The following is a 144,179-nucleotide window of genomic DNA, read 5'->3' on the forward strand; positions in this document are numbered from 1 at the left end:
AAAATGAAACACGGCGGCCCGAGGATAGTTTTGATCTTGTGGCGACCTCGTTAAAAAACGAAACAAGGTGGTTGGAGCATAGTTCCTTGTCTTGTGTCAAGCTCGCTAAAAAATGAAACACGGCGGCCCGAGGATAGTTTTGATCTTGTGGCGACCTCGTTAAAAAACGAAACAAGGTGGTCGGAGCATAGTTCACTTTCCTATGTCAAGCTCCCTAAAAAATGAAACTGGGTCTGGTTGGAGCATAGTTCACTTTCCTATGTCAAGCTCCTTAAAAAATGCAACTAGGTGTTGGAGCACAGTTCTTTTCCAGTGTCAAGCTCCTTAAAAAATGAAACTAGGCTTGGCTGGAGCATAGTTCCCTTTCCTATGTCAAGCTCCCTAAAAAATGAAATTAGGTCTAGATCGAGCATAGTTCCTGATCTTGTGTCAAGCTCGTTAAAACATGAAACAAGGGTTATGAGGATAGTTCTTTTACTGTGTCAACCTCATTAAAAAAATGAAACAACTCCCTTTTCAGATCGAGTCTTTGATTAAGATCTCGTAAAATCCCAGTCGAGTCTTTCCTAGATCTCGAGAGTGAACCTTCATTCCATCCACTTTGTTGAATGCAATGAAGCTTGGGGGGCATGTACCTCGTTTTGCATCATTATGCTGGGGGCATGCGAACTCATAACAAGCATAGTTTTTCGTTTCAAGCTTGTGTAAACATGAAACCGAATCCAAGCAAAGTTCTCCACGGTTCAAGCTTGTGTAAAAATGAACCCATACCTGATTTACATCTCGTGATTGCCTTTTATCTGCTAATTTCTGCTAGATGAGCCTTGGTTGTTTTCATTCCATCGCCGCCATCTCTTTGGCCGATCATATGCTTTCACTTGGTTGTTTTTCCTTTCCTGAGGAACCGCAGTGATGAGTGGTTTTATTAGCCAGCCTCTTAACCATTACATGTTTTGAGCAGTTCCACCATTACCGGAACCAGTTGCTATCCTTTATACCACTCGTTCCTCTAGGACGAGTCACCTTTAAGCTCTTTTCTGACTCGTAAAATGTGAAAAGATTGCCGAGTATTTTTCCCTTTTGACTCGTTAAAGAGAATAAAAATGGAGGTCTGCTTTCAGCTCTTTTCTGACCGTTTAAAGATGAAAAGATTGCCGAGTCCCCCTCTCGACTCGTTAATGGAACGAGAGGCGGTCACCTTTAAAGCTCTTTTTTCGACCGTTTAAACTCAAAAAGATTGCCGGGTTTTTGTCGTTTCGAACTCGTTATTGGCTCCAAAACGACGTACTTCCGACCGCTTTTTTACTTTTTCGGGTCGAAGGCACTACTTACGAAAAGTACTCCTCGATCGTAATGGTCGGGCGGTTCTTTCGAGCATTGTTTTATACTTTTTCGGGCTCGAGAGACACAACTGTACGAAAAAGGACCCCCCTGGAGTCTCCTTTTCCGCTGTCTTTTCAGACTCTCTAAACAAGAAAAGACGCCGAGTTTTTCCTTTGTCAGGCTCGTTAAACACTTGATGACATCGGACATTGTCAAAATGACACTCTTCAAGCATATGCTATCCCCGTCAAGCTTGTCATCCAAAAATAACCGGGGTACCTGCCAGAAATGGTGGGGAAAATGGAACTGTAATAATTGTCGTGTCGGCAGTATGTCGCTCTTGAACATGGCACTAGCCTGCATTCGTGTCTGGGTGGGGATATCTCATCTCATTTCACATTAGCCTCCGTGGATTTGGGTTACCCTGTTTTGACCTCTCATCTGCTCATTGCCCTGTCACCATGACCTCTGCTCATTTGATGTCAAATACTGCCAAATCCGTTATAGTGCCGCCGATATGTTCAAGAGAAGTTGACCTCTGCAATAATACAACCTCATCTGCTATCTCATACAAATCATTTTTCCTCTGTCTCGTGTCGATGATGTGGGAATCATCATGGCCCACCTTCGATCAAGGCCACTTCTCGTCGACTTCAACTCATTATCCGAGAAAGTGACTTAGAGACTCCTTCCAGGTGCCTTGGAGCCTGCATGCCTCAATGGCAGGTTCCTCGTGTTCGACGCAAGGTTTACATCATTTGACCTACGATCGAATGATTCCGTGGGTGTTTGACACCAGCTCATTGATTCACACGCTACGGATTGTACCTATAGTACCTTGAGGGCCATTGTCATTATTGGTGGTACCTCTCGCGTCTGTTAACGGTTCTCATCATTGGCCGGTAATCAGGCGATGTTCATACATGTTCGACTCCAACCCCTGTATTCACATGTGTGGACTTGTACTCTGTTCGGGTCGAGATGGAGCGCAAGACCCTGGATCCTTGCTCACTGTGGTCCAGGTTGCGATTTTGTGGATAATCATTACATGACTCATTGATGGATGGCTGCGCCCATACCTGAGTCTTCATGGATGGCTGCGACCATACCTTATCATTATTATGGTCTCTTTAGCTGGGTGGCTGCGTCCATACCATAGACCAGTCTTGCATGTCTTTTGGATGGCTGCGCCCATGCCTAGACTGCGTGTACATGATTGTCAGAGATTTTTCGGTACTTCCTGGTGGTGTTCCAGTTCGGCGTGTGTTGTAAAGCATTTCACCCCTCCCACTCTCTCGGTCTTCATGCTTTAGGGGGCATCTGTTACACAGTAATTTATCACTGCCTTCCTGTCAGTCACCCTGCTGTGTCCAAGAAGTCACAATCACTAAGTGTTTGCTCCCTGAACTGGCTAAAAACCCATTTTTCCAAAGTTTTGTGCATCAGCGCGTCTGTTCCTAAAATAACCGCGATGACCAGCGCCCCACAGTCTATTTCGTGCGCTGCCATCGCGGAAGAACATCACTTTTCCGCGATGACGCACAGCGCGGCTTTCACGTGTCCTTCCGCGCTGACATGGCTTGTTCAGTTGTTGTCATGTGCTGACAGCGCGGCAGTCTCCATATAATCCGCGCTGATCCAGTTTGGGCGAATTTGTTCAAACAACCAGCCTTCCAGATCTCTCCAGGCTTGGTTGTTAGCTTTGTGAATATCGACTCCCTTCTATGGCATGTCTGTTCGACCCTTTGCAACTACTCCCCTTGAAGATAAGCTCATCCTTCCACCTTTTTAGGAGACTCCTTCTCCTATATAAACCTCCACCATTACCATGAGCAGCTAGTTTTTGGTGGTTAGAAACTAGTGGGAACTAGCTAGACTTAGCTTGGATTGCACAGAGCTTGTAGTGCTCAGATTGCTGCTATAGGTTTGGTGTGTTAGGAGTGGAAGTGATTGATTGCTTTGGGAAGTTTGTTTGTGACATTTGTGTGAGAGAGAGAGAGTTGTTTGTCTTGGGAGAACCATCCTCAAAGGTGAATGCTTGAGATACATGCTGACTGATCCCTCCTGAGAAGTTTATCGACGTCAGAACATTTGGTTGTACTCTTCTCTATTCTGATTAATAATAGATGACTGCTATTATTGTTCCATTCCCGTTTGTTTATGCAATGGATAAATGTGAATTATGTCTTTTCTGACTGGCATATAGTTACTTTTACTAGATTTCACGCTTGCGTTTGCCTTCTCTTCGTGTGTGCAGGTGTCCGTTCGCGAGGATCGCGGAGGACTGTGACCAGCTGAAGCGAAGGAGCGAAGGAAACGTCTCTTCGTCACACGACAGCGCAGGAATCCAAGTAGGTGCTCTTTACTTCTTGTTTAATTGTAACTAGGAACATGCGTGGCAGCATTGTGTGATTGTTGCTAGACCCCTATTGGGCTAGTAGGGATCGCCTCTATCCGTAGAGGGGATTTACCTTCTCAACAATCGGGATTAACCACACAAGAGCAAGATTAGGATAAAAGGGAGACAAAAGCAAAGGTCATATTGAAGATGTCCATCAAGGACAATGTTATCCCACATATTAGAGACTGTAAATCAGCCGCTAAGATTTGGACGACCATTAAAAACCTATACCAGACGCAGAAATCAAATCATGTCTTGTCACTCAAAGGCAAGCTGTTTGCATTGAAGATGGAGGAGAATGAATCCACTGCTAGATTCATTGCGAGAGTCAAAGACCTGAAGGACAGATTGGGAGATATCAGAGAGAAAGTTTCCGATTTAGATATAGTCACGATCACGTTGAATGGAATGATTGATGATTACCAGACATTTATCACATGGCTGTTAGCAAGGGAGAAAGCCCCTTCATTTGAAGAGCTGACAGGGATTCTGATACAAGAAGAAGAGCGACAAAAAAATTTGAAATCTTAGAGCAATGACCTTGCTCTGATGGCAAAAAGGAGACAGTTTAAAGGGAAGCAGCATCAGCAACCGCAGCAGCAGCAGCAGAGAGGAGCCAACACATTTCAGAAGAGACCGTTTAAAGGTATGTCTGCTAATAATTTTCCCATCAAGAAATGTTTTTACTGTGGGAAACCTGGACATGAGATTAGAGATTGTTATAAGAGGTAGGCAGACGAAGGAAGAAACAAACAGAGAAAACATAAGGGTTACTTCGTTAAGGAAGAGGAGGATCATAGCCACGAACTTCGACTATTTATAGTCGATTGTGCTCTTTCAGCTTCAAAGGAAGATGAGGACGACATATGGTATGTCGACTCTGGCACATCCTCACATATGACTGGTAAGAAGGATTGGTTTGAATTTCTTGAAGAAACTTCATGTGGGTCGAAAATCTATTTAGGAGATGATAGTGGACATGAGATCAAAGGACATGGTGACATTCCTGTAAAATTACCTAGCGGTGACATTAGACATCTTAAAAATGTATAGTATGTTCCAGGAACTAAGAAAAATTTGGTCTCTGTCTCAATGATTACTGATCAAGACATGCAAGTTCAATTCTTTAAGACTAACTGTGTCATTAAGGATAGCCAGATGGAAACAGTTGCAACAGGAGTGCGCTTGGTGAACCTGTACATACTAGATGTGAAGAGTATGCCACAACAAGCAATGGCTGCAGCTGGATCGATAACTGAAAATCTCTGGCATCAGAGATTCGGCCATCTTAATCTGCAATACCTCATCCTACTTTAGAGAAAAGGTATGGTTGATGGACTCCCTGTTTTCCATAATGTTAAGATGGATTGTAATGGATGTGAATTAGGGAAAATGCATATAGAAGAGTTCCCTTTGCATGTTAATAGAAAGGAAAGAGATATTTTAGAACTGGTGCATACAGACATCTGTGGACCCATGCAAACCAGGTCATTAGGAGGAGCATATTACTTTCTCTTATTTACAGATGATTGCACTAGATTTTCATGGGTATACTTTCTGAGTAAAAAGAGTCAAGCTTTTCAGTATTTTAAAGAGTTTAAATCCATGGTAGAAAATCAGACAGGAAAAAGGATAAAAATTCTCCGCTCAGATCAAGGGGGAGAATACAGGTTGGGAGAGTTCATGGATTTCTGCAAGCATCATGGGATTGTGCAACAGTTTACAGTGCCTCACACTCCACAGCAGAATGGAGTGGCAGAACGAAAGAACAGAACTCTTGTGGAGTGCACAAGGAGCATGCTTCAAAGTAAGGGTCTATCAAATGGTCTTTAGGCAGAAGCTATTAAAACTGCTGTATATTTAAAGAATAGGAGTCCTACTAGATGTCTAGGCTTCAAAACCCCTTTTGGAGCATTGTTTGGATTCAAACCAGTAGTGAGTCATTTAAGAATATTTGGGTCAAAAGATTATGCTCATATACCTAAGGCAGATAGGAAGAAGTTAGATCCTAAAGCCCTGAAATGTATATTGGTTGGATATGGCACTGAGTTCAAGGCATAAAAGTTATTTAATCCTGTGACTCACAAGGTTTTTGCAAGCAGAGATGTCATATTTCATGAACAGGTTGAAGAAGGAAAGAATGACTCTAACAGTGAATGGCACATTCCATTGCTATTGGAAGAAAACAATGAGGAAGATGAAGAGCAGGAGGAGAAACAAGAAGAAGAAGTAACAGATGATATAATCAATGAAGATGCAAGCTCAGAAAAGGTTGAAATTGAGGTAAGTCCCCTACCAAGGAGATCAGATAGGAAGACTTGATTATCTTCTAAATTGAAAGGCTATGCATTAATGTCAAATATTTTAAACATTGTAGAACCTGCAAATTATGAGGAAGCTAGTAAATCTGATGCATGGAGGGCTGCAATGTATGAGGAAATAGAGTCAATAAACAAAAACCATACTTGGGATTTGGTTGAATTGCCTAAAGGTAAAACCCCCATGGGATGTAAATGGCTGTATAAACCAAAATTAAATGCAGATGGGAGTATAGATAAACTTAAAGCTAGGCTGGTAGCAAAGGGTTACTCACAGCAAGAGGGAATAGATTTCGATGACACCTTTGCTCCTGTAGCCAAATTAAACACCATTAGAATGCTAATTTCCTTAGCAACAAAACACAAATGGCAGCTACACCAACTAGATGTTAAGTCTGCATTTATGAATGGTGACTTGAAAGAAGAAATTTATTTAGTACAGCCTGAAGGTTTTGTGAAAAAGGGACAGGAACATCTTGTGTGTAAATTGAAAAAGGCACTTTATGGTTTAAAACAGGCACCCAGGTCGTGGTATGAGAAAATTGACTCATTTTTTGTTCAGCATGGCTTTCATAGGAGCTTGAATGATCCAAATCTGTATACCAAGTTTAATAAACAGAGGCAAATTATTTTGATTTCTTTGTATGTAGATGATATGATCATAACAGGGAATGCTAAAAATCTGATCAAAGAAATCAAACAGCAGATGTCACAAGTGTTTGAGATGAAAGATATCGGAAACCTTCATTATTGTTTGGGATTGGAGGTATGGAGAGACTTTGGACAAACTTTTCTCACTCAAGGAAAGTATGCCAGAAGCTTGTTGGAAAGGTTCAAAATGGAGCAATGCCGATTAGCAGCAACACCATTACAACAGAATTTAGAGTTGAGCAATGGCGATGGCACTAAAGAGGTGGATGCCACTATGTACAGACAGCTAGTTGGCAGTTTGATATATCTGACTACAACTAGACTAGATTTGGCATATTCTGTTAGTGTATTGAGCCAGTTCATGTCAAAACCACTCGAAAGTCACTGGGTCGCAGCAAAAAGTGTGTTGAGGTATCTTAATGGTACTAGTAATTATGGAATTTTGTACACTAACACTTCTGATGTTATTCTAGCAGGTTTTCAGATTCCGATTGGGCAGGTAACTTGGATGATCGAATATTTATCACAGGTTACGCATTCAGCATTGGATCTAGGGTCATAGCATGGAGCAGCAAAAAGCAGCACACTGTAGCTCTATCTTCATGTGAAGCTGAGTACCAAGCATTGTGTGCAGCCACATGTGAAGCTATCTGGTTGAGAAGACTTCTGAACGATGCAGGAGAAGAACAGAAAGAATCAACGAGTATCAAAACTGACAACGAGAGTACCATCAAGCTTGCATACAATCCAGTCTTTCATAAAAATACCAAACATATCGACACTCAGTTTCATTTTGTTCGAGAGAAAATATAGTCAAAAGAAATATGTGTGGAATATTGTAAAACTTGTGATAACATGGCTCATATTTTTACTAAGCCTCTTGGGCGTGTAAAGTTTGAATTGTTTAGAGGGATGCTAGGAGTTCAGGATAATCCTATCTCCATTAAGCGGGGGAGTTGAAAATAATTAATATTATTTTGTATTAATGGAGAAATGGTTACATAAGTTGTAACGTATCTCCTTAGTTTAGGATTTGTTCCTAGACTTTAGTAGTTTGTTTGCAACTACTTGATTTCTAGTGATGTACTTAATGATGTAATATTTCATTCATGAATAGTAGAGTGTACGGATAGAGTTCTCTTTGTATGAGAGTAGTCTCCAGGTGCAGTACTCACCTATGAGCTGTATCTCCTTCTTTTTAATTCAAATCTGATTTTTATCTCATTTGTCAATGTTCTCAATTTAGCATAAAGACAGGCTTTCTTCATTCATTACCAAGTCCGAACATGAATCTTAAGTGCATCCAAATAGGAAGTGATATAGTTCATGGCCACTTGTCCAGGAAAACGTGGAACAAAATTCCACACCTCTTTAACCAATATGTTGAACTCCTTGTCCTCAAGCTAGGTATGATTAAACTTGAAAGGAATTCCCTTATGAACCTGTTCCATCCTCCACTAAAGCAGAATGGGAGAGTGATAAAAAATGAACAATTTCACCACCATTGATTGCATATTAACTAGGATTTCCAGAAGGCTTTGGTGTACTAGGAAACGATCCAATATCTTGCTGATATAGTCCTCCTCACTTCTACCATTGTTCCAAGTGGGATGGAGAGGCGAGGGTCATACGTCAACCAAATGGTTTCCCTAAAAAATTCCAGCCAACTGTTCCAAAAAGGGGTCCCTTGGTCTCATGGACCCCCAACATTCATCTCTAGACAATGTCAAGTTGAAATCCCCTGCAATGATTAGCAAAGGGATGTTAAGAATGTTTGTGTTCCTGACACGATCCCAAAAAGAGTATTCGTTGGAAAAAGGAGCATAAATGTTCCAAATGTGAATCTTCTCGGGTGATCCCCTGAGACATCTAGAGAGCAAAATTTCGGCAAAGAATTTGTAGGCCTTGAAATGTCCTAAGGAAGGATCCCATAAAGAACCTAGACCACCAGATAAACCACAGGAGTCGATGGCCACCATATACTAGTGTGGAAAAATCAGATGGAAGTACACCAAAGATCTGGCCGAATCGACCATGGTTTCTTGGATGAGAACAACAAAAGATCAGAAGGAAAAGAGGAGGTGGTGTAACAACAACCTTTTAGCGGCATTCCCCAAGCCACACAAATTGAGGGAGAAGATGGTCATGATGGGCCAGTAATAGGGGGCATACAATCTCTAAGGGCTCCAGAACAAGATGAATCAAGAATCAGAATATCATGCAGATCCCCAAAATCGAAATTTATGTTCAAACCTCGGCATTGGCCACGAAAATGTCAGCCACCCTTGCCAACCTTATGTTAGGTGGTGATATTCTTAATAGAGGAAGGAATAATGATAGGGAAGAGGCCCCACCAATTCATTTGTGGACAGTAAGAGCGGAAATATCCATGGCTAGGTTAAGAAGGAAAAATTCTAGATCACTGTCCACAAAATTGCAGGGAGAGGGGGGAGAAATCCGGACACGAGGGGATGAAGAACCATCATGCACGAGGGAACAAGTCTAAGGCCCTGACTCAGAGTGACAGGACAAAGGTCCAATAAGAGTGGAATGAGGCGAAGTAGGCATATCCATGTTATCACCCGAAGGAGGATGCAAAGGCAGGTCATGGGGCAGGTGAGTTGTGTTGATGGAGAGATCCAGGAGAGTTGTAATATGAAGGCAAGGATGGGGTTGAAGATCGATATCAACATCACGAGAGGAGCGAGGAGATTGAGAGGGAATAGATAAATAATTATGTACAAAATGATATATGCCATCTAAAATAGTAAAAGTACTAGGATTCGAACCTCGACATAGAAGCACCACAATCCTATCCATATTTATGCTAGTCCTACTGAGAAGAACCAATAGTAAGTTGGCGTCGCGGGCATCGGTCAAAGAGGTGACCAGTATGGTGGCATAACAAACATCTAAATGGGACACCTCAATAGTCAATACGATGAACAATGTGCAAGGGACCCCATTCTTGAATGATGTGTTCCAGCAAGCCACCTGTAAAATCCACCTCGACGAGGATTCAATCCATCCTCTTATCGCGAGCCCCTAGCACCTTAGGATCCATATAAACAAACTTACCTAGTTAATTGTTGATCTCCTCCAATGCCTTCTTGATCTAAAATTCCAGTGGCATGTTAGGAATTTTAACCCAGGTGTATCTGTTAAGACAAGTGTTGGTGAGCGAGTTGAAGCCCACATACTATTTTCATAGTTGCACAAAACTCTAGTCGTGCACCAATGGAGTCTTTAAAATTTTCTGGACATCCGCTTGATGCAGGGAATGTAAGTTATACCACTGGTTCATTAAATGACTGACTTTCACGGTATAATCTAATAATGGTTTCTACTGAGCCAAAACCCAATCCTCCAACTAATGCCTTGTTTTGGAGGCTCTAAACTTGCTCCGAAAGGACATCATGTATGAAACTGAGCATTTTGGGTTTAACGACACTGCGAACATTTGTGTGCCTCCTCCTTCGACACGTCAGTCTATTACCGAAGCCCCCATCTTGTGACAACACATCATTTGCATGCACATGCAAAGATCGCGGGGGTGCATGCATAGGCTCGACATCAACCACACGCGCACCGTCCAACTTAGATCTTGGATGGCCAATATTGCGAGCCTAGGACTGCTCCATCTCCAACGTGGCTCGTAGAAAGGTCTCTTGAGAAGAAATGTATACATCCAGTGATGCCAAGTAATCTTCCATCCACCCCTGAGTGTGTCAAACAAGAACGCGTTGCCATGAAAAAACCAACCCCACCTACCACAATCTGGGGAAGAGCAAAAGATCGCCCCAGACGATGTGTACCAAAAAGGCCCAGAATAGAAAAAGTCTAAAACTGCAGATGCTGAGGAAAGAATATTACCATCCCCGTGTGAGGGAAGAAACACCCGAGGATGTCAGAGGGAGTGCATACACGTAACAGGGAAACATGAGAATAAAAAACCCACTACGAGTGGATGCCAGGTCACAATGCGTAGACAGAGAGGAAGCGATAAAATATAGGGAGGCAGAAAAGGAAAGATACACCACCAGAACAGGTAATGGGAGCCCACACAAAGTCCAAGACCATCAATATTCCCTATACGCAGATCACAGAGAATGTTAACCACCCCTCACAAAGGTAAATGTCACATGAAAAAAACCGAAAAAAGGAGAACGAGAAAAAAACTATCAGAAGTGGTAACGCCAATGCCACCTAGTAAGGACACAACACCACCAGAGAAGAGGATAAGCGGTCCCAAAAATTGATTTATTCATAACAACAACATCAATAACCTGTAATCCTCCACCATAAGTTGTAGAATCTGAAACTAATATCCTTGAACGGATGTGATATGCTAAAAGAGTCCTTCCATTTATGCCAGAGGTATGGAAGTCGAAATTTTCCTTCTTGTTCTATATCAGCAGAGGAGTCCCCACCGAATAACCTCCCGAGAGCGTCACTCCAGTCTTTCATCTGTATACAGAAGCAGGGAGTGCAAGGAAAATAATACCAAAAGGGAGTCCCTATGGGCGACGAGCCAGACTCGATTTAGTACGTAGATGCGAGGAGTTGAAGTGTTCAAACTAGATGTGCGTCAGGATGCAAATGACACATATGAATAGTATAAATATGTGCAACACCTCTAGGAATTGAGAAGTAAACATTCTAGTAGGTGGAGGTCAAGATATGTCAGCCCTAGGGTGATCACTGAACATGTAAAATACCAGAAACAAACAGTACCACTTGGGTCTCAATCCTACCCAAACAGTAGGGAACACCACCCAAAGTATGAAAATATCTTCCAAGTTAACATGAAAAGCCTTTGAAAACCTAGTTATGTAGACTAGACAAAGACATCCAACAATAATGACAAATGAAGAAACCCCTCGGGAACCATCAAATGAAGACCCACCACAGCGAAACGGTTAGAGAAAAGTTACCAGTAGACCCTAGAGAAACAGGTATATAAGGATAGTAGAGGAAAATAAATGGAATAAAGAGCTACCCTCTAGATATTAAGTGCACTTATGCAGTTCCTTGGCATAAGACGACAGGAATGTCCAAACACCCGGGGTATTTGAGACCAAGAAATAGGAAATGTGTAACAGTAGCCACAAACAAAAATAAAGCAAGCATAAGAGAAAAAAAGCACCAATATTAATGCCAGGCCGTATGGGGAGTGCACCAGATGTTTGAAACATGTCCACCGTAGAGGTTACATATAGAGATGTTGATGAGCCACCATATCTTCCCCTCCACCACTCCCAAACCCTACCACATTTGATTTTGATTGTTGTTAGAGAGAGTTATGATAGATTTTCCCATTTTCTAAGTTATTATTTAAAAAACAATTTTAAAAAGTTAGGTAGAGAAACTAATGGATTAACCACCAATTCACATTCATAATCCGACTAGATATCTAGTCACAATTTGTTAATTGAACATAAAGTAAATGTGTAAGGTTCAACATTCCAACAATATTGATAATAAACAAGACTATTTGGAAAATAATTGATCGACCATCTGGCATTTTTTCTTTAAGCTAGATTATAGTTGTGCCAACATGAGAACGACTACAATTTTTTTCACCACAATTAAAGTCACTCCATTATGATATGGCTATTTTGGCCTATCACACACCCTATCATCATAAGTGTTTACAATAGAAATTTGTTTTAAAAAGTTACCATGATATTTTTATTTATTTTAATTAATTCTATAGGACTAAGTGCAAATTTTGATGGAATTGTGTAAATTTAAAATGCTCTCATATTCTAGTGGTCCATTACATCAATATATGGAATTCACACCATTAACTTTTTGGCATATATAAATTATATGATTAAAGCATATTTAAATTAAACATTTGCAAAAAATAATTATTAATTTACTATGTCATTTGTTAGTTGCCACGTATCATGATAAACTAGAAGTGGAAGGCTTAAATTTTTTTGGATGTTCTTCTCCAGTATTACACATGGATCAAATTGAATAAATGATAGTTGTGCATGCATTATTATAGTCTACTGCTAGGGTTTCTAAATGGTGGCATTTGAATATTAAGAGTTAGAAACTAGTTCACGATGCTCACCTTGTGAATCAACGTCATCCTCTCTAATCTTGGCCTTTTGATTGTTCCCATGAATATCCCCTAGGGGAGGGGTGAGTGAAACCCCCTCCTATCAGAATGTTGTCATTAGCATAGTTAGGAAGATAGATGGTGTTGCGAGCTCTTTTGGCAGGCTTGGAGGAAATGCGGAAAATCCAGTATTGTGGACATGGTGGCAATTCCACATGAGAGGAAAATGTCTCCCAAAAGACACATGAAATACCAAATTTGTTATTCTAAATAACAAGTTGGAACAATATAGGCAATTTATTTGCAAAGAAAGATCATGCATTGATCATGGAAAGTTGATGGGCATTTGGCATAAAGAACAAGATATTGTGAAATGGATTCAGCTTAAGTGGAAGCCAAAGGGCTCACTTGAATTAAGGTTGAGGGCTAAATATTTCTTCACTATTATTTTTACGGATTTGGAAGATAGAAACAACATCTTTCAGAATGGTCCATATTTCATGAATAACATAGGTTTATTTACGATATTTTGAGAGGAATGTTATAACCCACATAAAGAACAGTTTCTCACAGCTCCAAGAGGGGTCCGACTTTTTTCCCTACTATATGATTTCTAGGAACGAGACACCCTAGAAGGTAATGGTAATGCCATAGGGGCTTTTGTAAAAAAAAAATGGATATTACAAAGAGGATAATGCATCCATCCTATGGTATAATATGTGTGTAGATGAAGATCTCAAAGCCACTTTTGGAATCAATTCATCTAGAGTATCATGGTGATATATGGACTTAGCCCTTAGATTATGAGCATGTCCCTTTCAAGTTCTATCCTTTCCACGATTACATGTAGTTGATAAGGGATTGACTGCTAACAATGGTTGAGCTACAAGAGAATAATGCTTAAGAGAACTCAGTTGGCTTCCAGGACGTCTCCTATGAAAATGGAAATGCAAGTTCTCAACAACAAGGAAAACCCCGCAGGATAAGGGAGAAGTGATGCTTGAGGTGGTTACAGATGTGAATTCGTTAATAATTTTCAAACGTTGCATTGTGACAAAGGTTGTCTCAATATGGAAATCAATCATGGTCAACCATAGTCCATCATCGCATTGTGACAAGGATTGTCTCAATATGAAAATCAACAATGGTCAACCATGGTCTAACGTTGCATTGTGACAAAGATTGTGTCATGGTCCAACGCCACATTATGATAACCATGGTCATCCATGGTAAACCATGGTCCAACGTCACATTGTGACAAAGATTGTCTCAATATGAAAATCAACCATGGTCAAGCATGGTCAACCATAGTCAACTATGGTACAAAGTCATATTGTGACAAAGATTCTCTCAATGTGAAAATAAATCATGGTCAACCATGGTCCAATGTTGCATTGTGATAAATATTGTTTTAATATGGAAATCAACCATCATCAACCATGTTTGTTTTAGGGTTTATAATATTTTCTTAGCATTTATATACCTTCAGTTTACAATATTAATCCCTTAGGTTTAATATTATTCCCTTAGGTTTTAAGTATTGATCTCTTGGATTTATAATATAAATCCCTTTGGTTTGTTAATCTAAGAGTTCATATTCCTAGGGTATAATATTATTGATAAGCTTTATAATATTAATCCTAGGGTTTAACATAAATCCCTTGGGTTTATAATATAAATTCCTTGTGTTTATGAATCCCTTGGATTTATCAATCACATTGTGACAAAGATTGCCTTGGTATGAAAATCAATCATGGTCAACCATGCTCAATCATGGTCAACCATGATCCAACGTCACATTATGACAAGGATTGTCTCAAGGATAATGGTATAAGGTAATAGAATAATTTTTCCTAATTTCTTACTCTAAATTTTATCAACTCTAAAATGTTTTGTAACTTAAATTTTTACTTCAAAATCAAATAACCAAGTATTGAATCATGTAGCCTCCTACGGAGGAGGTGGGGAGAGTAGTATAAGTACAAGAGTATGTTGAGTTTTTGTTTTAATATGCCTAAAGTTATGTACACCATTCAAAATTATCTCACACTTTTCATCTAGAGGTGCAACCCTACATTTTAAAATAGAAATCTTAGATTCATTTGATGTGTAGTTCAAAATTATCTAACACTTTTCATCTACCAATTAAATATTATTTATAATCCCTAAGGTTTATAATATTTTTAATGTGATTTTTAGGGTTTATAAAAGTTTATCTTAGGGTTTATATAGCTTGGGTTTAGGATTGTCTCAATATGAAAATCAACCATGGTCAACCATGTTCTAATGTCGCATTGTGATAAACATTATCTCTTGGCCCAATGTCGCATTATGAAAACCATGGTCATCTGTGGTCTAATGTCGCATTGTGACAAATATTGTCTCAATATGAAAATCAATCATGCTCAACTATTGTCCAACATCACATTGTGACAAAGGTTGTCTCAATATGAAAATCAGTCATGGTCAACCATAGTCCAGTGTTGCACTGTGACAAAGATCGTGTCTATATGAAAATCAACCATGGTCGACCATGGTCAACCATGTTTATTTTAGGGTTTATAATATCTATCTTAGGGTGTATATAGCTTGCCTTTATTATTAGTAGTAATATTAATTAATAATAATAATCATAATAGTCACAATAATCACAATTATACACCTTTGGCGTATATCAACCACATTTACTAATATAGTTGTGCTAGTAGTAAGTATAGTTGATCTGACATCATTTTCCACATTCTATAAACCATAATTGCTAATATAATTTATATAAATAAATAAGCATCATTTTCTAATTTTTATATATTACATTTATTAATATGATTATACTAGTATTATTACTATAAAATTTAAAACTACATTTTAAAAAATTTGTGAAAATCGTATTATAAGGGTTACTATAAAATCTAAAACTACATTTAATTTTTTTTTTTGAAAATCATATTATAAGGGCTGCAGCAAGACTATGCAATAAAGGTAGAAATAATGCGGTTGAATAAAAAAAACCATGGAAAACACACGGGACGCCAACAAATACAATGTTGAAAGCACATACATGATGAATGCAATGATAATGTAATGCCATATCAAATGAATGCACACAAACCATATCAAAATGTCTACATACAAAAACGCCGCAGACACTTATTATTATAAAATCTAAAACAACCACATAAAACTTAATATTATATTATCTTAAAATAAGAAAACCTAACCTAAAGAAACCTAAACCTAAATAATAAGATCTGAAACTTAATTATTAAAAATAATAATTCTAAAACTATAAACAAACAAAACCTAAAACAAAACCTAATATAATCAACGAGTAACACTTGAATAAAACATAAGTAAACTAAGAAAATAAAAACCTCATGGAATAGACCCCAAAAAAAACCTAACTAGTCCCTGCCTAGGGGTAGGGTCATATGGAGCAACCAGATCGACTCTGACCCCTACTCGAAGGCGTGGTCGCATAATAAAGCGCAGCTGTAGAAGGCAGAAAAATCAGAATTGGTCATCAAAGTTACGAAAATTTATAGCTACAAGCAAATGACCCCGGAAAGATAAAGTAAATTTCACTCTCCATTAACAAATTCAGATCTGCCTTTTTATCGGATTACTTGATAAGAATACAAGCGTCCCATTTCCAAGTTTCAACTTTGATCCCAATATCAGAGACTGATGCATAACTCCTACAACATGAAAAGGGTTTCAAATTTGGAATAATGCTTCGCACAACAGGAAAAGAATGGTTTCAAATTTGGAATAAAGTTTACATTAGATAGGTTGTTTAGTATTTATTAGTTTTATGAGTACTATTTATATGGTTTATATTTTAATTTTATGTAAAAAAATATATTAATTGTGTTTTTAGTAAATCTGTCCACAATGTTTTCTCCTTCCATTTCTTTGTTTCAACACACATCTCAAACTCTTGTATTTTTTGAAAAATAGAAACTAATGTAACCGTGCAATAGACATACCTGCAGTGATGCAGACATAGAGCATAACATCATGAATCTTTAGCTAGACTGTCTCGGTGTGAAATCAATGTAAGAAGTATTGAAGCGATTTCATATATATTAAAATTGTTTTACAATGTAAGCCCAACATCTTCGTGGTCGAGATAAACAGGTTTATTAATCTGCGTGCGTGCTTTCAAAGCGAAAATGCACGTGAAGAGAATTTGCAAGGATGCCTAGAGCTATCATCCATTTTCGACTCAAATGAGAGGGTGGTTTATTATTGAGTGGCACATGTCCCATCACCATCAATCCAAGAGTTGGAGCTTCCCGAAAGAATGCAGATGGAGATCGTCGGTTCACAACGGCACCGCGAGCCAATCCAACGGGGCAGAATAGCAGTCGCTCCAACACACATATTGCCTTTTGCATGGATTTCACGTGTCAGCAGCAGTGCATGCATTTCCCACTGGGCCAGAGTAACCGTAATTAAGTGTTATTGCGTTGGAATAGCTCAGTTCAGAGGGAATCGCTCAGGAATTACAGTGACCGCCATTACTGGTACGCTGCCCTGATAATATTTGCAAGACTCACTGTAAACATTTTTTACCCTGAGAGGCTGATTTGCCCATGGATTTCTTAGTTTTTACACGATTTCATACAACAAGTCCTTATTTCTTGAAGAAAACCTTGTTTTCCGTGGTGACTACTGTAGATACTCTGTAAAGTTCTCATTTTAGTATTTCGCTATTTTTTGGCAGTCTGCTGTTCCTGTGAATGACAAAAGGTTCTTGATGTCAAGAAGTTAAGAAGTCGTCTATGGCACCCTCACGAGCAAGCAAGCATCTCCTCCGCCCCAACCGGGTAACAATAATGGATTCAGCACCGACATTCATTGCTTGCGAGATGGTAGACTTATATACTTCAAGGAGAGGTTGTGTAATGGCCATTAAGGCTGGCTTTTAGGCTGGCTTTCCTGTACAGTCATTCTCATCAATACGCTCGTCAAAAGGGTGGAGCTCGTCAATGTGCGGAAAGGGCGGAAAAGAGAAGAAAAGAAATTCCGGTTATTGATTTGGTTTGAGGGGAATTTTGTCAGGGCCTGAAATACATCACAGGGCGTTAACGCTGTTTACAAGGACATATACTTACAGATTCTCTTTAATGTAATGCCAGTGCCGATGGCATGCATGCTTTTTGGAGCCGGTGGAAAGTGCCCGTTGTGTGAAGGTGGATTGGAATATTCTGGTGGTCAGTACAAATGTCTAGGCTAGCAAAAGCACCAGCAATGGCAAAGCAAGCGTCCCAGCTGAGAACACCAGCAACAGTATTTCAATGGCCTTTCCTCTGCGAAGTAAAGGCAAGTTCCCCAAAATTTCTTGAGATGAAGAATAGGAAAATGTCTGGAAAAAACCTTCGTCTTCAAGATTAGATTTTTCTTCGAACAGTTTGTTCGGCTCCCGAGTTCTTTGCTCTGTGTTTTAGTGACATTCTTCCTACCCAACCCAAACAAATATGCCGGGGCACTGTAGCTTGGTGGAATACTACTACTCAAGTCCATCCTCTTCCTGGATTGAAGAAACCCACAAACGCATATTTGAAAAATCGATGGTTGCAGACCTAGACCTAGAGTGGAATCCTTTTCCATTGGAGGATGATTTCTTTACCATCAGAAAGAAATGGCTCTGCGATTTCAATTCGAATTTGAAGAAGGCCATAGAGAAGGAGCCCTTCACCTTTGCCTGCACAGATCGTATAGCAATGGAGATGGAGACAACTCCTTCTCACAAAACCATTCGCAGGTTTCGACAGACCACAGGAGGACGTGGGGATTCATTCACTGTTCAAAGAATAGTAGAGAAAGCTCAGTTCCGCAGGGATGAATTCGTGAAGGACCTGGCTGATCGAATGACAGCGATGGAGATGAGTGTGGAAAAGCTCAAGGATTTGAAGGCCAAGAAGGAAACTAAACCTGAAAAAGCAAAGCCACTGCCATGTGCATGTACTGTGAAGAAGTCCTTAAAGCAAGAATGGAAGGGGGATAATGGTGTGAAGGGAAAGATTTCATACAAATGGGAAGAATCTAAGAATAAAGTCACCGATCCCATCACAATAACAATTCCTGGAGCGCGGCAGGGGGAGTTCAAAACCATTCGAGTTGAAAAATATACTGTTATCAATGATAACAAGTCTTCAGATGCTAAGATCCGAGTCATTCCACTTGAAGAAGGCGGTGGGAGCAGCAGTAGCAGCAACAGCCACTCAGATGATGATGAGGCGTGTAAGAAAATCCAGGCAAGACAAAGATGAAACTTATGTTGAAAATGTTGTCAAACACATTACTTGTTCTTGGTCTTCTTTTGCTGACAACTATTTGTGTGTAACATGACAGGGTGTGTTGGCCAAAAGGAGAGTTGCAGCAACTGGTCAACTCAGTTGTAAGGGGAAGCAGAAGGAGTTGTCTCCCCAGGATGCTGCTGTGATCATTCAGACCTGCTTTCGGGAATATCTGGTTCGTCGTTCCCAAAACCTTTGCAGCCTACGAGACCTTGCTATAGCAAAGGCCAAGCTGAAGGAGCTCAGATCTCTATTCACAAACTATGCCTATCGTCGGCATCTGTGCAGGGATGCAGAGGAGAAACAGAGATTTTGCGAGAAAACTATTGTCCTCTTACTTACAGTCGATTCCATTGAGGTATGTACACAATTACCCACCTTTATAAAAACTCCTTGCTTTCATTTTTGGGCTATTTTTAGTGTGTCACTGTGTTTTGATATCATGCATTGCTAGCTTTTTTGGTTGATAATCCTTTTTCTTTTATATTCCTGTAGCTTGTTATAATCACAACAACTAATTGGTATGTATGATGGGTTTTAATCCAGTCATAACCAACTTGTTCTGGATTTTGGACTTCAGGGCTGATTATTCAGTGGTGCCTGAGTGGAGATTGGACTTGTTACCAATCCTGAACGTATTAAAGGGAAATGGAAAATTCCGAAGGAAACAGATAATGCCTATAACATACTTATCATGATATACGCGTACAGGCAAATCTCCATAAAAGCTGCGACCAAGACCTGCAAGGAGGTAACTGTGAATGAAATTTTTTGAACTTTAAATAATTTCAGTAGTTTTGTAGAAATTTCTATGGAAATGAAATTATTCGAAATTCGTTCAGAAGTAAATATGTAGAAGAAGCATTGAATGCTCTGTAAATCTATGTAAAAGAAGTATTCATAGCTTATTGTCTTCAAACGCTCGATAAAGCTTATCATACGATCCGTTTCATTTGAATTTTGCATAAATATTTTCCAGAAATATATGTAAGTAGCATCGAATGCTCTGTACAGTGTAGATGCATGTAAATTAAGTATTCATAGACATGCAGGATTTAAATTGATTTACCTGAATGATCTGCGCCCTCTGCACAGAAATCTCGCCACAGTCTCAGCATTTGAGAGTTGTTCTGCGCCCTCTGCACAGAAATCCCGCCACAGTCTCAGCATTTGAGAGTTGTTCAGGCGTTCCTCCAGCTATTAGTCTTTCTCCGCTCCTATCCTCCCACGGTCCAGCTTCCAGCTCCAGCTATTAGTCTTTCTCCGCTCCTATCCTCCCACAGGGAAGCAGCTCGAGGAATTCATGCAGCAAGGGAAAGTGGGCGGGGAATGTATCACAGCAAAGAGGCAAGAAAGACAGCATCTGTTCTGCATGCAGAGTGACACATTGCAACAACGATATCAACCGGTTCAGCCTCCTCAGATAGCTCAAATGCAATAAGAACATAAAATGCCTCAGATTTAATGCTGGCATTAGTCCAGCATTAGTTCAAACCCGTTAACGGTTAGCCAGAATGCAGCAGGCTTAAAACCAATTTAAGCTATGGTCGGGCCTCTTCCGCCTCGGGAAGAGGCCAAATAAGATGGCAAAAGTTAAGTTCGAAATAAAAGTTTGGTAAAGTTTGGTTATCCGGCACAGCGCGTTTGAGAGCGTTTGAGAAAACTTTGTAATAAGCACAGTATAGCACAGTAATAGAACTTGAAACTAATGCTAAGTCCCTGCCGATCGATTACAATAGTCCCTGCCGAATGCCAAATGGCAGGGACTAATGTTTTGTAACTTAAATTTTTACTTCAAAATCAAATAAGCAAGGATTGAATCATGTACCCTTCTACGGAGGAGGTGGGGAGAGTAGTATAAGTATAAGAGTATGTTGAGTTTTTGTTTTAATATGCCTCAAGTCAAGTACACCATTCAAAATTATCTAAAACTTTTCATCTAGGGGTGCATGCGTACATTTTAAAATAGAAATCTTAGATTCATTTGATGTGTAGTTCAAAATTATCTAACACTTTTCATCTACTAATTAAATATTGTTTATAATCCCTAAGGTTTATAATATTTGTAATGTGATTTTTAGGGTTTATAAAAGTTTATCTTAGTGTTTATATATCTTGGGTTTAGGATTGTCTCAATATGAAAATCAACCATGGTCAACCATGTTCTAATGTCGCATTGTGATAAACATTATCTCTTGGCCCAATGTCGCATTATGAAAACCATGGTCATCTGTGGTCTAATGTCGCATTGTGACAAATATTGTCTCAATATGAAAATCAATCATGCTCAACTATTGTCCAACATCACATTGTGACAAAGGTTGTCTCAATATGAAAATCAGTCATGGTCAACCATAGTCCAGTGTTGCACTATGACAAAGATCGTGTCTATATGAAAATCAACCATGGTCGACCATGGTCAACCATGTTTATTTTAGGGTTTATAATATCTATCTTAGGGTGTATATAGCTTGTCTTTATTATTAGTAGTAATATTAATTAATAATAATAGTCACAATAGTCACAATAATCACAATTATACACCTTTGGCGTATATCAACCACATTACTAATGTAATTGTGCTAGTAGTAAATATAGTTGATTTGACATCATTTTCCACATTCTATAAACCATAATTGCTAATATAATTTATATAAACAAATAAGCATCATTTTCCAATTTTTATATATTACATTTATTAATATGATTATACTAGTATTATTACTATAAAATTTAAAACTACATTTTAAAAAATTTGTGAAAATCGTATTATAAGGGTTACTATAAAATCTAAAACTACATTTAATTTTTTTTTGAAAATCATATTATAAGGGCTGCAGCAAGACTATGCAATAAAGGTAGAAATAATGCGGTTGAATAAAAAAAACCATGGAAAACACACGGGGACGCCAACGAATACAATGTTGAAAGCACATACATGATGAATGCAATGATAATGTAATGCCATATCAAATGAATGCACACAAACCATATCAAAATGTCTACATACAAAAACGCCGCAGACACTTATTATTATAAAATCTAAAACAACCACATAAAACTTAATATTATATTATCTTAAAATAAGAAAACCTAACCTAAACCTAAATAATAAGATCTGAAACTTAATTATTAAAAATAATAATTCTAAAACTATAAACAAACAAAACCTAAAACAAAACCTAATATAATCAACGAGTAACACTTGAATAAAACATAAGTAAACTAAGAAAATAAAAACCTCATGGAATAGACCCCAAAAAAAACCTAACTAGTCCCTGCCTAGGGGTAGGGTCATATGGAGCAACCAGATTGACTCTGACCCCTACTCGAAGGCGTGGTCGCATAATAAAGCGCAGCTGTAGAAGGCAGAAAAATCAGAATTGGTCATCAAAGTTACGAAAATTTATAGCTACAAGCAAATGACCCCGGAAAGATAAAGTAAATTTCACTCTCCATTAACAAATTCAGATCTGCCTTTTTATCGGATTACTTGATAAGAATACAAGCGTCCCATTTCCAAGTTTCAACTTTGATCCCAATATCAGAGACTGATGCATAACTCCTACAACATGAAAAGGGTTTCAAATTTGGAATAATGCTTCGCACAACAGGAAAAGAATGGTTTCAAATTTGGAATAAAGTTTACATTAGATAGGTTGTTTAGTATTTATTAGTTTTATGAGTACTATTTATATGGTTTATATTTTAATTTTATGTAAAAAAATATATTAATTGTGTTTTTAGTAAATCTGTCCACAATGTTTTCTCCTTCCATTCCTTTGTTTCAACACACATCTCAAACTCTTTTATTTTTTGAAAAATAAAAACTAATGTAACCGTGCAATAGACATACCTGCAGTGATGCAGGCATAGAGCATAACATCATGAATCTTTAGCTAGACTGTCTCGGTGTGAAATCAATGTAAGAAGTATTGAAGCGATTTCATATATATTAAAATTGTTTTACAATGTAAGCCCAACATCTTCGTGGTCGAGATAAACAGGTTTATTAATCTGCGTGCGTGCTTTCAAAGCGAAAATGCACGTGAAGAGAATTTGCAAGGATTCCTAGAGCTATCATCCATTTTCGACTCAAATGAGAGGGTGGTTTATTATTGAGTGGCACATGTCCCATCACCATCAATCCAAGAGTTGGAGCTTCCCGAAAGAATGCAGATGGAGATCGTCGGTTCACAACGGCACCGCGGGCCAATCCAACGGGGCAGAATAGCAGTCGCTCCAACACACATATTGCCTTTTGCATGGATTTCACGTGTCAGCAGCAGTGCATGCATTTCCCACTGGGCCAGAGTAACCGTAATTAAGTGTTATTGCGTTGGAATAGCTCAGTTCAGAGGGAATCGCTCAGGAATTACAGTGACCGCCATTACTGGTACGCTGCCCTGATAATATTTGCAAGACTCACTGTAAACAGTTTTTACCCTGAGAGGCTGATTTGCCCATGGATTTCTTAGTTTTTACACGATTTCATACATCAAGTCCTTATTTCTTGAAGAAAACCTTGTTTTCCGTGGTGACTACTGTAGATACTCTGTAAAGTTCTCATTTTAGTATTTCGCTATTTTTTGGCAGTCTGTTGTTCCTGTGAATGACAAAAGGTTCTTGATGTCAAGAAGTTAAGAAGTCGTCTATGGCACCCTCACGAGCAAGCAAGCATCTCCTCCGCCCCAACCGGGTAACAATAATGGATTCAACACCGACATTCATTGCTTGCGAGATGGTAGACTTATATACTTCAAGGAGAGGTTGTGTAATGGCCATTAAGGCTGGCTTTTAGGCTGGCTTTCCTGTACAGTCATTCTCGTCAATACGCTCGTCAAAAGGGTGGAGCTCGTCAATGTGCGGAAAGGGCGGAAAAGAGAAGAAAAGAAATTCCGGTTATTGATTTGGTTTGAGGGGAATTTTGTCAGGGCCTGAAATACATCACAGGGCGTTAACGCTGTTTACAAGGACATATACTTACAGATTCTCTTTAATGTAATGCCAGTGCCGATGGCATGCATGCTTTTTGGAGCCGTTGGAAAGTGCCCGTTGTGTGAAGGTGGATTGGAATATTCTGGTGGTCAGTACAAATGTCTAGGCTAGCAAAGGCACCAGCAATGGCAAAGCAAGCGTCCCAGCTGAGAACACCAGCAACAGTATTTCAATGGCCTTTCCTCTGCGAAGTAAAGGCAAGTTCCCCAAAATTTCTTGAGATGAAGAATAGGAAAATGTCCGGAAAAAACCTTCGTCTTCAAGATTAGATTTTTCTTCGAACAGTTTGTTCGGCTCCCGAGTTCTTTGCTCTGTGTTTTAGTGACATTCTTCCTACCCAACCCAAACAAATATGCCGGGGCACTGTAGCTGGGTGGAATACTACTACTCAAGTCCATCCTCTTCCTGGATTGAAGAAACCCACAAACGCATATTTGAAAAATCGATGGTTGCAGACCTAGACCTAGAGTGGAATCCTTTTCCATTGGAGGATGATTTCTTTGCCATCAGAAAGAAATGGCTCTGCGATTTCAATTCGAATGTGAAGAAGGCCATAGAGAAGGAGCCCTTCACCTTTGCCTGCACAGATCGTATAGCAATGGAGATGGAGACAACTCCTTCTCACAAAACCATTCGCAGGTTTCGACAGACCACAGGAGGACGTGGGGATTCATTCGTTGTTCAAAGAATAGTAGAGAAAGCTCAGTTCCGCAGGGATGAATTCGTGAAGGACCTGGCTGATCGAATGACAACGATGGAGATGAGTGTGGAAAAGCTCAAGGATTTGAAGGCCAAGAAGGAAACTAAACTTGAAAAAGCAAAGCCACTGCCATGTGCATGTACTGTGAAGAAGTCCTTAAAGCAAGAATGGAAGGGGGATAATGGTGTGAAGGGAAAGATTTCATACAAATGGGAAGAATCTAAGAATAAAGTCACCGATCCCATCACAATAACAATTCCTGGAGCGCGGCAGTGGCAGTTCAAAACCATTCGAGTTGAAAAATATACTGTTATCAATGATAACAAGTCTTCAGATGCTAAGATCCGAGTCATTCCACTTGAAGAAGGCGGTGGGAGCAGCAGTAGCAGCAGCAGCCACTCAGATGATGATGAGGCGTGTAAGAAAATCCAGGCAAGACAAAGATGAAACTTATGTTGAAAATGTTGTCAAACACATTACTTGTTCTTGGTCTTCTTTTGCTGACAACTATTTGTGTGTAACATGGCAGGGTGTGTTGGCCAAAAGGAGAGCTGCAGCAACTGGTCAACTCAGTTGTAAGGGGAAGCAGAAGGAGTTGTCTCCCCAGGATGTTGCTGTGATCATTTAGACCTGCTTTCGGGAATATCTGGTTCGTCGTTCCCAAAACCTTCGCAGCCTACGAGACCTTGCTATAGCAAAGGCCAAGCTGAAGGAGCTCAGATCTCTATTCACAAACTATGCCTATCGTCGGCATCTGTGCAGGGATGCAGAGGAGAAACAGAGATTTTGCGAGAAAACTATTGTCCTCTTACTTACAGTCGATTCCATTGAGGTATGTACACAATTACCCACCTTTATGGAAACTCCTTGCTTTCATTTTTGGGCTATTTTTAGTGTGTCACTGTGTTTTGATATCATGCATTGCTAGCTTTTTTGGTTGATAATCCTTTTTCTTTTATATTCCTGTAGCTTGTTATAATCACAACAACTAATTGGTATGTATGATGGGTTTTAATCCAGTCACAACCAACTTGTTCTGGATTTTGGACTTCAGGGCTGATTATTCAGCGGTGCCTGAGTGGAGATTGGACTTGTTACCAATCCTGAACGTATTAAAGGGAAATGGAAAATTCCGAAGGAAACAGATAATGCCTATAACATACTTATCATGATATACGCGTACAGGCAAATCTCCATAAAAGCTGCGACCAAGACCTGCAAGGAGGTAACTGTGAATGAAATTTTTTGAACTTTAAATAATTTCAGTAGTTTTGTAGAAATTTCTATGGAAATGAAATTATTCGAAATTCGTTCAGAAGTAAATATGTAGAAGAAGCATTGAATGCTCTGTAAATCTATGTAAAAGAAGTATTCATAGCTTATTGTCTTCAAACACTCGATAAAGCTTATCATACGATCCGTTTCATTTGAATTTTGCATAAATATTTTCCAGAAATATATGTAAGTAGCATCGAATGCTCTGTACAGTGTAGATGCATGTAAATTAAGTATTCATAGACATGCAGAATTTAAATTGATTTACCTGAATGATCTGCGCCCTCTGCACAGAAATCTCGCCACAGTCTCAGCATTTGAGAGTTGTTCTGCGCCCTCTGCACAGAAATCCCGCCACAGTCTCAGCATTTGAGAGTTGTTCAGGCGTTCCTCCAGCTATTAGTCTTTCTCCGCTCCTATCCTCCCACGGTCCAGCTTCCAGTTCCAGCTATTAGTCTTTCTCCGCTCCTATCCTCCCACAGGGAAGCAACTCGAGGAATTCATGCAGCAAGGGAAAGTGGGCGGGGAATGTATCACAGCAAAGAGGCAAGAAAGACAGCATCTGTGCTGCATGCAGAGTGACACATTGCAACAACGATATCAACCGGTTCAGCCTCCTCAGATAGCTCAAATGCAATAAGAACATAAAATGCCTCAGATTTAATGCTGGCATTAGTCCAGCATTAGTTCAAACCCGTTAACGGTTAGCCAGAATGCAGCAGGCTTAAAACCAATTTAAGCTATGGTCGGGCCTCTTCCGCCTCGGGAAGAGGCCAAATAAGATGGCAAAAGTTAAGTTCGAAATAAAAGTTTGGTAAAGTTTGGTTATCCGGCACAGCGCGTTTGAGAAAACTTTGTAATAAGCACAATATAGCACAGTAATAGAACTTGAAACTAATGCTAAGTCCCTGCCGATCGATTACAATAGTCCCTGCCGAATGCCAGATGGCAGGGACTAATAATAAGAACTTCATGAAATAGAATAAAAACCTAAAGTATACAAATAAAATTTAAAGTAATAATAAGAGATTTTTTTTTAATAGATTTTCAAAAATAAAAAGCGCATTTTACCCTTTCACTAGTGAAAACTCTAAAATCTTTTCCTATCATAGACAAGACATAATATTTTCAACCTATTAAATCTTAGCTATCTATAATTTAAAAAATTTCTCCATACCTATTCCCATATAAACCATGATAAATATAAGATGAACAATGTGAAAACATTTATTTATTAAAAAATGTATTAATAGATTTAGATGAAAAATGTCAAAACATGTTCAAACTAAAACGAATATCTATGGATGTCGTCACTCTCCCAACTTCATCTTCATCTCATCTGACAGATTTCATTGTTTACTGAGAGTTTGTTTTCTAACCTGTTATGTCATATTAACGTGTAGTCACTAGGGCATCAAAGTCGATATTTCGGGGCTTTAGCACAAAGTAATTAACGATTTTATGTTAGAAGGCTTAACAAGTAACAGCTATATAAAGAATCAGAACGGCTTCGTAGTATAAGGATAAATCTGCAGACTCATCATCGTCAACTAAACTATGAAAAATTGCACGCAACCGTTTACTTGGATAACGGCCAATAGATGTATGGAGAAGAGACAATTACGTAACTACAATGAAATATTTTTATTTTACATCGAAATAAAAACATAGATGCAACTATGTTGAAATAATTCGGATTCTCAAAACAACACGACAAGACTTTACATGTCTGAAAACACGATCAAATATAAAAAAAAAGAGCATGGTTAGAGAAGGAAAGGCCTCTTGACTGGTAGGTCTTTAATTTGCACAGAAACCCTAATTTATTTTACCTTTTATTACTTATCGTACACGCCTGCAATTAGTTATCGTGTTACAAGACTTTAACTGTGCGCTACGGGCAGACGGTTTGAGAAACCCGCAAGCCTGCAATTAGTTGTAGAGCTACAAGTTTTTAACTATGTGCCAGCTGCAGATTATTTGAAAAACGGGGCACTTTCAGAGTTGTATATAAGGCATTCCATCAACAATTCTGTACCTACAACTGAAACAAACACAGATCTGGATACTATCAAGAAAGAAATTATTATTAATAGAGTTAGCCATAAAATCTGAAAATGGATCCTCAAGGAGCTCCCGGAGGACCTGCAGGCGGGAGTGGTCCTGGTCCTGGTCCTCATCCTCATCCTGACCCTCCTGGTCCTGATGGTGGCTGCTGCGGCCCTTGCGGTTGTTTAGATGCATGGTAATTCTAAAATATTAACGCGACATTGTGAATGTTGATATATCCGATTGTTTTCAATCATGTAGTTTTTGGCGGTTTAAATTTGGTTTACTGAGTTTGATATCTTGCTAACAGAAATTACCATTTGCTGCAGCTTATCCTTCCTCTGTTGCTGCTGGTGTCCTCGAGACCCTCCTCCTCCACGAAAGTGAAAAATCAAAGAATGACCAGATACATATTAGTTACAACACCATGGACTTCAATATTTTTATGGCTTCCCTTTACAATAACCAAAATGCTGTTTCTGGTAGTTTGTCTCTCATAATACTAGGTTGATTCAGTCGACTCGTATCATTTATTGGATACATATGTATTAAGTCAGAATAAAGTTCTATATCCTTTATTAATTTTATTGTTCAGAATTAATGTAAATTTGAATAGATAAAAATAAAATTTCAAATGTTAATTCCCGGTACGTATATTTTTTTATAAGATTATAATTATTATGGATGGAACAGCATCACACAATCTGTAGGGAAAATGTCATTTTGTATTCTCTTTTGCATATTCTATTTTTTAAGAGATAAATATGTATCTCTCATGTTCTTGGCTAACTTTACAAATACCAGTCTGTTTTTAAAAAATTACGTTATTTAATATGCTTCATAGTTAGAAATTTTTTCTTTGATTCATTAGAAATTCTGAATCTGTAACCAAAATACTTTTCTAATGGAAATTTAAATACGGACAACATATCAATCTGAGAGAGCGGAAGTGACAGTAACGTAACGATGAAAAATAAATTATTGTTTCTCATTTTCTTGATTTGCCTTAGTCAACCTGCATAATTGATTCTAACCATTATCATTATAATTTACAGACCTATGAGTTACCTTAATCAAGGTGCATAATATCTAGTTGATTTTAATCACTATCATTATAATTTACAGACCTATCAAAACAGCCGAATCTGTATCATTATGATATCTAAACATACCCAGCGAACTTGATAAGACATATAAAATTAATCGAAGATTTAAAAATACATTAACAGGGGCACTTTACAATTAACTAATCTACACAGGCTATTTAAATTAAAATATTATAAAAAGGAAGCAATTCTGAAAATATTGGCATCGAAACTAGGCATACGTAGACCACAAACCCGCTGTAATTACTGCTACCATTCCACAGACTAGCCTAACAGCGTAGCCACCGATTCACATTCAAAAGTAAGGCTACTGTACTAATTTAAGCCCTTCCAATGAATTTTGTTGCGAAGATTAGCTTTCTGTGATCAGCATAATATTTTCCTTATTTACTTTTTTGCTACTCTATATCTGGACTTTAAATTATGTCTCCGCTTCGATTAGGCTACCATATGAGAAGATTGATCAGATGATTTTTAGTCTGGGAAGTGATTTGTTACAACTTACAACCTCTGTTTAATTCTTAAGATGATTAAGGACAGTTTTAGTCTTAAGATGTTTCAGGACAGTTTTAGTGTTGCTTTCAAGCATAGAATACTGAAATTGCCTGTGTTTTGTTGGATGGGATTTAAATTTTAGAGCCATTTCCATCTGAAATTAGTTTTCATTACCTGTACTTGAACTCACACATTTCTCTTCTCCTTCATCATTTTCGGAAAAATAACCGTATTCCAAGGAGTTGGAGGCGTTGACTACATCAAATAAGTAGGTACACTAATAAAAGGTTCCGGATACTAGTTGCAATTTTTGAATTTCTTTCACTAAAATTTATTATTCGATTCCATTAAAAAGGGGCCAGGAATGCATGCATCTGAGAAGGATTTCATGTTATACGAATTAAATTTTGGTACAAATGAATAACATAACTATAACAAATCACCATGAATATTTGCAATGATGATTGTTAGGGTTTTTGAGTTTTGATAGTTCGATCTAACATCATCCTAATTCTATTCATTAAACATCCTAACCATTTTCCCTTGTATTGTGATATAAGCCTCGATGAATAGATAAATAGAATAGATAACATTATAACGATAGGTCAAACATCAAATATAATGAATATTTTTTGTAGATCCTGTAACACCTTAGTTTTGATTAGCATCATATAGTTGTATATATTATGAAGGGTTGATAGCCTAGTGATATAATGTGTAAGCTTTGTAGATGGAAAAATAATAAAATGAAATACACCATTGAATATAGGAGGTAGGATGGACATGGACAAAGTCATATGGGTTATGATTTCACAAGAGAGCATTGAAATCGTGTCGAAGGAGAAAATTTCATACTCTTAGAGTCCAATATCAATTTCATAAAATAATTATCATTACTATATAGTTCTTATTTGTTTTATTATATCTAATTGTTAAATGCATATGTGAGGTTGGTAGAAGATTAACTCTAGCAGGTTATTAATGTGTGGAGGTATGTACACTTATGTAAGAGGTGGGTGAGAGATTCATCCCACTTACTAATGATGGGATGGGCTTAGTAAAATAGTATATGGAAAAAACGAGAGTCTGGCATACATGACAAAAGTGAGAAGTTAATTTTTATTTGGTACACGAAATACTCCAAGGCATATATATTATATGATCCAATAACAAATGTTTAATGTGAAGAAAATGAAGCACACGATGCGTTGATAAATCTATAACAATTAAGAAGTAATAACTCAAGTAAAAGATGTTGCAAAGGAACAAGTTATACAAAGAGTTCAACAAGATTCACAAATTCAATCATCAATTAAAAATACCTCAACAAGAACTCCAATACATTCTATTCAAGGTGAGTCATCTACTCCAACAACTCAATATTCTCCTACTACTTGATCAAAAAGTGAATCTGATTCCTCAAGGACTAGAATGAGTAGAAGATTGAGTGAGATCTATGAGGAGTTAGTTGCAAATTCATATTTTGCACTATTGACTTGCCAACTGATATCTTTTGAAGAGGTAATGAGAGATGAAAATTGGGTCAAAGGAACGGATGATGAGATGCATTACATAAAGAAAAATAATACATGTGATCTAATATAATCAATGGAAAATAAAGATTGCATAGGTGTTCAATGCGTATACAAAAAAAATCTCAATGAGAAAGGAAAAATAGAAAGTACAAGGTTACATTGGTAGTAAAAGGATTTGCACAACAACCTTAAGTGGATTATGGTGATACCTTTACACCATTTGCAAGGATATGTATAGTTATAACTATATTAGCCATAGAAACTTAGAATAGGTGGAGAGTTTATCACATGGATGTTAAGTCAACATTCTTTAATGGCATTTTAGAATAAGAATCATATGTTGAGCCACCACTGAATAGGTGACAAACGTTTATGAAAATAAGGTATATAGGTTAAATGAATCTCTCTATGGACTTAAACAAGTTTCTAGAGTTTGGTATAGTAATAGTGATTCATATCTAATCAACAGTGGATTCAGTAGAGGAAATAATGAACTTAAATTTTATACATATTTAGAACTAATCTATCATTGGACATGTTTAAATCAATTATGATGAAAAACTTTGAAATGAAAAATTTAGTGTTAATAAGCTTATTACTTAATATTGAAGTCATTCTATCATATTAAAATATTTTTTTGGTTCGAGAAAGGTATACCATGTATGTCCTCAACAGGTTGAAGATGATGACCTGTAAACAAACATTGGCTCAATTTGTAACACGAAGAAAAACAAAGAAAGAAAATATAGAATCCAACATAAATCCAGCTCTATTCAAGAAATTGGTTGGTAGTCATTTGTATCATATTGCAACTAGATCAAACATTATGTGTGTTGCCAATTTTATTTCTAGGTTCATGGAGTCTCTAAAAGACTCTATTATGAAACCAGCTCAAGAAAAGATAGAAAAGAAAGATCAACGCCTTAGAATTCAGCCTCTTCGAGGGGGCAACCTCCTTTACATTACATAAATGAACAATTCTTGGATGATACAAATGACAAAACCTCCTTTCTATATATAGGAGTCTAAGGAGTCACAATATAATCCAGCCGACCTAACAATAATAATATAAAGCCACAAAAATAACAATAGAGGGATTCTATGGGGCACATAAATAACAATATGGGGGTAATAGGGGCACAACAATATAAATAAGGGGTATAACTACAATAGTAATGGGGTAATCACTAGTATTATAGGGACCCAACATGCCCCTCTCCTTCAAAAAAGTGTTGTCCTCAACGCTTGAGTAGTTCTGGATACTTCTGCATAAAATTCTCATCCTCCCATGTGGAATCTTCAGCGGATAAGTTCTTCCACTTGATAAGATACTCTGAAATTGATCGATTTCGTAGCTGTCGAGTTCTTGTTTCTGTGACTGCTTCCGGTTCCAATATAATTTTTCCTTCCTCGTCAAGTTCTGGCAATATTGTTTGAATTGGGAGCTTGTCGCCTATAACCTTCTTTAAACATGAAACATGGAAAACTGGGTGCAATCGAGAAGCTGCAGGAAGCTCCAATTTGTATGCCATAGTACCAATCTTTTCCAACACCTTGTACGGACCATAATACTTTGGTGATAATTTATTATCCTTCTTAGCTTGCTTTAGGGACATTTGCTTATATGGTTGTAGCCGTAGGAATACCCAATCACCTACATCAAAACTTCTTTCACTGCGATGTTGATCTGCCTGTTGTTTCATTCTATTTTGTGCCAACACGAGGTTATCCTTTAAGAGTTGGAGGACTTGTTGTTGATGTTCGATGTGATGTTCCACTGCCTGAACCTTAGAATTTTCTCTTAAATATGATGTGATTGATGGTGGTTGATACCCATAAAGTGCCATAAATGGGGTCATTTTTGTTGCTGTATGGAAGGAAGTGTTATACCACCATTCAGCCAGAGGCAACCATTTGACCCATTGTGTCTGTTTATCAGATACAAAGCAACGAAGATATCCTTCCAAACATTTGTTTACTATCTCAGTTTTCCCATCAGATTGAGGATGATAAGATGAGCTATGAGCTAACTGAGTACCAAGACAAGAAAATAATTCTGTCCAAAAATTTCCAGTGAAAATGGGATCTCTGTCACTTACAATAATCTTTGGGTTTCCATGTAGCTTTTGAACTGTTTCCATAAATGCAGTAGAAACTGTACTGGCTTTAAATGGATGTGATAATGCACAAAAGTGTGCATACTTGGTAAGTCTGTCAACTACCACCATGATGACACTCTTTCCCTCAGACTTGGGTAAACCTGTGATAAAATCCATTGAAACCTCCTCCCAACGTTGGCTTGGAATGGATAAAGGTTGTAATAGACCCGGTGTCTTAATTGTTTCAACTTTATTTTGTTGGCAAACCAAACATTCCGCCACAAACTTTTGAATATCTGATTTAAGGCCATCCCAAAAAAATTCCTTCTTAACCCTGTGGTAAGTTTTTAAAAATCCTGAGTGCCCTCCTAAGGGAGAAGTGTGCAATTCCATAAGAATCTTTTGTTTTAGCTGGGAATTCTTACAGAGGTATAAGCGATCTTTGTACCATAACGAATCATTTTGCCAGCTAAATGTATCAGAAGTACTGGAATCTTGTTGTAGCTTTCGAATAAGTGCCCACACTTCTTCGTCATTCTTCCATTCCTCCCTTGCTTCGTTTATCCAATCTGGTTGGATAATAGAAATGGCACACAACAATGCTTCCACATCCTCATCCTTTCTTGAGAGTGCATCTGCCACCACATTTTGCTTCCCTTTTTTGTAGATGATTTCAAAGTCATAACCCAACATCTTTGTGACCCACTTTTGTTGCTCTTCAGAGGATAATCTTTGTTCTAAAAAGTATTTAAGGCTATCATGATCCGTTTTTACCTTGAAGTGTCTTCCCATTAGGTAGGGTCGCCATTTCTTAAGTGCATGGAGTATTGCCAACATTTCCTTCTCATAAATAGCTTTGCTTAAAAACTTTCCCTTGATTGGACGACTTTCAAAAGCAATGGGTCTTTCATCTTGCATTAGAACAGCACCAATTCCATTTCCTGAAGCATCACATTCCACAATAAAGGTTTTTGTGAAGTCCGGTGTAGCTAAGACCGGTGCTTGGCACATTGCCTCTTTAAGATGTTCAAAGGCCTTTGTTGCTTCCGGAGTCCATGAAAATGAATCTTTCTTCAATAATGTTGTTAGAGGTGCTGCTATTCTCCCATAATTCTTAACAAACTTGCGATAATACCCTGTCAACCCAAGAAATCCTCGCAGATGCTTTATGGATGTGGGGATTTTCCATTCCTTAATGGCTTTAATTTTGCTAGGGTCTACCTTAACTCCTTCATGAGATACAATATGACCCAAATATTCCACCTCCTGGACTCCAAAGAAACATTTGGATCTTTTTGCATATAATTGTTTCTCCTCCAATAGTTGTAGCACCTTGTCAACATGTTCAACATGATCCTTCCAAGACTTGCTGTAGATTAGTATATCATCAAAAAATACTAACACAAATTTTCTAAGGAATGGTTTGAAAATTGAATTCATCAAACCTTGAAATGTTGAAGGTGCATTGGTAAGGCCAAAAGGCATGACCAAAAATTCATAATGACCCTCATGAGTTCTAAATGCTGTTTTCGGAATGTCTTCAATCTTCATTCTGATTTGATGATATCCCGAACGAAGATCCAACTTGGTGAAGTAAATTGATCCATGCAATTCATCCAGTAATTCATCAATGACAGGAATGGGGAACTTATCTTTAATAGTGAGCTTGTTGAGCTCCCTATAATCTGGACACATGCGCCATGATCCATCCTTCTTGTGCACCAATACTACTGGAGCTGAGAAAGAACTTTGACTCGGTTGAATTATACCAGCCTCTAGCATTTCTGCAACCATACGTTCAATTTCACTTTTTTGGACATATGGATATCTGTACGGCCTGATGTTTGGAGGAACACTTCCTGGAATCAGATGAATAGCATGATCATGATCACGCATAGGTGGGAGACCTTTGGGAGTCTCAAATACCTTGGAATGATTGTCCAGGACTTTTTGGAGATCTGGAGAAATAGATGATTCCAATGTGGAAACATCTAGCGAACATAATTGTGCAATTACACCTCTTTGCTCCTTTTTTAGAAGCTTTGTCATGCCATTAGAGCTGATTATCTTTCCTGGTTTCCCTGCAATACCCCTTAATTCAACTTCCTTTCCTTCCACAGAAAATTTCATGAAAAGTTCTTGAAAATTAAAAGCTATTGTACCCAAGGATTGTAGCCATTGGACTCCTAGTACAACATCAGCACCTCCCATTGGAATGGAAAGCATTGGGCTAGTCAATACATATTCTCCCATGGATAGCTTGATATTATGGCACTTTCCAGAACAATTTATTGTTCCTCCATTTGCAATCATCACTTGACACTCTGGTGCTGGATATAGGAAGCAATTCAATTCTTTTGCTACCCTACAATGAATAAAATTGTGGGTGCTTCCTGAATCAATCAACACTATTACCTTTTTCTTCTTGATTTGTCCTTCTATCTTGATGGTTTGAGGAGTGGTAATTCCCGCCAATGCATTACAAGATATGGTCGGATTTATTTGTTCTTCATCTAGGCTTTGTTCCTGGAATATATCCTCTTCTTTTGACCTTTCTTGCTCCTTTTCTTCTTCCTCTTCACAATCTATGTAGAATAATTTCTTCTCAGCACACTTATGACCTTTTGTGTATTTGCTATCACAATTGTAACAAAGCCCTTTTGCTCTTTTTTCTTCCAATTGTTGTGGTGTCAACCTTGTAGGTTGTGGAAGACTATGGGCAACAACACTTCCGTCTTTATAGTTGTGAATGGTATGCTTCCTAGTTGCCATAATTTTGCTTTCCATTTTTCTTGCTAACCTGAATGCCTTCTCTAATGAATCAGGTTCCCAAAGGCGCACATCATGTTGGATATTATCCTTTAAAGACCCTATGAACACATCAATCCTATGCTCCTCTGGAATATCTTTTACCCTTATGTTCAATTTTTGGAACTCCTCAATGTGCTCCATTATTGAACCCTTTTGTTTGAGACTTATCAATTGGCTAAAAAAAGTGTTGCTTTTTGTATCCTCATAATGTGCTATCAATTCTTCCGTAAAAATTGCCCAAGTGATAAATTGTTTACGAGAACAAAGCCATTGATACCATACAAACTGATTTGGTTCCAAATATAAAGTTGCCATACGTACCTTTTGTGTGTTTTGCACATTATTGAGATCGAAGAATTGCTCCATCTGTAATATCCATGTGGCGGGATCCTTGCCATCAAACTTCCTCATATCGATTTTTGGAATATGGTGATTCTTCGATCCAACATTAGCGTCTATGGAATCATGATTAACATTTCTTTTGTTCTCATCATGAGTTTCCTTTACTACCTTTTCACCATTAGTAAGTATTTCTTGTAGAAAATTAGTCAAATCTGTCTTCAAATCTGCCATGCCTGTCTTCAAATTTGTGTTCAAATCTATCTTCAAATTGTCCATCTTAGCTTCCATGCCATTCATCTTAGCTTCCACTCCATTTATCTTAGCTTCCACGCCATTTATCTTAGCATCTGTTAACTTTTGTGAGCGTGACATTTGTTGCACTTGTTCTTGTAATTTTGATATATCATGTAGCATTTCTTCCTCTTCTTCATGAGTCATGCTAGAGCTTTCAGGTTCCTTACTAGGTGTTTGCATTTTCTTTCCTCGGGGCATCAGTTACCGATAATAATGCTCTACTATGCCCTTTGAATTCCTTCAAAATAAATTTTCAAACCAAGCTTAACCAAAAATTTAAAAAAATCTACACACCTTTTTTCACTTTGTAGGAGCTCGATATTGCCTCTGATGTATCTCTGTACTTTCCAATCATCTAGTTCTGAACTTGTGACCTGTAGTAGCTCTCTGTGTCCTCTTTCCAATGCCACAAGTCTGACCCAAATTGGATTCTCCAAGGAAGAGTTATGTGAAATCTCCCACAGTGACTTGATTATAGACTAGTTCAGTAGAGCTAACTTGTACGACGTGCCACGAGTCACTGTTTCGACCTTTGGATCTGAAAAACACCCACAAGAAACTACAGTCCGTCCTCTTTCTGTACCTTCTTACGAAATTTCAATCCGATCCACAGAGAGAAAGTTATGACGATTTTCCCCAGGTCACCTGTTTTGAATGTAATTCAGGAGTCTGCAAAAAGACCAACTTCCTCAGATCATATCTCCACAAATATCGCGCGAAAATCTCTGAAATTCGGACCCAAGGTTCAGCTCCATTTCTTCTCAAATGGGTTTTTTTTGCGACTTCTGAAACGTCACAAAAAAAAAGTTATAGCAAAAATTCCACGATGACCTGTTTGGAGCAGCGAAACCCTAGAATCCAAAGCTCTGATACCAAATGTTATGAAACCAGCTCAAGAAAAGATAGAAAAGAAAGATCAACGCCTTAGAATTCAGCCTCTTCGAGGGGGAAACCTCCTTTACATTACATAAATGAACAATTCTTGGATGATACAAATGACAAAACCTCCTTTCTATATATAGGAGTCTAAGGAGTCACAATATAATCCAGCCGACCTAACAATAATAATATAAAGCCACAAAAATAACAATAGAGGGATCCTATGGGGCACAGAAATAACAATATGGGGGTAATAGGGGCACAACAATATAAATATGGGGTATAACTACAATAGTAATGGGGTAATCACTAGTATTATAGGGACCCAACAGACTCACAGGAGAAATAATTTTGAGATACATTCTTGAAACTGTAGGATATGGCATATTATATTCCAACTCTAATACCGATAGTTTAGTTGGATATAAATATAGTGGCTTTGTAGGTAGCATGAATGATAGGAAGAATGCTTCAAGATATTTTTTTAATTTTTTATTTGCATGTGATTTCATGGGCATCAAAGAGTCAACCCATTTTGCCAATATCATTGGAAGAAGTACATTATGTAACATGAAGTATGATTATGTTAAATATTGGGTGATCTACAAGAGGAGTCAACTACAGTATATTGTGGCAACAACTTAACAATATCTTTGAAAAAGAACCATGTTTTTCACTACAAGAACAAGAATATTGTTATGAGATATCACTTTATTAGAGATTTCATAAATAATGGAAAAATCCACTTAGAATCTTGTAAATAGAAAGAACATCTAGCTTACATATTCACAAAGCCATTGACAAGAGTTATATTTGAGATTCATAGAGAAAACTTAGGTTGTATCAAGTTGCAAGTTGTATTAGGATGTTATAAGTTGTATCAAAGCTGGGTTGCAGCACTGGTGCCTTTTCATAATTGGTAAGCGAAAAAGAAGTAGAAGTACGATACTATTGGGCATCAACTCACATATGATCCTAATAAACTACATAACAATATATGTAGTAGGCTACTTTTGACATGAGATGCATGATGCTTGTTTATAACCGCATTGAAGATTAGTAAGTAATAAAGTCTATTGTAAAATTGCGCTCATGAAATTTGAACCTTGATAAGGATAAAATACAATGAAACCTTTGTTGCACCTATGAACAATCGTGAACACTCACTATTGAAAGTGAGAGTTGACTACCAAACTTTGCATATATGACAATATTACTAATACATTTAATGAGCATGACTAAAGTTACAATGTGCTACTTGTAAAATATGAATGCATGAATGTAAAAGGTGACGGGGTAGTCCTTGAAGAGGACAATAGAATGTTTTAAAATACATTGAAAGAACCACTTTAGATGTTATAAATGAACAATGAGCCAAAGGGTAAAACTTGACTGTAAGGGCTAATTGATGATTGAGTCATGTCATGATTGAATTTAAGATGGTCCGTACCATTGATTAGTTAGTATTGCATTACTAACTATTAAAACTTATATGCATGAATCAATTTTCATTAAAACTTATTGCAAGTTATAAACAAATATTGTGCTAATTTACTTCATGTTATTGGTATGTTCGTAAAAATACATTGTGGAAATTGGGAATGTTTTCACTGTTACCATAATTTTTATTGCACACATTGATGATAAATGAGCCTATTTGAATGATTAAAGTATTGTTTAAACTTTTATGCATATGCAAGAAAATTACTATGACTACAAAAATGAATATATTTTTAACCATGCATACCTATGATTGCACGTTCTTGAAGGTGACAAAGAACTTGGATGATGATACAATAGTGTCATCAAAGTGACTAATTTGATGGTTATACTAGCGTAATGTGATCTGAACTAATTGTAATTCGATGATGTTGATTACCTTGTTTGTTCACAATTCAAAATCCCTAGTAATGCATTAATGATTGTTGATTGAATGCATGTGCATAGATGAAATGAAATATTGCATGAGTTAGAAATTATGGTAATGTTGGTGATTAAAGTGCTATCCCTTGACTGTTGTATTTGAAAAATATCTTTATGGAAACTTGTTTTTAAATTTCTTTGGATATAGCATTTGTAGGATGTATCCTTGTTATAACACTTTCAATGCATAAAACAATGTTACACAATACTTTTACAGAGTGTTATTACATAGTTTTGTTTATGGAAAGTAATAGTACATACCTTTCTATGTGTTGAAATATTGAAAACGTTGATGCATATGAAAATAAAATGCATCTTGAATACACATGACAAATGTTTTGTGTGTAACAGTATTTGGTAGAAGGTATGGTTTTATTAAAAACAATTGTTAATAATGTTGCTGATGTGATTAAACATGGGTAGCTTAATGGTAGTATAAGAACTTATGACAGGTAAAATGTTCTAATGTGATTTGTAGCTGCAAATGAGAATTATGATATGAAAGATATGATAATGTTTTTCTAAGTTGCATGATTGTTATTATTTGGAAATTTGCAATAAATACCACTTGTATGACATGTGATGATTTCCTATCAATTTTCTTTGGTTAAAATATCACTTGACATTGCATGAATGATTGATAGCTAAAGGTATTTCATTTGATTGAAAATGTTGTGGCTAATGTGATTATGTTGGATTTGTTAGTCATACATTACAAGGTGTTTTCCTTGGAAGGTTGATGAGATATCAAACTATTCTTAGAGTGGTTGCGTAAAAGTGACCATGATTTTCAAGAGTAATCGGTGAGTAATGGTGAGTTGATATATATATTATGCTTTGTTTCTATGAATTTGAATAATGGATAAGTGATGGAATTAAGTAGAACTTGTATATTTTTGCAGTTCTAAATGCCTATGAATATTGATAAGATGTTATTGTTTCATTTGATGGTATTTTTTAAAATGAAATTACTTCATTTTGAAGGGGAAGGATATATCCCAATTAATAATGATAAACATTGAGGATGGTGTTTACTTCAAGGGGGAGTACATAATATCCTAAACCCCTTGGCGTTGATTAAAGTAATAATGTTTATTGATACCATTACAAATCAAGAATTAGTAGCAAAAGTAATTGTAATTTACTTCAATCGGTTATAAATCATGAAGTTCATTGCAAACAAATTTTTAAAGCCCGTAAAACTAAATGTCCCTTGAGGGGCGACAAGATTGAAGGGGGCATGATTTTAGCAATTGGAATGAATGTAATAAGTGAGAGAGCGATATACAAATCTTCGTCACCCTCTCTCAAGAGGAGACTCCAATATTTCCATTCATTCCATCTCTGTTACAATTTTTGTATTCCAGTAAAATAATTCCAAATTGCATGGAATCTTGTTGTTGAGTAGTAGTTGCTTCGCCTCAAAACTAGAAGCAACAGAGCATGCTGAGTTAGTTTCGTGTGGAACAAAATGTGATAATTTTTTGTCTGCAGGTCAACAGTGATGAGGATTCTCTCGACTACATATGAGGTGTCATGGAAGGTGTCACTGGCACATGCCCAGGTTTTCATGGGCATTTTCATCGCCCTAGCAACTTAAATGTTCACACTAATAGTAAAGGTGGAATCTTTGGAATCAGTTAAGAGTATTAACTACTTCGAATTTCAATGAGATGTTGTGTGGAAGGTTGCACTGAAATAGTAAGGTACACCGTCAACATATTCTAGCCATTGAATATAAAAGATAAGTTTCAAGTTTATTTATTGAAAGATTATGTGTGAATTCATGTGCATGAAATGGTATGAGCCAAAACTTTTGTGCATATAGGGATAAGAATCCGTGCTCATTTTTCTTAAACGATTATGCATTGAATGCATAAAAGAAATTATTATTGGGTTAGAAGGAATACACATTCATATGCATAAGAAACATAACTACTTCAAGCACAAAAGAATAGCAATTGAGTTAGTGAAATATGTAACTGCATGCACCATAATAATAACTATGGTATTAGTTATTTTGGAAAAAGAATAGTTGTTTACGCACATATATAAGAATGATTCTGCTAAGTTTCTTGGAATGAACGTGCATTTATATGCATAACAGTCATGGTTGTTATGCTATAATTCTTTGGAAAATATATGCATATTCATACCCCAGATTCGCACTTATTTCTATTGAAAAGAATATATGTTGAGGTGCATAAAACGGTGCATAAAACATATGCATAAGAAACATAACTACTTCAAGCACAAAAGAATAGCAATTGAGTTAGTGAAATATGTAACTGCATGCACCATAATAATAACTATGGTATTAGTTATTTTGGAAAAAGAATAGTTGTTTACGCACATATATAAGAATGATTCTGCTAAGTTTCTTGGAATGAACGTGCATTTATATGCATAACAGTCATGGTTGTTATGCTATAATTCTTTGGAAAATATATGCATATTCATACCCCAGATTCGCACTTATTTCTATTGAAAAGAATATATGTTGAGGTGCATAAAACTATAGCCAAGATGTTAATTTTTTTTGAAGGGAGTACAAGTTATTATGTTAGCATTATTGGAAAAGAATAAAAATATTTATGCGGAGACATTAGCTATTGTGTTAATTTCCTTTTGGAAAAGAAGTATGTATTTATTTACATAAAAAAATAGCTAGTGATTCTAGAATTATAGAGAAAGGAATACATGTTGCATGCACAAAAAAAAGATAGTTGATTGAGATAGATTTCTTAAAAAGAAACACACTTTACATTCATGGAAAGGAAAAATATTGAGATAGATTTCATGGGAGGAAATGTAGTTTACACACATGGAGAGAATGGTTATCATGTTAAATTATTTTGGAAAATATTTTGGAAAAAGATTTTGTTATGTTAGTTATTTTGGGAAAAGATCATGCAATTGTATGTATAAAAATAACACCCACTATATTAATTCATTTGGAAAATATTACATAACTTCATATACAAAGAAATAGCTAAGGGGTTAGTTTCGGTTTGGAAAATATTACATAACTTCATATACAAAGAAATAGCTAAGGGGTTAGTTTCGGTTGAATAAAGTTTATATGATTGCGTGCATTAACTATGGAAATGGTTTTTCCTTTTTGAAAGGAGAATTTGTTTACATACACTAAGATGATGGTGGTTGGGCTAGTTCTCTAAGAATATTGTTTTGTATTTGCATGCATAATATTATTTATATGCTAGCTTTCCTTTCGAAACATTATGCATTTACTTACAAGATTATTCCAGGTTTCTTTTGGAAAGATTATGCATTTTCCTACAACATTATGTATCTACATGACGGAATAACAAATATTATAAAAGGTTTATAGTTGTTTTCTCTAGAAAAGAAGTATGGACTTACATGAGTGGAATAATAGTTAATATGCTATATATCTTATAAGTACATTCCCTCTTCTTATGCAAAGAGAGGATAATAACCATGAAGGGTCTTTAATATTATCGTGGCTTCCTTCTTGTGAAATATAGGAACAAGTGACCATGACTTGGTAATATTTTACCTTACACATATGGATAGGCACATGTCATAATCACACACATGAGAAAACAAATAGACATGCTTGATAGTTAAGTGCTTTTAATTAATGTGTGTGCAATGTTGTTAAGGAAAGCATGTCATGATTTTTTTTTTTTTTTTTTTTTATGTTCTATGTATGCACACAAATAGATGTTGAAGAATCATTATTAAAGAATGATTATTGATTAATTAATAACTTATTTAATTATGATATCAAAGGTTGTTGATGATAGACATGACAGGTAAGGATAGAAGCTTATGCAAATGATTGATTATGTTTAATATTCTCGCAGGTAAAGAACAATTTGTCCATGCAGATTGACGAGTTTTAGTTGCAGGATGGTCCATTGATGGGGAGAACTGGACCACAAAGACATAGAGATTGAGGATCCATGGGTAAATTATAGCATGATGATTGTAATAGCTTATAGCTAGATATGTTGTATTTAAATGAAATTTATTTTTAATATTTTGTGACAATGGTTAAGGGATGGACTGCCCTACAGCCATTGAGTGAGGAGTGAACATCCTCACAAGCGTTTCGCAATACAATTAAACATTTGCCAGTTTTCACATTACAAGGTTTCAAAGGTATAACAAGTTTCAATGATGTGTTCACTTATTGTACTATTATTATGATGTTGTTTCCTTGAACGAAATGCCATTTATATTATCAAGCATCTCATTAACTAATCCAATTAAAGGAATCATAAAAATGATGCAAGGTTACATTAGAAAGTTTATGTTAAAATGCTACAATAGCGTTTGTTAATGGTTATATAACTTAGTATTCCTCTACTAAATTTACTCTATATAATTATAAAATTTTTATCTTATGGTTAATGAGGAATATGGAATAATAATTTGGAAAGTTACGAGTGTGTAAATAGTGTAAATATTTTCTAATCTTGTGTTTTTTTTATGTGAGGTTAATAGGGGATATTACATAAATAATGTAATTCATCCTTGTATATAGGGATATTTCATTAAAGGCATATTAGAAAAATAAAGTTTTTATTTCTTATTTTTTTTATAAGTTTTAATACTGAAAATAATGATTCTGTGCAAAATTTTAGAATTTGTATTTAGTGGTTATTTTTATTGACACATTTCACATTTTTAAAAGTAAAAAGTTTAAAATTAAATATATATATATGTATGTATGTATGTATGTATGTATGTATGAATGATTCATAATCATGGAGGCTCACTTCCACTTTATGATGGAAATTATTAATCTATAAATATGTTTTCTTATAGTACTATATAGTACTATGTGTCAATACCATATCTTATCAAAACCATTGCTCAAAAAACCATAACTTATTTTATATTTCACTTGCTTATATCTTAATTTTTTAATTAATTAATTTAATTGCAATAGAAAAATGGATAACTACTTTAGAATAAATTTATATTTTGATTTGTTAATACTACTAAGAATATTCTAAAATATACCATAGAGGTTAAATCCATACCATCGACCTAATAATTATTGATAATTAATTAAAATTTTGAAAATCTTATTCCAAACTAACTATGCTTATCGACATAAAGTATAAAGTATTATTTTTTTATAATGAAATTTTAATTTTTCAATTTATATTTTTTTAATGAAGTGTTTTTGTTATAGGTACATTCTTATAGCTACCAAAGTTAGTATATACTGTAATCATATTGGTTTAAAATGATTTGACTCTTAATTAATTTGTAAGTTCTTAGAAACTATTTTCAAAGTTTATTAAAGATTTTGTAGAATTAAATATTAATTTTATTTTTTTTAATTTCAAAATTATTTCTTGAATTTTTAAATTTTCATTTTCTAATTTTTTTATTGGTGAATGGCTGATTTTATGTGGTTTAAAATCAAAATTTCTGAATTAAAAATTGTTTATATTAAGAAAAACAAAAAAACTCTAATCACTAAGTGTCCTCATAATTAATTATCATTTTTTTTCTTTCTAAATATATGATTTTTTCCATATTTAATACTTTCTTTTACCAAAAGAAAAATATGTTTCATTACATTTCAAGATTTAACTAATTATATAAATTGGGTGATCTAAAAAACAAAAACAACAATGCTGCATACTACACTGAATTTTCCCTTGTTGATTTTCTTCATATTTTTCCTTTCTAATTTTCATTATTGAATGGACTTGGTTCAATAACTTTCTTCAATAAACCTTACCAGTATTATATAGTTTCACAATTCAATTTTAAATCATGACGCAATATAAAAAAAATTAAAATTTAAGCTAATACTATAATAAATAAAATTTTCTATTTTTTTTCACAATTTTAATCATAATTTTACAAAAAAATAATTAGGAATATTTTTCACTCACAGTTAAGCCTTCGTGTAACTAATTTTATTTATTTATTTTAAAATACTAGACATTGTAATTTTTTATATTACATATTTTATTACATACAAATTCTTTATCACACCATTAAGACGACACAAGATACTTCATATAAATTCTACCATAGATTATTTATTTTTTTGAGATGAATATAAATTTAAAGTTAAATAAATAGTTTGTTACAATAATTAGCTTTTAAAAAAATATTTATCTTATTTCTTTCATATATAAACATTAGTTAATATAAAGATAATAGACATTGTAATTTCTCCTCCTTATTTGTTCCATAAATTAAAAATAGAAAATTTTAACTTTTGTAATTATTTTTTGTAATTAACTTTTGTAACAAACAATGATGTTGGGGCTAATGTTTCATTCAAAATTACGTATGCACCTATCCCTATTTTTCTCCAAGGTTATCTTTTCCATTAATTACTTCCATTCTAGTTAGTTAATTACTTTCGTTACTTGCTTTCGTTGTATTTAAATGTGTTTCATTATTACATTTATGAATTTGTTTATGCATTCAATAATTTCTATTGATTACATTTTGCATAAGGGATAAGTTTTTTCTCCAAGGTTATCTATTCCATTAATTACTTCTGTTGTATTACATAGGTTATCTATTCCATTAATTACTTTAATTCTAGTCCATTAATTACTTTTGTCGTATTTAAATGTGTTTCATTATTAGATTTATGAATGTGCTTATGGATTTAATAATTTCTATTAATTATATTTTACATAAAATGTAAATACTAAACAACAATGCTCCATATTACATTTATTTAAATTATTTTTTTAAATCTAAAATTTTAAATATTATATTATATTATATTATAAATTTAAATTTAAATTTTACTGTAATACATAGATATAAATACAGTTATATCCCATTACCACAACTTTCAAATATTTAACCAAAAAAATTACTTAAAATCTAACTGCAATTTTTTTGTAGTTTACCCCAAAAAAAAATTGTTTCAAGAATATATTTTATGAACAAAATTTGGAAATGATGGTGATGGTAATGTACTTTGGAGAAATTTCCTATGATGGGCTAACTCTGCCACTTAGCTGGAAAGGTTGAATTCAAATAATTATTAACAAGGTTTCTAATGGGTTGGGCATATACTTTTTATATATTTCAATTTTTTTTTAAATAAATTTCATGTATTTAAATGTTGATATTTATTGTTATTTTCTTCAAGGATTTACATAAAAATGAAAATGAGAAACTAAGACAACATAGTACGAAAATTATTAGAAATGTTGAGAATAAAGTAATAATATATATTTTCAATATAAAACATCATAAATTTTAATTATTATAATATGTTAATTTAAATATGTTTTAAAATAATATTATAAAGATAATAAAATAAGTTAGTAATATCGAATATGTGAAATTCTTCATTTTTAATGAGTATATTTTAGTATATGTGAAATTCTTCATTTTTAATGAGTATATTTTAGTATATTTTCATTTTTTCTTGGACCATGAATGTTTATGTTTATTATTTTTTTAACATAATAAATTTATTATTTTAAATGGATGTATAATTTTTTTTAATGTAATATTTTAATATTTTTTTTAATAAAAAATATAAATAAATATATATAAAATGATAAATATTGACGCACCTTTATATATTTATTTTTCATAAATATTATCAAATTAAAGTTCTATGTCTTTTTCTAGAAAATGTATATATAAAATATTTAACAAATTCTTTTATTTTTAATTTTTTTTTATAATGTCTCTATTCAAATTATTTTGTTTTATAGCTATAATATTAAAAGTTATAACTATAATATTAAAAGTTAATAATTGACCATGCTTACTTTCAACATTTTCATGTATGAGAACTGATTGTATGTATCATTTTCTGCCCAAAATGCAAGATATATATTTTCAGTATGACTCATAAATGTTGTTACTAGAGCTACAGATATTTACTTTCAACATTTTCATGTATGAGAACTGATTGTATGTAACATTTTCTGCCCAAAATGCAAGATATATATTTTCAGTATGACTCATAAATGTTGTTACTAGAGCTACAGATATTTGATTTGTAATTTAAAAGAAAAAATGAAAAAAGGATCGAGATTACTGGTAAATAATAAAAATGAATTAGAGTTATAGATATTTTATTTTTATTTAAAAGAAAAAAAAAAGATTGAGATTATTGGTAAATAATTAAAATCAATTTTTACTTTTAAATGCTATTAAGTATTTTACTAATAAGGCTGATATCACATCCATGGGGCGTTGGATAGATAATGATTGGGTGTGTTGTTAAGCTACTCCTAGATGTTAAGTTATCAATTAAATTCCACACCTTATTCGATTGTTATTATTGGATATGACTATGATGTAGCCTCACCGTTACTGAAGTTACAAAAAGAAAATGGTTAATATCACTAATATTGCTTCTCCACCTAAATAAAAAATCACAAAATTGTAAAGTAAATCTCTGGTGATGTTCAATCGATCATAGAAACACTTTATATTGATTGATTGATAAGTATAAAGCTCATAAAAAGTCACAAATATCTAAAGTTGTGATGTTGTGACATCAATCAACCATTTGGTAACTATAAGGCTCATAATCATAACCAATACTTTGTAACCATGAAGGGTATCCAAAATAACTAGGGATTTCTTCATTTTGGGAACATGATTTGGAATAATTTCTTAGTCACCTAAGCCTACTTGGTATTACATAATGTTTATCCCATTCAAAATGTAATGATCAAATATATTATCAAGTTGAACATTTTCATGAAGTTTTCTTCATTGTATTTTGAACTTAGCTCTTTGAATATAACTCGTAAATGTATCATGTACTCCATCATTTCTCCTCTTTAGTGATATATATGAAGAGAAAAACAAGAAAATAAGAAGAAGAAGACAATGTACAAATGAATAAAAATATTAAAACAAAGCAACATGAATAGTTGAAATGAGGATTCTTGGAGATTTTGAGTTTTGATAGTTCCATCTAACATTATCCTAATTCTATTCATTAAAGATTCTAACCATGTGCTCTTGTATTATCATATAACCCTGATGAATAGGCGATGAATAGATTTTTTGTAATACTTGGTATGACTGTCTATTTTCTATTATGTATAAAAGGAAAATTTACACCACATAGTTTTACCCGATGGCGTCAACTCGCCACGAGGCGAAACCGAGTTTGTTGGGCATCGGTCAGCATCATACGCCATCCAAAAACATAACTTCTTCAGTCTTTCTAGTAGAGCTAGGTATGTTTCAGTCTCATGATAACAAACTATATAACTATAACAACTAACATAGACAACTGGAAATTTAAATGATATCCACATAAACAAAACTAAGCATAGGTAGACTAATCTTGCTTGTCGTTCTGCTCCTTAGTGTCTGAGGCTACTGGGGCAGGATCATCAGCAGTTGCTTATGGCATTCCAAATATCTCCCCAATGCAAGGGATGTGTCGATTGATACGGTCCATCCTAACATCCTATTTATGCAGCTAGAATAGGATCTTCTCCATGTCTCTCTTATAGTTGGGAAGGCCCTGCATGGTAACTACCATCCCCACATAAATTTGCTCAATTGCTTTGCCTAGCATACTTTTCATCAGAAAATAAAGGTAAAGGGTGTGCTTGAATTATGTAATTTGCACTCTTGTGGTCTTGGATCAGGCACCATTATTCTCTAGACTTCAATTTCATCATCTGGTTCCAACCCATTCTTCTCCAACTCATTCTTCACCCGGTCTTCCCATCCATCTATCAATTTTCGGATTCCCTCATCTACTTCCTCTTTGTATGTCTTAGTTGCCTTAGCTATGATGCTCTCGGTGGCCTTGTGACCCCTGTGGCCATCCATCTTGCTTGGTCGTTTGGTTGCTCGGGGTTATGGGACTTTGCTAACCTGGCCATGACCACGTCTTATTGGAGCCATACTCTGCCGACTAACCTGTATGCATTGCGACATCATTAGATTCTCTACATCATTAATCTCAATGTATTGCAAATGTAATAGCCATACTTCACTACCATGCCTGTCCTGCATCGGGTAGAGGTGCCTCTATGCCCACAGGTGGCCAGTGGTGATGAAATTTTGAAAGCAGGATTCCCCAAGCTTATCTCCCTGCCTCATGCCCTTACCCTTGTTCAGGTATTGGTCTCCCTCTTATGGCCATACCCTGGCTCATAGACCCATCTGGAGCCAGGTGTTGCTAGTGCTCCCATACCTAAAAACCTTTGCCTCTGCCTGCCATTTTCCATCTACTTTTAGCTCACCTCTCCGCCTCTCAGGCCCCCCAGAGTCCCTGGATATTCCCATATGGTCCTGCCTTGCCATTTTCTCGGGTTGCTCAGCCCATTGCCCACCCTCCTAGCATCTCAACCCCCTACCTGCAACTCCCCCTTTCCTCTCTCAGTTGCATTCAAGTTCCCAAGCAAGGCTGGCCCTTGATGCCCTTTACCCGCAGGCTGGTCACTCCAGTTAGGCCTTGTTTCCAGGCTCCTCATGGTGCCAACCTGATCCAGGTGGATATTGGTGGCCACTCACCAAGTCCACTTGGACTCTGACCATTGTTTCTTTTAGCTTTTTAGTTTCCTTAATTGTAGCACAATTTACTACTTTTAGCAGTTTTTCAGGCCTTGAACTTCTAGATCCATTTTGAGGCCCTAAACGATGTTTTTTGGGAAAACTGAGAGCAACATGGGTCCATGGTCCATGGACCCATGTTGCTCTTCCCAAAGTTGTAGCTATTGGATAGATCTTTCTAACGCGATATTGTGCGCATCAAATGAAGATAGTATGCCAAAGTTATGACCCTGGGAAGTTGATGTACCAATTTACCCAAACGGGGCCCACAATTTGGCATTTGATCTTCTAGGGTTAAGTTTTTGGATGTTTAGGGTTTTCCATTGTTTCTCAACAATAAATAGGCCTTCGAGCCTCATTGTAACATAGTTCAGAGTCATGTAGCCACCACATCTCTTCTAAGAGATAAGCTACCATTGCTCTAGTTGTTTATTTCCATTTTCTGTTTGTAAGCATATCTCAGTATTTTGCATTAATGAAATGAAGTATTATTTCCACTGCATCCTTTTGTTTATGGTTATCTCTGTAATTTGTTGCATTCCTATTTAAATATGGATTAGTGGTGTCAGAGCGGTCTATTTTTTCTTTGTTTTTCTTTGCATGTCCCCAACGAGGTCGGGATATAAGGAGCTAGGGCTTGAACTGGTCAAACCTTTCCAAGACCAGCCTCACAAATCTGGACGACCTCCCACAACGGATGAAAAGAAAGACGAGGGGGCAGGAGATCCTATCAAAATCTTGCTGGAAGAAGCCCTCAAGCGACAAAGGAATGCGATGATGGATAGCTTTACCCAGATCCTTCAGTAGCTACCCAAGGGCGACACATTGGCTTCCAACAACTACTATGGAAATGCCACACTGTTTAAGGTACAAGTTAATTTTGAAATCCCCATATTCGAGGGTCAGATAGACGCAGATGTCATCGATAAATGGTTAAATCTTCTAGAGGTTTATTTTTATGTTCATGATTTTTCCAGTCAAGAAAAGATTGTTTTGGCTCTTCTCAAAGCATCCCCCCACATCAAGCACTGTTGGGAAACCTACTGCGAGCAGAAGGATGAAAGTACCAACTCACTATTTTCAGCCGCACCCACCTGGAATTCATTCTGGGATGCCATCAAGGAGCAGTACTACCCTGTCAGAAGCTATGAGGATTAATACATAAAGTGGACCACGCTGCGTCAGGGAAGGGACCAAGACGTGTCAGAGTTTACCAATATTTTCCATACCCTTTGCACAAAGTTGGGTATCAAGGATTCAGAGCAGCATTTGATACTCAAATACTGCGGCTGCCTGCACAAGTACATCCAAGAAGAAATAATATTCCTGAGCATCTCCTCGCTCGGCACGACATACCAATATGCCGTCAAGGTCGAGCAAAATTTTAAAGGAAAGAAGCGAGACTTTGGATCTGTGAATCTGAAGCAAGGGAAAGGTGCCCCTAAATCACAGAACAAAGGACAAAGAAAAGGTGGGGTGGCCATAGACAACCCGCCAAAGCTGCATCGTGAAGCCGAAAAAGGACATGGGGAAATGGTGTGAGTTCCATAAGAGCTCCACTCACAACACAAGTGAGTGTCAGGCCAAGCAGTCACTGGTGGCTGAGCTAAAGGTTTCAGAATTAGATGCATGTTCCGACTTTAAGTCAAAACCTGATAAAGGGAATGACAAAGGGAAGCAAATTATCGATGCGGAGGCCAACGCCACTGTTGCCACCACGAAGGTCCAGAAGGAGGAACCCAAAGATCCAGAGGAGGAGGAGTGTCTCTTCCACTCCCAGATGTGGGTAAAGGGATCCCCGCTATAGTTCATTATCCACAGCGGGAGCCGAAAAAACATCATTTTGACAGAGGTTGTGAAGCGGCTGGGCTTACCGGCCACAACACATCCACAACCGTACACCATCGGGTGGCTTCACCAAGGATGGGATCTTCGCGTGAGCCAACAATGTCACCTTCCATACAACATCAAGCCCTTCACGGATGAGGTATTGTGTGACATTGATCCCCTTGAAGTTTGTGATGTATTATTAGGACAACCATGCTTGTGGAAGCGACATGCTATGTATGAATCAAGGCCCTGTGCTGTCATTATTACTTTGGGAAATAAGTTGTATAGGATACTGGAGGTGGCACCGCCTACCGCCATCTCTTTGGTTACTGCAAAACAATGTAGTAAGCTCATTTCCAAAACTGGGAAATTTGTTTTCTTGATGATACGCCCTCAAGGAAAGAAGAAGACGGTGGCCACGAACTCTAGACAGGGCCCCTCCGCATGACAACTACAGATGGACAAGGTCGTGGAGGAGTATGAGGACATCTTCAACTCCCCGCAGGGGTTCCTCTGCACTGTCAGGTCAAGCACTCCATTGATCTGACCCCAGGTGCGCTGCTGCCCAATGGACCAATCTATCGACGCTCCTTTCAGGAGAACGATGAAATCAAGAGGTAGATTCAGGAGCTTTTGTAGAAAGGTCACATTTGTCCGAGTTCATCGCCCTATGGGATCCCGATCGTGTTGGTATAGAAGAAGTATGGGACTTGGAGACTTTGTATTGACTATCAGGTGTTGAACAAGTTCACTCTCTGTAATAGGTACCTGATCCCATGGATTGATGACCTCCTGGACCAACTGAAGGGGGAAAATTATTTCAGCAAGATCGATTTGAAGTCAGGCTATCACCAGGTACCAATCGAACCCTCTGATGTGTGGAAGACTACCTTCAAAGCTAAGGAGGACCTTTTCAAATGGTTGGTTATGCCTTTCGAATTGACGAATGCTCCTGCAACCTTCATGAGGCTAATGGATGACATCTTGTGGCCATTCACCAACTCATTTGTAGTGGTATACTTGGATGAGATCTTGATCTTCAGCCAGAGTTGGGAAGAGCACCTCCACCACATCCGATAGGTTCTCCAAACACTGCGGCAACACAAGTTATGTGCCAATTTGGAGAAATGAACTTTTGGCATAACCTAGGTTCAGTATCTAGGATAAATTATTGATGAACAAGGGGTGCATTTGGATCCAGCCAAGATCCAAGTTATTGAGGATTGGCCCTCTCCAACCACTCTAATAGAGCTCTTCAGCTTTCTAGGTCTTTCCAACTTCTACCGCAGGTCCGTGTTGGGATTTTCTCATATCACTTGGCCCTTAAGTCATGTCGCCAAGGGAGGAGCGAAAGCAAAATTCTTTTGGGCTGAATCTCAACAGAAGGCATTCACATAGTTGAAAGATCGCCTCTGCTCGACACTAGTGCTCGCATTACCAGACTTGTAACAACCATTTGAGGTTGAGACAGATGCCTTTGACTATGCTATTGGGACAGTCCTTACTCAACATGGGCATCCAGTGGCATATCACAGTGAGACGCTTTCAGACACAGTCTGGAAGTATCCTACTTATGACAAAGAGATGTATTCCATTGTGTAGGCCTGCCGACAATGGAAACTTTACATTTTGGGGAAGGAAATCATCATCCACACAAACCACCGACCCCTCCAGTTCATACAGACCCAACGGAAATTTCAGAATGATCGCCATCAAAAGTGGTCCACATACCTGAAACCGTTCCATTTGAATATCAAGTATTAGAAGAGAAGCACCAATAATGTTGCAAATTGCCTCAGTCGACCACCGATCATGGAATTAACCACCGTGCTCAACTCTTATGGGCACGAGACTTCTGATTGGCCACCTCTCTAAAAAAGCGACCCAGAATTCAGCCACACATAATAGACACTCTTGAAGGGTTGTCATGTTTCATATTTTCACCTCCAGGATGCCCTATTATGCCACCTGGGTCACCTTTGTGTTCCTTCAAGCAAGCATGCCAAGATGTTTTGGGAAGCACACTATAGTCGGGCTACTGGGCATTTTGGGGTCGAGAAAATGGTGGCAGTACTGCAAAAGTATTTCAATTAGCTGAATCTTTGACAGGATGTTGGGAAGTACATCAAATCATGCACTGCTTGTGCCATTTCCAAACCGTCCGTTAAGAAGCAAGGCCTCTATACCCTGCTGCCTACCCCTAGTCAACCTTGGGAATCCATCTCCATGGATTACATGTCAGGCCTTCCTTCCACTAAGCATGGAAATGACTGTGTTTTTGTGGTCGTCGACAGGTTCTCAAACATGGCCATTGATCCAAAATGGATCTTGGATAGACTTCTAAGTATAAAGTTTTCCCCACAGAGGAAAATGAAAGTCAAGGGCTACTCCTAGAAATAGTCACATTGTGTAGATCTTTTCATTTTGAATCTACTGCAATTTGAATCGGCTAAAATGGACTTCGGATGAAGAATTTATCGCAAAAAGAAGCTTGCCTTTGTCTTTTGAAAATGAGGTAAAGTCTTATGAAAATGGTCTTAAGGCCGTATATGCAAAAATTGCATGTGAAAGGTTTAAAGGGTGGACCTGAAATATTATGTTCCATAACTTAAACACTTATTGGATCTGTGAGATGTATCAGATCAGAGAGATGAAGGGATAAAGGCCTGGCGAGAGGACAAGGCGACATGCGATTAGTGATCACGATATCAGTGATCGGAGGAGCAGGGACATAGACCCTTGCCGATGTGATATGTGAGGTGTGATATCGATGATCAGCGGATCAACAGTCGACATGATCAAAGGGAAGACCCCCGGGGCCTTTGCGATTGCGATGTGTGATATAGGGACGGGGCCAATAGCGATACGCTGATATCGGTAATCGGTGATCCCCGATATAAAGGCCCATTGACAGCGTCACATGCGATAAGTGATAACGGCTGGAACCGATGGGATTATAGACCTGATTCCATAATATTTGAAATTCGGGAATTCAAGATTTCTGTGTATTTCTTGTGTATTTGTTTTTTTTACCATTACACTTGTGCAATTGTGATTTGCGATGACAAGATGGACCCAAGAGGGATATAGATGTGATTGAATGCATTTTGAGACCCAGCTAAACGCTCCATGATGTGTTTTTTGGTAGTTTTCCTGTGTATTCCGTTATGCTACTATTTTTGGGTTTTTGCCTGAAGGAAGGCCTCGATTCCTTTGTAACTGCCCCTGATCATTGTGCCACACTGCAAGTGGGAGTTTTGTAACAATGATGCATTTGTAACATGCAGAGCCATAGAGCTAGAATCCAGAGGGCCAACCGAAGAGACAGAGGAATGATCATGCACAAAGAAATAGATAGGAAGCCGCAGAGCCTAAAGAATGCCTCACAAAAGCCAGAGTGCATGATTGAGAGGTAGCGCAGAGATTTTTGGAGTCACTTGGAGGTCGAGTGAACCAGAGAGCTCAATTGACAACAACAAAAAGTTGCTGAAGGTCATTGGAAGGTCGCTGATAGTCGCTTGGAGGTCAAGTGAACTACAGAGGCACACAGAGGCCGGGAGAAGCTCAGAGCCAAAGAGCGAGAGCGAGAGCCAAAGCCAAGAGCCAGATCCAAGAGCCAGAGCCAGAGCCAGAGCAAAGAGCCAGAGCCAAGAGCAAGAGTGAGAGCCAGAGCCAAGAGCTAGAGCTAGAGCCAAGAGCTAGAGTCAGAGCCAGAGCCGAGAGCTAGAGCCAGAGCCAGAGCTAGAGCCAGAAAGCCTGAGAGCTTCAGAACCAGGGATAAGATGGTGTTCTAAGCTAATTTTTTTCTATGTAATCCGATGGAGTTGAGCATGGAGCTTGTAAAAGAACTTATGCCATAATTCCAGAGAGCCTAGTTGAGTTGACTAGAGCTCATAGAGATGTAGCCCAAGAGGTTTGGGTGAACTCCATATTATATTGCTGTCTTATGTGTTTGTTATTTGCTACACTGTTTTACTGTTACATGTATTTACATATCAGCATAAGCAAAATAACTTAAAGCACACAAACAATTTAAAACAATCACAAGCATACACCTATTTTCAAGCACTTTTTAATTCCGCAATTGGTTAATCATAAGGTCTTGGAAATATTTAAGCTTTGGAAGTGGGAGAGGTCCTTGTAAGCTGACAAGAAGCCTTTAGTGCCCCATTTTCAGATCAGCCATTATGGCAGCCTGCAAGAAGAATATCACAGCAGAAGCCACTGCTAAACTCTTCTTTGAATGAGTGTAGGTACACTTTGGTATCCCACAATCTATCATCTTAGATCGGGACAGTAGGTTCCTCAGTACATTTTGGTCTAGTCTCTGGTCGATTCTGGACACCAAACTCACTAAGTCCACAACCTTCCTTCCTCAAACTGATGGCCAGACAGAGGTTGTCAATAGGATGATCATAAACATTTTGCACATGTATAACTCAAAGCATCCACGCACATGGGATGAGAGCCTCCCCTATGTTCAACACAACTACAACCGGGCTCTCCACAGCGCAACTGGCCACAACCCTTTTCAAGTGGGCTTGGGATTTTAGCCACTATGTCCCAATGATGTGGCCATACCATTTGTAGCTACTCAGGTAGATTGGGCTCATGTCTAGTCCGAAACAGATAAGGCAAATAACTTCATTGAGCACATCCAACATATTTGTCAACAGGTCCATGACATTATGGAGAAATCAAATGCCAAGTACAAGCAGCGACATGATCAACATCGGGTGCCACACAAGTTCCAGGTGGGCTACAAAGTTTGGTTGCATTTACAAAAGGAACGCCTTATTGGAGCCTATCGAAAACTCAGACCACTCCAATATGGTCCTTACACCATTACCAAGGCTGTGGGAGACAATGCGTTTGAGCTTAGCATTCCCCCATTCCTTGGCCTGCACCCGGTGTTCAATGTGGACCACCTTCAACTATTTTTTCCACCATTACTAGACACATCCGACATTGCACAACATCTCACACCCACAGAGTTATGGAACAAGCTGCAACTGACAAGATCATGGACACACAGATCAAGCACACTCACCAGTAGAATATCCAACTGTATCGAGTTGTCAAAGTAGACTAACTCCTTCACCAGGGCAAGTGACTCACTAGGGACCAAGTTCAGCAGAAGTTTCCTCATCTCATGGAAGAACTCAACGTAATGGGGACCATTGCTTCCTAAGGGGGGAGGAATGATCTAGGTGGATATTGGTGGCCACCCACCAAGTCCACTTGGACCCCCACCATTGTTTCTTTCATCTTTTTAGTTTCCTTAATTGTAGCACATTTTACTATTTTTAGTAGTTTTTCTGGTCCTGAACTTTCGAAGCCATTTTGAGGCCCTAAACAACATTTTTTGGTAAAATTGGGAGCGATAAGGAAGAAATTTTCTCCTTCCAAATTTGTAGTTCTCAGATAGATCTTTCTAACAAGATATTGTGTGCATCAAACAAAGATCATATGCCAAAGTTACGACCCCAGGAAGTTGATGTACCAATTTACCCAAATGGGGCCCATAGTTCGGCGTTTCATCTTCTAGGGTTAGGTTTTTGGATGTTTAGGGTTTTCCATTGTTTATCAAGAATAAATAGGCCTTCGAGCCTCATTGTAACACAGTTCAGAGGCATGTATCTGCCACATCTCTTCTCATAGATAAGCTAGCATCGCCCTAGCTGTTTAGTTCCATTTTCTGTTTGAAAGAATATCTCAGTATTTTACATTAATGAAATGAAGTATTGTTTCTGCTGCATCTTCGTGTTTATGGTTATCTCTGTAATTTGTTGCATTCCTGTTTAAATCCGGATCACAACTACGCCATAGTCCTAGTTTTTTCTTGAGAGCATAATAAAAATAGCACAGAGCCAAGTGATAATTCCCCCTTTCCTACCTGGGTTTCTCCCTGGCGGAGCTAAGCCTCTCTAGGGTGGCCTCATGCCTCTCGCCCCTTCCCAGAAACTCTCTCAATGACTCATGGGAATTTCCTTGGAACCCGACTAGAGCTCATGAATTAAACAAGGCCAGGGGCAGTCTACATACCCAATAGTTGACGGTTACCTACGGCCTTCGTTGCTTCCCCTCCCTTCTGCTTTGCAGATCCTTCCTTCCTCGCTATACCTTCCATCTTCCCATCACATCCAATACACCTTCCCACTTTTCCACCTTACCTTATGTCCTCCTCTGCCTCCTTCCCAGCCCACTACCAATGCAATCAAGGCAAAGGACACCACACTCCCTGCCTTGAGCATGTGGGGTGCGACTGCAATGAATTTCATTGTACTGCCCATGTCACTCAGGCCTGCAGCCTCTGACACCACCCTCATCCTGATCGGGGGATTGAGTTGTTTGATTTTGTCTCCCCTCATATTTCCTACAATCTTATTTCAGGATTGTTTCCAAGTTTTCAAAGGTTGTGTCCCTTGGTCGGACTAGCCATTGTTTCTCCAACTGATCCTGCTTATGGGTGCATCCCCGGTTTGCAAGGAAATCTGCTCCCTTGTTTCCTTCTCTCCTTACATGTTTGGCCTGAATGTAGTCAAATTTGGGGATAATTTCCCCTATTTCCTGAATTAATCTTGCTATTCTCCAGCTCTGACTAAGTTTGTCCCACTTAGTGCCATTGTTGAGTTTTGTCATTGTATTGATTACTAGGCGAGAATCCCCCTCCACTTCTAGGTTTTTGTACCCCAGTCTGATAGCTATTAGTAGGCCTTGTCTAACTACAGTGAACTCCACCTCATTGTTGCTAGCAATCCCACAATTTCATCATAGATGAAGCAGGTGTGGGCCTGGGAGTCTCGGAAGAGACCCACAAGACCTGCATCGCTCAGGTTACCTTTGGAGGCCCTGTCGAAGTTAATATTGATGATTCCTTCTGCCAGAGGGTAAAAGTGGGACTTGGAGCTCATGACAACTTTGCTTGTCTTCCATGCATTGTTTTTTATCATTTCGGGAGCTAAATTTAGTTTTTGCAGTATTCATCCTTATTGGGGTGGCACCTACCAATCTTCTCCTTTCCATGATTATGCTAGGATTGTTTCTCTGATGTTCTGTTCAATACCTTCCCACACTTTTTCCTGCGAGGTTGTTTTATGCTTGAAAAGTTTGCGGTTTCTCTCCTTCCATATGGCCCAAAGGGTGAATCCTAGGCTTAGGGTCCAAGCCCTATTTACCATGGGGCTAGAATAGATGTGGTTTTTCCATATTGATATTGTTCCTCTGATATTGGTTGGATCTCTATCCAGCCTTTCGAAAATTTCTCGCATTTGTCTCCATTTTTGTTTCGCAAATGGAGAATTGTTAAGGCTATGTTCCATATCTTCCCATTTTGGTTGCATAGCCTGCGAAGGGAGGGTCCCTGGAATCCTTCTTGCTGTAACTGATCCCAGGTCAAGATGTGGCTTTTGCAGACCATCCATAGGAAGTGGGTTACTTTTGGCCACCACCCCCCTTCCAAATTTTGTCCCATATTTTATCCTGTCCTTCCTACTCCTGCCGGTTCTGAATATCATAGGCTTTGCTTATGGAGAATGTTCCTTTGGTGGTATGTCCCCATCTCAGGATGTCATCGTGATGTATTGTTATCTGCCTTGTCCTTAATTCTTTGTCTAGTTTTCTCCATTGTTCTGTGTTTACTGCTTGTTCCTAGTCTTCTCTGGTCTTCCATTTCCGCCAACTTATCTCTCCCTACTCCTCCTTCCAATACTGTTCCACTACCTGTGTATTACTATTTCGGATCTGCTGGTATATTTTTGTGATCTCCTGATTCTCTCCTAGTTTCTCTCTTTGCTTCCAAGAGTCCGCCCAGAAGCAAGCTGTTTTCCCATTGCAAACTTCCCAGAAGGCGTGCTATTGTATGAGGTGTCTATTGTTTGCTGCTAGATTCCAGATCGTTGATCCCTTTGGGGGGTCTTGATATCTGAGGATATCCTCTGCTTTCGAAGGCATGCTATACTTGCAGGTCCATATTTTCTTCCATAGGTCGTTACCCCCATTCATCCATCTCCACCAAAGTTTGGCTCCCATGGTTTGGTTCAGGAGGTAGGGGTCCCTGAGTCCTAATCCTCCTTCCTCTTTTTTCTTGGTGAGGCCCTGCCATGACACCAGAGCCCATTTCCTGAGCTGTTGGGCACCTCCCTAGAGGAATTTTTTAAAGATGTCAACCATTTTGGCACATGTTCCTTTTGGGGCCGCCATTCCTGATAGTTGATAGATGGGAATCGACTACAAAACTTCCTTGAGCAGGACAATTCTTCCAGCTATGTTTAAGGAACGAAAGGTCCAACTTTTGAGTTTACCTTGTAATTTTTGGAGGATGTTTTGCCAGCATTTGTTTCTTAGTGGGGTGTCCAAGAGGGGCATACCCAGGTATTTAGTGGGTAGGGTGCCAGTACTGAAGCCTAGGATTCTAGCAAGGTAGGTCTTCACATTTCCTTGGGTGTTGAAGAAGAATATACAATATTTGTCATTATTGATCATGGTTCTCAAGGCTTTCATAAAGGTATTAAGGATATTTATTATACTTCTGGCTTCCCTCAGGGTGGCTTGGCAGAAGAGCATAATATCGTCCACAAATCGTTGGTGGGTGATGGGCAAGTCATTCCCCTAAATTCTTAGCCCTTGGAGCTGGGAGGAGCTTACCTAATACTTTATGTACCTACCCAGCCCATTTGATGCTATGATGAACAGGAAGGGTGAAATCAGGTTCCCTTGTCTCAGACCTCGAGATGGATTGAAGGTCTTGGTGGGGTTTCCATTAAGAAGGATGGAGAAGATCAGTAAGGATATTAGAGCTAGGATCTAATTGATCCATCTTTGATAAAAGCCATATGCTTTGAGGATGCTCGTGAGGTAGCCCTAACTCAATCTATCATAGGCTTTTGAAAGATCTAGTTTAATCATCATACCTAGAAGCTTCTATGCTTTAAGGGATTGGATTACCTCCTGTGAAGAAATAAAGCCATCAAGGATTTTAAAACCTTCCACAAAGCCTGTTCCGGGGAAATGAGATTGGGGAGGAGCAGTTTTAGGTGTTTGACAATCAGGGTGGCGATAATCTTGTAAATGACATTACACAGGGAAATTGGGCGAACTCCTTGAGGATCCTCAGATTTAGTTGACTTAGGAATTAGCGTAATAAAGGTAGAGTTGAGGCTAGGACATACCTTTTGTTTACATATTGATTCCTCGACAACCTCCATAATATCTTGCCCCATGAATGGCTAGGTAGCTTGGTAGAATTCAATAGTGAAACTGTCAGGGCTTCTTTGACACGCCTTTCACGATTTCCTCAACTTCCTCTTTGGTGACCACTCGCATTAGTGGCTTGTTCTGATCTACTGTTATCTTCTTGGGGATTTGCTGAGTGATTCTTTGAGTGACTTCCTCCCTGTTTTCCATGTTCTCAATGAGCAGGTCCTTGAAGTGATTGACCAAAAATCATTCCATCTCTTCATGTTCTATTATACATTTCTCATATGCTTTTTTAAGAGAGTAAATGCAGTTGTGCTACCCGTGGTTCACCATAGCTTTATGAAAGACCTCATGTTGTGTTTTCCTTCCTTCAGCCATTGCACCCTCGATTTTTTCCTCCACATAATTTCTTCCTATTGTCTTCGTTCCTCTATTTGGTTGATCAGTAGACCTTCCTCTCGCACCATTTCTTCCATTCTTCACTCGTTTATCATCTTTTGTTGGATGTCTGCCATACGTTGGCTGAGTTCTATCTAGTTTATAAGGATATGCCCAAACTCCTCCTTATTCCACTTTTAGAGTCTCTTCTTTAATTCCTTCAACTTCAATTGGAAGGTATGCATTCTGTTGCGACCTTGTTGGGTACTTTGTGTCAACCATTGCTCCATATTTGGCAGGATATCCTAGTTTTTGAGCCAAAATTCTTCAAATCTAAACAGCCTATTCTTAGCTCTAGATTTTCAATCCACTTCTAGGCGAACCGACCAATGATCCGACCCAATACATGGGAGGATCAGTGCCTCTATGAAGATATCCTTGCTCCTAAGTTGTTTAGAGATTAGGAACCTATCCAGGTTGCAAGCTACTTGGTGTATACCCCCTCTTCTGTTGTTCCAGGTATGGATACCATTGATTGTTTCTTTATCCACTAGCCGGAGGTTATTGATGGCTTCACTGAAGGCTTCCATGTACGGGTCAACCCTCCTTATTCCTCCCTTTTTTACCCCTAGGGATGTGATCATATTGAAGTCCCCCCTACTATCCATAGCTCGTCTGGGTATATATTCCTCAGAGCCCACAAGCTGTGGAGGAAGGCTCCTCGTTCGCCTAAGAGGTGTGGGCCATACACCCCAGACAATAGTGCCCATTCGCTTGATCCTAGGATTTGGAATTTTCCTATGAGGATTCGGGGTAAACTTACCCATTCTTCAAACTTCACTTCTGTCGGGTTCCATAAGATCGCCAGTCCGCCTGCGCTCCCATTTGCATCTTGGGAAATGACTTGGTATTATGGCCTGAAGTTTTCCATTATGTCTTTTAACTTTTTTTCCTTGATTTTAGTCTCTTGTATTATCATTATACTTGGCTTCTCCTTTTTTAGTCTCTCTTTAAGGCACCTTTGTTTGCCTCTGCTATTGAGGCCTCTTATATTCCAGGTTGTGATGATCATTTTAACAGTTTTATCGGTTGTTGAAACACCTCCAACAATGGCACTACTCTTCCTGAGTTCACCAGTAACTCCCCTACCATTTGTATGGATCCATTCATCGTTTTCCTGCCTCTTCCCCGCCGCCCCCTTTTCCTTCTATTCCTGTCTCCTGGCTTTGGTTTGCTTGAGCCCCCAATTGTTCAGGTTGGCTTATGATTGCAGAGTTCTCCTTATCTCTATATCCTTGGAGCGTTTCCTTGTAGAGTTGTTTCTGGTCTTCTGGGATGAACCTCTCATCCAAGTTTCTCCATTCCTGCAATAACCTCTTCATAACTTGTTCCTTTACGCTAAGATCTTCTTTCTGGTTGTCTATTTCCATTAGGGTTTCCACCATTTGCATGTTTTCTTCCATTCGTTGCGCTTCCTCGATCATCACTTCCTTCTTCCCCCCCGCTTTTCTCCTTTTCCCTCCTGGTTTTCTTTTTCCTGAGAGGTGTCCTCCATCTCCACCTCTAGACCTTCTACTTGCAAAACTGAAAATCTGTTTTGCGGCCTTTGCTCCTTTTATGTTTGATGTGCCTTGTGGTTCCTGATTTGTCGAAGGGTTCCTTTTTTCCTTTTCACTTCTTTGTACCCATCTTTTTCTGCTTGCGCCCTATGGTCGCCTTCCTTTTCCTCCACCGAGTGGTAACCTGGTTGGTTTAGGGGGAAAGATTGGAACAGGTGGCCATATTCATGGCATATGCAATAGCAGAATGGGATGTGTTCATAGTCTATTGGTTGTGGCCATGCATCATCATGGTACTCTATCTTGATGTAGTCTGGAAGCAATTCCATTATATGAATGTAGACACAGATTCTGGCGTAGGAGGTGTATCGCCCTTTTCTGGTTGAATTCGTGACCTTTACAAAAGTGCCGATAGAGATTATGATGCCTTCTAGTATCTCCGGGTCCCAAAAGTCCATTGGGAGGCTGAAGAGTTGAACCCATATTGGGGCTGCTAGGAGTTTCTTCTGGGTTGGGTTGTAGCATTCTTCTTAGTGTCTGATGAACAGGCCAACATTGTTGAAGAAGTATGGCCCATCTTCAAATATCCTTTCTTTATCTTCCAGGTTTGAGAATATCACTGTGAAAAACCCCTTTTCTCCTAGCTTGAGATCTGTGTGCCCTTTTGGCTTCCATCAGTATTGAATCCGCTTTATCAGTTCTTTTTATGTCAGTCATGCCCCTATGAATTTGCAGATGAGTGCATGGTCCTTCATGTACATTCTATATTCTTCAAGTTTATTATTGGGGATGACGAATCTAGTTTTTGTTGCAACCCTTGGAAGACATCTCCCACCCAGTCCTGCCTGCCATTTGGCTCCAAAATCGATATCCCTTTACCTTTTCCCCCATTCTGACCTGCCACACCATACTGGATTGATGCTCCTACTGCTACTTTCTTGTAGGAGGGGTTCCCCACCCCCCAATCGTGCCGCTCATCCTTTGCTTAGCCGTTGTCAACCACTAGGTGCGGCCTCTAGTTTATTCTTATGCTGCAGGTTTGCCAGGGTTGAAGTCAGGCTTCCTGAAACCCTAGTCACTGACTCGACTTGTTCGCTCTACTCCCATGCATCAATAAATGATTAAAACAATTTTCAATAGGCGATGAATAGATAACATTATAACAATGTCTAAAATAAAATAATCAATACATTAATGTATTAAATCTAACGAATAATTTTTATAAATCTTGTAACACCTTAGTTTTGATCCCATATTAGCATTTTAGAATTGTTTATATTATGAACAATTGATAGGCTAGTGATATAATATAAGATCCTGTTGACAACTAATCATGGGGATTGGGTGAACAATTGTAAATAATGTAAATAACAAATAATGGAAAAGGAAGAATCTTCGGGAGGTGAAACTTGTTGTCCTTGGTCCACATCCGCTAGTAAGGACACTCGATTCATATGTTTGATGGCAAAGTTGAGGTGATAAAAGCATCATATCACTCACTTGTCATGATGATGATAGAAGAAGAAAGGCTTCTCAAGCTGCAAGGTACCTCTACTCGTGCACAAAATTTCTCATACAATTCTCATTATGATGAAGGTACATTTCCATCAAGTTTATTATGGCATGCTAGATTTGGACACTTGACCTATGACAACCTTCGCTTGTTGAAGAAAAACGGTGTTACCGGTTTGCCTACAATTCCTAGGAAACTTAAGCAAAGTGATGCTTGCATTCTAGGAAAGCATAGAAAATAGTATTTTCATGATTCACATTCTAGAGCACATAGAAAACTTGAACTCATTCATTCAAATTTATGTGGTCCAATGCATGTTCCTTATGCAAATGGAAATAAATATATGATGACATTTATTGATGACTACACCAGAATGTGTTGGGTTTATTTATTGAAGAACAAATCTGATGCTTTTCAAACATTAAAGAACTTTCATACATGGATTGAAAATTATGCACAATATCATATTGGCTCTATTTGCACTGGTAATGGAAAAGAATACTCTTCAACTGAATTTGAAAACTATCTTTGCCAGCATGGGATCAGACATCAAACAATTGTGCCTGATAATCCTAAACAAAACGAAGTCGCTGAAAGAATGTATGGGGCAATCTTAAATATGGTATGTTCCATGATGTTTTTAAAGAATGTAAAATTGATGTTTTGGGCTGATGCGGTTCTATGTAGTGTGTATGTAAAGAATAGATGTCCATCTAATTCTATTAGAAACAAGACTCATGAAATGTGGTCAGGCCACATTCCTTCGGTAAAGCATCTCAAGGTCTTTGGTTCCACCTATTATGCCTTGATACCAAAGGTACATAGAAACAAACTTAGTGCAAGGAGCTGTAAGTGTATCTTCTTGGGGTATTCAAACACCTCTAAAGCATATCGTCTCTATGATGAAGTTAATAAAAAGTTTGTTGTATCTAGAAATTTAATTTTTCTTAAATCTTCCAAAGCTGACAATGTTATTCAACGGTAACCTGATCGCTTGGATAGATTCACAAATTCAAAATCATTTCAAGAATTTGATAATAAGATTCCATATCTTGAAGGGGGGACTCCTATACTGGATCAATTTGTGGAATCTTCTTCTAAAGCACTCTTTCCCCCACATGAAACTCCAACCGTTGATGATACTTTGAGTGATGTGATTGACAGAATTGGGAGACTCAATCTTGATTTAGTCCCAACTCAATCAAATGAGCAGCCTGAGCCATCTTAGAAAGGTCCCCCAAAGTGGCTGACAAAGACACTTGAAAGTGTTCATCCTGATGAAGTTGGAAATACATGAACAAGAAATTAAAGCAGGCAAAATGGAGGTGATGTAGATGATTATGATTCACCCCTTGATATGGATGTTTCTTATGATTGTGAATTGAATTTGCCTACAGATTTTGAACCAAATTTCTTCAAAGAAGCCGCTTCTCATGATGAATGGAAAGAAGTGATGCAAAAGGAGTATGATGCCTTGATAAAGAATGGCACTTGGAAGCTGGTTGATCCTCCATTGGGAACCAAACCAATTGGATGCAAGTGGGTCTACGAGAACAAGTCTAAAGCTGATGGCTTACTTGACATGCAAAAATCCAGGCTTGTGGAAAAAGGTTTTACAAAGAAGGAAGGGGTCAATTATGAGGAGACTTTTGCCCCCACAACAAAATGAGCTACCATCCAGACACTCTTTTCCCTAACAATTCAGAACCGTTGGAAAGTCTATCAAATGGATGTAAAAACTGCTTTCTCGAATGGATAGCTGAAGGAGAATGTTTTTATACCTAGCCTAAAGGATTTGCTGTGAAGGGACATGAACATAAAGTATGTAAACTTTTTAAATCCCTGTATGGCTTCAAGCAAGCAGCGTGAGCCTGGTATCAAATGTTAATTGAGAATCTTCTAAAACTCAATTTTAAACATCATGATCTTGATGATGCAACTTTGTTTGTCAAGAAAGTTGGAAAAACAACTATAAATCTTGTGGTAGATTATATTTTGATGATAGGGAACAATGAGAGCTACATTGCATCCATAAATAGGAAATTGAGGAAAGGTTTTGAAATGACTGATTTGGGATATGTTTATTACTATCTTTCTATTGAAGTAACTCAACATCCAAAGTCTATATTCATTTTTCAAAAGAAGTACATTGGATATTTTTTGAATAGGTTTGGCATGGCTGAGTGCAATCCTCTAACTACTCCAATGGAACAAAACTTAAAGCTCACATCCTCTCAAGGAAAAGAATTTGAGGATGCAACAAAGTACAAACAACTTGTAGGAAGTCTCAACTACGTGACTACTACCAGACAGGACATTTCGTTTGTTGTTGGAATCCTCTCCAGGCTTATGCAAAATCCTTGTGAGGGACATTAGTCTACTGCAAAAAGGGTTCTAAAGTACTTGAATGGAACTCAAGACTTTGGACTCAAGTATACACAGGTGGGCGACTTCAGCTTGATTGGATACTCTGATTCAAACATTGATGGAGACAAAGAAACTGGGGTATCTACTTCTAGTTATGCTACATGAGTCTTGGATCGGGAGGTGTCTCCTGGAGATCACACAAACAATTAGTTCCAGCAGATTCCACAACAGAGGCAGAATATGTGGTAGCAGCTGAGGCAACAAAAGAACTTGTGTGGCTCAAGAATGTTTTGGAATATTTGTAGGTAAAACAAGTACATTCAACTCCACTCATGATTAACAACGCCTTTGCAATAAAGTTGGCCAAGAACCCAAGGTACCATGATCAAACGAAACACATCAATACAAATACCATCTGATTTGACATCATGTTGAGGCCAAGACAATCCATCTACACCATTGTTCCACTAATGAGTAGATTCAATACATCTTCACCAAAGTTCTTGGAAGAGAAAAGCTTGAAATATTCATAACGATGCTTGGACTCACCAACATCCCTTTAGATTAAGGGGGGGAATGTTGACACCTAATCATGGGGATTGGGTGAACAATTGTAAATAATGTAAATAATAAATAATGGAAAAGGAAGATTCATGGGGAGGTGAACCCAAAAGTCATTCCCTCATGTATATAACTATGAACAATCTAAATGAATAAACATAGTTCATTTTGAGGAGTTACCTTCTCGCTTGACATATCCATCTTTACTCTAGATCTACCAAGTGCCATCTTTACTCTACATCTACCAAGTGCAGAGAGAGATCAAATAATTTTTCTCTCTATTCCAGTTTTCATATCATGATATTTGATCCCTTTTGGTGCTTAGTAGATCCAGAGTAAAGATGGATCTATGCTAGTTTGATTCCCCCCTTTAAATATGCTACATTCCACATGAATACCATGGGTCAATACCATGTGCCATCTTTATTTTTATTAATGTTAATATTATGGTTAATAATGTTTTTTTTGCATGGTATTAATAATAATTTGGGCCATGGTATTTGGCCCATATGCTTCATCTAAATAAAAACTCTTTTTTGAGTGTTCGTAAATATAAAGTGACTTGTGGAGTAAATATAAAAACATGTTTTTTTATTTACCATACCTCTCCTTTATTTATATTTTTATTAATTTACCATACCCCTTTTATAAATATGGTATTTGACCGATGGTATTAAAATGGTATTTGGCCCACAGGCTTCACCTAAATAAAACCTCTTTTTTAAGTCTTCGTAAATAGAAAGAGGTTTATCGACTAAATATAAAAAGAGGTTTTATTTATTTACCATACCTCTAGTTTATTTATATTTATATTTATTTACCATACCTTTGGAGTAAGTATAAAAAGAGGTTTTATTTATTTACCATACCTCCACTTTATTTATATTTGTATTTATTTACCATACCTATTTTTTGAGTGTTCATAAACCTCTTTATATTTTAAATTTATATTGTGTTTATATATAATAATAATTAGATTGATTTCTAAATAGGGATGACATTAGATTAAGAATGTTAAATGTTAAACATTACATGTTAAGTGTTAAATGTTTACATTTACGTCTATGTTTACGTTTATGTTTACATGTTTATGTGAGATCTACCCCCATACTGGGCTATTGAGCACCTCTAGCTGCAACAAGCTTTGTACATGGAAAAATAAGAAAATGAAATACACCATTGAATATTTGTTGTAGGATGGACATGCATAGATTCATACGGGGCTATGATTTCAGAAGAGAGGGGCTTGAAAGGGTGCCTACGGAAAAAATTCCATATCCTTAGAATCCAATGTTGTTTTCGTAAAATAATTATCATTTCCATATAGTCCTCATTTGTCTTATTACAACAAATCATTGAATGCATATGTGAGGTTTGTAGAAGAATCACGTTAGCAAGTTATTGAAGCATGGGTTTATGTACACTAATGTAGATGGTGGGTGGGAGAGTCATTTGAGTTATGAATGATAGGATGGGCTTAGTAGAATAGCCTGTGGAAAATGTGAGAGTCAGGTATAGATGAAAAAAGTGAGAAGTGAATTTTTATTTGGTATAGGGATTAATCAAAGGCACATACATTGTATGTTCCAATAACAAAGAAGTTGATAATTAGGAGAGATGTTTAATGGAAATAAAATGAAGAAGGGGATGGAAGCATTGATAAATGTATAACAATTGAGCAATAATACCTTAGTAAAGGATGACATAGAGGAACAACTTTTCCAAGGAGTTCAACAAGATTTGCAAATCCTGTCATCAATGAGAAATACTTCAACAAGAACTCCATGACATTCTATTCTAGGTAAGTCACCTATTCCAAAAACTTAGTATTCTCCAACTACTCGATCAAATAGCGAATTTGATGCCTTAAGGACTAGAATGAGTAGCAGTTTGAGAGAGATCTATGAAAACTTAGTTGAAAATTCATATTTTGCACTATTTACTTATCAATCAACATTATTTGAAGAGGCAATGAAAGATGAAAATTGGGTCAATGGAATGGATGACATAATGGATTACATAGAGAAAAATAATACATGGGATCTAGTAGAATTACTAGAAGATAAAAATTGCACATATCTTCAATGGGTATACAAAAAAAAAAAATCAATGATAAAGGATAAATAGAAAAGTATAAGGTTAGGTTCGCAGTAAAAGGATTTGCACAAAAGGCTTGAGTGGATTATGGTGAGACATTTACACCATTTGCAAGGGTATGTATAGCTAGAATTATCTTAGCCATAGGAATTGAGAATAGATGGAAAAGATATCAGATTGATGTAAAGTCAACATTCTTTAATGGAATTTAGAATAAGAATGATATGTGGAGCAACCACTAGAATATGTGATAAATGGTTGCAAAAATAAGGTATATGAGTTGGAGAAATCTCCCTATGGACTTAACCAACCTCCTACAACTTCGTATAGTAGGAATGATTCATGTCTAATTAACAATGGATCCAGTAGAGGCAATAATGAACCTACATTGTATAAAAGGGTGAATGAGAAAGGAAAATTTTAAATCAACTATGAAGAAAATTTTTGAAATGGCTAATTTAGGGTTAATAAGATTCTTTCTTAGTATTGAAGTCATTCAATCAGATAAAAATATTTTTGTGGTTCAAGTAAGGTATTCCATGGATGTGATCAATAGGTTCAAGATGATGACTTTTAAACAAGCACTGAGTCTAACTGTAACATGAAGAAAGCTCGGTAATGTAGATATAACAAAGCAGTTATAACATCTGTTGTAAATGCAACTCTATTCAAGAAATTGGTTGCTAGTTATATGTATCATATCACCACTAGATCAAACATTATGTATGTTTCCAGTTTGGTTTCTAGATTCATGGAGTCTCCAAAAGACTCACACTAACAATTAGGAGAAATAATTCTGAGATAAATTGTTGTAAAGGTAGAACATGACATATTATGCTCCAGTGTTAATAGCGATATTTTAGTTGGATACAATGAGAGTGGCTTTGTAGGTAGCTTGGATGAGAAGAAGAGTGTTTCATGATATGATTTCATGGGCATCCAAGAAGTAGCCCACTATGACAATATCATTAGTGGTAGCTGAGTGTGTAGCACCAATAGTAGCATTTTGTCAAGAAGCTTAGTTATGCAAATTATTGGGTGATCTACAAGAGGAATCAACTACAATATATTGTTGCAACAACTTAATGATAGCTTTGAAGAAGAACCATGTTTTTCATTACAAAAAACAAGAATATTGATACAATAGGTCACTTCATCCGAGAGTTCATAAACAATGGAGAAATCCATTTAGAATCTTGTAAATTGAAAGAATAATTAGCTCACATATTCACAAAGACATTGAAAAGAGGTATATTTGAGTTTCATAGACAAAACTTAGATGTTGTAAGCCTATGTGAGATTTACACCAATAAGCACTAGTGGTCATAATTAAAAAAGAGGGCTAGAGATAATTAACCACAATAAGTACCACTTTGGTTGTAGTTTTTGGCAGCTTATTTTTCTGTTTTTGACAACTTATTTTTTAGGAAGTACAAGTCATACACGTGTAGGCAAATATTAGCATTCCTATTATTAATTATTTTGGCTCTATTCAAATTAGAAAATATATCTCTATTATACTATTATGTAAATATGCAGTTCTTCCTATGTCCATCCAACAAACAATCATCCATTTCCTTATATTCTAATACTCCTTACCAGAATAAAAACACCAATTAAAACTCATCAGATTATTTACTATAATCTAATGGTTAATCATCTCTCCTGTCACATCCTCCCCTCCCATCTTCCCATCATAGCCCATAGGAAAACAACGATCAACAACTTTATCTACCACCTCGGCTTAATCCTTTCTGCTAGGTCGGTGGCTTCTGCGGTGGGGTTGGCTCAGGCTGGATTGCTTGTGTAGTGGGTCACCTCCCGCCTAGCTTTCTCGGGGCCGAATCGTTTCTTTAATTTTCCCAAGAAAGGTAGTGGAACCTAGCGTGCTTAGCCTTCGGAACATCGGTGCGACGGGCGCCGGGCGAGGTCGTGCATGCGGGCGTGCTGAACGACGGAAGTGCGACGGGGCTGCGACGTTTGTGCGACGATAATGCAACATTACATGCGACATAAAAGCGACGATATGTGCAAACACTTAATGCGACTAAGTGTGAGCGTGAGCACTTTTATATGCGATATAAAATATACGGAAGCCGACTTGTAATAGAGTTACATGGCATATGTTAATGAGCTTGTGGGGTCGGCCATGGGGCTGCACACCCCTTAAAACATACACATGGATTGGTATAAGTAAAAGAAGCATGAGGCTCATTTGAAGCCATCGAACTCTCATTCACTTCTGCGCATGAGGGAAGGGTAAAACCTGCGCAAGGGAGATAAGGACTGCGCATATCTCATGCGTAGGATATCTAAGTGCAGATTTGGATTTTCTTATGCCGGTTGAAGTGTAGGCAAAGCGTGCCGAGGTTCGGGTTGTATGTGCAGGACTTGGTAGAGAGGATAAGTGGCTCGAGTGAGCACTTCTCTTTGTGCAAGGGTGCACATGATTGTAAAAGGCTGTTCTATGCCTTGGTTGTAAAATATTCTAAGTATAGACTTGGAGTTTTGCCAAGTATACTTGATGATTGTATTATTGAAAAACTGATATAATATATTGTCGGGCAGACTTGTTCAGGAGTTGCCCCTCCCCTTTATACTTGTTGCAATTGTTGATGTTCTTGGTTAATTGCATGATGATAATGAATGAGTATGGGCTTCATTAAATATAAAGGATAATTGCTTTTACTTAGTTGCGAAACACAAGCTAAGTATGTTAATGTGAAAGTAGGCGTAGTCCACGAATGTTAGTATTGGTGAAAAGAACACGTTCAGTGGTGCCGCACCTTGCTACAAGCAGTTGGAAGACTACCGCAGGTGTAGGGACATGACATAGCAGAAAATTCAAGCCCTGTAAACAAAGCCCGTTAATATAACCCGACCCAAATAAAGCCAAGATGGCGGAATGAAAAAAAGCAATGTAATCTCTAGAAAAAAATTTCCCTAGATTTTCTGGCTCCGGAAGGGGATCCGGTCTCAACTAGATCCTACAATTATTTTAACCATTTCACATTAGTGAATTTATTAATGCTGAATGAAAAGGCGTCGAGCTTAGTTTGCCAAAATTAGGAAAGGATAAATATGATGCAAGGGAAGGCATGCGTAATCATTTTAAAGCCACAATTTCCCGATGATAGTAGACTCAAGTTATGCATGGCTATTTGCTTAATATTAAATTTTCGTGATCCAAGTGGATTGTCAAATTATGCCATCGTCATGGATGACACACGCGTTAAGAAATTGTGAACTAACTGGACAGTCAATGTCAATGCCATGCAATATATATAGGCTACCGGCTGTTATTTAGGATTTTATGTTAGAAGCCTACCTAGCAACAACTATATAAAGAATCACAACAGCGTGGTAGGGTAAGGATGAATCTGCAGACTCATCATCAACTAAAATATGAAAAATTGCACGCAAGCGTTTACTTGGATAACGGCCAACAGATTTATGGAGAATAGACAATTACGTAATTACAATGACATATTTTTATTTTTACTTCAAAATAGAAACATAGATGCAACTGTGTTGAAATCATTCGGATTCAGACCGACTATGCTTAAAATCATTCTGATTCTCAAAGCAATACGACAAGACTCTACATGTTTGAAAACACGACCAAATATTAAAAAAGAGCATGGTTAGAGAAGGAGAAGCCTGTTGACTGGTAGGTCTTAATTTGCACAGAAACCCTAATTTATTTCACCTTTTATTACTTATCGTACACGACTGCAATTAGTTATCGTGTTACAAGATTTTAACTATGTGCTACGCGAAGACTGTTTGTGAAACCCGCAAGGTTGCAATTAGCTGTATAGCTACAAGTTTTTAACTATGTGCCAGCTGCAGAGTTCTATATAAGGCATTCCATTTACAATTGTGTACATGCAACTGAAAGAAACATAGATCTGCATACTGTCAAGAAAGAAATTATTAGTATTAGAGTTGGCCATAAAATCTGAAAATGGATCCTCAAGGAGCTCCTGAGGGACCAGGAGGCAGGAGTGGTCCTGGTCCTGGTCCTCACCCTCATCCTGACCCTCCTGGTCCTGATGGTGGGTGCTGCGGCCCTTGCGGTTGTTTAGATGCATGGTATATCTGAAAATATTATCGCGGCATTCTGAATGTTGAGATATCTAATTTTTTTCAATCATGTAGTTTTTGGTGGTTTGAATTTGGTTTACTGAGTTTGATATCTTGCTAACAGAAATGACCATTTGATGCAGCTTATCCTTCCTCTGTTGCGGCTGGTGTCCTCGAGATCGTCCTCCTCCTCCACGAAAATGAAAAATCAAAGAATGACCAGATACATATTCGTTTACAACACCATGGACTTCAATATTTTTATGGCTTGCCCTTACAATAATCAAAGATGCGATGCTGTTTATGGGAGTTTGTGTCTCATAAAACTAGTTGATTCAGTCAACCAGTATCATTGATTGGATATATATGTATTAAGCCAGAATTAAGTTTTATATGTACTTTACTAATTTTATTTTATATTATTGTTCAGAAATAATGTAAAAAAAAAAAAAAATCAAATATTTATTTAAATTTATGAAAAAAATGCATTTATGTTATCTTTATCTATTTATGGATTCAACTTAGATTATGTATATTTTGTATTATTATGGATGTAACAGCATCACATAATCTTTTAAGTGTAATAGTATGATTGGAGGGAAACTGCCATTTTGTATTCTCTTTTTGCATATTATGTTTTCTGAACAAAATAATTATATATATATAGTTTTACAATTATATATATATAGTTTTACAGATACCAGTCTGTTTTAAAAAGATTTACATTATTTAAAAAAACAAATGATATTTCTCGTGATTTTTACCGAAAAAAATCTCTCTAACATTTAAATTATTTAATATAATTCATCGTTCAATTAGAAATTCTCAGTCTGTAACCAAAATAGAAGTTTAAGCCCAGTACTGTATTGAAATAAAATAAAAAGTTACAAAAACGATCGAATCTACAGATAAACCCAAGTGAATGGGAGTGACAATTTGACATCTTGAGGAACCGAATCAACTCCCACTCACACGACATGATATCAGGTTAACCATTGTCATTATACTCTCAGGATATATTAAAGCAGCCTAATTTTTATTATTATCATTGTACTCTCTAGATATATTAAAGCATCATTATACTCTCTAGATATATTAAAGCAGCCTAATTCCAAGAGGCCTTTGTAAGACATAAAATCAATCAAAAAATTAGAAACACTCTTTACCATTAACTAAGCTAGCCACGCTAGCTAAAATAAAATATTATAAAAACCAATTCTCAAAATATCGGCATAGAAACTAGGTATACTTTGACAACAATCCATTCCACGACTGGTCTAACAGCAATCCTGATAATTTGGGCAGAGTAGAGAAGCCTTGTATAAGTGGTTACATAATTAATTTTCGATATTAATTTTCGATATTAATTTTGGGTTTTTAGGTAGTTATTGGAGTCCAAAAATTCCAAGAAATTAATTCAATTATTTTAAAATATATTGTACATCGTTTAAAAAAAATTAAAATTACATAATATATATTTGATTTGGTTTACCAGCTTTTTGTATTTACAGTGGTTTCAGAGCGGGAAGTTTATCAGCGTGTTGATGGATGAGCCACTAGTTTTGTGGCGATCCAGAACTTTGGGGTTGTTTATCCGCCTGTTGATTGATGAGCCACTAGTTTTGTGGCGATCCAGAACTTTGGGTAGTTTATCCGCCTGTTGATTGATGAGCCACTAGTTTTGTGGGGATCCAGAACTTTGGGTAGTTTATCCGCCTGTTGATTGATGAGCCACTAGTTTTGTGGCGATCCAGAACTTTGTAGTTTATCCGCCTGTTGATTGATGAGCCACTAGTTTTGTGGGGATCCAGAACTTTGCGTAGTTTATCCGCCTGTTGATTGATGATCCAGTAGTTTTGTGGCCATTCAGAACATTGGGTAGTTTATCCGCCTGTTGATTGATGAGCCACTAGTTTTGTGGCGATCCAGAACTTTGCGTAGTTTATCCGCCTGTTGATCGATGAGCCACTAGTTTTGTGGCCATCCAGAACTTTGGACGGGAAATTTTGCAGAAGATTCTTAGTCAACGGATTGTGGCGCGCTGGGGGCAAAACGGTTATCTCTTTGATTCGTCGTTGGGCGTGTTGTTAACTGGAATATTCAAACAGAACGAAAAATACAAGTCTGTCGGCAAAACATTATACCAATTGAGACCACCTGTACTTTATCGAAGCCGACGAGGATTGGGGGCCGAACATGCAGAAGCTGTGATCTGTTCAGACATTCAACAATTGCAGTTGCTTTGACGTTGTCATCTTTAAATAATGAAGGAACCCTTCCATATCGATATATGCTGAAAATCTAAGTTGTGGTGGTAACCACAACGGTTACAAAGGTATATTTTTACCCATTTCTACGAAATATTCTTTCCTGATTTCCCTAACCTGTTATCAGATTGGTTGTCGAAGGTTATTGAGTAAAAGACGTACTACCGGGGAGGTGAGGTGAGTCTGAAGTATGGACCCTTGAACTAATTCAGAGGTTCAAATTTATTGATAATAAAATCGTTTGTGCAGTAGACTATTGCCTTTATAGTCAGAAGTCTTACAGCGCTGCAGAAAGAGACTTCGATCCCGAGAATCTGTGTTTTTCTGAATCATCCTACAGTGCTTGCATTAACCGAGTTTCGATTAGCTGAGAAGGGTTGAACTTTCATGCCCCTGGCCATCGTGAAGGTTGAACGAGGTGATAGTTATATCTGGTCGTTGACGTTCAAGAGAAGGAGAAAATCCTCAAAGTGCATGGTCTATGGACGAGAAACTTTGAAACTTGCGTAATTTATACCCAATTCGAAACCATTTGACTGGCACCGTCTCGCATCGCGTTCCTTTCAGTTAGAAATAGAAACCGAGCAGCATTCTCAGATCGAGTTCTCGCCCGCAGCGGAATACGTGGAGGCAAAGACGGAACATAACATTTATTAACTGTAAATCAAATCTGGGAGTTGTTGCACGAATTGATACGGATTGTTGTTAAACAGGAACCAGAGAAACAGTGAATGAATGGTGAATGAATGCCGAGCCATATTTCCTAGGAGTAGTCTAGCGAGGCGGAGGAATTGTCCGGTCTCCGTTGCCGCCCGGAAAAACCTCCGCTCCGACAACCGGACAATTCCTCCGCCCTCCGCTACCCTACGCGAGCTCCGCCCACCTCCACCACCACGAGCTCCGCCACCTTACGCGAGCTCCACCACCACCACGAGCTCCGCCACCTTACGCGAGCTCCACCACCGCCCGCATTAACTGCGTCTGACAGGAGGATCGCTGTCTGCCGTGAGTTAATTCCGAATTTTCAATTCGAATTCCGGTTTTTCACGCGCTGCTCTTAACCAATTCGACCTGGCACTCCACAGCTCCCTCCCCTGCAGTTCACCAGGTCACCAGAACACTCCGAAAACTCACAGAACGGACTGACTCGCGCCTGCAGCTCACCAGCACAACGGAAAAACTCACTCCGACGCTCTGCAGCTCACCACCTGCACCAGCCAGGCGAAAACCAGGCACGTTCAACACGTCGAACCCATGAACGGTGCATGAGTCTTGATTTCAAGGTAGCATTTGGTATCACCGAGCATTTATTTATTCATTCAAACCCTGTGTCATTTTAATCATAAATAATTAAGCAAATAAACCAAGTCCCTGTATTCTGAAACAAAAAGAGACTCGCGATGAACCCATGAACGGTGCATGAGTCGTGGTTTCAAGGTAGCAAGATTTGCTGACCAGACTTACAAGTGCCCTCGTTGTGGCATTGCATGCAGTTGCAGTATTGCTTTGGAGTTACATCTGGTGATGTCGCACAAGGTCACATTTTCAAAAGATAACTTGCCAGAATTGACACAAGTTTAATCAGCTACTTTTTGGCCCATCAAGTGATTGCTCCAAAGTCGGCATAAATCTGGAATGCCTTTTGGGGAAGTTGACCGTAATTGTCTCCAGGACCTTCCAGTTAAATCTTGACATTTTTGATTTAAAACATAATTCCCAAATAATTCCAAAAATTTTGTTTGTGCTTTATTTATCAGTGATGTAATGTAGAATGTGTTGGTGTATGCTTTCTAGCCATAATTCTAGGTTCTTTCCTTTTATGGCTGGATTTAATCAGTGCACCATGGTGCAATTATATTTCCTTTTCCTTTTTTCCTCGATTCCTTGACCCGGTATAAATGGAAAGCTTGTACCTTTTCTTTTTCTGTCTATCTCAGCTTGCTTTGGTGTTCTTGATATGCTGAATGATCATCAAGTATTGATTTTTTAGCATGCTTTCAGGGATGATTTATTAAATGATAAGTTACAAAATTGTTATGTGAGCTTGGTATTTTCTGCTTTGAATACTGACCCATTGTAAGAACAACAAGTCTTAGGTTGAATACGCACGAGTTCTGCTTGTGTCAGCTATATAATATATTTTGTTTTACTGTGGAGACGATATAAGTCACATTTTTATTAAAACTATTAACATAAAAAATTATCCATGAAAAATGCTTTTATGAAAGGCAAGGTGTTCATGCTTGTCCTGCACACCTTTGATTTCTTTAGGATGTCCTTGACTTCGAGGAAGCAGACAGCTTCTTTGAATGTCAAATAGCAAATATTTAATGACTCTGAAGAGCCAACCGAGAGAACTAGGTGAGTAGCCTTCAGACTTTCAAAAGAAAACAAAAAAGATCCGAAAGAGTCCATAGGAGCATTTGTATCTAGCAGTTAACTGCCACTGCATACCTGTAACATGCACTCAAGGACTGATTTTGAATGCTTTTTTCTCCTAATAGGTTGACAGGTTTGTAACAGAATCCATCTGATCCATTGGCAGTAACCTTATCCAGGGTAAGTAAATGGCTTGAAGCCCCTTTTTCGTATTTGGTTGAAAAACTCAAATGTGGCATTTGATCAAAAGCTAGTTCTAGGAGCTGTGCTTTATGTCCAAATCAATTGCCAGTTGTGATTTACCAGTTATTTAAGATCATCTTGCAAATTGAAACTGATTTTTAACTTGAACTTATGATTCCTATATAGGAGCGATACTCCATTTAAACTTTGAATGATTTGATCAATGTTTCACGTGTCAAGTTTTGCCAAGTCTCAATATGATGCTTAATAATTTCTATATGTTAGATCAACTATACTTACACTGCTATGAATAGATCAACCCTGGAGAGTGTCAGCGAAAATTAGACTGCCTATGTGGCAAAAGGCAACACCATGGTAAATGAAGGATTATGCTATACATAGCAGGACATTTTTCAATGCATCCGAATCAAACTATTCGTGAAGTAACGTAAAGGATGAGTGCATTTAATAAACACTATTGCATAGACCTAACAACTTTAGGTTACATGTACACTTGAGCAGAAAATAAATTGCAGATCTATGTGTCAAGCATAGACGTTTTAGGTATTATTGATTTATAAATTCTCAAGCATAGACGTTTTTGGTATAAATTGCAGATTTATGTCAACCATAAACATTTCAGGTATTATTGAGGTGTGATATTAAAAAAACATACATTTTAGGTATCATTGTAAGACGTATTGAAAAACTTAAAAGTGATTCCACGAGCTTAACGAGTAACTGGAAGGTAAGATTATATTATTGCAAATGCAAGGGCTTGACTAGCCACTGGAAGGTAGGATTATATCTATCAGAAAACGTGGAAGTAATGCAAAGTAATTTAGTTTCTAGCCTTTCCTAATTCTAAGGTTTGTTAATGTCCTACAACAGTGCCCTGCTTATAGAAAGAGATAAGGCAGGGGTTTTTCTGAGCTACCTTTATCCTATCTATCTGTTATTTCTTCTATTGGGATGAAGCAGTTGCTTCAGAAAACACACCCCAAGGTTGGGGGCCGGTACTGCATAACTTGAACTTTCTTCAGCCTTCATGCCAGGGTTGAGGGGCAACTGTTCCACCAAAATCATCTTGAGATTAGCACCTGCCTTCGTCTCTTTTTGAGATGTGCCATTTGGGTGGGAAAAGACCACAGTGAGAAGCGAACCCTGGGGGATGGCTTACCGCTCTGTTGACCTCACCAGTGAACTTATGCCCTGTTGGCAAATCCATCTGTTTTGATTTTTGGCAGATGTAATTTTGATATTTGAACATATTGAAAAATGCCTTTTGTGCACACTTTTAATATATCAAGTTCATTTGCTGTAACTGGTGTATTGTTGAAGATAGTAGAATTTCTTTGATTGTTGCTTATGGTTATTAAATTCTTCACGCAGATTGTTGAAATTGTTAAAGAGCTTGAGGGGACAACATTTGCACTTGAACGAACAGAAAAAGAAGTTGGTGATGAAGTCATTTCATTGCTGCGGCAAGATAAGGATCCCAGTAGTGGAAATGATACATCAGAAATGGATGTTTTTCATCGGGTGGCTACTAAGCTAAACATTATGTCTTCAAGAGCTGTGTTGTCAGAAAAAAGAGCCTTAAAGAGATTGCTTGATAAAGCATGCTCTGATAAAGACAAGAAGAAGGAGTCCATTATCATATATCTCTTGCATCTTTTAAGAAAGCACACTATGTTCTTCAAAAATGAGTATTCAGATGGTGCTGATTCCCCAAACTCAGGTTCATGTTCTCCATCCATCAGAGATTGCATTGGTGAGGTTAGTAGGAATGGAAGAAACATTGAACGTCGTGCTTCAAAGCTTCACTCATTTGATACAGCTGGAAAGGAAATTCCTGGAAGCTCAGGAAGCATTCCAGTACCTCTTGAAGAATTCAAATGTCCAATTTCTCTGCAACTAATGTCTGACCCTGTGATTATTTCATCTGGCCAAACTTATGAACGGGTTTATATAGAGAAGTGGATTAATGAGGATCCAAAAATTTTGTTTGTGCTTTATTTATCAGTGATGTAATGTAGAATGTGTTGGTGTATGCTTTCTTGCCATAATTCTAGGTTCTTTCCTTTTATGGCTGGATTTAATCAGTGCACCATGGTGCAATTATATTTCATTTTCCTTTTTTCCTGGATTCCTTGACCGGGTATAAATGGAAAGCTTGTATCTTTTCTTTTTCTGTCCATCTCAGCTTGCTTTGGTGTTCTTGATATGCTGAATGATCATCAAGTATTGATTTTTTAGCATGCTTTCAGGGATGATTTATCAAATGATAAGTTACAAAATTGTTATGTGAGCTTGTCCGATTTCCGGTGCCGCCCGGAAAAACCTCCGGCTCCGGCAACCGGACAATTCCTCTGCCCTCCGCCACCCTACGCGAGCTCCGCCCACCTCCGCCACCACGATCTTCGCCACCCTACGCGAGCTCCGCCACCGCCCGCATTAACTCCGTCTGACAGGAGGATCGCTGTCTGCCGTGAGTTAATTCCGAAATTTCAATTCGAATTCCGGTTTTTCGCGCGCTGCTCCTAACCAATTCGACCTGGCACTCCGCAGCTCCCTCCCCTGCAGCTCCCTCCCCTGCAGTTCACCAGGTCACCAGAACACTCCGAAAACTCACAGAACGGGCCGCCATCACCTTTAGGTGCTCGACTGTTAAGGATGCGTAAGCAAGCTCGACTGTTAAGGAGAGGACCTTTAGGTGCTCGACTGTTAAGGATGCGTAAGCAGGCTCGACTGATAAGGACCGACAACGAGGCTCGACTCATAAGGAGAGGAGCGCCTGCAGCTCACCAGCACAACGGAAAAACTCACTCCGACGCTCTGCAGCTCACCACCTGCACCAGCCAGGCGAAAACCAGGCACGTTCAACACGTCGAACCCATGAACGGTGCATGAGTCGTGGTTTCAAGGTAGCATTTGGTATCACAGAACATTTATTTATTCATTCAAACCCTGTGTCATTTTAATCATAAATAATTAAGCAAATAAACCAAGTCCCTGTATTCTGAAACAAAAAGAGACTCGCGATGAACCCATGAACGGTGCATGAGTCGTGGTTTCAAGGTAGCAAGATTTGCTGACCAGACTTACAAGTGCCCTCGTTGTGGCATTGCATGCAGTTGCAGTATTGCTTTGGAGTTACATCTGGTGATGTCGCAAAAGGTCGCATTTTCAAAAGATAACTTGCCAGAATTGACATTAATCAGCTACTTTCTGGCCCATCAAGTGATTGCTCCAAAGTTGGCATAAATCTGGAATGCCTTTTGGGGAAGTTGACCGTAATTGTCTCCAGGGCCTTCCAGTTAAATCTTGGCATTTTTTATTTAAAACATAATTCCCAAATAATTCCAAAAATTTTGTTTGTGCTTTATTTATCAGTGATGTAATGTAGAATGTGTTGGTGTATGCTTTCTCGCCATAATTCTAGGTTCTTTCCTTTTATGGCTGGATTTAATCAGTGCACCATGGTGCAATTATATTTCCTTTTCCTTTTTTCCTGGATTCCTTGACCGAGTATAAATGGAAAGCTTGTATCTTTTCTTTTTCTGTCCATCTCAGCTTGCTTTGGTGTTCTTGATATGCTGAATGATCATCAAGTATTGATTTTTTAGCATGCTTTCAGGGATGATTTATTAAATGATAAGTTACAAAATTGTTATGTGAGCTTGGTATTTTCTGCTTTGAATACTGACCCATTGTAAGAACAACAAGTCTTAGGTTGAATACGCACGAGTTCTGCTTGTGTTAGCTATATAATATATTTTGTTTTACTGTGGAGACGATATAAGTCACATTTTTATTAAAACTATTAACATAAAAAATTATCCATCAAAAATGATTTTATGAAAGGCACGGTGTTCATGCTTGTCCTACACACCTTTGGTTTCTTTAGGATCCCCTTGACTTCGAGGAAGCAGACAACTTCTTTGAATGTCAAATAGCAAATATTTAATGACTCTGAAGAGCCAACCGAGAGAACTAGGTGAGTAGCCTTCAGACTTTCAAAAGAAAATAAAAAAAATCCGGAAGAGTCCGTAGGAGCATTTGTATCTAGCAGTTAACTACCACTGCATACCTGTAACATGCACTCAAGGACTGATTTTGAATTCTTTTGTCTCCTAATAGGTTGACAGGTTTGTAACAGAATCCATCTGATCCATTGGCAGTAACCTTATCAAGGGTAAGTAAATGGCTTGAAGCCTCTTTTTCGTATTTGGTTGAAAAACTCAAATGTGGCATTTGATCAAAAGCTAGTACTAGGAGCCGTGCTTTATGTCCAAATCAATTGCCAGTTGTGATTTACCAGTTATTTAAGATCATCTTGCAAATTGAAACTGATTTTTAACTTGAACTTATGATTCCTATATAGGAGCGATACTCCATTTAAACTTTGAATGATTTGATCAATGTTTCACATGTCAAGTTTTGCCAAGTCTCAATATGATGCTTAATAATTTCTATATGTTAGATCAACTATACTTACATTGCTATGAATAGATCAACCCTCGAGAGTGTCAGCAAAAATTAGACTGCCTATGTGGCAAAAGGAAACACCATGGTAAATAAAGGATTATGCTATACATAGCAGGACATTTTTCAATGCATCCGAATCAAACTATTCGTGAAGTAACGTAAAGGATGAGTGCATTTAATAAACACTATTGCATAGACCTAACAACTTTAGGTTACATATACACTTGAGCAGAAAATAAATTGCAGATCTATGTGTCAAGCATAGACGTTTTAGGTATTATTGATTTATAAATTCTCAAGCATAGACGTTTTTGGTATAAATTGCAGATTTATGTCAACCATAAACATTTCAGGTATTATTGAGGTGTGATATTAAAAAAACATACATTTTAGGTATCATTGTAAGACGTATTGAAAAACTTAAAAGTGATTCCAGGAGCTTAACGAGTAACTGGAAGGCAAGATTATATTATTGCAAATGTAAGGGCTCGACTAGCCACTGGAAGGTAGGATTATATCTATCAGAAAACGTGGAAGTAATGCAAAGTAATTTAGTTTCTAGCCTTTCCTAATTCTAAGGTTTGTTAATGTCCTACAACAGTGCCCTGCTTATAGAAAGAGATAAGGCAGGGGTTTTTCTGAGCTACCTTTATCCTATCTATCTGTTATTTCTTCTATTGGGATGTTGCTTCAGAAAACACACCCCAAGGTTGGGGGCCGATACTGCACAACTTGAACTTTCTTCAGCCTTCATGCCAGGTTTGAGGGGCAACTGTTCCACAAAAATCATCTTGAGATTAGCACCTGCCTTCGTCTCTTTTTGAGATGTGCCATTTGGGTGGGAAAAGACCACAGTGAGAAGCGAACCCTGGGGGATGGCTTACCGCTCTGTTGACCTCACCAGTGAACTTATGCCCTGTTGGCAAATCCATCTGTTTTGATTTTTGGCAGATGTAATTTTGATATTTGAACATATTGAAAAATGCCTTTTGTGCACACTTTTAATATATCAAGTTCATTTGTTGTAACTGGTGTATTGTTGAAGATAGTAGAATTTCTTTGATTGTTGCTTATGGTTATTAAATTCTTCATGCAGATTGTTGAAATTGTTAAAGAGCTTGAGGGGACAACATTTGCACTTGAACGAACTAAAAAAGAAGTTGGTGATGAAGCCATTTCATTGCTGCGGCAAGATAAGGATCCCAGTAGTGGAAATGATACATCAGAAATGGATGTTTTTCGTTGGGTGGCTACTAAGCTAAATATTATGTCTTCAAGAGCTGTGTTGTCAGAAAAAAGAGCCTTAAAGATATTGCTTGATAAATCCCGCTCTGATAAAGGCAAGAAGAAGGAGTCCATTATCATATATCTCTTGCATCTTTTAAGAAAGCACGCTATGTTCTTCAAAAATGAGTATTCATATGGTGCTAATTCCCCAAACTCAGGTCCATGTTCTCCATCCATCAGAGATTGCATTGGTGAGGTTAGTAGGAATGGAAGAAACATTGAACGTCGTGCTTCAAAGCTTCACTCATTTGATACAGCTGGAAAGGAAATTCCTGGAAGCTCAGGAAGCATTCCAGTACCTCCTGAAGAATTCAGATGTCCAATTTCTCTGCAACTAATGTCTGACCCTGTGATTATTTCATCTGGCCAAACTTATGAACGGGTTTATATAGAGAAGTGGATTAATGAGGATCCAAAAATTTTGTTTGTGCTTTATTTATCAGTGATGTAATGTAGAAGAAGTGGATTAGCTATCTGGCACTGGCATAGGTTACCAGAGTGCATAATTACTAAGTCATTCAGTGGCTCACGATATTTCTCACAATTTTAGAACATAGCTCTCTTGAAAGAGAAGACTTTTCTTGTCAAAATTTTATGTGAAATTCCAGTTTTTTTCTAACTTCTTGAGTGAGGTGAATCTATTGAATATTCCCATCCAAAATGAATTAAATCTATTACCAACTAAACCTTGGCTCTTGCACTCTAGAGTATACAGTCAATAGTGTGCAAATCCGTTACTGAAGCCCTGCAAATTCAGTTGAGGGAGGAATAGTAGAATGAGCACAAGATGGGAGAAATATTGGTGAAGAATTTATTAGGTGGTTAGAAGCACTGGATGCTAGATTGTAGCATGGTGATTTTGAAGAGGGACAAGAGAACCATGGAGCTCAAGTCGAGGTAATTGATGTTGAGAAATGTAGCTCAGACAAGAACTTCCTGCACAAGCTTCAGTATGAATGCGGAGTGAGTGGTTTTAGACATTATGAGGAATGATGCAGAGGACAAGATGACATAGTGAGACCTACAGCAGAGAGTAGCAGAATCTACAGAATCCCAATCCTGCAATCGTCTCAACAATTTGATTTCCAGACAGATGCAAATTACTCACAATAGTGCCTTTTTCTGAGGTTCCATCAAAGAACTCCTAAACTTGTATTTTATTGATTACCAAATGGAGTGGAGCTGAACATCAAAAGTTTAGAAATATAACAGATTGCTAGCAAAAAATTCACTGCAATGGATTTCATTATATTCAATTTATTACAAAATGCTAGAACTATTTCCTCAAGACCGTGGAAACTGCCACAATATTGAATAATACTTCCCTTGTGCTTCCAGAGCATCATTTCGTGTAATGATGCCTATACAAAAGGTAAATTAATCTATCATAGCTTTATCACTTGCTGTACAACTGGAAGTCGGAAAACCATGGACTAGATAAAATACAAGCCTTCAACCATGACCATCACTTCCATGATGCGTTTTACAACAAAAAATATTTGTATAGATAAACATTGTGTGCTTGGAAAAAGACCACATTGCGTGCTTGGATGAGAATTGCATGCTTGGAAAAATACCACATTGTGTGCTTGGCTGACAATTTATGTCTTCCACATTGAGGTTCAATGCATGGACAATCCTGGTTGGAAGCAGAACTGTAGAACAACCTAAAAAGAAAAAGAGCATCCACGTTAAAATTTTGAAAATTAATCAACACCATCATTATCCTAGCAGACCATAAACTATATGTGTATCGCTCCTATATAGGAATCATAAGTTCAAGTTAAAAATCAGTTTCAATTTGCAAGATGATCTTAAACAACTGGTTAATCACAACTGGCAATTGATTTGGACATAAAGCACAGCTCCTAGTACTAGCTTTTGATCAAATGTCACATTTGAGTTTTTCAACCAAATACGAAAAAGAGGCTTCAAGCCATTTACTTACCCTTGATAAGGTTACTGCCAATGGATCAGATGGATTCTGTTACAAACCTGTCAACCTATTAGGAGACAAAAGCATTCAAAATCAGTCCTTGAGTGCATGTTACAGGTATGCAGTGGCAGTTAACTGCTAGATACAAATGCTCCTATGGACTCTTCCGGATTTTTTTTATTTTCTTTTGAAAGTCTGAAGGCTACTCACCTAGTTCTCTCGGTTGGCTCTTCAGAGTCATTAAATATTTGCTATTTGACATTCAAAGAAGCTGCCTGCTTCCTCGAAGTCAAGGACATCCTAAAGAAACCAAAGGTGTGCAGGACAAGCATGAACACCGTGCCTTTCATAAAAGCATTTTTCATGGATAATTTTTTATGTTAATAGTTTTAATAAAAATGTGACTTATATCGTCTCCACAGTAAAACAAAATATATTATATAGCTGATACAAGCAGAACTCATGTGTATTCAACCTAAGACTTGTTGTTCTTACAATGGGTCAGTATTAATATTTATGAGTTATTTTCATTAATATTTATTAAAAATTAATTTATATATAAATATTTTATTTTAATTATTAATTATATTCATCAATATTATATATAAAATTGTGTAAACTCTCATAATTTATTTTAATTTAAATTATTATTTATCAATTACAACTTTTAATTTATCATTGTAAATTATCACCATGATCTTAAAATCTTACAAATTGCATAACTGTAATAGAGTTTACAACTTTTCTGTAGGAAACAAATAGATGGTAGCATATGCACCTTACTTTCCCAATCCTTGTCATTTTAGATACAATATTAACATACCATAAAGATAAGCTTTTAAGAATATAAATCCAAATATCAAGGCCAACATCTCAAATATTTTTCTAAGTTCAATAAAGAGTAGCATTTAAATTGCATTGAACAATCTATGAGTTATTAGACATTCATTTAAACTTGAAGTGGAAGTTCAAATGCTTGGAATTTATTTCCTTATAACATTAGGTTTTTATTGCAACCATACAAAGGTTAAGAGGAAGGCATATAGATATTTATTTCACTTCAAAAATAAAGTACTAATCAAATATAAAATAGGTAAGAAGACCATAGAAACACCTAGTGGAGTTATTGGAACCTTGTTGAAATACAAGTACTCTAGCTACATTGCAAAGGCCTCACAAACATCAACTTATATTAATTTTCATGGCTTGAGTTTTGGCTATAAAGGAAATTCAAAACTAAGCTTAGAAATTTGGTGTTTAATAAATTGAGAAAAGAGTTTTTTCGTTTTGTTAAGCTTGGTAGATCCTTCTTGTTCATTATAAAATAAGTAAGCAAGTTACACACATATATCCTGGTTAGGTGGTCTCAACTTGCCCAGCGAGAAACCACGTCTGTTGACCACCTAACCGCAGTTTAAGTTGTCTAGTAGCAAAAAATACTTATTCTATCTATCCAAGCTATATAAACTTGATAGTCTTGTCCACAACCATATTCTAGATGCCTATACATATATATCACTGTAAACTGTAAATTAGAAGCTATATGCATGAAAACAAATTAAAAAAAGGACTAAGAGTCAACATTCTATTCCTCCTGTTCGGTGGAAGCCGAAGCCACTAGGGCCGTATCTTTAATGTTGGAGCCGAAAATCTCAGTTAGCATGAATAGGCATGGGAAATGTTTCTCTATATGATCTAGGTGGCCATCCTACTTCTACAATTGAAATTGTAGTTTTTGAAAGTCCTATTTATAATTTGGAAAGTCCTAGACAAAAATCATCCAAATTTTCTCCATGGCCTTGCCCAGAAGGCATTTCATGAGCCAATATAGATAAATGGACTATTTGTATTGTGCCTCTTGACCTTGGTGTGTCCCGAGTCTGGAGTCAATATCTTCCAATCCTCTGTGTCTGTTGGCTCCACACTCGCTTGACGATTTATATTTTCCTCCCATTCGGCTATGAGCCGTTTGATTTCCCCTATGGTGCCCCTTGCATATGCAACCACTGCTTCCTAGATCAGGTTGGCCACGAGCTTCCTGCCCCGACATTTGCCCATGGTGCTTGGCTCAACCTCGGCCTCGCTCCCTCGCAGTCTCTTCCTGCGGCCCTTGGTAATCGTTGCTCGAACCATAGCCACAATACCCCTGTACCTTCCGGGCACCTTCAAACATTGGTCTGAAACAAACCTCTGTGCTTTTCTTGGATAAGGAAAGTTACCTCCCGACTGACCTGTTGTGGGAGCAAGAAACCATAATTTCTAAAATGTTAATTTCTAAATTGCCTTCATCCCACAGTTCTGACAATGCAACAAATCTGTCACCCATGATTTATGCGCATAACCCCCGAGCGTAAGGGACCTCCACCCGAGACTCCCGAGATGCCCATGCATGACCCCTGCCTTGCTCGCATTGTGACTATGGTCTTGGAGGTGAGGTGCATGGACACCCACCAAACTTGCAACCCAGAGGTCAAGCTTGAAGGAACCGTGCCCCTCATCTCCATTGTCCCTCGTTGACTACCTCTGCCCCCATTCCCCTTGACTTAGCCTCTGCTTAGCATGACTCAGATCCTCCCTGTGACCTAACATTTGAACCCCAACACCCACAAGGCATCATGCCCCTAGCTTACTCACTACCCGGCTTCCTAGCAACTGGCTTAAGCTAGCCTAGCCAACATTCTCTATGTGCCAATTCCCCCCATTAAAGAAGACCCTGACTCATGACACGCTTCCCTCGCCTAACGCTCCTTAGGGCCTTAGCATTAGAGCATTTTAGGAATTGGAGTGGTCTGACCACAACGATAATTGCCACTTCCTTACCTTCAACTCCCAGGTTTTCCAAGCATACAATAAACAAAAAATCACTCAGGCAGACTCCCTCCCATCCCATCCCTATAATCCCCATGCGAGATAGTAGAATGCCAAACTTAAGAGACAACCAAGCAAACCCAATAGGATTGGGATTGTTCCGTAGACCACCTCCTCCAGGCTAATTCCCCTGCCCCAGTTACTCGCCCACATATACCCTGTGCCCCCATAAAAGCCCGAGTTACTAGACCAAGTGTAGGGAAGCATAACAGAATGTAGGCTGAGCTAGTTAACATACCCAATTATCTATGTTTGAAGACATTGTATCTCATCTCTTTCCCGAAGTCGCCACTCCTCTTTCATCGTCGTCACCTCTGTGCTTACACCCTCCAAATTATTCTCTCTCTTTGCAGTCAGTAAACTCAATTGCATGCAAATGCCACCTTCCCTCCTCTTGCTTGCCTTAAGCCTGCCGACGGCCACCACGCCCTGCATGTCAAATGTGTGGGAGGCAGTGGAACCATCCCTTCTTGTGCTTTTCATTATGACAACCTTAATGGCTCTGTCTGCTAGCTCACACCCTGATCAGGGGGAGAAGATAGTTTTTTAATTTACTCAAATGAATTAAATTACAATACAACTTACATTACAAAGGTCTCACAAACATCAACTTATATTAACTTTCATGGCTTGAGTTTTCGTTATAAAGGAAATTCAAAACTAAGATTAGAAGTTTGGTTTTTAATAAATTGAGAAGATGTAAATTTACTCAAATGAATTAATTACAATACAAATTAATTTATCGAGTTGTAACAAGCTAATTTGGTTATTATAAGAATGAGTTTATGCTTTCATAGAAAAAATGTTATTTCGTAACATAGTATATTTGAAAGGAAGCCTAGAATTTAAGAAACATTATCGTGAGTGGAAAATTTGTGTTTGTGCTCAAAATCACAAACTCAAATTATAGTATGAATTATTTAGTTGAAGCAAATCATTCATATATAATTATTATTGTGTGCACAAATAGATTGTTCTACAAACATTATGGAATGATTGAACCTACGACAAAAAAAGAGAAGGAAGATAACTCCCATGGGTAGGACAATCATTGTAGAGGGTAACCCTGTTGATTTGTGATGACCTTAATTCAATATGATTCAATATTTTCTATTCATATCTCAACAATATAATATATTTTCACCAAGTGGTTCATGGCCGAATCCCAACAAATATGGGTTTTTATTTCATAATGCCAAAGATTTCAAAGTTTCAAAGCATACATAACATAACACACCCAATTGGAGGTCATTATCATCTTCTACTCATCGAGAGCTTTCTCATCTCAGTATAAGCTCTAGGAACAATGTTATGGAACTCATAAGATGTACCATTTTATGCCAGAGACACATAGTAGTCTCACACCCATGACTCATCATGATATTGCACGACATTCGCAAGCCAGACACATCGGCTTGCTAGGTCATATCCAAATCTTGGTTTATATTTTATCTTTCCTGCAATCATATCCAATTCTTCTAGATTTTTAGGTTTTCGAATGTTAATGATTTCTTATCAGTATGTTAAAAATATGTACTTCCATGTCATCTACCATGGAAATTGTAACTCAGCCCTGAACATCCACACCGTTGACCTAGATTGGATCATTATATTGTTTTTCATTCATGTCGATGCTTTTAGAGTGGAAAAAGTGGAGAAATCAGCTCATAAGACTATTTCTATCGGTAGGACCCAGTTTGGAAAAATGACGTCTGAAAACTTTCGAGATAATTTTGAGGCATCAAATGATGTTAACCAAAAACCTTAAATGTATTATGAAAAATAAATCATTTTAAAAAGAATTAGAAATTGTAACTAAAAAAAATGTAATTAATAAATGAATAATTCTATTCATTATCTACATTATGTTTTGAAAATATAAATCATTGTTTGGAGAAACTCTCTACATCTTATTATCAGGAGATATGTAGGTGTTAGGCGTAACATAAAAAAAATATTAACATTTTTAACTGCCTACTCACTATGTTGAAATGATATATTATTGAATTTATATTAATATGTTGAATTTATAGAACATAAATGATATTTTTTAACCCTTTTTCTATCATTCCTAAAATTGAAATGGAGATGGAGATTAATAATTGCACCATTCCTAAAATTTAAATGGATATGGAGATTAATAGTTGCACAAATAGTGTTGATCCATTGAATACAATGTGTTGGGCATAATTATGATCATGATAGGGCTCTACGCTCTTCTGTGGGGAAAATTGAAGGATATCAAGGCTTCAATGGATGAAAATTTTTTGGAAGCGCTTCCCAAATGCAAGGAAATACAATCACAAAATGAAAATAAGGTAGACGACATAGAAGTTGTGTCAAACAACCCCATGAATGAGAAGATTTAACCTCTTGAATTACACGCAATGAAAGAATTTCTTGTCAAATAGAGAGTACAATTTGCTAGTTTAGCATACGTTTATGGAAATTTACTAAAAAAATTTGTCCTTATCATTATTAACCACTCCTCTATAACACACAATATAAATACTTAATGGATTCTTGAATATTAACTTTTTGGCAATGTGTAATAGAAACAAATATTTTTTAAACCAATGGTGATGATTTATTAAATTTTAAGTCATAAAAATTCATAATGTAAATTTTGTCATCATACTCTCAGCATTAGTGCATACCTATTCATTTACATGGCTTCATCAGTTTGCATACAGCTGCAATTCCTCCTCAACAAGGGTATTAGTGTATACAAGATATGCACATACCATCAACCATGTTTGGCCTTTACCTGCATGTCAAAATATAATAAAATGGGATCTCAAAATTCTAATACAGAATGAACATAACTTACCAAACACACAACTCAACGACCCATAATAAATGAAATGTAGTACCAACCAACACTATTCAGCACTGAAATCCTTAGGTTTCAACACTAATATGGGCATATGAAAGAAACCAAACTGCACTGACCCAACATGATGAGAAATATAAGCATTAGTTATGGTTCATAAATTGATATTTGGTAAATTTCATCACATTTTTAAAGAATATTTCATATATATATATAGTAGACTCAATTAATATATACCACAAAATTATGAATGACCAAGACAAAGCATACATCATGAAAGACTCAAAATAATCCTTCTTAACATGAAAATATCATTTCAATGTCCATGTCACAAAATGTAAAAATGATTACTTGGTAAAACAATGAATTCTTACATAGTGGCCACTTCATGTGAGGAAGCCCCACATATTAAGATCCACATAAGATCTTTACAAACATCATCACATGAACTGCAGCTGATATGTCATCCATTTTAAAACATCGTACTTAACAAGTTATAGATTGAAAAATGAGAATAATTTGGTATGATTTCATTGCATTATTGACTTATCTGTCCCACCTGTAAAGAAAATATAGAATTGATCAATCTAATTAATTTTTCCACTATCAAAAAATCCTTACCACTTTTATAAGTTCCACCACTACCTCACATTCATTTACATCTGAATTCAACCCAAGACAAGACTGAAGACATTTTCTTCAAGCATCCATAACCTCTAAATTCAAATGCCCACAAAGTCGCATATGGGATAGATGTGGCTAGTCTCAAATTTGTCTAAATCTTTTTCATATATGCTTGTCACATATAACGATCCATTGAAGTCATCATAAAAGAAATCTGCAAGATGAAAATCCATACTTTTACCACAACTCTTTTCCTTCTCTAATAATAATAATAATAGGTAGTATGTACTGTGCTTTTAATTTTTATAGAGTTGGAAATATGTACAATTTGTAGTTTTCATCATTACCCTACTCCATTGGAGTTGAATGGAGTAGGGTAATGATGAAATTGTAAGTTTCATTCATCCATATTAGAGGAACCTACCTATAACAATTAGACAATAGTTTGTTAAAACAGTTCATTATAAAATTTTCTCAAAACATAATCAAACTAAAGGTTTCTTCCATTTAAGCTTAAGGTCCTCCTACAAATTCTAGGACAAATATTGTTGGCAACATCTGCTTTGATATCACAAATATCAAGAATACTATTGAAATTATGTCTTCCAAACCTCAAACTTGATAATTGGTTTCTCTCGAGCTTGTCTAGTTTGAGTTATGTTGAAAAGTATTTGTTCACGGTGCAAATATAAATTAATGTTCAACCATAATTCATCAACAATGTGGTTGTGGTTATGAACTTTGAATTAAACTTGGACTCCATTGGTGGTAAAGAATACATTAGGAAATATTTCTAGTGTGTATCACAGAACATATAATAAGAACTATGTCCAACAGAAAAGGGAAAAACTTCCACACAAAAAACGATGTGAGGTTAAAATAGCATTCTCCTTGCTATGAAATACATGTAGAAATTCAGACATTGGGATCTCACAAATGTTGTGCTCCCTCTTTCAAATGCTCATAACTCTAATACCTACTACTTTATGGGTGAAGTATAAAGACTGAGTATTTTAAAAAAATGATGGAAATAATACCCAATAGAAAGATATCTAAGAGAATAATACAACATTCCTTTTGAGATATTCTTCTTATGAAGCATAGCTATAACCAATAATAGATTTGGAGGCACTAAAAAACCTAATTCTGTACAAACGAAAGATCGCAACCCAAAGAAAGACATCAGATGAATTAAAAATTCCAAAACAATATACACAAGAAGAAGGTAAAGACAAAAACACACCAAGGGGTTCAAAGTACATAACCACAACCACTTGAACCTTAACATCTGGTAGGGTGAAATGCAGGAATAGTAAAGCTAAAAACATGCGAAAATAAATAGCAAAAAAAAAGGTGTGAAATCAGTGAAAGTAGAACGGAAAAAATTAAACAACGTTGTCCTATATCATGCAACATACTCACATCATGAAAATTTTGCATATCAATATTAAAAGCTCCAAATTAACATTTCACAAAAATATAATGAAGAATACAACAAAAGGAATAAGAGTAATACAAAAGAGTTGGTTAAAATTAAAGTGAACTCCTCTTTCTCCATCATATTGATTTCGATTGTGATGTGTTGAGGGAATACTTACCCATTTCAGTATTATGCTTACAACCAATCAATGTGCTTTGCTTTGTCTCATACTATCTTTGTTATACCCTACACATCATCCCCCATAGACTTCTTCCTCTGCCAATCTCCTATGATTGCTTTCTCCTTACTAAATAGAGCTGGGCTTTGACAAAATCAAGAGTAAGAAGTTCATAATTTAACACATATTTGCTTCTGGAGGGAAAATTTGCATGCATGTTTGTGCTAAAATATTTGATTTACCTATAATGTAGTTCAAGAAAATAAATGATGCCCTGTTCCTTACATGAAAATGTATGTGATTCCTTTGGAAAAGAGAACCCCACCCCCCATCACTAATGCTTCCAACACTCTCAAATCAACCTAGTACAAGGATTGTTCATAGTCCTATATTTTTTCATCAACCATATACAAAATGCTGGTCCTTCTTGAGTATATAGAATTTTGGTTGCTAAATCAGAAGCTACAACCATACCCTGGAGCATTTTCATGACCTCCACATTATCATCTAAAAAAACTTTAATTTAATTGGTTTATGGTAAACAATACAAGAAATTACTTTGACCATAGAGGAGATAGATGGTTATCTCATTTCACTTGCAATACTCACAAACATATAGTCATCAGATCTATCATCTCTCATGCACAAAAAAAATCTAGTGGCTTTCCTCTTTCACCTATTGTTGACAAAAGTTGTGCTACTAGACCTTTACTAATACGTTGCAAATTCCAATTCAAATGTGTGAAAATACTGGAAAGAGAGATGACTTGAGAGAGAAGAGGAGAGAGGGAGGGAGATAGGGAGGGAGATAATAGAGAAGGTGAGAAGAGGGAGATAGAGGGAAAGATGGATTCAACATAGATATGGTATATGTGTATATAAAAACCAACCTATACCCATCTTAAGCCCAGATATATCAAGCGCCAAAAGGGATTAAATATATTTTCACTTTAAAAGAGGTTTGTATCTCAAGAGATTTGATCCCTCTATGTGCTTGATAGATTCGGGGTTAAGATGGATCTAGGTCGGTATTTTGTGGAAGTAATATTTGTGCAAAAGATTTCTTTTTATGTTTATATTATTTATTTATTCATATATAAGATGAATATCGTTTTACTAATATTAGTATTATCTTTAATGTTTCCAAAAACTAAATCCACTTTATTTAGTGAGTTTAATTTTAACAATTATAGTGTATGAATAATCTTCAAAATGACTTAAATTACAACATCTCTTCCATACTGGGCTAGAGAGCCTCTCTTGGTGCAACGAGCATTAATAGAAAGCAATAGTAAGCTTATTAAACTAGCCTAGATCCATCTTATCTCTATATATACCAAGTGTCGAGAGAGATCAAATCTCTTTTCACTTTAAAAGAAGTTTGCACATCAAGATATTTGATCCCTCTTAGTGCTTGGTAAATCCAAAGTTAAGATGGATCGATGATAGTTTAATTATTAATTATAATTATATTAACACTTTTATTTTTTTAATTTATTTTTATTTTTATGTAAGCCCGATGGGGTTGAGCGAACCAAGAAGTACTGGGTGGCGGTGGATGCCAGCCACCCATATGGGCTCAATGGCATTTAACGAGTTGGTGTCATGGTGTTTGCCTCACATGTAAACATGTGTGAAGGCATATGCGTGGCGTGTGAACACATTGTTCTATTTAATGGTGGCTTTAGTTTTGATGAAGAGCCTAGTGTCCTTGTGTTGTGGTGATTCTGTTAACTAGTGGAAGGTTCTTCAGTCTGGTATGGGGTGGCTTAGAGCAAGAACTTGTTGTATTGACATAGTATTTGTGGTGGTGAGTTTAGGAAGAAATAACCATTGTTTGTTTGTGGGGGGAATTGGTGACGTGCTCTGGAGTGGCAGAGGGGGAGATATTTGCATATGAAAAAGTTGCACATATATGAAAGATATGTGCATATATAGAAGTTGTGAATATATGGAAGTTGAAGTTGTGCATATATGGAGGTTGAAGTTGTGCACAACTTTTGTATATGTGCATATATGGAAGTTGCATATATACGGTAGATGCACATATATGGAAGCTACGCATATATGGAAGTTGCACATATACGGAAGATACACATGTATTTTGTATATGCACAACTTCTATATATGCACATATATTATGTATATGCACATACCTTCCGTATATGCTTAATTTCCGTACATGCACATATATTCTGTATATATGCATCTACTATATATGTGAAACTTCCAGATATGCACATATACAAAATATATGCACATATATGTAAGAAGCTCATAGATGGAAGATATGCACATATACGAAAGATGTGCATATACAGAAGTTGCACAACATCTATATGTGCACATATTCTGTATAACACGTCTTTCATATATGCACATATCTTTGTATATGCAGAACTTTCGTATATGTGCATATACAGAAGTTATGCATATACGAAAGTTGTGCTTGTACATAGGTTGTGCACAACTTCAACATTCAATGAGGCACTAGAAAAGTGTATAAGGCCACTCTCTAGAATGGCTAGGAGGTGGTCATTAAAAGGATTTCAAAGAGGATAAATGAATGGCTAAGACATATGTGCACATATGGAGGTTGTGCACAACTTCAACCTACATATATACGTAGCCTTTGTATATGCGCAACTTTCGTATATGCACATATACGAAAGTTTTGCATATACAAAAGATATACGCATATATAGAAGTTGCGCATATATGGAATATATGCACATATATATGCAATACAGAAGATGTGCATATATAGAAGTTGTGTGACTTCCATATATGCACATATTTCGTATAGGTTCATGTATTTTGTATATGCACATATTGGTTATAGCTATGCTTTATATGAAGATTATCTCAAAAGGAATGTTTTATTCTTATCTTAGATAAATTTCTATTGGGTATTATTTCCATATGTTTTTTAAAATACTGACTCTTTATACTTCATCCATAACGTAGTAGGTATTAGAGTTATGAGCATTTGAAGGAGGGAGAACAACTTTTATGAGATCCCAATGTCTGAAGTTCTACATCTATTTCATAATAAGGAGAATTTTATTTTACCGTCACACAACTTTTTGTGGTTTTTTTCCTTTTTCTATTGGACATAGTTTTTATTCTGTCTCATGTGATACATGCTAGAAAATTTTCTTAAGGTCTTGTTTACCACCGATGTTGTCCAAGTTTAATTTAATGTACACAAGCACAATAAATTTTTTTTTGACTTATGGTTGAACATTGATTACTATTTGCACCATGAACAAATACTTTTCACCATAACTTTCCACAAGACAATCCCAAGAGTAACAAATTATCAAGTTTGAGGTTTGGAAGACATAATTTCAACAATCTTATTGATATTTAATAGACATGGAAGTAGATGTTGCCAACAATATTTGTCCTAGAATTTGTTGGAGGACCTTAAGCTTAAATGGAAGAAACCTTTAGTTTGATTATGTTTTGAGAGAGTTTTATAATGAACTATTTTAAAAAACTGTTTTCTAATTGTTATAGGTAGGCTCCTCTAAGATGCATGAATGAAACTTACAATTTCATTTGGAAACTACATATCAAGCTTCATAAAAGAGAGGCAAGAAAGTGCAACTTTTCTAGAATTGGATGACAAAAGGAATCTACAAATGTTATATTCTCTAGTTGAGAGGTTTCAATTTTTTATCTATCTTTTGTCGTTATTCATGTGATGATATTTGTGCAAATCCTCTATGGATCTCAATATGTGAGGTTTCCTCACACAAAGTGGCCACTGTGTAAGACTTCATTATTGTACAAAGTAATATTTTTTACATTTTGTGACATGCACATTGACATGATATTTTCATGTTAAGGAGGATTATTTTGAGTCTTTCATGGTATATGCTTGGTCTTGGCCATCTATAAATTGGTGGTTATATTAATTGAGTCTACTATAAAATACATATATGAAATATTATTTAAAAATGTGATGAAATTTACCAAATCTAAATTTATGAACCATAACTAATGCTAATATTTCTCATCATGTTGGGTGAATGCAGTTTGATTTCTTTCATATACCAATATTAGTGTTGAAACCTAAGGATTCCAGTAGTGAATAATGTTGGTTGGTACTTCATTTCATTTATTATGGGTCATTGAGTTGTGTGTTTGGTAAGTTATGTCCACCATTATGCATTAAAATTTGATGTGTGAAGTGTGATCCTATTTTATGATATTCTGACAAGAAGGTAAAGGTCGAACATGGTATACAGTATGTGCATATCTTATATACACAGATACACTTGTTGAGGAGGCATTGCAATTGTATGAAAACCGTTGAAGCCATGTAAATGAAGGAGTGTGCACCAATGATTAGAGTATCTGACAGACTTTACATTATGAAATTGTATGGCTTAAACTCTAATAAATCATCATCGATGGTTTAAAAACTATTTATTTATATTAAACATTGCCAAAAATTTAATATTTTGTGTAATTCAAGAGGTCCAAGCTTCTCGTTCATGGGGTTTTCTGACAAAATTTTTATGTTGTCCACTAAGACCAATTTGGTGTATTGGACCTTAAGAAAATAAGAATCTAACTGTGATTCTTCAAAATCTATTTCTATGATAAAAAATAAGGTAAAGAAGCTCTCCAAGATCACTATAGTTGGGCTGACTTAACACATCAAGAATATTATAAGTGTGACAAATGTTAGGGAAACGAGAGCGATGTGAGTAAGAGCTGGGAAATCTATGAGGAAGTTTTTTTCATCTTCAACCCTCTTAGTATTGCAAAGACAAAGTTGTCAGATTCTATTATCCCAGGGATTTTTGGGAGTAGAACATTGCCCGATTTCACTTCGAAGCTCATGAGAATTAGTTCTTATCCTCGCGATGTTCATTTTTTTCTTAGTGTTGGTCAAAAAAGAGATATAATTCAGGTTATCAAGGGTGGGTTTGATCACCTCCTTATAATATCTTAGCTTCCTTTTTCCCTTCAACTCCTTATTATCCCATAGTTTATCATTAAATTTGGAGGTAATAATATCTTTGATACTATCCTTTCTTCGCAATATGATCTCCTCCTTTATTCCCCAGTTGTTGAGCCAAGATTGGGCAGTCTTATACCACCCACGCTTGAGGTGCAAGTGTGGATTTTGATTAAAGTTAGAAGCAATTTTGGGAAGCCTCTTAGATTCCATTTTGTAAAGATTCTTCGTATACATCAGATACCTAAACATAGCCATGATTTTAATGGGGGAAATTCCAGCTTCGATCAGGAGGATAGGATAGGGAATAATTGCCTTGATCTTGAGGTTGTATGTTATGAATTTCTTTTGAATGATCTCAATATTTCTCCATGACTCTTTGCATATACTGTAACCCCAAACTTCACATCCATATAAGACAACAAGGGTGACGAGAGTTTATAAAAGGAACATTTTTTAACTCCAAATATAAAGAGTGAGAAACTTATCATTGTTTTCAAGCTCATTATAAGCTTTCTAGCCTCCAATTATCATTTTCTCAATGCTATCATTCCATTTGAGCTAATGAGGAATGTCAATACCTAAATATTTATAAGCCTAAACATTTTCTAAGTAATTGTTATAATAGAATAAACTACGATTGGTGATATTTTTGGATTGAATTACACGACTTTAGTCTTGTTGGTATTAACTGTCATACCCATCTTGGAGCAGTAATCATGAAGAGTCTTAAGCTACTTGTCTAGGTCATCATGGCTTCAGAAAGAAGAACGATATCATCATCATAAAGGAGAAGAGTAATGATTATACCAACAAGCTTGGTTCCCTAACAACCTACAGTTTCCAAAGACTTCTCTAGCTTATCGATGTAAATTCCAGAAAGGGTGGGGGATAGGGGACACCCATGCTTAATCCAGATATTGCATTTAATATATTTATACTACCCTTTGTTGGTTTGAAGCTTGGAAACAATAGTCTCGTAAAGGTGAATCACAAAAGTACTCAACTTAGGAGGAACCATTATCTCTTCAAGTATTTTCCAAAGCTTATCCCAAGGAACATTGTCAAATCTTTTTCTAAAGTCCAGAAAACAATAGAAGAGATTGATTTTACTATTTTGACATTCCTTGGCAATGATCTTGAGAGTGACAAAGTGGTCAATAGTGGAGTGAGGTCTCCTAAAACCAAATTTCTCTTTATCTCTTTTACCATCGCTTTCAAGTCAAAGGCTAATCTTCTTTTGTCCCCACTTTCAAAGATAGGCAAAATATGGCTTTGCGTCCAAGGCTTAGGGAAGCCATGCTTTACTGCCAAAATGATAAGCTTGTGGAGATGAAAAATGAGGATAGACCTTCCCATTTTAAATATTTCAGCTTGGTATCGTTCAATATCTTTAGCTTTCCAATTAGTGAGCTTATGAATCCCATATTCAATGCCTTTTAGAGAAAATATATCTGCTTTAATAAAATTATTTAAAATAGTGCCAATTAACAAGAATAAAAACACCAATTAACACTCATTAAATTATTTACTATAATCTAATGTTTCATCATCTCTCCTATCACATCCTCCCCTCCCATCATATGTCAACTCAAATTTTATAATAATTAATGAACGTTTAAACTATTAATTTTCCATAAAAACAAAATATCATAGTCAATTGAAACAATGTAATCGTGTGACTCTTCCTTCACCCTAGAGACATGCTATTTTTTCAAATATAATATTACATATTTTTGTCAACACACGTCCTGAACAGGATCCCATAGGAAAACAACCATGAACAACTTTATCTACCACCTCGGTGCTGTCATCAGAATATCCACCACCTCGGCTTAATCCTTTCCGCTAGGTCGGTGGCTTCTGCGGTGGGGTTATCTCAGGCTTGCTTGGTTGTGTAGTGGGTCACCTCCCTCCTAGCTTTCTCGGGGCCGAATCGTTTCTTTCATTTCCCCAAGGAAGGTTAGTGGAACCTAGCGGAAACGTCAAGCCCTGTAGAAAAAACCCATTAATATAATTCGGACCAGATAAAGCCAAGATGGGGAATGAATAAAAGCAATGTAATCTCTAGAAAAAGATTTCCCTCGATTTTCTGGCTCCGGTCTCAACTAGATCCTACAATTATTTTAGCCGTATGACAAAATTAAATTTATTAATGCTGAATTAATAAGCGTCGAGCTTATTTTGCCAAAATCTGCAAAAGGGTCAATATGATGTAAGGGAAAAGGCATGCCTATTCATTTTACAGCCACAATAGCCCGATGATAGTAGACTCAAGCTATTCATGGCTATTTGTCTTAATATTAAATTTTGTGATCCAAGTGGATTGTCAATTTTTGCCATCCTCATGGATGACACAAGCAAACAACACGATCGTGTGACAAGGTGAACGAAGGGTTGGTGAATCGTGCGACGATCGTGCGGAGGTGCCGACGAGCTGGGCAACCGAGTTTGCCGAAGTTGTGAAAATTGGTTAAGTGTAAATTTGGGGTTTCCCAAGATTTAACTTATACATTGTAAAAGTGAAGATTGTATAATATATTGATTCGGGCAGACTCATATTGCAGGGAGTTACCCCTCCCTTTATACTGTTGTGCATTTCTCTTGTATAATGCTGTTGATAATGAATGTGTATGGGTATTCGTTGGTATAAAGGAACACATTAATAATACTTGGTTGCGAAAAACAAACTAAGTAGGATAAGTGGAATGTTAGGCGTAGTCCACGAACATAAGTATTGGTGAAAAGAAAGTGTTCGGTGGTGCCGCACCTCGCTATAAGCGGTTGAAAGACTATTGCAGGTGTAGGGGCGTGACAGGTGGTATCAGAGCTGGTACGTGACGAAGTGCAGGTGTGGATGCACTTGACAGTTGATGGCAATGGAAGCAGGTACTTGCAGGTGAAGGGAGCTAGTTTCACATACAAGTGGAACAAGGGTCGATTCATGGTTGGAGGGAACTGGGTGAAGTTGGTGAATGGTAAAACAAGTTTATCAAGGGTGAAGCTTAGTGCTTGGGCCAAGCTGAACGACAAGACATGGCAGGTTTGGAAGAATGCGAAGGGAAGCTCTTGCTTACCTTATACAGGTTGAAGCGGATGAAAGAAGAGAATCCCCGGATTCGAAAGGAACTTCAAGTCTTGGAAAAAAATGTTGAAGATGAACTTCTTCAACTTGGTTGGACAATGGAGCAAGGTGAAGTTGCAGATTGTGCTGACAAGGAAGAGGAAGTCGTGATGATTGAGGATGTTGCAGATGTGACAACGATGGAGGATGAGCTTGAAGTCATTCAAGTTGGACCAGGATCGTGCAGTTTGCAGACATGGATGGATGAGGATACTCACATGGAGGAGCCTCATGATGATGAAGTAAGTATTGATACTTGTGTTTCACTTGAGCATTTGGTAGATGGACCGTATGCAGGGAAAGGCAAAGCCAGTTTGTCGATGCTATGGAGGATCTTGCCATGGATGACTATGATGAGACCTTGTATGGAGAAGCAAGGATTGTTGATTGTTGCAGGACTTGTTGGGGTTGTTTGTGACCTTATGGTAGAAGGTGCAAAGGCCCGTGACAAGGGAGGAACATGATGATCATTGCGGAGGATTGGGTCATGCTTTAGCCACATGGAGAATTGGCTAAGTGCCCGGCATGACTCATGGACAGATTGGAGGGCACACACTTGAGTTGCTTGGGTGGACTTCTCATGGCCGAGACCAAGAGATAGTCTTGGTGGAACCTTCAGTGGAGGAGCTATGATGGAGAGACTCATGTGATGATGATATGGTTGGGTGACCGAGTTCACTAGACCGAAGATTGCAGACTTGGATGAGGATGACTGATTGTTGTGATGGGTCTACTTGGTTGGACTACATGGGCAACTTAGTCATGGAAATCAGGTTGGAGACATGGAGCATGGCAGTCTTATGCAGGGGCATTATGCAGGAGCACTTATAGAGGTGTCACTTATGAGCATCCAATGAGGAGTGCCAATGCAGGGATGTTGTGCAGGTGGATTTGTTGATGTGACATGGAGACTTATTACTTATGAGCCAATGGAGAGGTTGTGCACTCTTGTACAACAAGGCCATGAACTTGGATGGGATTGTGAGCAAACTATGGAGCATTCCTACTACATGGAGAGCTAAGGCATCTTGCAGAGACCTTTGGGCCAAGACTTGTATGCTTGCTGAGGTGTTGGTTGGGGATGGTTTATGGAACTCATGATGACATGAGATTTTTGTGACTTTTGGGGACTTCATATATGGTGGACTTGGGGACACTTTGGAGCAACGGAGTTACAACGATGATGATGCCTTGGTGGCAACACTTGGGCATGGGTTGAGCCGAGACTCAACCACTTTTGACACATGAGGGCTGATTGATCTATGATCATGGGCAGCACATGGATAGATGAGACAGGTATATACTTGTTTCTATGGCAGACTTGAGGGATAACACATTGCAAATATGATGGAGGTTGCTTCATGGACCTGGATGTGGCACATCGAGAGTCGGTTTGATGAGATGGTCTCTTCATATGGAAGAGATACACATATGGATGATGTTGGGATAGATGTGGCTGATTTCATGTAGCACATTGACACCAACCATCATGGACAGCATGTTGCAGATGAGATGAGGGCTACTTCATGGACCTGAGCATGGCTTAGACTTATGTGGAGATGGATTCTTGATCGAGTTGAGGATGTGACAGGATGTTATGAGAAACAAATGATGGTGGCATGAGGATGTGCATTCTCATGGTTTGAGTGTGATAGTTGGATTGATCACCCGACTAGTTCAGACATGGGGGTCGACAATGTACAGAGATGTGTTAGCATTATGTTGGAGTACCACGGCAGCAGTTCACATGATGACACATGATGAGGTCGACACAGGATGTTGCAGTGGGCATGTAGCTTAGATGGAGGGGCCAGCCTTCCACGGTGGAGAGTAGCATGTGGAGATTGTGACAGGGTGATCGATGATCATGGATTGAGATGATCTCTGATGTATGACATATCGATGAGGTGTATACCTTGGTATGGTGATCTTGGTGACAGATGGTTGCCGAGGCGAGACATGACGGAGACGGTGGTTCTACATATGTTGTAGAGATGTTGCAGTATGTGGAGGAGTTGACATCATGGATATTGATGATCTTGGTGGATGGCTACCCGGATGATATGTTGTCGAGGACGACAACAACTTTAGGTGGAGGAGGATGTAACATCCTGCGGTTCTGCCTGAAGTGCAACCGCGTTCGGGTGATGTGCGACCGTGGGCGAGCAACCGGTTGGAGGGCGAGCTGCAGTTGTGCGACACTTATGCGACGATACTCATGCGAACATATGTGACGATATATGGAGATCGATGGGTTTATATAACGCTTGGAGTGGTGAACGATATGTTGGAGGCCGACCTACGAAGGGAAGGAAAGCCGATGAGTTAAAGCGAAGTTTTATGATAGCGTTGGGGCGTTGGGCAAGTCGGCCGGGTGCCAGACTTAGCCCCAAGCTTTAGTATATATTGTTGAACGTATGGAGTCATTTGGACATCGAACCATCACTTGTCATCTTCCCACAAAAGAGTAGTGTGCAAATTCTAGTGCGCAAGACAAGAAGGTGAAGGCGCACATCTCATGCGCCGATTCTTGGGTGAGTCGCACGGTGGAAGGTTGCACTTGGTGTTGGGTGAAGGTGCGGGCAAGATGCGTCTGGTGGTCAGTTGAGGCGTGCACGGGTGTGGTGCCGGATTTGTGCGAAGGCGCCCGACGGTGAAACGGAGGAGCGCCCGTTTGTGCGAAGGCTTGGTGTGGGTGTCTTGGCGACTCGGGTGAGCGCCCGCCCATCGTGCAAGTGTGCATGAAGACTTGTTGGTGTGTTGGGTTGTGAACGGAAGTGTGTCTCGGTTGGAGGCGCCCGTGTGTGGCGACTTGGAGGCGCGCCCAAGTTGGGAAAACAACACGATCGTGTGACAAGGTGAACGAAGGGTTGGTGAGTCGTGCGGCGACCATGCGGAGGTGCCGACGAGCCGGGCAACCGATGTTGCTGAAGTTGTGAAAATTGGCTAAGTGTAAATTTGGGGTTTCCCAAGATTTAACTTGTACATTGTAAAAGTGAAGATTGTATAATATATTGATTCGGGTATACTCATATTGCAGGGAGTTGCCCCTCCCTTTATACTGTTGTGCATTTCTCTTGTATAATGTTGTTGATAATGAATGTGTATGGGTATTCCTTGGTATAAAGGAACACATTAATAATAATTGGTTGCGAAACAAAAACTAAGTAGGATAAGTGGAATGTTAGGCGTAGTCCGCGAACATAAATATTGGTGAAAAGAAAGTATTCGGTGGTGCCGCACCTCGCTATAAGCGGTTGAAAGACTATCGTAGGTGTAGGGGCGTGACATTCCTAGTTCTGATGGTGGGTGCTGCGGCCCTTGCGGTTGGTTAGATGCACGGTATATCTGAAAATATTAATGCGACATTCTGAATGTTGAGATATCTGATTTTTTTCAATCATGTAGTTTTTGGTGGTTTGAATTTGGTTTACTAAGTTTGATATCTTGCTAACAGAAATGACCATTTGATGCAGCTTATCCTTCCTTTGTTGCGGCTGGTGTCCTCGAGACCGTCCTCCTCCACGAAATTGAAAAATCAAAGAGTGACTAGATACATATTTTGCTTACAACACCATGGACTTCAATATTTTTATGGCTTGCCCTTACAATAATCAAAGACGCTGTTTATGGGAGTTTGTCTCTCATAAAGATAGGTTGATTCAGGCAACCAGTACCATTGATTCGATATATGTATTAAGACAGAATTAAGTTTTATATGTACTTTATTAATTTAATTTTATATTATTGTTCAAAAATAATGTAAATTTATATATATATATATATAGATATATATATATATATAAAAGAATTCAAATGTTTATTTAAGTTTATGAAAAAATGCATTTATGTTATCTTTATCTATTTATAAATTCAACTTAGATTATGTATATCTTCTATTATTATGGATATAACAGCATCACATAATCTTTTAAGTGTAATAGTATGATTGGAGGGAAACTGTCATTTTGTATTCTCTTTTTGCATATTATGTTTTCTGAACAAAATAATTATATATATGTATATAGATACCAGTCTGTTTTAAAAAGATTTACATGAAGATATAAATTATTTAATATAATTCATCGGTCAATTAGAAATTCTCAGTCTGTAACCAAAATAGAAGTTTAAGCCTAGTACTGTATTGAAATAAAAAAAAAAGGTACAAAAACGATCGAATCTACAGATAACCCAAACAAACGGGCGGGAGTGACAATTTGACATCTTGAGCAACCGAATCAACTCCACTCATTATACTCTCAGGATAGATTAAAGCAGCCTAATCCTTATTATTATCATTGTACTCTCTAGATATATTAAAGCATCATTATACTCTCTAGATATATTAAAACAACCTAATTCCAAGAGGGCTTTGTAAGACATAAAATCAATCAAAAATTTAGAAACACTCTTTACCATTAACTAAGCTAGCCACGCTAGCTAAAATAAAATATTATAAAACCCAATTCTCAAAATATCGGCATAGAAACTAGGTATACTTTGACAACAATCCATTCTACGTCTAGTCTAACAGCAATCCTGAAAATTTGGGCAGAGCAGAGAAGCCTTGTATAAGTGGTTACATAGTTAATTTCCTAGATTAATTTTGGGTTTTTTAAGGTAGTTATTGGAGTCCAAAAATCCCAAGAAATTAATTCAATTATTTTCTTATGTATTAATATATACATAATGTACATCATTAAAAAAAATAATTAAAATTAAATAATATATATTTGATTTGGTTTACCAGCTTTTGTATTTACAGTAGTATCAGAGCGGGAAGTTTATTAGCGTGTTGATTGATGAGCCACTAGTTTTGTGGCGATCCAGAACTTTGGGGTAGTTTATCCTCCTGTTGATTGATGAGCCACTAGTTTTGTGGCAATCCAGAACTTTGGGTAGTTTATCCGCCTGTTGATTAATGAGCCACTAGTTTTGTGGCGATCCAGAATTTTGGGTAGTTTATCCGCCTGTTGATTGATGAGCCATGAGCTACTAGTTTTGTGGCCATCCAGAACTTTGGGTAGTTTATCCGCCTGTTGATTGATGAGCCACTAGTTTTGTGGCGATCAGAACTTTGCGTAGTTTATCCGCCTGTTGATTGATGAGCCACTTGTTTTCTGGCGATCAGAACTTTGCGTAGTTTATCCGCATGTTGATTGATGAGCCACTAGTTTTGTGGCCATCCAGAACTTTGGACGGGAGATTTTGCAGAAGATTGTTAGTCAACGCATTGTGGCGCGTTGGGGGCAAAACGGTTATCTCTTTGATTCGTCGTTGGACGTGTTGTTAACTGGAATATTAAAACAGAACGAAAAATACAAGTCTGTCAGCAAAACATTAGACCAACTGAGACCACCTGTACTTTATCGAAGCCGACGAGGATTGGGGGCCGAACATGCAGAAGCTGTGATCTGGTCAGACATTCAACAATTGCAGTTGCTTTGACGTTGTCATCTTTAAATAATGAAGGAACCCTGCAATATCGATATATGCTGAAAATCTAAGTTGTGGTGTTAACCACAACGGTTACAAAGGTATATTTTTACCCATTTCTACGAAGTATTCTTTCCTGATTTCCCTAACCTGTTATCAGATTGGTTGTCCAAGTTTATTGAGTGAAAGACGTACTACCGAACCCTGCAATATCGATATATGCTGAAAATCTAAGTTGTGGTGTTAACCACAACGGTTACAAACGTATATTTTTACCCATTTCTACGAAGTATTCTTTCCTTATTTCCCTAACCTGTTATCAGATTGGCTGTCGAAGTTTATTGAGTAAAAGACGTATTAGCGGGGAGGTGAGGTGAGTCTGAGGTATGGACCCTTGAACTAATTCAGAGGTTCAAATTTATTGATAATAAAATCGTTTGTGCAGTGGACTATTGCCTTTAGTCAGAAGTCTTACAGCGCTGCAGAAAGAGACTTCGATCCCGAGAATTTGTGCTTTTCTGAATCATCGTACAGTGCTTGTATTGACCGAGTTTCGATTAGCTGAGAAGGGTTGAACTTTCGTGCCCCTGGCCATCGTAAAGTTTGAACGAGGTGATAGTTATATCTGATCGTTGACGTTCAAGAGAAGGACTCTGTGGACGAAAAACTTTGAAACTTGCGTAATTCATACCCAATTCGAAACCATTTGACTGGCACCGTTTCGCATCGCGTTCCTTTCAGTTCGAAATAGAAACCAAGCAGCATGCTCACATCGAGTTGTCGCCAGCAGCGGAATACGTGGAGGCCACTAGCATTCTCAGAGGCAAAGACGGAGACGGATTGTTGTTAAACAGGAACTAGAGAAACAGTGAATGAATGGTGAATGAATGGCGAGCCATATTTCCTATGCTATAGGGTATTGAATGCATTGACAGTGACCGTAACAGCGGAGGATTCTGACATTTGCTTTCACCGTAAACCCGTGTATATAATTTCTCAGGCAAAACACACTTCCCAATTAACGGTTGCGGGAATGGGTTGACGCATCGTCCATGGCTTATCCGGATGCCAGATGATCCCCATGGGCATGATGGCCAATAAATAATGTTTGCAGTCATACAATACGTAACCCAGTCTGGCGAAATTAATGTTAAAACCCATTGAATTTCGAAGGGCTATTTTATTTATTCCAATATATGGTGCTTTTGATTAATTAAGCTTTTATCGCAGTTTGGCCCTTTTCTTTTTTGTGATAACCTCCCGCCGGCGGCTGGCTATGGATGTTTATATTCCAGAAGATTATGTTAGAAGGCGCTGCAAGCCAAATATATCGATGCAGAAACTAGATGGCCGACTTGCTTTCAACGATGTGGAGGTTACTATTATTATCCATGTGGTGCGCTAATATTATTATTTTTTATAATTACAGATCATAGAGGTACGTTTAGGGAACTAGCTCGCCTGGCGTTCACACCAAATATGAACACTTCGTTTTTAATGCATGAAATGTTTTGTTTTATTTTGTTTGTTTTTTTTTTTTAATTATATCAATTCTATGTTTAATTTATTTTTTTCTATAATAAAATTAAAATTAATTAAATTGTGATAAAATATTTGCTAGCATAATTATATAATAAATATTTTTATTTAAACAAGTATTTTTATACACATAAATATCTATATTGTTATATAAATATTTCATATAAATTGAAAGAAATATTTTATATATAGAGCAACAAACCATAAAAACTTATAACTTGATTTTCTTATAGTATAAATAACCATAAAAACTTATAAATTGATTTTTTATTAATAGATAATTTGAAAGAAGTAAATATTTTATTAATATAATATATTAATACTTTATTTCATATAGATTGAGAGATGCTTTATATATATACTCCATTACTAATCATGAAAACTTATACATTTATTTCTATTGATAGATAGTTATAAAGAAATAGATATCTTATTAATAAATTTATTAATAATTGCTTTCTTTTATTTATATAATAACTAGTTACTTAATATTTATGAGTTATTTTCATTAATATTTATTAAAAATTAATTTATATATAAATATTCTATTTTAATTATTAATTATATTAATCAATATAATATATAAAATTGTGTAAACTCTTATAATTTATTTTAATTTAAATTATTATTTATCAATTATAACTTTTAATTTATCATTGTAAATGATCATCATGATCTTAAAATCTTACAAATTGCATAACTATAAGAGAGTTTACAACTTTTCTGTAGGAAACAAATAGATGGTAGCATATGCACCTTACTTTCTCAATCCTTGTCATTTTAGATACAATATTAACATACCATAAAGATAAGCTTTTAAGAATATAAATCCAAATATCAAGGCCAACATCTCAAATATTTTTCTATGTTCAATAAAGAGTAGCATTTAAATTGCATTGAACAATCTATGAGTTATTAGACATTCATTTAAACTTGAAGTGGAAGTGCAAATGCTTGGAATTTATTTCCTTATAACATTAGGTTTTTATTGCAACCATACAAAGGTTAAGAGGAAGGCATATAAATATTTATTTCACTTCAAAAATCAAGTACTATTCAAATATAAAATAGGTAAGAAGACCATAGAAACACCTAGTGGAGTTATTGGAACGTTGTTGAAATACAAGTACTCTAGCTACATTGCAAAAACCTACAAACATCAATTTATATTAATTTTCATGACTTGAGTTTTGGCTATAAAGGAAATTCAAAACTAAGCTTCGAAATTTGGTGTTTAATAAATTGAGAAGACAGTTTTTTTTTTTGTTAAGCTTGGTAGATCCTTCTTGTTCATTCTAAAATAAGTAAGCAAGTTACACACATATATACTGGTTAGGCGGTCTCAACTTGATTAGTGGGAAACCACGTCTATTGACCACCTAACTGCAGTTTAAGTTGTCTAGTAGCAAAAAATACTTATTCTATCTATCCAAGCTATATAAACTTGATAGTCATGTCTACAACCATATTCTAGTTGTCTATACATATATATGACTGTAAACTGTAAATTAGAAGCTATCTGCATGAAAACAACTAAAAAAAAGGACTAAGAGTCAACATTATATTCCTCCTATTCGGTGGAAGCGGAAGCCACCAGGGCCGTATCTTTCGCGTTGGAGCCTGGAATCTCAGTTAGCACGAATAGGCATGGGAAATGTTTCTCTATATGATCTAGGTGGCCATCCTACTTCTGCAATTGAAATTGTAGTTTTTGAAAGTCCTATTTATAATTTGGAAAGTCCTAGACAACAGTCATCCAAATTTTCTCCATGGCCTTGCCCAGAAGGCATTTCATGAGCCAATACAGATAAATGGACTATTTGTATTGTGCCTCTTGACCTTTGGTGTGTCCTGAGTCTGGAATCAGGATCTTCCAATCCTCTGTGTCTGTTGGCTCCACACTCACTTGACGATTTATATTTTCCTCTCATTCGGCTATGAGCCGTTTGATTTCCCCTATGGTGCTCCCTGCATACGCAACTGCCGTTTGTTGGATCAGGTTCGTTATGAGCTTCCTGCCTCGACGTTTGCCCGTGGTGCTTGGCTCAACATCGGCCTCTCTCCCTCACAGTCTCTTCCTGCAGCCCTTGGTAATCGTTGCTCGAACCATAGCCACAATACCCCTGTACCTTCCGGGCACCTTCAAACATTGGTCTAAAACAAACCTTTGTGCTTTTCTTGGATAAGGAAAGTTACCTCCCAACTGACCTGTTGTGGAAGCAAGAAACCATAATTTCTAAAATGTTAATTTTTGAATTGCCTTCATCCCACAATTCTGACAATACAACAAATCTGTCACCCACGATTTATGTGCATAACCCTCAAGCATAAGGACCTCCACCCGAGACTCCTGAGATGCCCATGCATGACCCCTGCCTTGCTCGCGTTGTGACTATGGTCTTGGATGTGAGGTGCATGGCCACCCACCAAACTTGTAACCTAGAGGTCAAGCCTGAAGGAACTGTGCCCCTCATCTCCATTGCCCCTCGTTGACTACCTTTGCCCCCATTCCCCTTGACTTAGCCTCTGCTTAGCATGACTCAGATCCTCCCCGCAACCTGACATCTGAACCCCAACACCCACAAGGCATCATGCCCCTAGCTTACTCACCACCCGACTTCCTAGCAACTGGCTTAAGCTAGCCTGGCTAGGATTCTCTGCGTGCCAATTCCCCCCATTAAAGAAGACCCTGACTTGCGACAGTCTTCCCTCGCCTAACGCTCCTTAGGGGCTTGGCATTAGAGCATTTTAGGAATTGGAGTGGTCCAACCGCAACGATAATTGCCACTTCCTTACCTTCAACTCCTAGGTTTTCTAGGCATACAATAAACAACAAATCACTGAGGCAGTCTCCCTCCCATCCCATCCCTATAATCCCCATGCCAGATAGTAGAATGCCAAACTTAAGAGACAACCAAGCAAACCCAATAGAATTGGGATTGTTCCCACAGACCACCTCCTCCAGGCTAATTCCCCTACCCCAGTTACTCGCCACATATACCCCGTGCCCCCATGAAAGCCCCAGTTACTAGACCAAATGTAGGGAAGCATAACAGAATGTAGGCTGAGCCAGATAACATACCCGATTATCTATGTTTGAAGACGTCATATCTCATCTCTTTGCGAAGTCGCCGCTCTTCTTTAATCGTCGTCACCTCTGTGCTTACACCCTCCAAATTATTCTCTCTCTTTGCAGTCAGTAAACTCAATTGCATGCAAATTCCACCTTCCCTCCTCTTGCTTGCCTTAAGCCTGCCGAAAACCACCACGACCTGCATGTCAAACATGCGGGAGGCGATGGAACCATCCCTTCTTATGCTTTTCATTATGACAACCTTAATGGCTCTGTCTGCCAGCTCACATGCTGGTCGAGGGGAGAAGATATTTTTTTAATTTACTCAAATGAATTAAATTACAATACAACTTACATTATAAAGGTCTCACAAACATCAACTTATATTAACTTTCATGGCTTGAGTTTTCGTTATAAAGGAAATTCAAAACTAAGGTTAGAAGTTTGGTTTTTAATAAATTGAGAAGATGTAAATTTACTCAAATTAATTAATTGCAATACAAATTAATTTATCGAGTTGTAACAAGCTAATTTGGTTATTATAAGAATGAGTTTATGCTTTCATAGAAAAAATGTTATTTCGTAACATAGTATATTTGAATGGAAGCCTAGACTTTAAGAAGCATTATCGTGAGTGGAAAATTTGTGTTTGTGCTCAGAATCACAAACTCAAATTATATTATGAATTATTTAGTTGAAGAAAATCATTCATATATAGTTATTATTGTGTGCACAAATAGATTGTTCTACATACATTATGGAATGATTGAACCTATGACAAAAGAAGAGAAGGAAGATAACTCCCATGGGTAGGACAATCATTGTAGAGGGTAACCCCGTTGATTTGTGATGACCTTAATTCAATATGAGTCACATATTGTCTATTCATATCTCAACAATATAATATATTTTCACCAAGTGGTTCATGGCCGAATCCCAACAAATATGGGTTGTTATTTCATAATGCCAAAGATTTCAAAGTTTCAAAGCATACACAATGTAACACACCCAATCGGAGGTCATTATCATCTTCTACTCATCGAGAGCTTTCTCATCTCATTATAAGCTCTAGGAACAATGTTATGGAACTCATAAGATGTACCATTTTATGCCAGAGACACATAGTAGTCTCACACCCATGACTCATCATGATATTGCACGACATTCGCAAGCCAGACACCTTGGCTTGCTAGGTCATATCCAAATCTTGGTTTATATTTTATCCTTCCTGCAATCATATCCAATTCTTCTAGATTTTTAGGTTTTCGGATGTTAATGATTTCTTATCAGTATGTTAAAAATATGTACTTCCATGTCATCTACCATGGAAATTGTAACTCGGTCCTCAACATCCACACCGTTGACCTAGATTGGATCATTATATTGTTTTTCATTCATGTCGATGCTTTTAGAGTGGAAAAAGTGGAAAAATCAGCGCATAAGACCATTTCTATTGGTAGGACCCAATTTGGCAAATCGATGTCTGAAAAGTTCCAAGAGAATTTTGAGGCATCAAATGACATTAACCAAAAACCTTAAATTTATTATGAAAAATAAATAATTTTAAAAAGAATTATAAATTGTAACTAAAAAAAATGTAATTTATAAATGAATAATTTTATCCATTATCTACATTATGATTTGAAAATAAATCATTGTGTGGAGAAACTCTCTACATCTCATTATAAGGAGATATGTAGGTGTTAGGCGTAATATAAAAAAAAAAAAATATTTAACATTTTTAACTACCTACTCACTATGTTGAAATTATATATTATTGAATTTATATTAATATGTTGAATTTATAGAACATAAAGGATATTTTTTAACCCTTTTTCAATCATTCCTAAAATTGAAATGGAGATGGAGATTAATAGTTTCACAAATAGTGTTGATCCATTGAATACAATGTGTTGGGCATAGTTATGATCATGATAGGGCCCTACGCTCTTCTGTGGGGAAAATTGAAGGATATCAAGGCTTCAATGGATGAAAATTTTTTGGAAGCATTTCCCAAATGCAAGGAAATACTATCTCAAAATGAAAATAAGGTAGACAACATAGAAGCTGTGTCAAACAACCCCATGAATGAGAAGATTTAACTTCTTGAATTACACGCAATGAAAGAATTTCTTGTCAAATAGAGAGTACAATTTTCTAATTTAGCATATGGTTATGGAAATTTACTAAAACAATGCGTCCTTATCATTATTAACCACTCCTCTATAACACACAATATAAATACTTAATGGATTCTTGAATATTAACTTTTTGGCAATGTGTAATAGAAACAAATATTTTTTAAACCAATGGTGATGATTTATTAAATTTTAAGTCATAAAAATTCATAATGTAAAGTTTGTCATCATACTCTCAGCATTAGTGCATACCTATTCATTTACATGGCTTCATCAGTTTGCATACAGCTGCAATTCCTCCTCAACAAGGGTATTAGTGTATACAAGATATGCACATACCATCAACCATGTTCGGCCTTTACCTGCATGTCAAAATATAATAAAATGGGATCTCAAAATTTTAATACAGAATGGTGGACATAACTTACCAAACACACAACTCAATGACCCATAATAAATGAAATGTAGTACCAACCAACACTATTCACCACTGGAATCCTTAGGTTTCAACACTAATATGGGCATATGAAAGAAACCAAACTGCACTGACCCAACATGATGAGCAATATAAGCATTAGTTATGGTTCATAAATTTATATGTGGTAAATTTCATCACATTTTTAAAGAATATTTCTTATATATATAGTAGAGTCAATTAATATATACCACAAAATTACGTATGGCCAAGACCAAGCATACATCATGAAACACTCAAAATAATCCTTCTTAACATGAAAATATCATTTCAATGTCCATGTCACAAAATGTAAAAATGATTACTTGGTACAACAATGAATTCTTACATAGTGGCCACTTCATGTGAGGAAGCCCCACATATTAAGATCCACATAAGATATTTACAAACATCATCACATGAATTGCAGATGATATGTCATCAATTTTAAAACATCATACTTAACAAGTTACAGATTGAAAAATGAGAAGAATTTGGTATGATTTCATTGCATTATTGACTTATCTGTCCCACCTGTAAAGAAAATATAGAATTGATCAATCTAAGTAATTTTTCCACTATCAACAAATCCTTCTCACTTTTCTAAGTTCCACCACTGCCTCACATTCATTTACATTTGAATTCAACCCAAGACAAGACTGAAGACATTTGCTCCAACCATCCATAACCTCTAAATTCAAATGCCCAAAAAGTTGCATATGGGATAGATGTGGCTAGTCTCAAATTTGTCTAAATCTTTTTCAAATATGCCTGTCACATATAACGATCCATTGAAGTCATCATAAAAGAAATCTGCAAGATGAAAATCCACACTTTTACCACAACTCTTTTCCTTCTCTAATAATAATAATGGGTAGTATGTACTGTGCTTTTAATTTTTATAGAGTTGGAAATATGTACAATTTGTAGTTTTCATCATTACCCTACTCCATTGAAGTTGAATGGAGTAGGGTAATGATGAAATTGTAAGTTTCATTCATGCATCTTAGAGGAACCTACCTATAACAATTAGACAACAGTTTGTTAAAACAGTTCATTATAAAATTTTCTCAAAACATAATCAAACTAAAGGTTTCTTCCATTTAAGCTTAAGGTCCTCATCTGCATTGATATCACAAATATCAAGAAGACTATTGAAATTATGTCTTCCAAACCTCAAACTTGATAATTGGTTGCTCTCGGGCTTGTCTAGTGCGAGTTATGGTGAAAAGTATTTATTCATGGTGCAAATATAAATTAATATTCACCCATAATTCATCAACAATGTGGTTGTGGTTATGAACTTTGAATTAAACTTGGACTCCATTGGTGGTAAAGAATACATTAGGAAATATTTCTAGTGTGTATCACAAGACATAGAATAAGAACTATGTCCAACAGAAAAGGGAAAAACTTCCACACAAAAAACAATGTGAGGTTAAAATAGCATTTTCCTGGCTATGAAATAGATGTAAAAGTTCAGACATTGGGATCTCACAAATGTTGTGCTCCCTCTTTCAAATGCTCTAACTCTAATACCTACTACTTTATGGGTGAAGTATAAAGACTCAGTATTTTTAAAAAATGATGGAAATAATACCCAATAGAAAGATATATAAGAGAATAATACAACATTCCTTTTGAGATATTCTTCTTATGAAGCATAGCTATAACCAATAATAGATTGGGAGGCACTAAAAAACCTAATTCTGTACAAACGAAAGATCGCAACTCAAAGAAAGACATCAGATGAATTAAAAATTCCAAAACAATATACACAAGAAGAAGGTAAAGACAAAAACACACCAAGGGGTTCAAAGTACATAACCACAACCACTTGAACCTTAAAATCTGGTAGGGTGAAATGCAAGAATAGTAAAGCTAAAAACATGCGAAAATAAATAGCAAAAAGAAGGTGTGAAATCAGTGAAAGTAGAACGGAAAAAATTAAAAAATGTTGTCCTATATCATGCAACATACTCACATCATGAAAATTTTGCATACCAATATTAAAAGCTACAAATTAACATTTCACAAAAATATTATTAAGAATACAACAAAAGGAATAAGAGTAATAAGAGTAATACAAAAGAGTTGGTTAAAATTAAAGTGAACTCTTTCTCCATCATATTGATTTCGATTGTGATGTGTTGAGGGAATACTTACCCATTTCAGTATTGTGCTTACAACCAATCAATGTGCTTTGCTTTGCCTAATACTATCTTTGTTATACCCTACACATCATCCCCCATAGACTTCTTCCTCTACCAATCTCCTACGATTGCTTTCTCCTTACTAAATAGAGCTAGCCTTTGACAAAATCAATAGTAAGAAGTTCATAATTTAACACATATTTGCTTCTGGAGGGAAAATTTGCATGCATGTTTGTGCTAAAATATCTGATTTACCCATAATGTAGTTCAAGAAAATAAACGATGCCTTGTTCCTTACATGAAAATGTAAGTGATCCCTTTGGAAAAGAGAACCCCACCCCCCACCACTAATGCTTCCAACACTCTCAAATCAACCTAGTACAAGGATTGTTCATAGTCCTATATTTTTTCATCAACCATATACAAAATGCTAGTCCTTCTTGAGTATATGGAATTTTGGTTACTAAATCAGAAGCTACAACCATACCTTGGAGCATTTTCATGACCTCCACATTATCATCTATAAAAGCTTTTCTTTAATTGGTTTATGGTAAACAATACAAGAAATGACTTTGACCATAGAGGAGATAGATGGTTATCTCATTTCACTTGGAATACTCACAAACATATAGTCATCAGATCTATTGTCTCTCATGCACAAAAAAAATCTGGCGGCTTTGCTTTTTCACCCATTGTTGACAAAAGTTGTGCTACCAAACCTTTACTAATACGTTGCAAATTCCAATTCAAATGTGTGAAATATTTGAAAGAGAGATGACTTGAGAGAAGGAGGAGAGAGGGAGGGAGATAGTAGAGAAGGTGAGAAGAGGGAGATAGAGGAGAGAGAGAGGGAAAGATTGATTCAACATAGATATGGTATATGTGTATATAAAAACCAACCTATACCCATATTAAGCCTAGATCTATCAAGCGCCAAAAGGGATTAAATATTTTTCACTTTAAAAGAGATTTGTATCTTAAGAGATTTGATCCCTCTATGTGCTTGATAGATTCGGGGTTAAGATGGATCTAGGTTGGTATTTTGTGGAAGTAATATTTGTGCAAAAGATTTATTTTTATGTTTATATTATTTATTTATTCATATATAAATTGAATATCATTTTAATAATATTAGTATTACCTTTAATGTTTCCCAAAAATAAATCCACTTTATTTAGTGAGTTAAATTTTAATAATTATAGTGTATGAATAATCTTCAAAATGACTTAAATTACAACATCTCTTCCATACTGGGCTAGAGAGCCTCTCTTGGTGCAATGAGCATTAATAGAAAGCAATAGTAAGCTTATTAAACTAGCCTAGATCCATCTTATCTCTATATATAGGTAGACCCAGCTGCCACCTCACACCACCTCCATAGAAGGGGAGAATGGTAAAGGTAAAATAATGCTTAATAAAATAGTAAGTGGCACTCGAAAGAAAAATAAATGAGCTGTGACAAAATGGGGAACAAACAAACATCGACCTATGATAGGGCAGACAATAGTCAGTAGAAAACGAAGCTAATTACCCAGTGAACGTAGGATTGAACATCAGATAGCATACGCACCTACAAAGAAGAAGTTAAGGGATGAGAAATAAGTCTAAGACAAAATAAAAAATACAAACTTATAATTATAGGAGGGAGTAGATTTTGAAAAAAAACATAAACGACCCATCTCTTACTTGTGTGTCTGAGGGTGTTGACACCTAATCATAAGGATTGGGTGAACAATTGTAAATAGTGTAAATAAATAATAAGAGAAAATGGAGAGTCATTAGGAGATGAAACTCAACAGTCACTCCCTCATATATATAACTATGAATAGCATAAATGAATATACATAATCTCATTTGAGGAGTTACCTCCTAGCCTAACATGGTATTAGAGCCAACTCCATTTTTGGCATTGTAGTCTGCTATTGTAACTCCCTTCTGTGATTTTTTCGAAATTTGTCCTGCAGTCTGCCATATTCTTCAGTTCTCTGACCTCTACGTTATAACTGGTGTAAAGCTTAGTGTACATCCCCTTGAAACTCCCATACTTCGAAGTGCATTGTTTTATGAGGCCTCTAACAGTCCTCCTAGTGTGCTATCTAGCCCATAGAATCATTCTTGCAGCATTTTGAATGCGACTCATTGTATATGTTGCCTTTGCCAACAAATTTCTAATGCTGAATTCCGGGAGCTTCTCCATGTACATTTCTCATTCCATGCTTCCTTGTCTTCGCGCTTCCTTGTTTTTTGATTTTTTTTTTTGGACATATTTGCTGCTTCATCTAGTGTCATATCCATCTTTTTCTTAGTCAATGCAATTGTCTCAGTAGTAATCATTGGCATGCTCACCATTATATTCCACATATGTTATTAGGACCTAATAAAATATCGATACAAAACTTGATAGATGAAGTTTTTGCTGCTCTTCCTCCCATGTTGTCGCTGCTCCCTCTAGTAAGTTGCTCCCTCCAGTACGTTGCTCCCTCCATATTGCAGTTTTTACTAGAACTTCATTCTTGGCCAGAATTGCATTTCTTTTTCAGAATATTGCTATTACAATGCATTTTTCTTCTTTAACACCATAAGTGAAAATATTTTATATATTGGCAGCAGAAGTATTTTTTCTTACAATGCATAGTTTTAAAAAAATGCATTCATTGATATCTACTGTGGGAGTCACTCTCATTGGCAAGGAGAACTATCCAGAATGGTCACAGAAAACCAAACACACTCTCATTTTTAAAGAGCTGTGGAAAGGAGTGTGTTGGAGACGGAGACAAAGAGCTAGAATAGCCTACCTCAGACAAGAAATTCACCATTTTGGAAAATAATAATAGCAAGGCTTATGTCTTGATTGCAGCATCAGTAAATGAAGAGGTGAGTCGCCATATTTCACCATTTTCAAATGATTTCGAAGCCTTACAAAATTGAAGGAACGCTATGGCTCACACGTTGCACTTGAAGTTGTTCAACTCATGATTAAATTGTTCAACCTTGGATTACAAAATGACAATCCTCTTTTTCTTGCATCAGAAGTAAAATCGATTATGCATGTTATCAAAGTCACTAATGTTGAACTAGACATTCCTCTGATAGCTTTTGTCAAGGCATTTTATCCCACTTACTCAAATTCTCTTGAGTCATTAAAAGCAAATGGCAACCTCAAAGAAATTACCTTTGACTCCCTTGTGAAAAAATTTGCTAAAAGAGAAAAATATTTTGGGAAGAAGACAGCTCCTCAATCTTCTGAAGAGACTGTGTGTCTTGCACATAGAGAGAAGAATCTTGTTCAAGATTCTTCCAGAGGAAGAGGTGGTGGAAGAGGAAGATGAAGAAGAAATTTTAGAGGTGGGGGGGCAGACACTCTCAAGGAGAAAAGTCACAATTGCATTGAATACATTGCAAAAGAGATGGATCACATGATGCAACAACATGAAAGTTGCCTTGGGACATAATTGAGCAGGAAAGAAACCAACCCAAAGGTAAAAATAATGACAAAGAGGAAGGTAAAGCACTTGAATCTGCTCACTATGTTGTGGCACACTATAATATTGGAGTAAATGAAGACTTATTTAATGCGTCAATTGCTTCTTGGAAAAATGATTGGTTGCTTGATTCAGGAGAAACTTGCCACATGACCTTTAGAAGAGATTTTTTTTGAAGAATTTACTGACAATGTTGATGGAGAAGTATACTTTGCAGACAAATCAAAACTCAAGCCATCAGGACTTGGCACAATCAGGCTTAAATTGCCTGGTCTTCCATACTTTCTTCTGCATCATGTTTTATATCTCCCACAGTTGAGAAGAAACTTGTTGTCCTTCATCCACATTTACCAGTAAGGGCACTCCATTCATATGTTGGATGGAAAGGTTGAGGTGAGAAAAGCATCATATCACTCACTTGTCATGATGGGGATAGAAGAAGAAAGGCTTCTCAAGCTGCAAGGTACCTCTGCTCGTGCACAAAATTTCTCATACAATTCTCATTATGAAGAAGGTACATTTCCATCAAGTTTATTATGGCATGCTAGATTTGGACACTTGAACTATGACAACCTCCGCTTGTTGAAGAAAAATGGTGTTACTAGTTTGCCTACAGTTCCTAGGAAACTTAAGCAATGTGATGCTTGCATTCTAGGAAAGCATAGCAAACAGTCTTTTCATGATTCGCATTCCAGAGCACATAGAAAAAATGAACTCATTGATTCATATTTATGTGGTCCAATGCCTATTCCTTCTGTAGATGGAAATAAATATATGATGACATTTATTGATGACTACACAAGAATGTGTTGGGTTTATTTATTGAAGCACAAATTTGATTCTTTTCAAACATTCAAGAACTTTCATATATGGATTGAAAATGATGCACAATATCATATTGGCTCTATTCGAACTGATAATGGAAAAGAATAGACTTCAAATGAATTTGAAAACTATCTTCGCCAACATGGGATTAAACATCAAACAACTGTGCCTTATAATCCCTAAGAGAACAAAGTCGCTAAAATAATGAATAGGACAATCTTAAATATGGTGTGCTCTATGATGTTTTTCAAGAATGTAAAATTGATGTTTTGCACTAATGTAGTTCTATGTGTTGTATATGTAATGAATATATGTCCATTGAATGCTATTAGAAACAAGACTCCTTATGAAATGTGGTATGGGAACAGTCCTTCGGTAAAGCATCTCAAGGTCTTTGGTTCCACATTTTATGCCTTAATACCAAAGGTACAAAGAAACAAACTTGGTGCAAGGAGTCGTAAGTGTATCTTCCTGGGATATTCAAACAACTCCAAAGCATACCATCTCTATGATGAAGTCAATAAAAAGTTTGTTGCATCTAGAGATGTAATCTTTCTTGAATCATCCAAAGCTGACAATGTTGTTGAGCGGCAGCTTGATCGCTTGGACAGATTCGCAAATGCAAAATCATTTCAAGAATTTGATAATCAGATTCCACATATTGAAAGGGGGATTCCTATACTAGATCAACCTGTGGAATATTCTTCTGAAGCACTCTCTCCCCCACATGAAACTCCAACAACGGATGATACTTTGAGTGATTTGATTGACAGAATTGGGAGACTCAATCTTGATTTAGTCCCAAATCAATCAACTGAGTAGCCTGGACCATCTCAGAAAGGTCCCCCAAAGTGGCTGACAAAGACTCTTGAAATTGTTTATCCTGATGAGGTTGGAAAGACAGGAACTAGAAATTCAACTTGGAAAAATGGAGGTGATGTAGATGACTCTGATTCACCTGTTGAAATGGATGTTTCTTATGATTATGAATTGAATTTGTCTACATATTTTGAACCAACTTCGTTCAAAGAAGTCGCTTCTCATGATGAATGGAAAGAAGTGATGAAAAAAGAGTATGATGCCTTGATAAAGAATGGTACTTGGAAGTCATTTGATCATCCATTGGGAACCAAACCAATTAGCTACAAGTGGGTCTGCAAGAACAAGTATAAAGTTGATGGCTCACTTCACAAGCACAAATCCAGGCTTGTGGCAAAAGGTTTTGCACAAAAGGAAGGGGTGAATTATGAGGATAATTTTTCCCCCACAGCAAAATGGGCTACCATCCGGACACTCTTTGCCCTAGCAGCTCAAAACAGTTGGAAAGTCCATCAAATGGATGCAAAAACTGCTTTCTTGAGTGGAGATATAAATGAGAATGTTTTTATGTCCCAGCCTAAAGGATTTGTTGTGAAAGGACATGGACATAAAGTATGCAAACTTGTAAAATACTTGTATGGCCTCAAACAAGCACCGCGAGCCTCATATGAAAAACTAACTTAACATCTTCTGAAACTCAATTTCAAACATTATGATCTTGATGATGCAACTTTGTTTATCAAGAAAGTTGGCAAAATAGCTGTATATATTGGGTATATGTAGATGATCTTTTGATGACAGGGAGTAATGAGAGCTACATTGCATCCATAAAGAAGGAAGTGAGGAAAGTGTTTGAAATGACTGATTTGGGCTATGTTCATTACTATCTTGGTACTGAAGTAATTCAACATCCGAAGTCCATATTATTTTCTCAAAAGAAGTACATTGGAGATCTATTGAACAGGTTTGGCATGGCTGAATGCAATCCTATAACTACTCCAATGGAACAAAACTTAAAACTCACATCCATTGAAGGAAATGAATTTGAGGATGCAACAAAGTATAGACAGCTTGTAGGAAGTCTCAACTACCTTACTACTACCAGACTAGACATTTCATTTGTTGTTGGAATCCTCTCTAGGTTTATGCAAAAGCCTTGTGAGGGACATTGGTCTACTGCAAAAAGAGTTCTAAAGTACTTGAAGGGAACTCAAGACTTTGGACTCAAGTATACACACGTGGGTGACTTCAGCTTAATTGGATACTCTGATTTAGACTTTGATGGAGACAAAGAAACTGGGGTATCTATTTCTGGTTATGAAATGAGTCTTGGATCAGGAGCTGTCTCCTGGAGATCGCGCAAACAATCAGTTCCAACAGATTCCACAACAGAGGTAGAATATGTGGCAACAGCTGAGGCAACAAAAGAAATCGTGTGGCTCAGGAAAATTCTGGAAGATTTATAGGTAAAACAAGTACATTCGACTGCACTCATGATTGACAATACCTCGACAATAAAATTGGCCAAGAACCCAAAGTTCCATGATCAAACGAAGCACATCAATACAAAATATCATCTGATTCGACATCATGTTGAGGGCAAAACAATCCATCTTCGCCATTGTTCCACTAATGAGTAGATTGCAAACATCTTCACCAAAGCTCTTGGAAGAGAAAAGCTTGAAAGATTCAGAACTATGCATGGACTCACCAACATTCCTTCAGATTAAGGGGGGGAATGTTGACACCTAATCATACGGATTGGGTGAGCAATTGTAAATAGTGTAAATAAATAATAAGAGAAAATGGAGAGTCAACATTCACTCCCTCATATATATAACTATGAACAACCTAAATGAATATACATAATCTCATTTGAGGAATTACCTTTTAGCTTGATAGAAGGGAACATGTAAATGATAAAATCATGGAAATAAAGATCAATAAGGTATCGTGTACATGATAGATAAAAAGCACTTCCAAACAAAATAATATTCTTTAAAAAAAAAATACTTTTTGAAAATCGAGAGCTACCTTACCTCAATGCAATGATTGGTGGCCATACTCACTTGAAGGGAGTTGCTCCAAGGTAAACGAGTCCATGTTTGAAGCATAAATGAGGAAAACAAAAGTTTGCCATCGATACATTTCGAAATAGAGGTAGATACTTAAAACATAATCATAAATAAGAAACGAAACCACAAAAACTACTTAGCAAATAACGATTTATATATTGCCATATCGGTAGCTCTAAGGTGATTACCTTCTGAGTGAGGAACTGCCATGGTTGTAAGGAAACTCAAGGTGCCATACAGTTGAAGTTCAACAGGGTAGACGAGAGCAGCGATTATGGTGAGAGAACCATCCGACGAACCAAATGAGGAGAGGGATGAATGCTAGCGAAGGTTAGGGTTTGAGAAAGTACCTCTCCATCGTTCGATGAATGAACTGAATATGAGCCGTTCATTTATGCCAGTCTCGCGACCCATGTGGACATCACATAGGCATAACTAACGTGTGGAACGGTGATTTGAGTGATTTCAACACCGTAAATGCACAAAAAGTAACCCACATCATATTTCACGTTCCAGGAAGGTTAACCTTGGTCTGAGAACACATCAACACCCAAGTTGGGTTCCAAAAATTTTATGGAGTTGTTTATCGAGGGGAGGAATCTAAAAAAGTGGTAGTCAAAATCCAGATAAAAAAAATTTCAAAAAGTGATCGAAATCTTCATAAAAATAATTCAAAAAATCTTGAAGAAATAATGTTTGAATCATGTTTTTGATGGCAAAAATAGATTCAACACTCACCACCATCAAAAATTTATAAAACATTTAAAATTATAAATTTTAATAACTTTTACTTAAATTTATAAAAATACCTGCCAAATTTTTTCAAAATATAATCAAAATTTCCATACACAAAAAGACGTAATTATTAGAATACGGCAAATTTTGTTAAAAGTGAGGGAAAAAAATTAAACGGGCCTTATTTCTCGCAAAGTGAGTATAACGCATCACTTCAGTAAAGGGAATTGTTAAATATCAACACTAAATTCCAGGGGAGCTCGCATATCCGACATCACCAATCGAAATGATACAAATATGGAAAACTTAAATAGTATAAATTGAACCCCCTAACTCTTACACCAAAGTCAAGGCGGATTCCATAATTCATGTAATGGGTCGGAATAAGGTAAAGAGAGAGAATTATATTCACTTGCAAAGTCCAAACTTTAATGACAAGTTGTTAAAAAAATTCACTATGTAATACAGAAAAAATGGAAAGGAAATAGTACGGTTGTAGTAAACAAATATATATGTGTTTAATGAACGGGAGGAGTGATATATTTAAATGAATATTATATTAAGATATAAGATATAATTAAAATCCATTTTATTATATAAGTTAAAATAATAAATTTGTAATTATATTTAAATTTTATTAATGCTTACATAAAAATTAATATTTATAATATAATAAAGATTTTAATCATAGATATTCATTTTAATTTTAGTATATATATTATTAAGTTGTGAATTGGATATCATATGCTCAAAAACCATCTCTTATTTCATAATTAAAATATTATATATATTGTCACACCCTCATATACATATACATAAAAAAAAATATTAAATAAAATGACATGAATGGTAACTCTATTATTCCATATAACTTTTCCCCTACGCCTTACTGCATGTTAGTTTAAATGCTGCGTTAATATTATATGCTGCACGGTGGATTGGATTATGGTTGGTCGTACGATATTGTGTTTAACCCTAAGCTCATCAACCCTTCAGTATGTGGCTTGTATTAAATTGGCGCGGAGATTTTTGGTCCGGCCGCAGCCTCTGCCGGCGCCGAGTCATCGGTTGCCTTTATGGTTCTGGTCCACACTTTGGTAGGTGGCATGGCTTACCCGCTTGGCCATGTGACACCTCGGGCTCCGTCTTCTCGACCTCCCCGCTCCAGCTTCCCGCGCTGCATCAACGGCCGAGATTCACTCCTCAGATCGAAGGGCTGGGGTAAGCTCAAGGGTGTTAGGTTAATACTTAAACCCGCAGGAGCAAGCCTGGGGTTCATTTGCTCCATAAGGCCTACCCGACTCCACTCTGGTTCTCAGACACCGGTTCAAATCCACCAGCGCCGTCCTCGAACCCTGTTAACATTCCGGAGGCCGTGGAATGCACATCGAAAGCCTGCACAGGTAACGCATTACCACTGATTGCATGTTCATCTGCTTTTATCTTTGTTATTCGTGCTCAGAGTTAAGTTTGTTCGCCCGTTTAGAAGTTCATACTAATTTTGTTTTCCTTTGCTGGTAGTGCATGCAGATGGGTCCGCTCGAGCCCCTTTGACAGCAACGAAGTGTTAACCTCGACGCCTCAGCTCTCTCGGCAATTTACAGGTAGGAGGTTACCTCTTGTTTTATTTTTCTTTTCCTCCTGGGTGCGAGAGCTCTAAAGCTCCTTCGACCCTAATATATCAACATTTGTGATTATTGCAGTCTGTTTTCCTGATGCTGGTTTTCTCTCGTTTTCGTTCTGATGAGGTGTTTCCCGAGGGGATCCTCACGGCTTATATGTATTTTAATTATCAGGCTTAAATCCACGACCGGCTCTGGTGAGATATGATACACGGCGGATCTTATGTGTTCGATTTCATTTGACTGTGAATTAGCTTTGGACATTTTTACCCTTTCGGGATCTTTGGGCACTAATGCCTCTGTATTTAATTTAATGGCAAACTGTACATGAGCTGGCTGTAATGCCAAACTTGTTGGTTAGCGGGACCAGTCTATATTTTTTTTGTTTTCAGTTTATATATAAATGTTTACATTTTCAAGGTTATACTATCTGAGTTCTATTCTAATTTGCATTCGAAGATTGTTGCTCTGTCTGAGCCCCCTTTTGCGTTGTTGCGTTCTGAACATTATTAATATGGTCCGCTATTATCTTTGCTTTCTAATGGTTATCCGCCTCTAGCTATGGTTAAGCTGCCCGTCTCTGCGACGGCAGGGCTCTTTCAAGTTTACTTATATTTTGTTAACAGTTTCGAGGTAAATAGCACCATTATCGTTGTGTAATTTTGTCATTGAATAGTTCTGTTATTGGATGTCCTCGGCTCGGTCTATACAATAGCACCATATTTCTTTCCCTTTCTTTGTAGAGGTTGGATTATAACACATGTAGGGGTTACATGGAAGCATGCACAGGTTCTTTGTTATTGATATGGGTTACTCCGAAGAAATTCCTCTCAGCCGTACTCACAGCTGTGGTTGCGCATTCTCCGCGTTGTTTAACCCTAATATGAATACTGTTTGATGCCTTGTTTGCTAATCTATATTCGTTGTTTCCTCTGTTGGTTGTAAGCCTCAAACGTTACTTTTAACGGCAATGGTTGTGTCTGGTTACCGTAAAGTTCCACCATCTCAAGCAATTGCAGAGTTTGTTTCTTTTCTTGAAATGATATGTTAAATTTCCGAATTTCAACAGTCTCTTGTAATTTAAGGTGGGTTTATCTCCTTTCTGTCGGTGTTTTTCAAGAAAAGATTTACGGCCGGCATTCCTTGCACAGGCTCGAAATGTCTCTGTTGTTACTCTCGGCACATTAACAGCTGGTTATGTTCTATGGTATTCTGGGCTGCTTGTCTCATTATATGCTTTTCTCTACTTGGGACTACCTCTGTCTTTCTGTTTGTTTCTTTATTATGTCTAATAGTAAATAGTCTGTCATTTTAGTAAATACTACCGCCTGTTTAACTATATTAACATCATGATAGTAATTAAGGATATGGGACAGACACTTATTTCCTTGACTACTATAAGCCCACTGTGTATTCAGCATTCAATATTCATTTAAATTCTCTGCAGTATGAATTCGTACCTGGTTCGCCAGTGTCGTGAATAGGTACTTTAGTAAGTTCACCTGCATTCCAAATTTTCTCTTCCACCCAACCATGAGATCCATCTATAAGACTGGATTCTCCCCCCGAGCCATCTTGCAGGCCTACATCCCTTAACAAGATATGTGCACTTCGTGCCTGGTTATCTAGCCCTCACCAGACTTAACCAGTTTTCTTTGTATTTTCCTTTTTCCTTTCCCTTTGGAAAGAGATCCTTCTGTCTGTCCCAACAGCACAGAACTTCCTCCCCACTCCCAGGACTTTTCCTGTTTGGGAGGGTAGTTTCAATCAGTTATTACAACTGACTTCTTTCTTTCAAATCCTCCTTTAAGAGGCTGCCAGCATTTTAAGAAAAATATTTAAATTTCTCAATAAAGTAGTATATTAGAGTTTTGTGTTTTTTTTTTGGTAAAATAAAACAACAACTACCACACTATCTTTTACCATAGTAAAATTCCACATTTACATCTTCTGGGGTCATTACATCTCCCCCTCCTGTGATTGGACATCGTCCCGATGTCTGTTTCCCCTAAACAAGTTCGGGTAAGCTTCTTTAAGGAGTTCCTCATCCTCCCAAGTGGCCTCATCAGGCCCATAGTGCTGCCACTGCACTTTAGCTTGGGTAATAACCCGCTTCCGCAGCCGCACTTCTCTCCGGTCGAGAATGTTCAGTGGTTCGACTAGAACCTCTTCTTTCGGCTCGACCTGCAACCAACAACAAGTCTAGTTATTTCCTTGTTTGAGGTCAAAGCTTAGCTAGAACAACCAGATTAATTCTTACCCGAACATCTTGCCATTGGATCACATGTTTAGGATCGTAGACGTATTTTTTTAGTACTGAAACGTGGAAAACATTGTGGATCTTAATATGACTTGGTAGGGCGAGTTGATAAGCTACTGGCCCCACTCTTGCCAAGATTTGAAAAGGTCCAAAATAGCGGGGAGCAAGTTTGGCACACCCACTCCACTGCAAGGTACTCCTTCTGGCTTGAATTCTTACAAAAACATGGTCTCCGACCTGAAATTCCTTGAATCTTCTCTTCCGGTCTGCAAAACTTTTTTGTCTGTCCTGGGCAGCCTTTAAGTTGGTACGCACCCTTTTCACCATGTCTTCCATTTCCTTGAGCATTTCTGGGCCAAATCTTAATCTATCCTCAGGTCCACCCCAACTTGAGGGTGTGCGGCACTTCCGCCCATACAGAACCTCAAAGGGACTCAGCTGTGTTGACGTGTGATACCCATTATTATATGCGAATTCAACCAGGTGGAGATATTCCTCCCATTGAGTCGGTTTCAGCATTACACATGCTCTCAACATGTCCTCCACCACCTGGTTCACTCGTTCCGTTTGGCCATCGGTCTGGGGATGATAGGCTGTGCTAAAGTTCAGCTGTGTTCCCAGTTCAGCAAACAATGTTCTCCAAAAAGTTGATGTGAACTTAACATCACGATCAGATATTATTACCTTCGGAAGTCCATGCAATTTGAACACATTTTGCATGAAAATATGAGCAATTTGCACAGCCTTATACGTGGACTGTACAGGTATGAAGTGTGCTGCCTTACTCAGCTTATCTACCACCACCATAATGGAATCATTATTTTTCTTTGTTCGAGGCAACCCGGTTATAAAATCCATGGAAATAGTTTCCCATTTCCATTCCGGAATGGGTAAGGGTTGTAGCAGCCCTGCTGGATGCAAATGCTCTGCCTTAATCTGTTGACATTCCAGGCATCGTGCCAGGTATTCAGCTACATTCTTCTTCATTCCTGGCCAATAGTATTCCTTCCGAAGTGCGGTGACCATTTTTTGGTATCCTGGGTGCCCGGTATAGTGGCTGATGTGAAATTCGTCCAGAATCAGTTTTCTAAGACTATCTTCGTTAGGTACATACAACCTTTTATTAAAATACAACATTCCGGCATCATCTAATTCATATCCCTGCTGTGTTTCCCTACCAGAAAGTTGTTGTACCTGCTGTTTAATTTGCTGATAATCAGCATCTTGATCAGCTGCTATTTTTATCTTTTCAAGTAAGGTATGCTGCCATCTACTGATCGAAATTTTGCATAAGCACTGCACCTTTTGACTCAATGCGTCAGCCACCCGGTTCTCCTTTCCTTTTAAGTGTTTAATTTCAAAATCAAAACCACTTAGGAAATCCGCCCAACGAGCTTGCCTCGTATTTAAGGTGGGTTGGCTGAAATAGTTTGTTAGACTATGATGGTCTGTTAACAACAGAAATTTTCTTCCCAAGAGGTAATGTCGCCACATCTTCAGTGCATGAATAACGGCTGCCAACTCCAAGTCGTAGGCAGAGTATTTCTGCTCATGTTCCTTTAGTTTCCTTGATTCGTATGCAATTACTCTTCCTTCCTGCATCAACACTCCTCCCACACCCTCTTTACTTGCGTCAGTACAAACCACGTAATCCTTATTAGGGTAAGCTATACTCAAAATGGGTGCGGTCGTGAGTAAGTGTTTAAGCTGCTCAAAGCTCCGTTGACACTCTGGGGTCCATTTGAATACCCTCCCTTTCTTTTGTAAGGAGGTGATAGGGTATGCTACCCTTGAAAAACCTTCTACAAACCTTCTATAATAGCCAGCTAGCCCCATAAAGGACCTAATATCTGCCACGTCCTTTGGTATGGGCCATTCCATTATGGTCCTTATTTTCTCAGGGTCGACTGCAATCCCCTCCTTGGTGATTATATGGCCTAAGTATTGTATCTCTTCCCTGAAGAAATCACACTTACTAAACTTAGCATATAATTGATGTTCCCGCAGAGTTTGTAGCACCACTCTAAGATGTTCCTCATGCTCCTCCCTCGACCGGGAGTAGATCAGAATATCGTCAATAAATATCAACACAAATTTATCCAAGAACCTGTGAAACACACTGTTCATCAAACACATAAAGGTAGCAGGTGCATTGGTCAGACCGAAAGGTAGCACCACAAACTCGTAATGCCCATACCGTGTTCTGAAAGCTGTCTTAGCGATATCTTCCTCTTTGATTCTAATCTGGTGATAACCAGATCGCAAATCGATCTTAGAGAACACTGTTGCCCCCTTCACTTGATCGAAAAGTTCATCAATCCGGGGCAAAGGATATTTATTTTTGATCGTGAGCTTATTCAGCTGACGATAGTCAATACACATCCGAAGAGTTCCATCTTTCTTTTTGACAAATAACACTGGGGCTCCCCATGGTGATACACTGGGGCGGATGTAATTTTTGTCTAGCAGCTCCTGCAGTTGCATTTTTAATTCTGTTAATTCTGGTACGCTCATTCGGTATGGTGCCCGTGACATGGGTGCTACCCCCAGGGTCAGTTCGATGGTAAAGTCAACATCTCTTTTAGGTGGTAATCCCAGTATTTCCTCTGGAAAAACATCTGCAAATTCTTGCACCACTGGAATGTTATCCAACGTAGCAGTTTTGTCCTTCTGATTTGCATAGCCCACCTGAATAGCATAAATCTGACATTTCTTTTTGATACATTTAGCTAGCTGGGACGCTGTAATGGGTCGGATCCGTACGGGGTGCTTGATCCCTTGCAGTTCTTGCTGCTCACTAAGATCATTCTTATAGCAAATGGTTTTAGTCTTGCAGTTTACTAATGACCAGTGTTTCTCCAGCCAATCCATCCCAATCAGGATGTCATATGAACCCAACGGTAGTACGTTCAGATCCACAACTATTGGCTGTCCTGCTACAGTTAAAGAGCAATTATTTATTTTTGCCAAGACCCGTCTCTTCGCTCCCGTAGCTAGTTGGACCAACCACGGATTTCTGAATTTTTCAGATTGTAACTTACACTGTTCTACTATCTTTGGGCTAATATAACTTAAAGTAGCTCCTGGATCAATGAGAACAGCTATAGAAAAGTTCGAGATTTTACCTTCAAATTCCACCATAGTCGGCTGGTATTCCGCTTGGCGATCATCCAAGGCTGCGTTAATCCTCGGTACACTACGTGCCACATCCCCAACGGTCGATGCTTCGTGAATCTGGGATATCTGGTCCGTACCCTTTCGCTGTGGGCAGTTCTTAACATAGTGAGGTCCTCCACAGCCCCAGCATTGAACTGGATGTCTGGTCATTCCTTCACCCTCCGGCCTAACAGGCTATTCACTTACTCTAGTCTCACTTGTTGGCCTAGCCCGGGGCGCACTTCTTGCTACAGTTCTGCTGTTCAATCCTTTACCAGCTCCCTTACCACCATTACTGCGACCTCCTTTGCTGTTTCTGACAATTCGACTACTCCTTCTTTCATTCCATCTTTTATTTGAAGCATCCCCCTTCTGTTTATTCTGCTGGTAACAGATCCTTGCTTTGCGGATAGCCTCATCCATTGTCCTAGGATTGTCAAACTCAATCCTTTCTCTTATATATGAAGGTAAGCTGCTCACAAACCTTTGCACCTTGGCTTTTTCCTCCTTAATATAGGGTACATAACGTAGCAAAGAAGTAAAACAATTAATGAATTCATCCATAGTCTGCTGCCCCAGCCGTAAATCATGGAATTTTCTTGCCTTTTCATCGTAGAAGCGCTCGGTCAGATATCTCTCTTTGAAGTATTTCTGAAACTTCTCCCATGTGATGGTCTGTTCACTTACCCCCTTGACAATCTTGATTTCCTCCCACCACAGGGTTGCTTTACCTTGTAACTGAAAAATAGCCAGTCGCGCCTTCAAGTTATGATCATACTCATACAACTGGAAATATTTGTTCATGTTTATTAGCCATGCTTCAGCCGCTTCTTCCTGTTCCCCATCAAAATGTGGGGGTTTAATTTTTCGAAACTCTCCCTGCAGCTCCATCCTCTGACGTTTTGAAGTTTGCTGTTCTGGTACATTATCAGAATGGTCCTCCTTACCTTCTGAATTTTCAGGTCCAATTTGATAGTTTTGTTCTTCTGTCATCTTCTGCTGTTCCGCACTGGGATTAGATAAGGGTGGGTTCTGCCTGTCCGACAAACTCTTCAGAATTCTCTCTTGTTCCACCGTCAAGCGCGCGTTGTCTTCTCGTAATCGTGCCATCTCATTTTTCAACTCCTGAACAGTTTCCAGTATTGCGAGATTTGTACTACGTGTTTCCTCGCCCAGCTGTACCCACAGCTCTGGGTTTTCCCGAGGGGCGCTGCCGGCTCCTTGCATTTCACTTCTTTTTCCTAGCTAACTATTAGCTGTTGTGTTCCTGTATCTCACCCCTAAAATAGACAGAAACAACAGTTAATTGATTTATTAATTCTCTATACATATGTATGGTGTAATTTTCTGCACAGTGAAACATGTCGTTCCTGAGGCCACAGTGTTGAAACTTGGCTCTGATACCAATTTGTCACACCCTCATATACATATACATAAAAAAAAATATAAAATAAAATGACATGAATGGTAACTCTATTATTCCATATAACTTTTCCCCTACGCCTTACTACATGTTAGTTTAAATGCTGCGTTAATATTATATGCTGCACGGTGGATTGGATTATGGTTGGTCGTATGATATTGTATTTAACCCTAAGCTCATCAACCCTTCAGTACGTGGCTTGTATTAAATTGGCGCGGTGATTTTTGGTCCGGCCGCAGCCTCTGCCGGCGCCGAGTCATCGGTTGCCTTTATGGTTCTGGTCCACACTTTGGCAGGTGGCATGGCTTACCCGCTTGGCCATGTGACACCTCGGGCTCCGTCTTCTCGACCTCCCCGCTCCAGCTTCCCGCGCTGCATCAACGGCCGAGATTCACTCCTCAGATCGAAGGGCTGGGGTAAGCTCAAGGGTATTAGGTTAATACTTAAACCCGCAGGAGCAAGCCTGGGGTTCATTTGCTCCACAAGGCCTACCCGACTCCACTCTGGTTCTCAGACACCGGTTCGAATCCACCAGCGCCGTCCTCGAACCCTGTTAACCTTCCGAAGGCCGTGGTATGCACATCGAAAGCCTGCACAGGTAACGCATTACCACTGCTTGCATGTTCATCTGCTTTTATCTTTGTTATTCGTGCTCAGAGTTAAGTTTGTTCGCCCGTTTAGAAGTTCATACTAATTTCGTTTTCCTTTAATGGTAGTGCATGCAGATGGGTCCGCTACGAGCCCCTTTGGCAGCAACGAAGTGTTAACCTCGGCGCCTCAGTTCTCTCGGCCATTTACAGGTAGGAGGTTACCTCCTGTTTTATTTTTCTTTTCCTCCTGGGTGCGAGAGCTCTAAAGCTCCTTCGACCCTAATATATCAACATTTGTGATTATTGCACTCTGTTTTCTTGATGCGGGTTTTCTCTCGTTTTCGTTCTGATGAGGTGTTTCCCAAGGGAATCCTCACGGCTTATATGTATTTTAATTATCAGGCTTAAATCCACGACCGGCTTTGGTGAGATATGATACTCGACGGATCTTATGTGTTCGATTTCATTTGACTGTGAATTAGCTTTGGACATTTTTACCCTTTCGGGATCTTTGGGCACTAATGCCTCTGTATTTAATTTAATGGTAAACTGTACATGAGCTGGCTGTAATGCCAAACTTGTTGGTTAGCGGGACCAGTCTATATTTTTTTTGTTTTCAGTTTGTATATAAATGTTTACATTTTCAAGGTTATACTATCTGAGTTCTATTCTAATTTGCATTCGAAGATTGTTGCTCTGTCTGAGCCCCCTTCTGGGTTGTTGCGTTCTGAACATTATTAATATGGTCCGCTATTATCTTTGCTTGCTAATGGTTATCCGCCTCCAGCTATGGTTAAGCTGCCCGTCTCTGCGATGGCAGGGTTCTTTCAAGTTTACTTATATTTTGTTAACAGTTTCGAGGTAAATAGTACCATTATCTCTGTGTAATTTTGTCATTGAATAGTTCTGTTATTTGATGTCCTCGGCTCGGTCTATACAATAGCGCCATATTTCTTTCCCTTTCTTTGTAGAGGTTGGATTATAACACATGTAGGGGTTTACTTGGAAGCATGCACAGGTTCTTTGTTATTGATATGGGTTACTCCGGAGAAATTCCTCTCAGCCGTGCTCACAGCTGCGGTTGCGCATTCTCCGAGTTGTTTAACCCTAATATGAATACTGTTTGATGCCTTGTTTGTTAATCTATATTCGTTGATTCCTCTGTTGGCTGTAAGCTTCGAACATTACTTTTAACGGCAATGGTTGTATCTGGTTACCGTATAGTTCCACCATCTCATGCAATTGCAGAGTTTGTTTCTTTTCCTGAAACGATATGTTAAATTTCCGAATTTCAACAGTCTCTTGTAATGTAAGGTGGGTTTATCTCCTTTCTGTCAGTGTTTTTCAAGAAAAGATTTATGGCCGGCATTCCTTGCACAGGCTCGAAATGTCTCTGTTGTTACTCTCGGCACATTAACAGATGGTTATGTTCTATGGTATTCTGGGCTGCTTGTCTCATTATATGCTTTTCTCTACTTGGGACTACCTCTGTCTTTCTGTTTGTTTCTTTATTATGTCTAATAGTAAATAGTCTGTCATTTTAGTAAATACTACCGCCTGTTTAACTATATTAACATCATGATAGTAATTAAGGATATGGGACACACAATTATTTCCTTGACTACTATAAGCCCACTGTGTATTCAGCATTCAATATTCATTTAAATTCTCTGCAGTATGAATTCGTACCTGGTTCGCCAGTGTCGTGAATAGGTACTTTAGTAAGTTCACCTGCATTCCAAATCTGCTCTTCCACCCAACCATGAGATCCATCTATAAGACTGGATTCTCCCCCCGAGCCATCTTGCAGGCCTACAGCCCTCAACAAGATATGTGCACTTCGTGCCTGGTTATCTGGTCCTCACCAGACTTAACCAGTTTTCTTTGTATTTTCCTTTTTCCTTTCCCTTTGGAAAGAGATCCTTCTGTCTGTCCCAACAGCACAGAACTTCCTCCCCACTCCCAGGACTTTTCCTGTTTGGGAGGGTAGTTTCAATCAGTTATTACAACTGACTTCTTTCTTTGAAATCCTCTTTTAAGAGGCTGCCAACATTTCAAGAAAAATATTTAAATTTCTCAATAAAGTAGTATATTAGAGTTTTGTGTTTTTTTTTGTAAAATAAAACAACAACTACCACACTATCTTTTACCATAGTAAAATTCCACATTTACATATTCTGCGGTCATTACATATATATATATATATATATATATATATATATATATATATATATATATAATTTTGTTACTTTCCTTACCACTATGGAATAGTTGTTGTAATGTTATGTAAAATTGTGTTATCTAAATATTTTGAATCAGTCAAATTATATATATATATATATATACACCTTTTGATTCATTGAAATTAATTAAAATAAAAAATTAAATTGTTAGTTATAATTATTAATTATTAAACTAGCATAGATCTATTTTAATTCCAAATTTATCAAGTTTCAAGATGGATCAAATTTCTCTAGTGTAAACTTTTTATCAAGTTTTACACTGGAAAAAAAAAAATGTGCTTGAGAGATTTGATCCCTCTCCAGCCTTAATAAACCAGGAGTTAAAATGCATAGAAATTAGTTAATCAAAAACCACAATATACTTTAAAATTATATTAAAATGTGAAAGCGTTTATTTAATATAAAATAATAAAAAAGTGGAGGGATAGATTTAAATGAAAAATGATCAAACTAAAACGATGTCGTCACTCTACTAACTTCATCTTCATCTGATCTTTCAACTTTCATTATTTACTTTCCTAACCTCTTATGTCATATTAACCTTATACACGAGGACGTCAGAGTTGTTACCTCTGCATACTCGTCATCAACTAAAATATGAAAATTTGCACGGAAGGGTTTACTTGGTTAACGGCCAACAAACTTAGAGAAGAGATAATTAGACAACTACAATGAAATACTTTTACCTTACATCAAAATAAAAACATAGATGCAACTATATTGAAATCCTTCCGATTCTCAAAGCAATACGACAAGACTCTACACATATGTAGACACGACCAAATATAGAAAAGAGCATAGTTAGATAAGGAAAGGCCTGTCGAATGGTGGGTCTTAATTTGCACAGAAACCCTAATTTATTTGACCTTTTATTACTTATCGTACACGGCTGCAACTAGCTATCTTGTTACAGGATTTTAACCATGTGCTATGGGTAGACTGTTTGAGTAACCCGCAAGGCTGCAATTAGATGTAAAGCAACAAGTTATTAAGTATATTGCCCCAGGTGAAGATTGTTTGAATTTGATTTACTGAGTTTGATATCTGCCAACAGAAATGGCCATTTGATGCAGCTTATTCTTCCTCTCTTGCTGCTCCTCCTCCACGAAAGTGGAAATTCAAAGAGTCACCACATACATATTCGTGTATAATACACAAGGACTTCAATATTTTTATTGCTCCCCCTGACAGTGCTGTTTCTAGTAGTTTGTGTTTCATTATAATGGGTCGTTTTATTAGACATATATGTATTACGAAAGAATTAAGTTATATATTTATCCTATTAATTTTATTTTATAATATTTATCAAAATTAATGTAAACCTGAATATATATAAAAGTAAAATTTCGAATGCTTATTTATATAAATATGTATTTATATAATTTTAATTTATTTGTAAATTTAATTTACCTAAGGTATAATTTTTTATAGATTTTTTATTATTACCGGTGTAACATAATCACATATTCTTTGAGTGTCGTAGCATTATAAGAGGGAAAATGCCATTTTGTATTCTCTTTTCCCTATTATGTGTGCTAACAGATAACAAGATTTTGTTAAGATTTATATATTTTTAAAGTTTAAGTCCAGTAATTATATATATATAAAAATAAAAGGGTGTGACAGTTTGTTTTATTGAGGAAGAATAAATTATTGTTTTTTATTTTTTTAATATAGGTTTGATCACTTGATATAATTCTATGTAAAAAAAATGTTAGTTCGAGGAATGTGGAAGGTAATAATCAAGCAAAATATATCAACAATGAAATACAATTAAAAATGTGTGGGATTTAGAGGTGGAGAAAAACACAAATGAGCAGGAGATTGTACTTCATGATGATGGTGGTTAACCTCCATTGAGACCAAACTTTGGTCTATCTGACCTAAAGAAATGAATTATTTAGTTTGGTTTAAGATTTTATTCCTATGGTCAACAATCTTGGAGAGAAGCCTCTAGAGTTCACTATAATTTTGACATCCTAAAAGGCTAGGAAGGCCACTATTGCAACAAAGATTACGAAACTAGGATCTAATGTGGTTGTAGGCGGGGCACTCTAAGAGGGAGTGATTTTCATTCTCGATGTTCATATTCTCAAGGAGATGGCAGATCCTTTCCATTCATGGTGTTTTAGGAACAATGATTACCAATTAAAATTCTAAATAAATGTATATCAATAAGAATTAAAAAATAAAAAAATACTACTTTTAAATTTATCTATTTTATATAATTATAAATATAAATATAAAATTGATTATAATAAAATTATATATATATATTTTAATTTATTATTATGAATTATAGTTTATTAAATTATATTTATATTAATTATATTTTATTTAAATTTTGCTTAATAAGTTATAATATTTTTTTTAATTTTATTATTATGAATTATAGTAAAATATAGCAAAGAAGAAAATTGATATAACAAAGATTAGAACGAATTCTCATGAGCTCCATAGTGAAATAGGTCGTTGGGCAGTTCCTAAAACGCCATGGATGGAAAGGATCTGCCATATTTGTGAGAATAGGAGCATCCAGGATGAAAACCACTTCCTCTTAGAGTGCCCTCGGTACAACCACATTAGATCTCAATTTCACAATCTTTGTTACAATACTGACCTTCCTAGCCTTTTACAATGTCAAAATTATAGTGAGCTCGGGGGGCTTCTCTCCAAGCTTTTTGAGCATAGGAATAAAATCATAAATCAAAATAAATAATTTGTTTATTTAGGTCCAATAGACCATTGTTTGGTCTCAGCGGACGTTAACCACCACCACCACCACCACCACCACCATCAGCGTATTAAATTTTATTTATATTAATTATAAAATTATATTTTATTTAAATTCTGCTTTGTATTTTGTATTATTAAATATAAATGACTTTTTAAAAGTATGAGAGCATAATTAAATATGAATTAGTCTAGAGTTATTTTTTTATCTAATTTGTATAGAATATGGCATGGATTCATTGAAATCACAAGTTTGATTGGTGAACTCTTCACAATCAAAGTGTCTAGAGTTTTGAGAGTGATTAATCCATATATGTAGTCAAAAAACTAGTTTAAACAACACAAATGGACATTTGGCACAAAAATCGCATTTAAAAACACTCCATTAAATATATCAATATAATTTTCATAATAAATTTTATACTTATTTACTATTATTTATTTTCTGAATAATTATTAACAAATATTATATTTTTTCCAAAAAAAAATGATTAACAAAAAATATTACTTATTCATATTAGGTCTTTTCAACTCATAATTAATTTTTACATAATTTCTCACTACCAAATAACATAATTATAATATAGAAACACAACTTATAACCATGTAGCTGACAATTTTCGATTTAATCAAAATGTTCAAATAAATAAATATCTTTTACCAATAAAAAAAATAAATATAATTTTTTCCTTAATTTAAAATCTGTTAATTATTTGTTTATTTCGACATAAAATTAAAATTAATAAACAAAATTTTATCAATGTCCCAAAATCATCATTTTGACTTTGAACAGAAAGCTATATTCTTGGGACCTATAAGAAGGATGCTTTTACAATAAGCAAAACCTATTAATAATTCTCGAAACGTTTCTCATGATGTTTTCCACTCTCCCTTTCTGTTATCATCTTTAAATCCTTGAGCCCTCCTCGTAGAATGGGCTCCACCTCCTGATCATTCATAATCATAAGCATCGTCATAATCACCTCAAGACTCGAACCCTGGCGGATCGATATTCTGAGTTGCTGCAGTGAACAGTGTTTACACGCAGATAGAAACGCCTTCCGCGTTTTTAAAATAGCCTGATTCTTACTATTATGATTTTAGATATTCTAAGAGTCCTTTGTAAACCATATAAACTTAATAAAAAGTTAGAAATATTGTAGCAATACACTTACCACTAATTAGCTTATACAACTTTTTTTAAATAAAATGACATAAAAAAGAAGCAATTTCCAAAATATAGAGATGGAAACTATGCATGCTTAGCCCACAAACCCGCTGTAATTACTGCTACCATGCCAAGATTAGCCCAACCACCATAGGTAGATTAAAAGTTTGTTGTAACTGTGTTGGGAGGCATTTTCTACACTTCAGGGTGTTCAAAAAAAAAAAAAATAAAAAACTCTCAAATAAAAAAAATATATATATATATCGGTTATAAAAAAATAAAAATAAAAATGTATGTTTAATTATTGTTAATTAATTAAAAGTTTTACAAAATATTAATGATCTCAATTTTAAGAAAGTTATTAATTTTAATAAAATTAAATTTATTGTTAGTATTACAATCCAATGGTAACAAAATATTTTATTGATTCTGAATCATAAATAAAATATTTAAATATCTACATAATTTAACATAATTTTGTATTATTTTTTTATAAAAAAAATTTAGAAGTAAAAAAAATACAAGTAAAATGTTTAAATCTTATATTTAAAAAAATATTTCAGCATAAAATTTAAGTAAAATATTTAAATAGTTTTGTTTATATCAACTTCATATATATGAAAATGTTAAAAGAAAACATATAATAAAATATTCAATATCCAAAGAAAAAATATAAGTGAAAATTAAAAAATAAAATAAAATAAATCTAATATTTCTTAATAATGCTAATAAAAATAAAATGTGTAATTCATTTAATTCTTAATATAAAATTAATATGTTACATTTAAAAATATTCATAGTAATAACATATTTCACTATAGAATATAATAAAATATTTTAATATGCATGACTAAATATTAAAATATATTAATAACATAATGTAACACCTCCTACTAGTATAAATAATTATCATATACTTTTGTTTTACTGTACAAGACATGGTAATTTTAGAACGGGTAAAACAGATCCTAAAGAGATAATCTTGGGTTTTGAGGGCAGTTACTTCCTCATCCCTCGGAGATTAAAACATCTCAAGTTGAGAAAGAGAAGTGTGGTTGGAGGAAATCTGAGAAAGAAAGTGGAAATAAATAAACCCTCCACATGACATTGTCATTGCGAGCACTGTACTACTGAGGGTATTCTTGAGTTGGTTACAAGTTAGTGGAAACTCCCCAACTTGGAAAAGAGATCCAAGTGCTGCTGGAGAGTAATTCTGAGAAAGAGAGTGGAAAGAAGTAAACCCTAGACAGGACGTTGTCAGGGTGAGTATTCTTGAGTTTGTTACAAGTCAGTGGAAACTCCTCAACTTGGGAAAGAGATCCAAGTGTGGCTGGAGAGTAAATCTGAAAAAGAGAGTGGAAAGAAGTAGGGTGAGCAGGTGTATTACTGAAAGATATTCTTGAGTTGGAAGGGTATCTGTTGAAATCTAATTTCAACGCAGACCAAGAAAAACCGTGAACCAAGCCAGAAACCGTTCACCTGATTTTCTCGGAGCTATTTGCCGACGAAGGAATAATTCGGGAAGGAGCTCCGAGAAAATATGGAGTTGACACGTGGTTGACCCCTGACGTAACGCAACGTAAGAATCTCGGAGGTTAACTTTCAGCACTTGTTGGTCTTCCGATATTGCCCTCCACCGTCGGATGTGCTCCACTCCTTTCAACCGTTGATTGCCAAACCTGCATACGGCAAACATTAAATTCATAGCGTGGAGTAAATCAAAGTTTTGTTGACCATACGGTTAATTAATGAAATGTCATAGTGGTAGGTAGTATATTGAAGTTTTCATATATTGCACGTAAATGTTTTTAATCGGAGGTATGGGCGCATGTGCTCATTAACTAAGTATTGTAAGGGATATGGGTACGTAATTTTTTTATATTTTTTATGCGTTGACCATATTTGGGTAATGGTATGTAAAAAGATCAGAGACACGAGTTAAAAAAAATACAGATGAACGAGCCAAGTAGAAATATGCTCGTGGGTTGTAATGGTGGTTGTGTTGATTTTGTAAAACAGAGGGTGTATGCACAGCAGTGCACAAATATGTTGTAATGTTTTTTGTGGGAATTGAAAAACAGAGGTGAAGGAAAACCATGTGTGGTTTTGGACAAGTAGTGGATAAAGGAAATGGTGGAGCGTGAATTTTTTGTAAGCCTGTGTAATTTTGTTTTTCACAGCAGTAATCTTATGTAAGTCTTTATATTACAGCAGTAAAGTTTTGTTACAGCAGTGAATGTAAAATGGGATTTACAGCAGTAAACCCAGCTCAGTGAATTCTCAGGTGAAAACACAGTGAATGTTTTTTTTTCTGTTGAATGTTTTTCTTGTGGTGAATCCCTCTCAGTAACAGAGGATGAATATGTATGAGGAAATATATTTGTGAATAGAAATGTTTTGTGTCAGTTTAATGGTTTGATCTGAGTCATTTTGTTTTTAAGAGGTTTTCTGTCAAAAGATCCTGGACAGAGTAAACAGAGCATTGGCTCTGTGGTAAACATATTGTTTGTTTTTGGTATTTTCCCCATGTAAAAATACCTAACAGTGGTATCAGAGCAGGCTTAGGCTCTTTAAAAAAAAGTTAAAGAAGCTGAAGGGAGAAGGTTGTTGCTGCAGCAAAACTTCTCAGGCAGACAGAAGACTCAGACATCAAAGGATTCAGGTATTCTTCATAGCTATCTTGTTTGTTATTGAAGAGACAGTCAGTGTTTTAAATACATAGTCAAGGAATGGCCAGCACAAGCACTGGTATGGGTTTGTTTAACACCCAGCTCCCACAGTTTAATGGGAAGAACTATGACTACTGGTCAATAACTATGACAGCCCTGCTTGCTTCCCAAGATTTATGGGAAATAGTTGAAGAAGGTTTTGAAGAACCAGCAGATGAAACTGAGTTCAATGCATTAACTCAGGGAGAGAAGGATCTGCTGAAGAACAATAGGAAGAAGGACTCAAAAGCCCGTGTGTTGTTGTATCTAGCAGTAGACCAGAGTATGTTTCCAAGGTTAGCAGCAGCTAAGACAGCCAATGAAGCATGGCAAACCCTTAAGACAGCCTATCAAGGCATGGAGAGAGTGAAGACAGCAAAACTACAATTGCTGAGAAAGGATTTTGAGAACTTGAACATGAAGGAGTCAGATAACATTGACTCATTCTTCACTCATGTGATTGGTGTAATCACACAAATGAGAACTCATGGAGAAACCATTGAAGACAGAAGAATTGTGGAGAAAATATTGAGGGTCTTACCCTCAAGGTTTGATGCCATAGTCACCACCATCGAAGAGACAAAGGATCTCTCAAGCTATTCAGTTGATGAGCTACATGCATCACTGATAACACATGAGCAGAGGTTGAGTAGGAATGAAAACTCATCTCTTGAGCAAGCCTTCAAGACCCAGATGTCCTTTGGAAGAGGCAGAGGTCAAGGCAGAGGAAACAAAAGAGGAAGAGGCAGAAGCCAGAATAGAGGTGGAAGGAACAACTCATCAAATGCACAAGGAAGAGGAAACAATCCAAATCAGAACCAAGGCCAAGGCAGCAGCCAACAAGGAGGACAACATCATGCTCAAGGACAAAGGTATGATAAATCTAATGTTCAATGCTATTATTGCAAAAAGTATGGACATTATGCTAGTGATTGTAGAAAGAAACAGCATGATATGAACAGCAGACAAAATGCAAATGTTACAAGAGAAAACAGCAGTCAAGAAAATGTCCTGTTAGCTTGTAACATGGCTGAAACACATAGTGAGGACATATGGTTTTTAGACTCAGGTTGCAGCAACCATATGACCGGAAACATAGCCTTCTTTTCTGCCCTAGATAAAAATGTGAAATCAGAAGTCACACTAGGAACTGATAGTAAAGTGTCTGTTATGGGAAGAGGAGAAATAAAAATACTTTCAAAGCAAGGAGAAAGGAAAACCATAGCAGATGTATACTATGTCCCCGGAATGAGATGTAATCTCTTGAGTATTGGACAGCTTGTCCA

The 144,179-nt window shown here is 37.1% G+C and overlaps 1 protein-coding gene, 1 long non-coding RNA gene and 1 pseudogene across 6 annotated transcripts; all 3 read left to right on the forward strand.

Moving 5' to 3' along the window:
- Positions 1–18,281: 18,281 nt before the first annotated feature.
- On the forward strand, positions 18,282–19,843 carry LOC149209600 (uncharacterized). Its single transcript, XM_089398683.1, has 4 exons — positions 18,282–19,026; positions 19,124–19,426; positions 19,564–19,589; positions 19,780–19,843. The coding sequence occupies exons 1-4, from the start codon at positions 18,340–18,342 to the stop codon at positions 19,841–19,843; spliced, it is 1,080 nt and encodes a 359-aa protein (XP_089254809.1). The 5' UTR covers positions 18,282–18,339.
- Positions 19,844–24,319: 4,476 nt separating this feature from the next.
- On the forward strand, positions 24,320–25,733 carry LOC149209601 (uncharacterized; annotated as a pseudogene). The gene is made up of 2 exons (XR_016252233.1): positions 24,320–25,198; positions 25,296–25,733. The product of XR_016252233.1 is annotated as an uncharacterized LOC149209601 (transcript).
- Positions 25,734–28,022: 2,289 nt separating this feature from the next.
- LOC149209602 (uncharacterized) lies at positions 28,023–105,839 on the forward strand. 4 transcript variants are annotated; one of them, XR_016252236.1, is made up of 2 exons: positions 28,023–28,286; positions 105,738–105,839. It is a non-coding gene; the product is annotated as an uncharacterized LOC149209602 (long non-coding RNA). The 4 variants fall into 4 exon arrangements; XR_016252235.1 differs by lacking the exon at positions 105,738–105,839 and adding an exon at positions 28,420–28,775 and having other exon boundaries at positions 28,043–28,286; XR_016252234.1 differs by lacking the exon at positions 105,738–105,839 and adding an exon at positions 73,840–74,193 and having other exon boundaries at positions 28,061–28,286.
- The last annotated feature ends 38,340 nt before the right edge of the window (positions 105,840–144,179 follow it).

This window comes from Pinus tabuliformis, chromosome 1_2, assembly GCF_031772625.1.
Source record: "Pinus tabuliformis cultivar Carrire ecotype Pingquan chromosome 1_2, CPIR1, whole genome shotgun sequence".
In the NCBI taxonomy this organism is placed as follows: Eukaryota; Viridiplantae; Streptophyta; class Pinopsida; order Pinales; family Pinaceae; genus Pinus; species Pinus tabuliformis.

Excerpts from the sequence above, each read along its gene's own strand:
- LOC149209600 (XM_089398683.1), top strand. The coding sequence starts at position 18,340 with ATGGTTGCAGACCTAGACCTAGAGTGGAATCCTTTTCCATTGGAGGAT. Across the intron at positions 19,427-19,563 it reads TTACAGTCGATTCCATTGAG|CTTGTTATAATCACAACAAC; the intron begins GTATGTACACAA and ends ATATTCCTGTAG. Across the intron at positions 19,590-19,779 it reads ATAATCACAACAACTAATTG|GCAAATCTCCATAAAAGCTG; the intron begins GTATGTATGATG and ends ATACGCGTACAG.